Below are 144,179 nucleotides of genomic sequence, written 5' to 3' on the forward strand. Positions count from 1 at the left end.
TAAAAAAACTGCTTGTCACTTCAGCTTTGCAATTTAGGAAAAAAGATACTAAAATAGCTCATTAGCTGGAGCACTGTCAAAACACAGATTTGAGAAAAGGGACGCCAAGAAACATAGGCTACCCACCCAGCAGTCATTTGGGGGAGCAGATTTCAGGTTCTTTGATCTAAGTAGAGTTTCTTTTTTAAAAGAAGAACCAGGTTCTCCCGGGTGGCGCAGCGGGTTGATCACAGCGCTGTGAAGCTGTCCACAGCTTCTGCAGCGCAGGTTCGATTCCTGACCAGCCGGGGAGATCCCCACACGCGTACAGCAGACCTCTCCTGTCTCGCCCACTGCTCCCCTCAGCAGTGTCTTTGGTCCTTCTGCCTGTTCTGCTCCCCATTCTCTCTCTGGTGAATTCTCTCACATTTCCATGCCTCTGGCCTGTACCCCCATGCTTGTATAAATAAATAAAACTTTTTTTAAAAGATTTATTTATTTATTTATACAAGCACTGGGTACGGTCAGAAGCACGGGAGGGTGAGAGGATTCACCAGAGCCAGAGTGGGGAGCAGAACAGGCAGAAGGACCGAAGTACACTGCTTAGGGGAGCAGCGGGTACAGCAGAAGAGGTCTGCACACCATGTGGGACCCTCACCCAGCAGCCGGGGATCCAACCGGCGCTGCAGAGACTGTGGGCAGCTTCGCAGCCCAGCGCTCAACTGCTGCGCCACCAGGATAGGCCCTAAATAAATAAATCTTTAAAAAAAAAATAAAAGAAGAACCAAAATAAATTTCTAATAAAATTAAACTAGGGTCTCCCCTGGTGGCACAGCGGTTGAGCGCTGGGTTGTGAGGTTGCCCGCAGCCTCTGCAGCATCAGTTCGATCCCTGGCCACCAGCGAGGGTCCCACAAAAAATAAAATAAATGAAATTAAACTAGCGTATATAAGCTTGGACTTAACTACATGAGAAGACTGGAAATAGTCTACCTTCACATAGGATCATCTTGGACAAGACAGCTGCAGATGTGGACTGATGTGCTATGTTGGCAACTCATATACCACTATTTTCTGAACTAGAAAACAACTCTTGGTAAAATTCTTACACAACTTTCCCTTGACGGACAGAGCAAAGAATAAAATATTGTGTGTGTGACTATGTGTAAAATGGAGCTAAGGACTAACTTAAAATAATTCCAAGTAGGTTTTTAAAATTAAAATATATTTAATATATACCGCTGTGTAAGTGGAAGATGTACAGCAAATGGATTCAATACATTTATAGTTCAATAACTGCCAGCTTCTGTTGGCAGGTGTGATAGCTAACACCTCTATTACATCATATAATTAGCGTTTCTTCCAGTCTGAGGATAAGGAAGATCTAGTCTCTGAGCAAGTTCAGTGTTTATATCGTTTCCTTGTCTGTAATCACTGTACTGTGTGTTAGCTCTCCAGGGCTAATGTAGCAAGTTGGAAGCCTTTAATAACTGCTCCTCCATTCTCCCACCCCCAAGACCCTGGCAACCACCATTTTCTGGATGAGTACTTTTCCTACCCAAATAATCTCCCAGAGGGGCAGAGGGCATGGGGGAGCACGGGAGAATGTGGTAGGTTGAGTCACTCCCCAGGTGCCCTTGATCTAATCCCAGAGCCAGACAATATGTTGCCTTACATGACAAAAGGGACTTTGGAGTGATTCAGTTAAGGATCTTGAGATGGGGGCTTATCCTGGATTAGCCAGTCAATATAAAGGCTCATATCTTTGCAGGTACCTGGTTTTAATGTACTTTGCAGATATTTCACTTTTTACAAATTGGTCTGAGGGTACCCCGCATCCAGCAAGTCTCTCAGGGCTGTCTGCCCCGCGCATACTCACTTGGAGCTTCTGTGTCACATTTAATCAAGGTATGTCCATTGCTCTTTAGACATAATGTTATGCACAACCCACAGATTACAGCACATTGTAAATATCACTTTCACAGGCACTGGGAAGTCAAAACAGGCAAGTGACTTGCTTTACTGCAACATTCATTTTATTGCACTGGAATCTGAACCGGCTCTATCTCCGAGGTGTGTCTGTACAAGATCCACATAAGGAGGGGAGCAGGAGCAAAGGGAAGGAGGTGTGAGGACAGAAGCAGAGGGCAGAGGGTAAAAGGTTGGCAGATGCCACAGGACTAGCTGTTGACAGTGGAGGAGGGGACTCTGGGATCTGGAAAAGCAAAGAAAGTGTTCTCCCCTGGAGACTCCAGAAGGAACCAGCCCTGAGCCTTGTGCCTGGTGAGAGCAATTTGCATTGTTTTAAAACAGGACGTTGGTGGTCATCTGTTCCAGCTGTCACAGGAAACTACTAGGGGAGGGTCCCCAAGTGGGGGCAGGGATCGCCTGTCCCCTCCAGTTTCAGAAAAGAAGGCAGCTTTGGACAAAGAGGGCTTCTCCCTAAATCAAGTCTTTGCTTGTCAAAGGTAGTCAGGGCCTGGGAGCAAAGCTGGGGGTCCAGGTCAGAGTCCACGGAAAGGAATCAGGAAAGTGCCAGTGATTGGGGGTCTTTCACCCCCTTTTTTAAAAAGATGTATTTATTTATTTATACAAGCACTGGGTACAGTCAGAAGCGCAGGAGGGTGAGAGAATTCACCAGAGCCAGAGCGGGGAGCAGAACAGGCAGACTGACGAAGCACACTGCTGAGGGGAGCAGCTGGCGGCAGGAGAGGTCTGCACACCATGTGGGACCCTCGCCCAGCGGCCGGGGATCGAACCGCAGCTGCAGAGGCTGTGGGCAGCTTTGTAACCCAGCGTTCAACCGCTGCACCACCGGGGAGGCCCCCTTCACCCCTTCTAATAACAGCCATTAGTGACCGACTCCCTGTCACCTCTAGATAGAGTGACTCCTCTGCTCCGGGCCACATGCTGGTGTTCACCCATGTAACAGAGGAGGAGACTGAGGCAGAGGGGCCAGCACAGCCCAAGGTCACATAACCAGTGGCTGGCGGCCTGGCTTCCGAGCTGTGTCCTTACCCTATGCCCCCACTCCCCTTAACACCCCAGAACACAGGGACATTCTCTCTCTCTTGAGTGAAAGATTACTCTACACCCTACTTACCCCTTCCATCCCCTACTTCTGACTGTCAGGTTAACAATTTTACTTTCCTTATCAGAATCCCGGTGGGTGGCTCTCAGGAAGCTGGGAAAGGTGGCCTCTTTTCATCAGCTAAGTTTTAGTTGTGAGTCCCCTCCCCAATACACGGGCCTAGGCCAGGTCAATGCTGCCTCCCAGCTTTGCTGCTCTATAAGCTGCCTGGAGCAAATAGCTTCACTTCCTTTAATCCTCCCTGTTCTTTGCTGGTTGTTGAGAGAGAGAGAGCACACAAAATGGGCAGCAGAGCACCCCAGTAGGGGCACAGCAAACCCATGTCCCTTCTTCCAACCTGCATCCAGCGCCATATAAACACTGGCATCATTACTGAAAAAATTAGCCAGGACCTACGTGCCCAAGGACAGAGGGGTGGATGAAGAGGCATGCTATGTCACACGGTGGGATATAACTCAGCTATAAAACAAGATGAACTCTTGCCATTTGCGGCAACATGGATGGAACTGGGAAGGATGATGCTAGTGAAATAAGTCAGAGGGAGAAAGACAAATACTGGATGGTGCCACTCCTGTGGAAAATAGACACAAAACAGTCAGACAAAACCAAACCAAAACCAAACACTAGAATCTGACTGTAAAACTGAGGATACTAGAGGGGGAGCAGGAAGGTGGAGAGCAGGGTGGAGGGGACCCCAAGGACTGTGGTGGGTGTGGTGTGGTAACATACACCTGAAGAGGTGGGACCCTGTATTTCTGACTCATATTCAATGTTGTAAAACAATGTTACCTTAACAAAAAGAACTTAGTTAAAAAACAGACAACAGGGAACCAGTTGTCCCAGGCACCCAGCCTTCTGAGGGCAGAGCTGGAGCTGCTCAGTATGGGGGTCGCCCCTGGTTAGGATTATGGGGTCCTTGGAACAGCAGGGCAGAGTGAGCGGGTCCTTGCACATTTCACAAATGCCAAGCCCTCCTTGTAACAGTCCTGCATTAGTCACCTGGTGCCAGCGATGCGTTCAGGGGACCATGGCACCAGGTGATCTGGTGGCTGAGAGAGCACTGCACACACCTAGACTGTGGGGTGCAGCTTGATGGGAGCTGCACCCCACATGGTCCACTGTTGACCTAAAGCAACCTGAGACTCTGGAAGCAAGAGGGGCCTTGGGCCAAGGACGGGGGAGGTTAACAGATGAATAGGTACTGTAATGGCCCTTTCTGGAAGGAAAAGGCATTGGTTAATAATCTGGAGCTGTTTGTAGGTCACTGCCTCTGCTCCTGGGCCCCAGTCAGATCAAATTTCACCTGGAAACCCAAGCAGGTAAAATCAACTCTCCTATCTAGCCCAGCCAGGGCTGTTCTCAGGGATTCTCAGCAAGGGGGGCCTGGATATTTCCATCTTCCAAGTGGAGCCTGGTTCCCTTCTCAGCTGCCTCCAGGAAAGTGGAAGCGGAAGCTGCCCTTCTGAAGGGCAGAAAGGGCACGTCCAGGGACAATGGGACAATTCATCTCTGAGGCCTCGAGGGTCTAGGTGAAACCCCAGAGCTGGGCGGGCCACATCTCTGCTGGCCCTGCCCCTCCGCTGTGGATGCCCCCCTTTTCTGTCTGGTGGATTTTTTTTTTATACAAATCAAAATGAAATTCACATGACGTAAAAATCAAACATTTTCAAGTGTATGGTTCAGTGGCATCAGTTCTTCCTCCGTCCCCCACAGCCACCCCCAGTCTCCAGGCAACCACCAGTCTGCATTCTGCTGCGCTGGACTTTTTACTCTGAATATTTTATATAAATGGAATCATATCTAGAGTATGTTACCTTGTGCGTCTGGTTTTCTTCGCTTGATGTATGTTAGAGCTTCATCCATGATGCTCAGTACCAGGACTTCACTGCTTTTTAGGGCCAATTCCATTGCCTGAATGGAGCCCATCTCATTTATTCATTTCTCTGTTGATGGACATTAGGGTTGTTTACACCTTTGGGCTATTGTGAATATACTGCTGAGAATGTGTGTGAGGGACAACAGCCAATTGTTGGCTGAGAATTGGTACCTCACCATCACCTATGAAATCTGAACTCACCCTTGTGCCCAGTCTCATGCACCATCTATGTGAAAAGTTCCCTGACTTTCCAACTTTCCACCCTGATCCTGGAGATGACTGCTCAAGTGCTGAACCCCAGGATGCCATCGCGTGCTCCCGCCAGAAGCTCCCTGGGGTGGGGGGGCGGTGTCCTTCTGGGGCGGGCTGCGTCTGACCCATCCTTGGAGCTCAAGAGCTTGGCATAGCTGTGAGCACCCACAGACTATCCACAGGGACCAGGGTTCCACATTGTTAGTCACCAGCAGAGAGGCAAGTGGTAGCTTCTTGGGGCTCAGTTAGGACCAAGAGGGAGAGTTAGTCTGGCCTGACATTAAGCCTTAGACTTCGGGGTTCTGGTGAATACCTGTTACCCCTCCCTGCTGGGATCCTTTCCTGGAGCTGCTAATTCAGCTTTCAAGAACATGAAAAACCCAAGCTTCTGGGCGGGAGAGTGGATGGTTTCAGGTGTGATAAGAGGTCCCAGGAGGACACAGATAGCTGGACAATAAGTCAGATGGACCAGTGGCCTTTGGCCAGGAGCACTCAGCTTTGTGCCTTTTCCTGCTGGGCTGTGGTCTGGCCCGGGGGGCACCGGGGTGGCAGCAGCCTCCAGAGTTTGGTCACAGAAGCATCTGCAAACTGCCTTTGGGATCTGATTTCTGAGGAGGAAACTGACACTTTACCCCAATATTCCATTTTCTCTCTTCTCTTCCTCCCCCACACCCCCACTAGGCAGGCGGTAGGTAGTGTGTTCACAGGTCCCTAAGCACACAGAGCTGGCGGAGAGGAAAGAGCAGATTCCACAAGTGCTATGTCTGTATCTGCCAGTTCCTGGCTCTAGGGGATTATGGGGCGCAATACCCCAAACCATTCTCAGCTGCTGGGACATCCTGGAGAGGATGCTGTCAGGAGCGGGTAACCCGGAGCTGCAAGTCCCTGTTCTCTAGCCCAGAGGCCTTCTGCACGTCACCAACCTATGCCAAGGCCTTCGTAGTCCAGTGTCTAAAATAGGGAGGCTCTGGTGGCGCAACGGGTTATAGCTCCGCGCTATGAAGCAATCCACAGCCTCAGCAGCCCGGCTGCCAGGGAGCAAGTCACATGGCGTAGCAGACCTCTCCTGTCTCGCCCGCTGCTCCCCTCGGCAGTGTGTTTCAGTCAGTCTGCCTGTTCTGCTCCCCACTCTGTCTCTGGTGAATCCTCTCACCCCCACGCACCTCTGGCCTGCACCCCAGCTCTTGTATGCATAAATAAATCTTTATATATATATATATATATATATATATATATATATATATATATATATATATAATAAAATAGGCAGGACGTTAGTCCTGCCAAGCACGCAGCCAGGAGGGGGTCCGACCCCCGGCCAGGGGCGCCTCGGGGCTGACAGTAACCCCCCAGCAGTGGGAGCGACCGACCAGTGGGGAGAGCGCAGATTCTATTCCCTCTGGCCCAGCACGTTCCCGTCACCTCCGAGCTCGAGACTGAGACTTGGGGAGCCGCGGGGCAGCAGCGGACGAGGGGGCGGAGTGGGCGGCAGAGGGCATCGCCGGAGCCCGGGGCGGGGGATCCCAGAGCCGGCGGGCGGCCAGGGCTCCCCGACGGCGCGGCTCCCCAGGGCGGCGAGGCGAGGGGCGCCTACCTTGCCGTACTTCTTCAGCTTCTGCCGGTACCGCTTCTTGGGCTTCTCGGGCGACGTCGCCTCCTCCAGCGGCTCGTAGCGCTCGGGCAGCACCGCCAAGTGCACCCGCCGTGCGCTCCGGCCCCCCGCGCGCCGCGCCCCCGCCGCCCCCTCGGCCGCCGGATCCGCACACTCGGGGTGCTCGAGGATGGCGGCCGTGTCCTCGTCCCCCTGAGACCGTGCTCGGCCCCGGGGGCCGCGGCGCGAGAGGCTGCTCGCCGCCTTGCTTCGGAGCCGCGCGCCCACCGTCATGATGCCGCGGGCGCTCGGGCCGAGGTGGGGCAGCGCCGGCGGGCGGCAACCTTTGCTCCCCGTCCACGCCTCCCTCCGCCCCGGCCCGGCCCCGACGGGGGGGTGGCCCTGGGGTGGCAGCGCCCCCTGCCCGCGGGGCCCGGCGTCGCGGCGGTTCCATCGCGCGCGGCTCGTCTGTGGCCCAGGGCGGAGGGACCCCGCGGCGCCAGGGAAGGCAGCCAGCACGTTCCAGACAACTTGCAAGGAAACAGGTGAACCCCACTTATTTTACAAGCAATATATCTGGCTTTCTATTCAAATACTTCAGCTATGCAATGTTCTTGGAAAGCCAAGAGTTAAGTATGAAATAACGAGTGTTGATTTCGCTAATTTTTTTCTTAAAGATTTATTAATTTATGCAGGCCACAGATGCGGGGGGGCGGGAGTGAGAGGATTCACCAGAGGCAGAGTAGGGAACAGAACAGGCAGGTTGACAGAAGTACACTGCTGAGGGGAGCAGCGGGCCAGACAGGAGAGGTCTGCCGCGCCGTGTGGGTAGCTCCCTGGCCGGCCAGGCTCGAACTCGAGCTGCAGAGGCTGCGGAGAGCTTCACAGGTTGTGTCTTAATCCCTTGCGCCACCAGGGAGGCCCCAATTTTGCTAATATTTTAATATTGTTAAAATGTGTGATACATTTAAGGACAGTCTGACTATATTGCTATAATTCCGTAAAATGTAATTTAGCATATTAGACTATCAAAAATTAGTTTCAAGTATTGAAAATAAGTGCAAGTAATTGATTTAGACTAAAAAGGAAAGGAATACAAAACTCAGTTTAATTTTCTGTATAAAAATTACATAATTGAAGTACTTGAATAGAAAGCCAGGTGTATTGTTAATAAAAGTCACTTAAGATGTAGAAGATAATTAAATTAACTGAGTGACAAAAGGCCCCTGTAAAGTGATTTTAAATTTTATTAAGTTTGTAAGTAAAAATAGAACAATCTGCAAGTTAAGCTTAAAAGGCTAAGGGAAGGGAGGCATGTAGATTTGTGACTTTGCTACAGAGGCTATGTATTCATTTATAAACAAACATAATGGTCTCATATGGTGCAGCAGACCTCTCCTGTCTCGCCTGCTGCTCCCCTCAGCAGAGTATTTTGTCAGCCTGCCTGTTCTGTTCCCCGCTTGTCTCTGGTGAATCCTCTCACCCTCCCATGCATCTGGCCTATACCCCGGTTCTTGTATAAATAAATAAATCAATCTTGTATAAATAAATAAATCTTGATAAATAAATAAATAAATCTTTTTAAAAAAACAACATAACACAGTCCTTTTTCTATGAAAGAAAGAAATTGACTTCAGAGATACCCCCCTCACCCCACTAAATATCCAGTGGAGACATAGGTGGAATGTCCAGGGTATCTGAAGTGTTTTTATGCACACAAAATACTATTCAGATAACCCCGCCACCCTTAGCCTGCTGCTGGAGCAACTGAAAGTTGATCCCCATTAAGTCCTGATCACCAGTAACAGCCAGGGCTCAAGGAGACGTGATCAAAAGCCATTTTTATAATCTTGCTCTAGTGTCTAGACATTATACAGTGCTTTCCTGCTCCAGCTGAAAACCTAGGCAAGTGTGATCACTTTTCTGATTACACAGTGGTAATAAAAGTCCCCAAGTGGGCTCCATTTATATACTTTGATATCTGAAGTGTCTAATTTCATGTAATACTCAGAGCTTTGAACATCAGAGTTCAGCCTCTCTCCTTCCACAGACAGCCCCTGATGTGTGTGTGTGTGTGTGTGTGTGTGTGTGTAAAGGGAGAGGTAGGAAAAGCAAGTTTCTCTTCTGTTTCCCCCACCAGACATGTCTCAGCTCTCCACGCTTGCAGACTGATTTCTGACCCTCTGAGGTCAAAGCAGAGAAAAGAGCAGAAAACTTCCTTGGCTGCTCCTGCCCTGGGGTTGTCTCACCCTCTGGGCTTGGTCGGTGTCTGAAGCTGGCATCTTCCCTTTCCTTGCTTCTTTAAGAACACCCCTAACCCCCACCCACACTACCCAGCAAATGTCCTCTCACTGCCCCTTTGCCTACACCCCTTTCAGCCCCCCTGTGTCCTGTAGCTCCTCTCTGACTTTTCTATCCTGACCTGAGCATTCTTCTGTGTGGCCACATGGGATTGGATTTAGCCTAGAGAATTCAGTTCTTCCAAATGGCCAGATGGCTGGATAAGCAGGCTCTGTGCAGGGCCATCTCCACCATAACTCTTAGGACAGCAGAGCTGCCCAGGAAGTAGGGGCACCAGGAAGACACCCGCAGAGCCGCTGGCCACAAAGTCACACTACCTCAGCCACTTAGGAGTCCTCCTCACCTTCACAGTCAGCTCCAGCTCCATCCACACCTGTAGGTCTACACTGGCAAAACAGACATCTCCTGGCCTGGGTCTTGATGCTTATGAGACTGGTCACAGACACTGGCATCAGGCCCAGAAAATCCTGCACCCACAGGACTGTGCTCAACAGCAGACACACCAAAAGTAGCAGAAGTTTGGCTTTCACCCCACTCTGCCTTCCAAAGCTATTGGGATGCACCTCACTACAAGCTAACTTGCTAAATTCCCCATGGCACCTGTGGGACTCCAAACATGTTTTCATCTTCCAGCTCAGCACACAGGAAGGAGGGTAGAAAGGAGGTTGAGGGCTAATCCAATAGGAATCTCTCCCTCCAACAGGGACCTGCCCCCAAAGGAGCAGGACATTAGGAAGCTAACATTCATGAAAATACATCATCAGTTATTGAGTTTAAAAATGCTTTGTAGTCTCGGGGTCTTAAAGATAATTGCTTATCTGGAATGATTGGCACAGAAACAGTTAAAGGTATTTTATTGGCAACAAAGTTTCCACGTGTAGACAAAGAAGGACTTTATGTTTTAATTATTTGATTTGTAATAAATGTGTTAATTGGAAAAAAAAAAAAAAGAAATGGAGTCTGTGTCTATCTTAAGTTTTATGAATTAAAGTTGTGTAAAGTTATTTTTATAGGATAGGCATAGACTCAAGAAGAAATATCTTTCTTCTGATGTAGTTATCTATCTATATACAATATATATACACATATCTGAGCTCATAAGAAATGGTTATAAATTTCAAATGGATAATATATATATTTTATATAATTTTCCAAAGACTACAACTTAAAGGGGAAGCATATTTTTGAATCCCAAGTAAGTCTGTTTCTCAACACCCCTACCAAAGGGATGGCCAACCCCCACCTCTTCTTAGGTTTAAGTTAAAAATTTCATGTTCAAAAGATTATTTGTAATTTGGAATCTGCCACTAAATGTCTTTGAGTTCTAAAGGTGATAAATGACAAATTAGAAAGGAGAAATTTAACATTTGCATTTAAGATTTTTTTTATAATTTTTTTAAGATTTATTTATTTATTTATAAAAGCACTGGGGTACAGTCAGAAGTGCAGGAGGGTGAGAGAATTCACCAGAGCCAGAGCGGAGAGCAGAACAGGCAGACTGACGAAGTACACTGCTGAGGGGAGCAGCAGCGGGCAGCACAGAGGTCTGCGCGCCATGTGGGACCCTCGCCGGCGGCCGGGGATCAAACCAGTGCTGTAGAGGCTGAGGGCAGCTTCGCAACCCAGCGCTCAGCCGCTGCGCCACCAGGGAGGCCCTGCATTTAAGATTTTTAAAATATTTTATTTTAAAAAAGATACCCATAACTGTGCAGATACTACTGAAAGCAAAACTGGGAATTTCAAGTATAGCATGTTTTTATTTCACTTATGGGGTAGGGTTTCTATGACAAAGATAAAGAGAAAAGGCTTGAGATAAATGGGTGTTGCAACTAAAATTTGCTGTAATCATCATGCCAACAAGTGTCTGCCATAAATTGTTTCTCCTGAAATCAGAAAGATTTTTGAAACTTCCCAGGAGCCTGGGCAGGGGCAGGGCTGATGTTTTAAATATTCAGGTTGACCTAAGCCTTAAACTCTGAGCACCATCCCGGAGGCGCCAAGCCTTTGATCCTGTCTTGCCTGCTCAGGGAGGGACTTGGAGAACCTTTTGGTTCACCTTTGGCTGGAACTCCTGCAGCGTCTGGCATCAACCACTGTGGAATGTTCCAGAAAGCTCACATGCTCTCTGCTTTCTACTCCTCCTCCTGTGTGGCTTTCTCAGCAGTTTTGAATTTCTGTTGGTGAGCCCCTTTCCTCTGTGTAACCTCCCACCACCGCCCTCCCTTCTTCATTGGTGTCTCCCTGCTCCAGCCAGCCTGGGACTCAGCTCAAGGTTAAACCTGGGCACACTCAGGTTGTATCCTGATAAGCCTCCGGCCTCTGTAAAAGCAGCTCTCAGAAAAGAAGTTTATTAATTTTTATTTTTTTTTAATTAATGACGTATCATTATTTTACATCTTTGTTGGTTTTTTCACAATATAGGATTCCTCCCCTCAGGTGTGGTTACCCTAGTTCCCCTACCACCAAAGCACCCACAGTCCTCCATCATAGTCCATTGTGCTCCCCCCTTTTTGTCCCCACCCTTTTTCTTATCCCCTTCCCCTCCCCTCCTGGATACCTCAGGTCTATGGTCAGCTCTCAGGAGTTGGTTTCAAAGTTTGTCTTTCTTTGATCATTGTTCAGTTTCTCTGTAATCCTCCTATAAGTGAAGCCATCTGGTATTTATCTTTCTCCTTCTGGCTCACTTCACTTAGATAATGCCTTTTTGTTCTATCCATGCTGCTGCAAATGGCATGAATTTATCTTTTTTTGATAGCAGAGTAATATTCCATTGTGCATATACACCACATCTTGTTGATAACTCATCTGTTCTGGGGCATTTATGTCATTTCCATATCTTGACGATTATAAATAGTGCCATAGTACACATAGGAGTGTAGGTTCCTTTCGAAGTAGTATGTATTGTGCTCTTTGGAGGGCTACCTAGGAGTGGAATTGCTGGATCATATAGTAGATCCATTTTTAGTCTTTTGAGGAATCTCCATACTTGTTTCCCTAGGGACTGGACTAGTCTACAGTCCCACCAGCAGTGTAAGAGGGGGTTCCTTTTTCTCCACACCCTTGCCAGCACTTGCTTTGTTTTTGGGTGCTTTTTTTAAGGATTTATTTTATTTTTATGCATATAAGAACTGGGGTACAGGCCAGAGGTGTGGGGGGGTGTGTGTGTGAGAGGATTCACCAGAGATAGAGTGGGGAACAGAACAGGCAGACTGACCGAAATACACTGCTGAGGGAAGCAGCTGGCGAGTCAGGAGAGGTCTGCTGCGCCATGTGGGTAGCTCCCTGGTGGGGATCAAACTTGTGCTGTGCTGCAGTTAGCGACATAGGTTGTGTCTTAACCCCTTGCACCACCAGGGAGGCCCTTGGTTTGTTTTTGACATGGGCCATTATCACTGGTGTGGGGTGTCATCTCGGACAAAAGTTCAGATAAGTTGTGTTTTACTTTTGTGCTCTAGGGCCTGGGCGCAATTTTAACATCTAACTTTGACAACAGAGTAAGATAACAACTGGTATTATATTTTAAAGAAATGGCAATGTGGAAAATTTTCTTGGCATATTGAGTGAAACTCCATAAATTATTATTTAGTCATAATTTCAATAAAAATTTGTAATTAAATGTTATCATTTACACCTGTGATTGATATGACACTACTTAGCACACATGACATATTGATTAGAAAGGGTTATATGTATCAGAGAAAAGAAACGGGTGGGGAGGCAGTGGAAGAAGAAGATCCTTAAAAAGTGTTCATGTTAGCATAGGATTTCACACAATGGAAATTCAACTGGAGAAACTCTAGATTCTAAATATGTTGAGAACTATTGACTCATAGACATGGGAATGGTTTGTCATTTATAAATGCTGCACATATAATTTGGCAATAAATCTTTGCACATGAGCCAGTGAATAAATTCTTTTCATACTTTAAAGATTAAACTGTGGTGTTTCTATTTTTTTTTAATTCTCCTATGTTCTTAGGCACTCAGTGCCACAAAAGGGAGTATTCGAGAAATTGTTTTGCAAAGGATTTTAAATGCAAAGTCTAATGAGGGAGCGCTTCATTCTGATTCAAAACAAAAGGAGAAGGGACCTTATGGGAAATGTCTCACATGGCACTTAGCTGACAATAGATCAAAATTAAAAATGGAGACAGATTTCTCCTAAAACATGTCAAACAATAGCAACTTCTATGTGGGACATACCCAGGCTGTCCCCACATCTCCCCAGGATAACCCAGCCATGTCCATGTCCTTGCTCTTCTTCAGTCCCGGAGGCTGGCCTGGCCGCCAACCCCTGGGCCTCAGGGCAGTTTACATTACAAGGACTTGCCTCGTGGACCGTAAATCGAAGTCCTGCAAACCAGCTCAAACAGTCTTCACCATTCTCCACAGGCTCATCCTCAGCGCTGCTGCCAGGGCATCACCAGCAGCCAGTAGCGCTTCAGGCCCCAGGGACGCAGCTTGGGCCAAGCAGGGTCAGCACCTTCACACGTGGTTGCTTTACAGCAATGCCCAGTGACCCATTTCAATGCAGATTCATTTGCTGCCAAGCGAGCAAGTGATCATTTAAGTGTATCTTCACTTAGCTGGATAGACTCTGAGACTTTGTACACCAGAAAGTCAAGCCAGAAACCACACAACTTATATCAGAAAATAAACTTGCTTTTAAAGCCAAACATCACACCAAACTTTTTTTAAATTGTGAAAACAATACAAATTCATTATGGAAAAAAAGAGAGTTTTTAAAAGAAAAATATTAGAATAAATTGGTAGTACTTGGTCACCTTCGATGACTTTTTGAAAACAAAGTTGATGTCATACTGCACAAAAATCTGCTTTTTCTTATTTCATTTGCTGAACTGCTCACATTTCCCTGTTATACCCCATTCACCCTTTCTTCCTCTCCTTAACCTCAGAAACCTCAGTTCTGTCATCAGTGCCCGAGTAATGATTTTGCTTTACTAGCACATCTGCTTTGTTTCCTTATATTACTCAAATATGTGAAAAAACAATGTTTGTTTTTATCTTTAAGGTATTTCTATTTATCTTCCGGAAGTAAACTAATAAAACTGACTTGGCCTTTTGCTAGTGGATGAATATAGGCACAAAGGAGGAGGCAGAAGCAAAATCCCGAGAACTCAGAACTGTCAACACCAACCCCTCCTAGCAAAAAATGAACATTTAGGTGGAACCCCCACAGCCCCCCAGCTCACAGAGTGAGGTTTTACTTGGAGTTCTTTAGAGCAAAGTATTTTACTCTAAGGAAAACTGGAAGTACACGTAGAAATTCAAATTTAATGTAGCACTTTTATAATTAGTATTAGCACTGATATCACTATTTTGGATCTACTTCTTTTATTGGCAAGTAAAATAAGCAATTATATTAGCTTTGTTATAAATTAAGAACTTCAGAGTGATGATTCTATCAGTCATTTGTGATGAAAGAAAAGGAGACATAATTATGGTCTGAATATAGGATTAAGCTGTAAAGTAATATTCAGACTAGATTGAAAATGGCTATGAGGCCTCCCTGGTTGCGCAAGGGGTTAAGCACTGCACTATAAAGCAATCCAAAGCCTCTGCAGCTCAAGTTCAATCTCTGGGCCTGCCAGGGAGCCACCCACAAGGTGCAGCAGACCTCTTCTACCTCGCCCACTGCTCCCCTCAGCAGTGGGTTTCAGTCAATCTGCCTGTTCTGTTCCCCACTCTGTCTCTGGTGAATCCTCTCACCTGCCGCATCTCTGGCCTGTACCCCAGCTCTTGTATGCATAAATAAGTAAATCTTAAAAAAAAAGAAAATGACTATGAAAAAATATCTTTGGGATTTCCTCCCATCTCTGTTCACTGAATTGGTGTGCAAATCACACCAATCCAAGAGCACAAGTATTCTGAATGTTCACATCTTGCTAATATCAGTTTCCCCTAGAAGAAACTGGGTCTTAGAAAACTGGCTGACACTATATCAAGGTGTGTGGGACAGGGGAGATTTAAAATGGGCCTGGCATCCTTGTTACCAAAGAGCAAAGCCACAAAAGATTTTGAACATTTTTGACAAGACCACATGGGCCAGTTAAAGGATTGTTCTGGCTAACTTGAGATATCAGCATCACCAAGAAAGGATGAATGAGCACGAATAATTGAATCAAAGAGAAAAACGTATATATTAAGAGACTGTGAAAAAGATGAAGCTATTTTGGAGTATTGTCTTAGTATCTTTATATTTGGAAGGCCAGCAAGACTAGCGCGATGATATGATAAGAATGCAGAATCCATTGAGTTGCAGAAAAATATATGAAAGCATTACATTTGGACACCAGGGAACCACTGGAATGGAGTTGGGTGCTTTATTATTTTTTTTTAAGAATTTTTTTTTTAAGATTTATTTTTATTTATTTACATAAGCACTGGGTACAGTTAGAAGCGCGGGAGGGTGAGAAAATTCACCAGAGCCAGAGAGGGGAGCAGAGCAGGCAAAAGGACCGAAGTACACTGCTGAGGGGAGCAGCGGGCGGCAGGAGAGGTCTGCGCACCATGTGGGACCCTTCTCCGGTGGCCGGGGAGCAGCCGGGGATCGAACTGGCGCTACAGAGGCTGCGAGTAGCTTCGCAGCCCAGCGCTCAACCGCTGCGCCACCGGGGAGGCCCTGGGTGCTATTTTTTAAACTAAGTAGAAAAACATTTAAATTACCTGAGCAAGTAAAAAAGAGCATCTCCAACAAAAGTTGCGAAGGACGTTAACCACAAATCCATGCATTGACGTGAGAAGTAAGATGTCCTATTAGTTAAATCCAGAGGACGTAGACCAGAGACCAAGCTCTTTGGGGGCAGCGCATATCCATTGCAGAGACAGGTACCTGCAGGTTCAGCTGTGATGGGTGGTAGAACCAGCTCTGGGTCCTGGACAGGGGCTTTCTCTGCCCTCTAGTGGCTCTTTCTTGGAATAACTGAAGCAAACAACAATTTCAAAAAGTTGCAAAGAAACCGTGTGGCATTTCTTTGCTATCTGGTGAGATCATATCCGTTCACTATGGTAGCAGGGAGTATCTCCCATGGCTCTTTGGTTGACGGAAGAATTACTACTTGACTACAGCTCGACAGACCAAGTATTTCTAAAATCGGGTGCACAAAGAAGTGTAATGGGGTGGTGTGGTTGATAAAAAGCACCAGCGGCACAGGCAGGATCCCAGACACCGCGGACAGAACCAGGCTGGACCAGATTTGGGGCCCATGACTTACAACATCTTTGAACCCATTTCCTCTTCAAAGAAACTGAGAGGGTGACTAAGATGAATTCTGAGACCATATTTGCTCCTGGTGTTCTGAAAACACAAAGTGTAGTAGTGTAGAAATCCGAACCAGTTTGTCAGTCCAGAGTCATTTCTTTCCATAGTTAAGTCCAATCCCTTAGCAAAAAGGTTAATCCTTTTAGAAGCAGCAACTGAAAGAAAACTTTACTGCTCCAGTTGAGATTCCCTATGGTACTTAACACCCGACGTAAAGGGCTTGAATTGTCCACCCTTTCCAGCCCCTCTCCAAACAGCTGTGGAAAAGAAATTATGTCTGCTTTTTGGCTAATTAAATTTTTTTAATCATTTCATTTTGAAATATAATAACAGCAAGAATGAGTTTTGCATTTGAGGGGGAGAAGAACCGCAGGAAAGCTGTCAAAAGGTGAGAAAGGGAACAGTCATTTTAAAGGGAGAACACGGCCCACGTTTTGTCAGGGAAACAAAAGTGCTGCTGAGAATCTCCAGCACAGGTATTCCCCAAGTCGGTGTACTCTAAAGGGAGGACAAAGGGCAAGTTCAGACACATAGACATGGAAAATACGTCAAAGAAAAATCTTGCATATTTAAAAAAATTCCTAGGTAACAAAGGCTCTCCTGTGTGAATGACACAGACATTTCCTAGAAAATTTCCTGTGTTGTTGCTGCTAACTCAGCTGACAGTGGTTTGGAGGTAGCGCATTTGGGGTGTAGAGCACATTTGGGGGAATGGCATTTTAATCTTTGCTTTTATTAAAAAAATTAAAAGGAAAGCTTTAAAAGGAATTTTGAAATATGAAGTTGAAAACAGCCAACATTTGGGGTGCACTAGGTTTTTTTTTTTAAGTTAAAGATTATTAACTAAATTTATCTTTTGTCCAAGATTTATTTTCATGGACAAGCCCAGGGGGCATTGAGTCTCCAGTTATGCCAGGAGCAAAATTCATTATTATTATTATTTTTTAAATTGTTTTCATCTTTTGAGGTACATCTGTTGACATTGTGTTTTAGAGGTACAGGAGCTCCCCCTTCAGGTGTTGTCACCACACTACACCCACCACAGGCACCGCTGTCCATCCCTTAGTCCGTTGGTGGTGAATGGTGCAACACCATACTGATAAAGACATGGGAGTCGTGGAGCAGGCTGCACAAGGCAGGATGCTGCTGAGAGCAAGATCCTGGGCGTTTTTATTGATAGAATAATCATAGAGCATCAGCTAGGTGCGTTAGGAGGACAAGGACAAAAGGATGGGTGAAACTTAGGAATGTTAGCTAGGGATTGGGGGGACATGAGTCTGCTGACCGTGTTATCAGCTTGATGACCAAGTGTTGTAATCAAAACTAGACCCAAGACCCCCAGCCATGGTCCTAATCTTATCAACAAGGCATTCCACTGATCAGCTTCTGGCGTCCCTTGTCATGCATCATCGGTCCTCAGCCCCCTGGGCGTTCCCGGTCATACCTCTTGATGCACACCCTTCCCAGAGTGACCAAGCTTTCTGCTCTTGATTGATATGAAAGGCACCTTGTAAGGTTTGGCTCATATGACTGTGACTGAACAGTTCTGACCTCTGTATAGGAATGCGGAACTGCAAGGTAACCATAATGGTGGCTGAGCAGGCCGCTTAAGTCTAGCAGACCCACACGTTGGAGGACCCAGTCTTTCATCATCACTAGGGGAGTCGTGTTTTCGCTTAGTTGGCGCCCCAGAAATAAATAAAATGACAGAAAAACCCATTTGTGTAATGTTGGTGAGAACCCAAAGGTTCTCACCCTTTTTTATAATGTCTGACTCATGTGTTTTTGTTTTGTTTTTTTAATTTGTATTATTTTTTAATTTATTATTTTAAAATTTATATCTTTTACATACACAGCTCATGTGTTTTGCGTAGAAGTGAGCCCCTGGGGTTCCTGATAGCCTCCATGCTCATTTTACTAATGTCGAAGCCAAATTATATTGAGTGAAGAAGCTTTGCTCTATGCCATCCGTTGTTAAATTACTCTGCAGGCGGTGTGAAGGTTGGCATCACTCACTGCTTTGGACAAATTTTCAACCCTAGAAGTAACGTGTGTAGATTCTTGTCCTCCATGGGTTGGTGGACTGATAATAGACATAGTCCAAGAGTCCAAATCTCATGGCGTGAAGGCCTCTCAGGATGCTGAAAATGCCCCCCGCTGTCTCTGAACCTAGCCACGAGGCTGCTACTCTGGCAGCCACAGAGATGAGGCCAGCCCATCCTAGATTGTCACAAGGTCAGATGCAAGCGCAAAGAAGACCCTGACCCCAAGGTCACTGGTCTCCTTCCCCACCCTCGACCCTCCCTTCTCCTTCCAGCACCAGGAGGCCATGAGGCATCAATATGCCAACAACCCTTGCATCTGCCTGTGTGTAGTTTACCAGCTGCGTCTCTCAGATCTGCTTGCATTCAATTCTTGCACATTTTATTGTCAAACGTTTAGCTTGAATCTAGATGTCATGTTCGTTAATAATAATACCAATAATAACAAAAGGATGAGAAAGAGGTAGATGGGGAAGTTATCTGGTATTGTTTTTCTTTTTTTTTGTTGAAGATTTATTTATTTATGCATACAAGAACTGGGGTACAAGCCAGAGGTATGGGGGGTGAGAGGATTCACCAGAAACAGAGGGGGAACAGAACAGGCAGATTGACTGAAGTACACTGCTGAGGGGAGCAGTGGGCGAGACAGGAGAGGTCTGCTGTGCCATGTGGGTAGCTCCCTGGCCAGGGATCAAACTGGTGCTGCAGTGGCTGCAGATATCTTGATAGGTTGCATCTTAACCCCTTGCGCCACCAGGGAGGCCCTTGTATTAAGTTTTTCTTAGAGAACTCAAGCTGTTTTCTAATTATCTTTCATTTTCCTTCCTAAGTACTCACTTCCTAAATCTCTCCAAGACTTTTCTGGAGATCAGCATTGCCCATTTTAGTGTTCTATTTGTTCTATCATCTCTACCATTTCTGGGTGTTCATTGATTTTTTTCCCCTTTGTTATGGGGACTTTCCTGCATATTTGCATCCTGGAGAACTTTTAAATGGGTGCTAGAGGTGATGAGTATTACCATGTACTCCTGCTAATAGTTTTGAAGTCTGTTCTGGGCCATAGTTAAGTTACTTAGAACACCTCTGGGTGTTGCTGGCTAAGCTTCAAGCTGGGCCAAAGGGGCACTAAACCCGGGCTCCTTAGTTCCTGGTCCTCAACCTGTTCTTGCCTCATTTCCTCAGTGATTGTGCTGATCCTGCTCCCTGGTTTTTGTACAACTCTTTCCCTACTGTCTCCCTCTCCCTGTCCCTCAGCTCTGACTCCTTCACAGGGAGGGCCCTGGGTACCCCCTCCCTGTGCCACAGCTGAGGCAGGCAGCTGGGTCAGTGCAGGCAGCTGGGTCACTGCAGATTTTGTTTCCTTCCAGGGATTCTCCACTGACTGGTACCCAGCGTCTTGAGGATATTTCATCAAGCAGAATGCTGTAGGAATCTGGCGTTTCACGTATTTTGTCTGTTCCTTTCTTGCTTTAGGTGGAAGGACAACTCTGGGACTTGTGACCCATGTTCCACGCAAGTGGAAGTTGATGAGCAGCCGAAAGTTGAGTCATGCCAGGAAGCCTCCTGCCACCCACTCACCTTTTTCTAGTCCACATCCTACTCGAATCTTGATTTTTGAAATGCCTCTCAAATATGCGCCATGTTAACGGCCTGTATTCAGTTTCTCTATTTCATGCGCGCTTTATTGCTACTTGCCTCTGAGAAGATTGTCCTGGGTTTAGCCTTCAGTCAGACCACACATTCCTTAGAGCTTTTTTTTAATTGCTGTATTCCTTGGATCTAGAAAAAGTACATTGGCATCCAACAAATTTGCTGAATGAAAGAATTATCTTCTCTGACAGCCAATTTACTCAGCATTTCTGTGGCTGGAAGAGCCTCCTAATTGCTTCCCTCTCAGCCGAGGGAGGCCTCACTAGCCTGCTGTCCATCAGCCCAGGGACCTGCCACTCCCTGAAATGAGCCCTTTGCTTCCCGCAACTTATAGCCATTACTAACTCGGGCCTTTTCTCGCATGCTCCTTTCATCTGAAGGCTCTTCTCCATTCTGCCTCTTAATGTTATCTGGCCTCTGATCCCTCAAAAGGCCTCTTCCTCCCTCATGTCCATCGGCACTCACCATGCTGAGTCCCCACACCACCTACCCCGTGTGCTGAGTTACTTGTGGATTTCCTGTCTGGCTGTGTGTTTTTGGTTTTGTGTGTGTTACATTTTGCTTCCCAGAACAGAGCAACACGATGGAGAACAGGAACCATTTTAAAACACAGCAGGTACATCGTAGGTATCTTTAAACTGGAGGGAGAGACAGCTTTGTAAATGTGCACATGCTGCTGGAATCACTCACTTACAGTAAAGGGGCACATCATTCACTGTGCCTTATTTTTGTGGTCCACATCGAGAAATGGTACAGTTGGTGAAAATCACTTGTAAAAAGCCTTTCTACCAAATCCTACTTTAGAGAATGCTAGTGAGTCAAGGCCCTAGAGTATATTTCATCTCATCATGTGAAAGTTTTTACTTTACCACATTTTTCTTTTCCAATTAAATACTCTGCTCCAGTCTCTACAAAATAATTGATCAGTATTAGGGATGTTATATCAAATAATATTTAAACAGAAAGCAAGGAAATCCTGATATCACATAGCCAGTGGTCATAAACTGGTATTTATTTATGCAAACATACTATAAAATTTTTCTAAATCTTCAAAAAATAGTTCTATGGTCATAAACATAGAAAATGGGAAACTCTAAAGTGAGTATCGAGATTTCAATATTAGCTCATAAAAAATATTGAAGCAAAATTCCTTGCCACAAACACAGAAGAATTAACCAGTGAGAAAATGTAAAAACAAAACAGAGAACACAAAACCCCACCAGTTTCCACTTTAGAAAAAGCATGATCTATTTTTTTTTAAGTATTTCAATGATAGGAACTCCTATAAAAAAGTGAAATTTGCTTGTGGCAATGACATTGTGAAAACCCACATAGCTTCACCCGCTGCCAACTAAATTTAGAACACATGAAATAAACGCCCCATACAGAATATTTTTGTACTAGAAAACAGGTAATTCACATTCTGATAAAGAGCAAAAGACAAGTGCTTTATTATGAGAACTGTTCAAGTAAAATTTCAGTGTGCACCAGTGAAAGTGAAGAAATATTTGCATCAATTTTTTTTGAATGAACACTAGGTTAAAAGGGGCTACACACAGTTGTTTTTTTTTTTTTTCCAAACACCACCCTTTGCTAAGGCAAAAATACACTTCATTTTAGAACAGAACTGTTACAGAAGAAAGCTACATCACAGCACAGTACGGAAAGTAAGGTTCACCCTCGTCTGGAAGCAACCAGAGTGGCGCTTCCCCACGCTCAGGGCCCTCTTGTGTAGGTTAGGAGTCCAGTGTCGATCAGTTTTATTTTTTTTTTCAAACTGATAAAATTTGAATACACTTTCTTTTTCTCAGGAGTGTGCAAATGGGACCCATATGTTGATATTGCAGTAATGACAACATTCAATAACATTGCACAGTCAACCTCCACAGCTGATTCCGCATAAAATAACAAGTATTAAAATGTACCTTTACCAGTGGTTTTACATCGCAAATATCACCAATTAGGAAAGAAAAGTAGGCAAGTGCCCAGTTACAAAGCTGCACATTATAGGCATTAACGATGTGGAATAAATACAAGAAATCTAGCAAAATATTAAAAAGAAAACAGCTTACAGAATGACCACATAAGGCTAAATCAATAGTACACTGTTATAAATAGTATGTTTTGCTCCAAAGTCCCTAAAGTACTTACAGGTGTTACTGTTGGGGGTGGATGAGAGGAGAGTGAGGCAAATGTCCCCAATGCCAGTTAATTCCTGAGGTGGCATTATTCTTAACTGATGCATTGACCAACACTGTAAGATGAGTTTGTGCTATGAAACCGTCCAGTTAGGATTGGATTTCCACAATGACACTGCAGGATTCAGAAGGCAGCCAACCTAAGTGAGTTTACATTACAATAGCCAGATGAAGTATTCACTCTTTTTAATTCTGCTGTTAGCAGTGGGCCAGAAAACGCTTTAAAGTTGAAAGGAAATTGGATAGAGTTTTAACCTTTTTCCCCCAGGACTTCTTAGTTAGCTCAAGGCAAAGCTATTATTATTTTCATGTATTTACTTTTAGAACTCTAAGTGCCAATGCTGTAAACACGTTGTATCTTCTCAACTAAGCCTTGTCCGATAACAAGGAGGAGAGGCAAAGATAAGCAGGAATAATTCTGTGTATAATAAAGCCGATCTATTTATCAGCTTCTTGTTTAAATTTAAATATGACTTTAAAATAATTTGTTAAAAGTCCATGCTACAATTGTAAAGACTATTTCTGTGCACTTTTAATCCTGGACACAATTCTCAAAATTGCATGATGGAGGTAAGAATTTTAAAAACCCACCAGAACGCAAATAACAGGGAAGGTCAACTTTTCCACTCAAAGCATCAAACATACATTTATGTGCAGAAATCTAGACAACTATACAAGTTTTTAAGCAATCATTTGTTTTATTATACAATTCTATGAACAGAAAATGAACAAAATACACAATATACTTACCTGTACATGTGAACCTACTTTTTAGCTACAGATATTTATTATAGTTCGTACTGACTTTAATTTTACAGTTCATAACTATGTATAACCTTATTGCATTAAGGGCATTCTACGTGGGGGTTCACAGGCCAATCACATAGGCGTTGCCAGTACATTCAAAAACTGGACCTCATATATGGATGGTCTTCCCTGATCCTGTAAATTTGAGTTTCTTTACAGTTTAAGCTCATTTGCTATTTTTGATGCAATGTTCTTAAAGGCAATAGATGTCCCCGATATTCGCTTGAAGCGCACCCCGTTAAGTGACAGACGTGGCAACTTGCAGACTTCCATCTCCCACTGCACGAGGCTGTCCTGTCTAGCGTCGCCGTGGACACAGAAAAGCAAGAACCTCTCTTTCTGTTCATAATCACAGTTATTTGCATCCAGCACTTTGCGGATTTCCCTCATCATGTCATTGGGGTCCATTGAGCTAGTGGTCTTCATGCTCCACGTGAACCGCAAGGAGCGTGGCTTGGAGTCTTTGCTCTCTTCCTTGTCTCTCTCCTTTGGTTCTCCTGATGTGCTTCTGGAAGAAGAGAGCACAGGGAAAGAATGAAAACAAAATTTCCACTCAGCAAAGAAATCAAAACACACTTACAAAATTTCAGTGGTCGTGGTCACGTGCCTAACAAGCCCGCCTAACAAGCATCTGCCTCTGGGCAGATGCTGCGGCTGCTGTGGTCTGGCTGTAACAAAGACAGACCCCATGACACCATCTCTTCTGACTTCTATTCACTCTAACTAGCTTATTAAATATATTTGTGAGGAACAAGTTTGCAGGTGAAAGCAAAAAGGTCCTGTTTAAATTTGCAAAAGCTGAGTCTCCATTTTTCTGTACTTCCATATAAAACAGGAACCACTTATACTTTACTTGTGAATACACATTTTTGAAACATCAACCTAACTTTTCCTTTCTTCTGTCTTTTTTGGGTAGGAGAAAGACTGGGGACAAGGGGAGTCAGAATGACCTCAGAGGGATTATTTATACCTGCTAATCCTGAGATAGGGGTCACTGCAATGTAGGGAGAATGGCAGGTCCCCCAAGGGAGGACTGAGGACCAACACCTGCCCCCAGCCCATCACTATCCTCCCGCTCACTCCCATCAAGTCATGCTGGCCCCCGTGTTATCCCCAAACATGGGTATGTTCTTGCTTCAGGCTTTCGCATAGGCTGCTGCCTCTGCCAGGAGGGTCTTTCCTGCCAGCTCACTCCTTGCTCCTCCGAATCTCCACTTACTTCCCCATGAGGTGGACCCTAAAAGCCCTGTCACAACCCCAACTCCTGCCCTGGCTGGGCCAGCCCTTTGTTACTCTGCCTCATTTTCCCTGTGCAGCAGGGAAAATGCTCATAAAAAATGAGCATTAGTAAGGCTAATGATTTTCAGAATTTACTACTAGGTTGTAAATTCCTGGAGGGAAAGGAGTTTGTCTGCTTTGTTCACTGATACACATCAGGTTCTAGGGCTGTGTTGGCACAAAGAAGATCAACACATTCTTGTGAAATGATTAGCCTTACTAATCTTGAACCAGAAGACTTATTTCAAATTATCATAGGAAGGTAAAATGAATAGCTCACTTATAATTCAGAAGACCCTAGAATTAAATTTGTTGACAGTGAACCACCTATAGCTGCTGGGATTCTAACTTGCTATCCCATCTTCACTTGTATGTGATTTAAAAAAATTATATACTTTGAAAGAAGTTTATAATCTGCTATATATTTATGAATGTTTTGTAATATTACATAGTATATATTTATGTATACATTTTTATGTAAGAATTGTTATGTCTATAGTTTATATGTATGCTTTCATCCTTGTAGTCTAGGTGTCTGAGCCTCCAAAATCTTCTAATTATGCCAGCTAGAGAAAACAAGAAATAAGTAGAGACAATAAATTCCCAAAAGCTATTTAGTAAGGACAGAGAGTATTTATTCCACATCTTTTCTGACTCCTTTTGCTCATGCACCCCATGCTGCGGCACCCCAGACCTCTGCTTCAGCTGCATATCAGATCCCTCCATGCCATGCACATTCAGCACAGAACCCCGCCCTTTCTTAGGTTCCCCTCTTGGGAACAGGAACTCAAGTGCTAAACACCCTCAGCGTGCTCCGGGCCAGCAGCGCCAGTATCACCTGCAAACTTACAAGAAATGCAAAATGAACCCCAAGCCCTAGGGTGAGGCTCAGCCATCTGTCTCACCCAGCCACCCAAAGGGCCCTCACCGAGCTTGGGTTGGATGCCTGGTGCCAGAAAAACAACACAGGAGACCCCAAACCATGTTTTGCATTTGTACATGGGGTGAAAGTTTTAAAATGTGCCCACCAGTGCTTACTCACTGAAAAGCATCATTATTATCAATTCTTCCTAAGTTTTTGTTCACCTCCGTGTTCTGTGTTTTCTGGTCTGAGTAACTGAGAAGAGCTTAGTTACATCATGTTAGTGAGAAAAGGCTTGTTTTATTTTAATCTATGATGTTTTCTGTAAAGACATACTTTACAGCACAGAGAGGTGATCTCTTTACAAAGCACATAATTGCAAATAACATTTATAGAACACAAACTACAAGTGAATTAACTTAAACTTCATTAAGCGCTAGTCAACGTGAGGACACCCTATCCTAATAAGAAAACTCCAAACACACATGCAACCTAGTTATCAGTTCTGTACTCCATGTTTTCACAGCCCGGCAGCCAGGCACTAACATTGGCTCCTTACCTTGAGGTGTCTGTTCGGCCACTGGCTTCGCCTTCATTCGGATCCCTCAAAATAAAATGAAAGTTGAGATTTAATGGTAAAGTGAAAAACACCTCAAGAAAACCTACCTCTAAAATGACTTTGCAATCAACGTGAGCAAACTTCTAGCATGGCAGTTTTCCATGACTGGCCAGTCTGATACTATTGCTTACATTTTTCGTCATAAGCACATTGAACTATCATTTCTGGAGCATCCAGTGGGTACTGGCACAGAGGAGATGCTAGGCCAAAAGTTCAGGATTCTTTTTTAAAACTATTTGATTTTCCAATTCCCAGTCATGATTTTAAAGGTCTAATTTATTTTTTGGTTTAATTTAATTCGATCTGAAGTTAAAGCCATTTAATAATAATAATAATCAATAGCCAAGATTCAAGTTCATATTTGTTATTAAATATATATATAATTCTAGTAGTTCAATTTAGAAGCTATGTAAGTTAACCTTGTAGCTAGAAATACAGCTTGAAACATCAGTATTTCTAAAAACATACACCAAATTTTAAATAAGCATTTAACTCATTTCAGAAGTTATGCCAGTGATTCATGCACATAGTAATTATTTCATCAAATCAACAGCCCATCCAGCAGGTGTGTCTAAAAACATGATTTCAGTCTTAAACAGAAACAATAATCTTACCTGGATATTCACGTATGAAATTAAAGCAGGAAAACTTTACTAACTCTGGGCTATATTGAATGCGATCAATATTTTTGAAGTCCACCGAAATTTTAACTACTTTGTTACTGTCAGATGTAATTAAATATCTACATGGGGTATCAAGTTATAAAGCAGTTTAAATATAGCGAGAGATGACTTGTGATAGAGTGAAATATGATTAAACGACTGGGAAAATAACCAATTAGAACCCTGAAGTGAATGTTTTCTTAATGTCAACTATTCCAGAAACATTTATATTATTTATATACAATGAATACAAGAGAAATAAAGTCAGTGTTACTTTCTTCATTTCCCAAATTAATAAACATATCCACACTCGAAGCTATAAAGCTTTAACTGATAGTTAAAAGTATGAATGCCTTATGCTCCTCAGCGTTTTTAACTATAGGCCTTTTTTGACAAATATACTGTGAAAACCACTTTCCTACTGGATTAAAAAGGATGATAAAATGTCTTCTTAAATGTCTCTTTTTAATAACTGGCAATTTCATTGGGAAATACATTAAAAATTCAATGCCACCTATAGAAATCTATTTTATTCTAGCACACTGAAATAAATACAGGCACTCTTGAGCTGGCCTAGCGTGAAAAGCACATGTTCAGTTCCACAGGATGTACGGATGGCAAGGGAAGGGCAGTCCGTCCATCCATCATCTGGGCAAGAAAGAGAGCCCTGTTGCTGGTTCCTGCTGGCAAGATGAAACTCCTTTAACAGGAAGGCGCATACTGCAGTGGACTTTTCTGTCCTATTTATAGTTTGCCTTGACATTCTGCCCTGACTTCTGGTCCCTGCTCTTAATAAGGATGTTCCCTCCAGAACCTAAGCTTTTATTGCCAAGCAAAGAGCATGATTTTGCACAATGTCTAATGTGTAATTAGTAATCAAGCATTATACTCCAAACCTGTCTTCCTTCCCTTTAAAATGAATCTTGATTCAACTAGAGAGAAATCACCAGCTTTTCACAAGACCTTCAGTAGTCAGTCAGTCAGGTTCCAGCAACAGAACCCACTGGCCTGGCTTGTCCCAGCACTGCTGTCCTCTCGTGCTGACTCTGGAGGGGAGCTGCTAGGTCTTTTCCTGAGCACATGGCTATTGCATGGCTATTGGCCAAAGGGTATAGAACCATTAATATGGTTAGAAGCAGAAGCTGCATTTGAGGATTGTAAGTTTTAAGCTCAGCTGCATGATCCGGGGCCAACTGATCCCTGAATGGAGTCCATAAATAGCTTCAGAAAAGGCAGGAAACTAAAGTGCTGTTTCTCTTTTCCACACCCACTCTTTGAAATCCTAGGAACACTAAATCACATTAAAATTAAGTGTTTTATTAATACTTTGTAAAGTTAGAATGACAATTTCCTATCCATCATTTAAGGCTCTACCCAAATCATCCTGCAGGGCAGGGCCTCCCCTTCCTCCTGCCTCCTGGGGCTCCTCCAGCACGCAGCCCCTTGCTCACCCACAATCACACATCTGTGGGCATCTGGGGACACAGACGCCATCGTGTGCCAGGTCCCCACTCTGCACCACACTGCACTTTGCTTGTCAGGCACTTCCACAGGCTGTTAGGACTAGTGATCGGCCAAACTTGCAACAACCTTTGTTGGGAGCCTGCTGCCCTAAAGGGAGCTGGAGTTCTTGGAGAACACCTGTTTACTCTGCAGATGAAGTTCCAGGATGTAAGAAGTTCGCAAACAGAACTTCTTCCCAGAACTGACTCCTGTTCTCTGAGGACATACTGGCTTGTGCGCATGTTCCTCACTAACCAGGAAAACTTGTTTTCAGCAGTAACTTACTAATTGCATGCTATTTTCTTGTTCCTTTGTTCGTATCTTCAATAAAAGCTTGGGCTAGGAGAGTGAAAGGCAGAGCTGCTCTTGATGGGACTCTCCAGCCTCCTCCTGCTGCAAATCATTTAGACTCCAAGTCTTCATTAATCCCGTCTGCAGCAAACCTTGTTGTGTTCAGCAACATGTATCATTTGTCTTGTGCATCCTTGTTTGCTTTTTAGACAAGAATATAGTTTTACTACTTTACTAGTTCACAAGTTTACCGTAGTATTCACTTTGTGTTTCCTACGTTTGCATGTTAAGATTCTGACGCTAACGCATGTAAGCAACCTGTCACTATTGAACCTAAGCTTTTTATCAGGGAGAAAAGTGGGCAAAGTATATTAGTGAACAATTTAAGTATTCATAAGAGATATCTGAAGGATAAATGTAAATTTGTATTAGGCATTCCTTTCTCAAAACTAAGGCTTTTCCAGCAGGGGATAAAATTTTTGTTGAAAACACATTTTTGATGTCAAATTGCATTCTTTCCATTCTATTTTATAGAATTTTTAAACTCTCATTTTGCCCATCTTCTTTCTGTTACAGAATAGGATTTTAAGTCTTACTGGATTATTTTTTCCCCCAAGCTCATGTAAAGAGCTGTTCGAAAGAAATGTCATGACGTCATTCTGGAAAACCACTACAAAGAGTAAAGATAAAAAGCAAGTTTCCTCGGTAACCCCTAGAGGAAACCACCACCACACGCATGGCACTGACCGGCGGACGAACTTGGACGTCAACTTGCTGATAAGGCCGGTGGACGTGCCCCTCCGGGCATGTGCGAAGGCTCCAGTCTCGTGGGAGGGCGAGGCGGGCGGCCCGTTGTAGGCTGCGCTGCGGCGCTCGCGGAGCTGCTCCCCGTGGAAGGTGCTGCGGCTGGAGCTCCCGCGCGGGAAGCGGGTCCGGTCCGGGGTGCTGGCGCTAATACTGTGGGCAGACGGGGAGGCGGCCGGCACTCTCTGCGTCGTGCTGAGGGGGCCGGGGAAGAGAGGTTCAGAGTGATGACAGGGACAGCGTTCACTTGACCAAAATCCTAGGGGCTCCCTTTTTTCCAGCCCTCTTTTGTCTGTCGCCCTCAGAGAAAGCCACGGCATGGGGTCATCGCCCTCGCTGTCAACAGTGTGGGATGATGTTTCAATTTCAAATTAAAAGGCTTTTATAAAAACGTATTTGCTACAGATGAAGTAGTCACCAAAACAGGGACACAAAGGTATGTCCTCTGCGACCAGGGATGCCTGGCCAGGGTGCTGTGTCCAATTCCTGTTTACCATTCTCTGGGCTGACATATTTCAGCAATGTGAAAGGCGGGCTTTACTGTTTATCCAGAAGCCTTTGAATAGAATCATTTCCTATTTATAATGTGGGCCTTGATGACAGCACAATGCCATAGGATGCCACCAGATGTGACTAACAAACCAGCCATCAAAATGTTTCCAACATAGACAAATACTAGAAAAGCAGTCACATAACTCTGCACCTGACAGGGCTCCTTGGGCATGGCTGTTTCACTGACCCAAAGGCCAGCTTGATTAAAGGCCAGCGATGAGCTGGAGCCAGGACAATTAACCTAGGATCTCAACTCCCAGTACAGTGGTTTTGTTTTTAAATCATAAAACATTGACTTAAATGAGAAGTTAGGCAGGGATCTTTAGAGAAGGATTTAAAATCAGATCCTTACAGAGACTTCCTGTTGAAAATGACTTAAATTATAGGCAATGTTACTGATACCAGGGATATAGCAAGTTTATTTAGAATTCAACTTTTCTTTATGAATCTTTTCAGAAACACTATGGGGTGGTGACTGTCACGATCTTCCATCTGGTGAAATATCTTTAAAAAGTTTTAACAGCAAACAAAATGCAATGCCTCCAGAGCACTACCTGGGCCGGTAAGCTTCAGAGCCGTCTTTGATGGTTGGCAGTGTGACTTTAATAGGATGACCAGAGGCGGACATGGACTTCTGGTGGCGGGGTCGTGCCGAGGGGCCAGTGGAAGCCACCGCAGAGCCTGTAGAAGATACGCTACTGGCGGACATCTCCGTGAGGCTTTCCACGTGAAGGGTGGCGAGACCAAGGACAGGCAAACACAAGACAAGTTGCAGTTTACTAAAACTTAGGAAATATCTTCTTGATCCAGTCATCTATTTTTGGGCATTTGGGCTGTTTCCAAAGCTTAGCTATTGTAAATAGTGCTGCTATAAACATAGGGGTGCAGGTGTTCTTTGGAATTGATGTTTCTGTGTTCTTTGGGTAAATACCTAGGAGTGGAATTGCTGGATGGTACATACATACCATGGAATATTACTCAGCATTCAAAAAAGATAAACACATGCAATTTGCAGCAACATGGATGGCGCTGGAAGGGATCATGCTCAGTGAAATAAGCCAAAAAGAAAAAGAAAAATACCGGATGGTCTCACTCATAGCAGGAATCTAGAATACTTAAATAAGGGACCAGGAAAATGAATAACTATAAGAAAGTGAAAATCAAAATCAACAAAAACTATGAACCAGAGACACTTTTTGGGGGGTGGGGGGCGGGAGGGGAGGAATTGGGGTCAGAATGGGGGGATTGCAATTATATGGGGAATATAAAAATAAAATTTTATTAATTAAAAAAATAAAATAAAACTTAGGAAATAGATTTGTAAAAATCTAAATTAACTACCATCTTCCATGACTGAAATACTTAAAGAAATGAACGTGAATGGCATTACCTGGGACTAACAAAACAATATTCTTGTCAAAAAATGTACAGGGTCAGTTTGTTACCACCTGCCAAGGAAAAGATCTCACACATACTTGCTCTTTTTATGTGACTCTGAGAAGGTATAAAATTATCTTTATGACAAACTGATTATGACTGGAGACATTTTTCACTTTTCAAGAAAGATATTTTCACTTTTGCTGTGGGTCACCGGACACCACACAACACAAATTCAGAATGACAGCAGAAATACTCTCTCTATAAATACCATCAAAACACTGTTAGATCATATCATCAATCAATACTTTAACTGCTGTAGCTGAATGGGCTGCCAAGTAGCACTTAGTAGATGGAAAACAGGGAGTCAGAAATCAATTCCCAACTCTCTTTCTAGCCAAAGCATCTCCTGTCCCAGGGAGGTACATTACTATTCTGTGTCTTACAATAACATTTCCTTTTCATGTTTATTAACAGAGAGGAAACTAAAGTAAGAATAGTCTGTCCAGTCTGCTGAAGTGACAAGTGGTAGAACTAAGAAAATAGACTCCCTGTCCTTTGTATATATTCATAATTAGACTCTACAAGTCATGAAGCTAAAATTTTTAAATAAGTAATATTGTTTATCATTTTTAAAACTAAAATACTTTGAGAACTGTATGGTTTTCAGTGATCAGTTGGGATGGTCACGTTTCTTCAAAGGAAGGGAAATAAAGCCTTCATGTTTGGGAACTATAATGGCCTGATGGGGAGGGGAGAGGGAAGCAGTAGGCGTAAGAGAGCAGGGAGGATTGGCGTAGCATGGATGGTCTGCTGCGTTATGGAGAAAAAGTTATTATCAGATTTATTGGGAAATTCACAAGTTAGGAGATTTGCCACCTGTTTTCCCTGAAATATTTTCCCATCCTTTTACACTGGGTCAGCAGGGGAAATGCTTCTAATGACACTGCCTTTCTTTTTTCGAGGCTGCTCGGCTGCAGGGTTTCTGCAGGGGCACCGACTGGAACCACCTGGCACTGACCTACCTGCTGTCTTTGCCATTCTGCAAAGCCGAGTATCGGTCTGTGGTCCTTTCACAGACGTATGTGTTCCTCCTGGCCATGCTGCCTCCGGGATACACATTGTTCTTAAGGAGGAAGAAAAGGCCATTTTAAAATTGTGACTGTAGTTGCAGCAAAGTTTAATGTACCGTCCTGTGGGGAGGTTATATGTTATTTTCAGAATACATATTTCATTTTTTTCATGCATTTATGAGGAATTTTGGTTCATTCAGCGAACGATTCCCTTGAAAATTATAAAAAAGATAAAGATCTTCAAAAAAAATCATAAAAAAAAGTTCTGCCAACAACCACCTACAAAAAATTACAACACACTAGACTTTACTCACACTTGGCATTGTTGAAGACTTTTTCCGCTCTGGCCCTACAAGCGGGCTGGTTGTCATCTGGCTCTTTGATCCGCCTGCCGTGCTGCCGAGTTTGCGAGCCACGTCCCTGTCCCACTCCTCCTGCTGCTCACTCTCCACGCTGTTGGCCTGCGGCCTTTTGGTGTACGACACAGCAGGGGGGATGGATGGGCCAGCTGTAGCGGAAAAAAAGGCATGATGAGCTGAAAGACAATTGACACATTTTCTTCTCATCAACAAAAACTGTATTAAAATATCCTTATTTGCCTATTTGCCACTCAGATTAAACTCTTTGATTTCAAAAATGGGGTCAGTGCCTGGAAAAGGATGGCACATATGGGTCAACTCTGTACAGCCGTGACAACAGGGATGACCCCAGCACGTAAGGAGGCAAACGCCTAATGCTTAAGAAATACGAGTTAGGGAGGCATCGCGCTGTATTTTCAAGTTTTTGACTTTTCCCCACCGTGGTCACTAAACCGCCGCTGCTTCTGATTCGCAGAGATGCTCCGCTGGACCTTCAGGTGGGCGGGCGACTGGAGGGTACTGTTATTCAAGTCACTACTGGGCCGGGAGCGTTGGCATAAGTTTGCACTGGACAAGGACTCCCCGCCTTCAAACTGCAAGAAGACAAAACACGGTTGGGGAAACAATGTACACACCTGATTTTGTGTTCTATTCAAGCTACACATGGAGTGATCAGAGCTTATATAAGAATGACAGTCGGCAAGTTGGCTGACAGGAAAGGACCTTGTCCCTGTGGGCCACTGTGCTCACTCCATTATCACATGCACGCAGTTCAGAGCTCTGGGTGTAGTCAGAACACTAGAAAGTTTTCTGTGTTGTACTTTGTTTAACCATTATAACAAACCTGCAATTTATGAGCCTGCATTTTACAGATGGACAAACTGAGGCTGGGGCAGTCCTGGGGCAGCTGGGGGACCCCTAACTTGGGCCAAGTCAAGATGCAAACTTACAATGAAACTCAATTTTTAACTTCACACACACATAGCCCTTTTGTTTTCTTTTGCTTTCATCACCATATTTACAAAACAAAATTTGGTGTATTGGCTCTGATCAAGAAAGCATATCCACTTAGAACTAAGCAGGCTAAACTATGTTGACAAACCACTACCCTCTCTGTAACACGAACCTGTTTGTTGCTAGCAAGCCTTTGCCTGAATTACTGGTGTATCAGTGGGAGATCTAGATTTAATTGTGAGTCATTAATGATAAATAGTAGATTAATACTGATGATAAATATTATAACAAAGAATGGCTAATACAGAGCACAGAGTGATAGCGTAAGATTTTAGAAATACTAATTCATTGAACCCTCCACATGACCCTAAGTGGTAGGTGCCCTTACATCCCATCCTCATTTTGTAGATTAGGAAACTGAGGAACAGAGTAATCAGCCAACTGCCTAAGTCACACAGTTAGTCAGGGGCTGTATGGGGTATGGTGGGGTGAGGCCACACACCCGGTCAACCTGACTCCAGAGGGCAGGGCCTTACAGCTTGCAGTGGGCTCACTGCATGTATTAAACTACATTCAATACAACTCAGACTTCATGATAATTCACACCTGGGCTGGGCTGCATACTTGTAGAATTAGTGTTTCCTTTAAATTCTAAATTAATGGGAAAATTAAATATCTCAGAAGTGAAATCTAAGAGGAAGCAGCTCACAGACTTTAGAAATAAGCATTTGCACATTTTCCACATCTTCAAGATCCCATTTCTCCTCTTGACGTGGCTTCTTTGCTATCACTTCTCTGCTGGTAATGTCTTGGGGAAGACCCTCTCCTCTGCTGTAATAATAGTACCTGCCCCACCTGCCCCAGAGGGCAGTTGAGAGTATTAGGTGAATTCCTGTGTGTGACATCCTTAGAACAGTTGCCAGCACATCTGCTGTGTTCTGACAACTCCCAGACCTGTTAATGCTGTTCACAGCACTTGCTCCAGAGACAGAGCTGTGTCCCAACGCCCACTGGACAGACACCCCAAATTGAGCAAATGTCTGCTCTTTCCCCTGGAATCCCTCTTTTCCCATCTTGGCAAATACAACTTTTAAACCAGTCCCCTGTGCTGGAATTCCAATGTTCTCCCAGGCCTCATTTCCCATGGCTTGCCTCATGTGAATTGTTCCTTGGAAGTGTCCATCCTCCCACGAGCTCCAGGACCTGCACACACACGGAGTCAGGGCACATGCCCTACCATGGCACCCTGTTCATGCCCACCTGCCCTCAGAAACTGCCACAGTGTCCACTGGCAGCACTCAGCATGTCAGTCCATGCCAGCTGACTGGCAGCACTCAGCGTGTCAGTCCATGCCAGCTGACTGCTGCCTCATTGGTCACTATCTAATTGTAAATAATTTCCGCCTGTTCCGTAAGATGCCTCCCAGAGATGTCGAATTTTCAATTAACTGTCCATATTGTGGGCTGTTCTTGACTCTAAATTTCTACCTTTATATTTGTTGTCCCAAAGGATCATATGCTTAAATGGTTCAGACACCATTTGCATAGTTATTTCCTGAATTGTTCTCCTTAGACTAAATCTCTCCTTGAGAAGTCTCCACTGAATGTATCAAAGGCACCTGATACTCCACAAGGCAAAATAATCTTTCCTTGGGTTCCCACCTACAAAAACATCATTCAAAACACACATTTTGTTTTAAATGCTGCCAGTCCCTCTCCCTTCAGTCACTGTCTTTTCTGTATACCTAGAACAACCATATGCCCTCTGGTCTGGCGGTTGCATTTGGATGCACAACTCTGGGGGTATGGCCTCCCCAAAGATGAGACACTGAATGGCACTTACAGCCAATCGGGACTCGAGCCCTGCTCTCCAGGACAGACTCACTCTCATTTGGAAACAAAGTTGATTTAAAACTTAGTATCTTGAACTTTGGAGTCTAATAAACAGAACATTAGGGTTATTAGGTATTATTTTTGATACCACATAGAATATGTCTACTAGCATTATGTTACACTTAGCTGTCATCTAGATCAAGAAAAAATTTACATTAGTTGAAAAAGGTGAAAAACTTACTTCTGGTGGTTTTCTACCTAATAGGATGTAAGTAGCCATAACTTCATCATATTTCTGATTTATTAAGGCGTCATTTATCTCATCTCGTGCAAAACCCATGGTCACCATGATGTCTAGAAATTTAAAAAAAAATGCAAATTTTATGAAAATGGGTCTGTTAGTTAAAAAACTAGGGAAAATGGGCAAGTTAATCAACATCAGATATGAATATGAAGTTCTGAAACTTTAAAGTATAGTATTAATTATAAAAACGTCTGCATTACTAGCATACTGAAACTTCACAGCTACTGCAGCTCACAATTTTTTGTATAGAAATGATACACACAGGGGCTCTATGCCTAGTCCACTTCTCATCAACACCAGCACGTTCCTGAGCTGAGTTTCTTTGTCCAGCCAGAGACATAGTTAATGTCTATCAGTGACATTCATTCTCTCTCTCTCACTCAACACACCCTCAGCTTCTCACGGAGTGGTTTCTCTCATCTCTTAACCATCACTGCTGCCTGATCTGAAGGCAGGCTGCCCTACTTACGACCGAGGCACACTGCCTCTCACAGCGTTTACTCACCTATTCTTTTTGTGTCATTGAAGTCCGCTTCAGGCTCAGTATATGGCTTTAATTCCTCCTCCTCATGACCAACATTCATCCATCGATCTTTCATTATTTGCTGGGAAATAAACACTATGTCACATTTGGTCAATCAGCACATCCACACATTTATTTGAGCTCCATTGTAGTACATGTAAAGCTTACTGGGTCACTCAACAAGAATCAGGTGACATTCTCAAACTAAAATTACTGTTATAGTTGATCAGCAGGCCCAGGATTAGCCATGGGACCTAGGGACATGCTCAGGTGTGTAGTGGTGACCATGACCATCATCCCTCTCGTATCTACTCAAGGTAGCCTGCTGTCTGTCTTCCTCTAAAAGAATGTTTTCACATTTGAAAGTGAAATCTCCTGAGACCTTAAATTCCACTTTGTACTTTTCACATTTAAGTTTAGTGAAGAGGTTATTTATTTTTTTTTCTCCTGGCCCTCAATCAAATATAAACCTGTTATTTTGAAACCAACAGTTATTAAAACAGATCTGGGGAATGGAAATGAGGGCTGATCAGTAAGGGCAACTCAGAGAATACAGAGGTAGAGAGTAGTTCTGAAATTTAAGTTACAATGTGAAGAGTTTGAAAACAACTAATGGAGTGAGAATTATAAACGGTAGATCCTAAGTGAATGAGAAATGAGATTCTGGAAGAGAAAGTAAGAAAGTGAACCAGTGAGGAGGAGCTGGAGGGAGGCATAGGAGGTGAGTGGTGCGGGCAGAGGGGATGGATGCAGGCACCACCGGTGGGGTCAACAGTGGTGGGTGTGCCCACCCTGGGGTGGGGTGGCAGCAAGGTGAGTACAAGCAAGGGCCACAGTGCAAGTAAGACAGGTGGTGAATCAAGAAGCGGGTGGAAAATCAAGGGGGCAAGTCAGGAGTCTTCCTTCCATTGGCAAGGGCTATTTCTGGAGAGCATGATGCCAGCTCCTGGGCAGCACGTAAAGAGTGGCTGGGACACCTGGAAGCCACCTAAGCGGCTTTAGCCAGAATCTAAGAGAGAGGTGGTGCCAGTCTGAAATAAAGGTAGATAGTGGCAATAGAAGAAAGGCCTTTTCAATATTTGGCTAGAGAAAATCAATAGGACTTGCAATGTAAAATGCACTTATAAAATGTCCACAGAAGGCTTTGATGCTTTACTGTTTGTAGATTCACTGAGAATACTTTATTCACTTTCTGTTGTTATGACAATGGCACCTAAGACATACTATAAAGGATGAACCAGACTCTTACGAGAAATGCACCACTGATCATCAGCAACCATTCATTAGCTTAACGATAACTGGCTAAAGACTATATAGGCCCATCATATTCTGCAATGTCCCTGCACTTCCATGTAGTGTAGTGGAATTCAGGGTAGAATTATGCATGGATGGTAAAGAAAACCATCCACTACTGAACCACTTTATGCCTTCATGACATTCTTCCTGAGTGAAAATAACTTCGTCAACCCTGGTCTGCAATCCCTGCAGCCCAGGCCCCCAGAACACTCATGTGTGTCATGTGCACACTCAAGGTCCACCTGTCGTAAGCAGGTGAAACGCCATTTTCAGTCTTGTGTGTTTAATAGCCTGCCATAAGCAATAGTCTGATTATTTGTCAATAACAACACCACCAAAACCCCACACAAATACTACAGAAGTGGGGAGAGGCGAGAGCCCAGAGAAACCAAAGATGAAGCCCCGCTGCCTGGTTATACTACTGAGTCAGAGCTGATGGTATTTACTGGGAAACCAAGCTCAGAAAGGAAAGCAGACTGGATGGGGACAGAAGCTCAGTTTTAGACAAGCTGAGTTTGAGGTCTGGGCAACATCCAAACAGACATGTTCAGCAAACACTGTGATATCTCATTCCGCAGCTCAAGAGAAACCTGGGCCTGGGATGGAAACTCAGGAATCAGCCAACAGATGACGACAGAAGCTATGGGGATGGGCAGGAGTCTCCAGGAGGGGTAAAGGGAGAAGAATGACAGAAGAGGTCAGGGCAAAGCCTCACAGAACACCAGCCTTCGAGGGCTAGAAACACAGTAATGCAGAAAGGAAATGGAGGAGGCTATCCACACAGAATGACGTGGAAGGTAATGGGGGGAGCTTCAAAGAGGAGGCAGTGGTGCTCTATCAAATGAAGTGGTGACTGAGAAAGTGACCTGTTGTGTTTAGCAACAAAGACAGCTGACTGTACTGAGGGCAGTGCCAGGGGCGGTGGAGCTGGGAGCAAAGGTGATGCACAGAGGAGGCTGGTGACTGTGAGTGGAGAGGCCTCTGAGACTGACCACAGGGCCTGTGGGCTAGAGGACACCTCCTTTTGAATTGGAAGGTGTACAGAGGCTGAGGGAGGGTGTCCCTGGAAAGGCCTGATGGACGGAAGTGAGCCTTCCTGAGAAGGCACAGGAGTGCTGTACCAGCAGAGGAGGGATGGGCGGGTCCTGGAGCAAGGACCAGCCCGGGCAGCAGGGAGAGCAGGGTATCTGGACAGCCAGGTAAGGATATGGCAGCAGGCAGTAAAGAGCTCCTGACTACAAGTATCTATTTCCTACTGGAGCAAAAGATAAAGGATATCTGTCTGGAATGCTTTCCACACTTTCCGCATTTAGGTTCCTATTTCTCTACCAATAATCTCAAAATCTGGCCCTATTGTTACACACTTTCATGATCTTTGCCTACAGTTTAATGCAACTTGTCCTCATACAAATATTTGTGTTTACCTGTTAATTACCTATCTCCACTACCAGACCATCAAGCCAAACAATGACTGATTGCTCAATACTGATTTGCTCAGTATTGCACACGCAACCCCTAAATGTACCCCACACTTAAATTCTCAATACATAAATGAATAAAACCTTTTGTCTGCATCAGTCATCTGCCCTTTCTTGTGTTCACAGGGACTCTGTCTATATCCAAGTCAACAACACTGTCACTGTGTTCTACGTCTGATTACAGCTAGTGGTGGTTGGGCCCACCTCCTTCTCTGTATGTTCAGTCCTTGAGGAAAAAAGACTGGACCTTGCACTATCTTTCTCAATCCAAATGCTTGTCGCTTTTGAGCAGGGCTGCATTATAAAATAAGGCCACTGGAGAGCCCTGGGTAAGATATAATGGCAACAAGAAGTCCCTTGGTAAAATGTGCAGGAGATAAGACAGCAGAGGACTGAACTGGACAGCAGGAAAAGGAAAACAGAAAACTTGGAAGACAAAACTCATTTTGGAAATGAGATGAAGGGTAGGATCCTAGAAGGTTCTGAGGATTTTAATTCAGATGCCTGAAAGAACAGAGTATCTACTGATTATGAAAGACAGAGGAGCAGTAACAGATTTAATAGTCGGAATGTAAGCAATTAAAAACAAAATTAAGGTAATCCAAATTTGATAATGTTCCTCAATAACTGTTTTTCGGTGTTCATTTCATAACCATTATGCATTGGTCTACATCAAAGAAACAGATATGTGACTTGTCTTTTGTTTGAGAAAAGAAGACTTACTGTCAACACCTTAAAGTGTCTGCACATACAACAGAGTTAACTATTCAAAACTGTGCTACTAGTAGTGAGAACTGGTGACAATGGCAGTGAACAAGCAGTACGAGCGGTCGGGGCAGCAGCCACAGCAGGCAGGATCTGAACAGACTCCTGCACTACAGGAGAAGCACTAAGGGAGAAGCATGAGGCCTGGGGGGAAGTGAAGGCAGAGGGGTGTGAGGAGGAAGCAGTGAGGAAGCGCTTTCTGGACTTGGAACAAAGGCCAAATGCAATGGAAATGTGGAGACAAGATGGGTACTTCAGACAGTGAGTTTTTTTGCCTTGCTCTGATAAGCCAATAGAGAAATGATTTTTTTTTTTTAACATGGAAAATAAACTGCATTTTAGAAACAGCGCTGAGACAGGAACAACTGAGGACAGAGCGGGAGCCCTGCCAGGAAGCTGGTCGAGGGTCCATGTTCCATTCTTCCCAGGCCAGCTCCGGAGGGAAGAGCCTGCCGGGAAAAAGAGCGTCCCACAAAACACTTGTATTTCAAAGTAAAATCAAAATAATCTATGGAACAATTTCCTTGGGAGAAAGGAAAGGAAGGAAAAGGCTGGAAGGAAGATCGGTTTCATGGAATATGTAGGGATTTTAACTCTAGTCCTTCTAAATCTGCAGGTATTTTCTAAGGGAAAGCCGTGGAAAGCAACACAATATGGAAATGTAAAAGAGAAGAGACAGGTGTAGCGCCTGTCCTCAGCTGTGGGAACCCCAGGCCTCTACAAAATCCTTTTACTGGCACCAGGGTTAAGGTGAAAAGCCCCCAAGAGAAGAGGCCCCTCAAGCTGAGGCCCCACAGCCCCAGCAGCAGCGCAGGCTGAGTGCCAATCAACAGCCAAAATACTGCACCAGACCCGGTGAGGCAATGAATCCATTCAGATTTCACTTGAGGGATCTCTAAACAAGAGACAAGAGGTCAAACAAGATGCCAAACTTAGAAGAAAGTCTGCTCTGCCATCACTGCCAATGAACACATGACTACTCGCTGAGAAGGTCTAACAAAATAACTGGCTCCAGGCCGCCCGGGTGGTGCAAGGGGTTAAGACGCAACCTGTGAAGCTGTCTGTAGGCACTGAAGCACGAGTTCGATCTCCGGCCTGCTGGGGAGCTACCTACAAGGCGTAGCAGACCTCTCCTATCTCGCCCGCTGCTGCCCCCCAGCAGTGTATTTCAGTCATTCTGCCTGTTCTGTTCCCCACTCTGTCTCTGGTGGGTCCTCTCACCCCCAACACCTCTGGCCTGCACCCCAGCTCTTATATGTATAAATAAATAAATCTTTAAAAAATAAAAAATAAATAAAACTAAATAACTGGCTCTGATGAAGTATAAAGAATCTTACCAATTAACAATGGAAACATACACCCTACTGTTTAGATGCACATTAAAAAATGATGGACTTTAAGATGACCAGATGGAAATAATTTTTCTTAAGTGGTTTCAAACCTTATAAAGTACACTACACGCCTTTCAGTCTGTACTTAGAAATCTTTAATTTTTTAAGATGTTATTATTGATAATAATATTTATCTTTTGCCTTACTATCACTTGTACTGGGCAGTCATAAACAAGACTTAAGCTCTTAACAGTAGCTGGAAAAGATGTTAGAAGTAAGGATTCATACTTTTTTAGGACGATCAAAGATGACAGAAGAGTAATAAGGAGCAGCTTTGCTTGAGGATCAAGTTTTGCATTATTTTGAAAAGTAACACAGACTATCCTGATTAAGGATCAGAAAAATCAAAGAAGATCTACATATAGGGGATAGCAAAAAAGTTTTTCAGTTTCTAATTAAAAAATCTAGACACCTAAATATTCCAATAGAAAACTAAAACTTAATATATAACACAAAACAAATCCCTTTAAAATTGTGCATAATACCATCCACCCCAACACCAGTGATTAGTAAGCCTGGGCAACATTCATTCATTCACCACCTGAAAAACTGTAACTGTTTGGATCTAGAAACAACCACAGGTCAAGCAAGCAGAATGTGAAACTAATAATTTCATTAGTTTTATTTTCACAGCAGATAAATAAGACAACTAACTTAGAGGGTTTTAAGAAATACTTTGCAGGCCTCCCTGGTGGTGCAGTGGTTGAGCTCTGGGTTGCAAAGCTGCCTGCAGCTTCTGCAGTGCCGGTTCAATCCCCAGCTGCTCCCCAACCCCCGGAAGAGGGTCCCACATGGTGCGCAGACCTCTCCTGCCGCCCGCTGCTCCCCTTAGCAGTGTACTTCGGTCCTTCTGCCTGCTCTGCTCCCTGCTCTGGCTCTGGTGAATTCTCTCACCCTCCCACGCTTCTGACTGTACCCAGTGCTCAAATGAATGAATGAATGAATAAATGAATAAATAAATAAATCTTTTAAAAAAAAAAAAAGAAAAAAAAAGAAACACATTGCAGGGCTTCCCTGGAGGCTCTATGCAAGCAAAGCAGCCTGAGTTCGATTCCCAGCCAGGGAATTGACCCACATGGCGCAGCAGATATCTCCTGCCTTGCCCACTGCTCCCCTCAGCAGGGTATTTCAGTAAATCTGTCTACTCTTCTCCCAACTCTGTCTTTGGTGAATCCTCTCAACCCCCAACACCTCTGGCCTACACCCCAGTTCTTCTACACAAAAATAAAAAAAAAAAAAACTTTTCATAAAATATGCAGTCATATATGAGAAGCAACAGGAAGGTGGGTATTTTAAATAAGTTTAACAAGATCATAAGTTTAACAAGATAATAAGCAGCCATATAATAGTCTCCAAAGCAAATTTAAATATTAGCATATTAGAGAGTAAAGAATGACTTAGATTTACACATGTAGCTGAAAGACAGTGCTTACACACTAGAAAAGTACAATTTAAATGAGGTTAATTCTCTGAATACTCTACCCTATTTATTAATGCAAATAAATGAAATTTTAAAAAAGTTCTCATCAATAAAACACTTTGAATCTCTGAAATTATCTTGATATAGGCTAAATATTCTTAAGAACACAAGGACAAAATACTTAAGAAATAAGTTGTTCTAACTGCAATGTCAGAAGGCACAAGAATCAGACAGATTGGCTGGAGATCCCCCGCTGCCCTTGGCCATCACATGCCTGGCACACTCACGGGGGTCTGTCACAGCCCACTTCACACAACAGGAAGAAGTGGAAAGCCCATTTCTAACGTGATCCTAAATATTTGTAAATTTTCTATACTAATGTTGAGAAATTTCTACTCATTTTTTCAATGTGAGCTACAGTATTCACCAGATAAGAATTTTTACTACCTTCTTCTATCTGAAATATCTGTACTTACTAAAAAGCAAGGTTTCTGTATTGGATCTAGCAACGTCTGACAGCGGCTAGGTTTCCCTCCACCAACGAAAAGCCAATTTTATCCCTATTCTTATGTCGTTTGGATTAAATATTTCCCTGTAGGAACAAGAAGAAGGAACAGTCTTTAGAGAAACTTTCTTTCTCTAAAGCAACAACTTTTGAGCAGTGAAAGCATCAGGTCACTTTCCCTAGCTTAAAGCAAAAGGCAAATTAGACGACTGAGCAATTTTCCTTAAAAAAAAAAAAAAAAAAAACTCACGGGGGAAAACTTATTTAAAATATTCTTCAGTTCCTGGAATATTTCAGTTGTTCTGCTTTCAATTTGGAGTACAAAACAATGGCTTACTTCCAAGCTGCCTCTCTTTATGGGATTCAGCACTAATAATTTCTTGAGAAGGTTTTCACAGTCAGTGGACATGTAGAAAGGGATGCGGTACTTCCCCCGTAAGACTCGCTCCCGCAGCTCCTTCAAAAGGCAAAAGGAAGTATATGTAACTGGCCTTCGAAATGATGGCACTTGGGGGTAAGACAGGAGCACGGCATTTGGCCGATACCTTCAGGTTCTGGCCATCGAAAGGCAGTGAGCCGCTGACCAGTGTGTAGAGAATGACGCCCAGACTCCACACGTCCACCTCAGGCCCGTCGTACTTCTTTCCCTGGAAGAGCTCGGGAGCAGCGTAGGGTGGGCTTCCACAAAATGTGTCCAACTTGTTCCCAACTGTAAATTCATTACTAAAACCAAAGTCAGCAATTTTAATATTCATATCAGCATCAAGGAGAAGGTTCTCAGCCTAAGAGGAAAATAATAGAAAGGACAATGTAAAAAGTCCACATAAAAGAAAATATGTATTATAATTGTTTCAGATCCCAAACACACACTCTGGCCTCTCTTTCATAAATGTTACATCATATTTGGAAGCGTGGTGTGGCGCTTCAGTGCTCCCTATTCACAGTTACATCCATAAAAGACTGAATTTTAACATGCAAAAGGAAAACTCTCACCTATACGAATACTTGCAACTGTTTCAGAAAGGTTATTAAAGCCCATCTCTTTCCATAGGTTATTTTAAAGACATTTTTTTCTTTATGGTAAAAAATATCCTGGAACTGTACCTCAACATGATCTCTTCTAAAGAATGTAAGTCAACATAACACTCATCCAACTTGAGGTTAAACCAACAAGTTTACCACAAGGTGTTCTGGTTTTAATAGAGTGCCACTCAAGGCACAAGAGTTTACTGAAAGTAATTTTGGAAAAACAACATCTCCAAACATGGGAGAAATCACTGCTTCCTACAGTGACAGACCTCCAGAGGAAGATCTCACTTTAGAACAGCAAAAGAAGCTTAAAATAGACAAGAGCTCATGCAAGCGGTATTGCACTGCTTAGTTTTACTGAAAGAGCAGAACTTTGTTGAGAAAACATTTTATAAGATAGCACCTTTGGGTAAACTTGTTGGTTTAACATCAAAACTGAGTCAAAACACTGGGTAAGACTTCTGAAGACTGGTTATGGTACCAGTTTCAAATATAACAAACTAGAGCTAGTAATTGCCAGAAGCCATGAAGAGAGAAGTAAAAAAGAAAAACAGATCCCAAGGTAAGAAACAAAGCATGTTCAATTTGGAAAAGAGAGGAAAACAAAAACAAGAACTGTTTTAGCTCAGGGACTTTCTACTTTCATTTGGGGGGGAAAAATTTATTTGGTCACAATAATTTCCTTGTGCCTTTTATTTTAAAAAAATAAAATAAAAACAAGAACTGTGCTACCTAAGGTATACAAGATGTGATACATCTATTGATACATAGTGAAATGATGACAAAAAGCCAATTAACGGACACATTAGCTCCTCAGGGCTTCCACATGTATATAAGTGATCACCGTTTTGAAATTTTACTTTCTTAAATGAATTTCCAGTGTTCAATATAGTACTATAATATGACAAAGTTCAGGTAACCAAAGCAAAAATAAACAAGAGAGACTTCATCAAAAAAGCTTCTACACCACCAAGGAAACCCATCAATGAAATGAAAAAGCTACCTATGGATTGGGAGAAAGCATTTTCAATATACAAAGCATATATCCGATAAAAAGTTAATATCTAAACTACATATGGAACTCATACAACTCAACAGCAAAAAACCTAACCCAATTAAAAAATGGGTGAGGCACAGAAATAGCCTTTTATTTTTCCTCAAGGAAGACATACAGATGACCAACAGGTACATGAAAAGGTGCTCAACAGCAGTAACCATCAGGGAAATGTAAATCAAAACCACAATGAGATACCACCTCCCACCTACTAGAATGGTTATCATCACACATGTAATGTTACAAATGATAACAAATGTTGGCGAGGATGGGGCAAAAAAGGAACTGAGCACACTGCTGGTGGAGATGTCAACTGGTACAGCTACTGTGGAAACAGTATGGAGGCTCCACAAACACTAAAACTAGAACTACCGTGTGATCCAGCAACCTACATGCAGGTATAAACCCAAAGAAAATGAAATAACCTCTGCACTTCCACAGTCACAGCCACAAACATTTCTTCACTATTTACATACTTCGTATTCCAAAGTATGTGAGTTTACATAAACCGTGTACATTTGATGCTCATGAAAACATTTTAAAACTTTCTTCATTTCTTTGAATTTTAATGCAAAGAATAGCTCTGGCTCTGACACTGAATAAAATTGGATTTGTGCCCTAACCTTGCTTCTGACCGAACGAGACCTCAGACAAAATTCCACATTTGACTACTGGGAATTACTAATGGAATGGTAAATCAAATCTCTAGTCTCTAATGCCAGATAACTTCTCTTTCATATTTTCTTCATTGGGAAAAAATTGCTTTTCATAAAGCTGCTGTGAGGATTAAATAAAATGAATGTCTTTGTATAGTGCGTGGCACAATTAGCTCCAATAATATAAAATATCTCTATATAATTCATAATTTTTTGGTATAAAATGAGTGGCTTACCTTAAGATCACGATGAACAATGCACTTTTGATGACAATATTGCACAGCAGATACAATCTGAAATAAATATTTGGATAAAAGATTCAAAATTATTTTATGGTAAACACATTAGTTTTTCCCAAATTACCACTTCCATTTTAGATAAATTTACTAACTTGAATTTCAAAGTATACGTAATAACGCCACTGTTTCTTTAATTTAGAAAACTATGCATACTAAAGTGATGAAACTTGCACTCATGAATGTGGAAAAGTAGTATTTTCTTATTAAAAAACACTAAATTTTTTTCTTGTTGGAGTCCATGAAGATTTTTATAAGTTGTTAAATTTCTGTTTAATGATTACGTACAATTTGAATTTCTGGTTAAATGGTTCATTTCAGTGTTGGAATAAGAGTAGGGCCCATACACATGCTTTGGTCTTCCAATAGAGTGGGCTCAAGTTCAAAAAGCAAAACTATTTTAGCCATTATATCAAATGTGTTCAAGACATGTTTCTTCAGCAAAGCCAATTTACTAAGAATTTAATGATGGGGCATGTAACAACATCCTATATTTTTATGTTCATATATAAAGAAATAGAATTTTTAAGTCTTAAAAAGAAACCCAATTATCAAAGGAAGGGAAAATGAAATCTAACTTAAACCTGTTAACTAATTCAGATAGGCAAGAATTTCAAATATACAAATCCTGTGTATTTGTTAACAGTTGTCATTTTTAACCCTGAGAGAGGGTTCTGTGGGGACAAGAAATAAATAGGGAGGAACCCAGTCATTTCAGAGTCAAAGATATAAATATGAAATAGGTTATAAACAATTCTATGGTAGTTATTTATTGAATCATATAAAACAGAGAAATGGAAAGAATCTGAGAGCAGTCAAGTAAGTGCATATAATTATGTATGATGTAGAGGACAACAGAACATTCAATTCAGTTAAGTGAAAACAGCTTGGATGTTGAGTATTGGCTAGGCATTTACAAATGGAGATAGAAATTTCATTTTTAAAAGTCTAAAGGTGATGTGAAACATGAACCCTGCTAACAGAAATACGGATCAAAAACAGAAAAGAACTTCAAAGTAGCAGCTGCTGAAACTCATAGTTGAGAATTACAAAAGTATCCCAACGCATGTTAAAGTGGATTCAAAGAGAAAACACAAAACAAAATAAACATACAATGAGTGATATGGAATTCAATTAAATTCATTTGGATTCAACAGTTTATTGAGTACCTGCTATGTGCAAGAAAATGTGCTTGCTGCTAGGTAGCTACAAAGTGAACACTACAAGGGCCCTGCCCTCAAGGAGCTGACATCTGATCAGGAAGAGAGAACATACTTGAGAGTAACTAACACAAGCAGAATCACAGAGGCAGAGGTACAAAGAGGTGAGGGAGTCAGTGGAGGGGAGTCCTAAAAACAAAGACCAATTCCAACCAGAAATGCCTCCTGCAGGAGGTGCTATTTCATCCCTGAAGGGTATTAACATTTTAAAATGTGAGAGTTGGTAATGGGGAGCTTGGGATAAGGTGGTGAAATGCACTGGAGTTGAAGTAACACAATGTATTTGAAAAGTAGGTGGGAAAAGGCTAACAGTGGGGGTGATGCCTTGATAGGTGGGTAAAGGCTCTGAGTTCTTAACGAAGCAGACAGTATAGACAGTATAGCCTACTAAAGGTTTCTGAACAGAGCGACTATAGATGATTATGGTTAATCTGAAGCACAAGTCCCAAAAAAGACAGCAGAATTTTTAATGAGTATTTGGAGAATTTTCTCAAGCAGTATTCTTCCTCAAAAGTCTCTTATCCAATTTTCACTAAAATAGCAACAGCCAAGAGAGATAGACATGTATATGCAATTATTAATATGGCCTATTGAACATACAACAAAGGCCATATTATAAGGCAATTTCTGTATCATGGGTGACAGAAATTTGCTGATAATATTATCTTTTTACCGTCTTGACAGAGATAATTTATTGGGTCACCAAACATGTGTTTCCCATTAGAGAGACTATCTCTATGGAAGCAGTTCTACAAACATTTCTGGGGTAAAAATCTCCTTAACTATAAAGCCTTGCAAATAAGAAGATCATTCAAGAGAATTCTGTGTAGTAAGCATTCATTCTCCCCACTCTCCTTGTGAACTTTGACTCCCGCAGCCAGAGGTGGAGGTTCCCCACACAGGCACTCTGTCCAGCAGGGTGCAGTCTGGCTGGGAGAGAAGTGCTGCTTCCTGACTCACCGAGGCTCCCCACCCAGGAGCCCCAGTTCTAACTGCATTATTTATGGTCTGGACTCCCATGGCAGAGCATTCTGTCTCTCCATAAATATGTGTAAGAACTTTGCTTGGATCCTTCTGTTATGCATCTTAAAAACCACAAATCCAATTAATGCTGCATTGACCCAAGATCCGGCGTCAGTGTTTTGCCATGAGGTGCAACTGCTAGGGCTTTGCAACTACATTTAATCCCCATGCTGTAAGTAGTAGCCTTCATTTTGGAAGTGTTGAATCAATACCATGATTTTCTTGCAGGCCCTCAAATCTTAAGGAATGCAGAGACATTTTCTGGCCTGTGGCAGCTAATGTGGTCTTAAGCTGTCCCGGGGTCTTTGCTGAAGCTAGTAACAGAGTCAAGGACATAAGTTTATCCATATATTCCATTACTAGAATTTTGTAAAATACAACACAAATAAAATATTAAATGTACATTTACTAATTCTTTAAGAATTTCAATTAAATTTACAAGGAAAAATAATCACATCAAAAATAAATCTAAAAACAAATATAATCTTTAGTCAAATAACTACAAAGTAGTGAGTGTGTGTGTGTGTGTGTGTGTGTCTATGTGTGTGGGCATGCGTGTGCACATGTGTATCCCTGGTACTAAAAAATGCAATTTAGTTACCTTTTTAATTTGGGGCAAATACATATTAATAGTAAATACATTTAATATTTGTAATAAATGAATAATTATAAAGAAAACAGTTCCTATTTGTTGCATTTTAAATAGCATTCATTTGATACAATCTCTGCAACACTGAGGATATGAAGCTAATTTCAAAATAATTCAGGTTTTTTTTTTTAAAGCCAATTAGTAATTATTGGGACCTTTATGAAAATATCTGTGTCCCAGCCTCCAGTACAGATGGGCAAGCTTTAATACCAGGTACCTTACCGTCTCTAATCATCCAGCATACCCAGCATAATTTCCTACACCCAGCACATCTTCACTAAATAAAACCAAGTGATCAAATTTTTTTAAAAAAGAGTAAAAGTGAGTAGTAATAACAATCTTTAAAATATGCATTAAAATCCCAGTGGGAATATTTAATGCTAATTAGAATCTTCTTGTTGGTGAGTAACAAACTATACTGTGATTGATAACGAAAGATCAACTGTATTTAAAGCAGTGACTCTGTGCTGCTGTGAGCCTGGACTTCCCTCCTAGGATAGGAAAGGACTGAACAGTATGTGACTAAAGCCACTCTGTTTTTCAGAGCTTCCTCATCACCAGCTGTCCTTAGATTTAGATGAATGTCTCTAGGATTCTATCTGAACAACAGGACTGGGCATGTCTTTGGTATAAAGAATTCTGTAGACTATGTTCCAAAAGTAATGGTTTTATAAGATATTAATAATAGAGGTTTTACACACACACACCTGCACAATCTATTTGGAGTACTCTAATGTCAAAACAAAGTTAAACAGGTTTTTCTTCCCTTCTTCAGGTCTACTCCAATGTTTCTTTGTTAATAATGTGTAGAATGCCTTAGGATGACTTCATATTTGTATTCAGTGTTTTCCAAATTTATTGATCATAGAGCCCCTTAAATTATAGAATCATTGTTCATGATTGTAGAAAAGGTATTGAGTTATTTTTAAATGAAATAATTTGGGATATAGTAAGTTGTCTGCTTTCACAAAAGTAAATTTTAGGAACAATTTGCAATTAATTAATTTGTCATTTCTATAGTAACTTAAAACATTCTAATTTTAATCACTGCATTCCTAAAACTAAAAATAAAATCCTAGATGAACTTAAATTACTTTTTCTTATTTCATCATTTCTGTAGTGAGTCATAAACAAGTGGAAGTAGAACTATAAATATCTTACCACATTCTTCCGCCACGTTTGCAAGGTTCCTTGCCAACTTTACTAAATAAAGTTGACAATAGTCTTTAAATCTACAAAAATATGAGTCCTAACACCAAGACATCTTTAATTATAAAACAATATAATGATCTCTTTTAAAAACACAAACATACTATATACTAAAGGTAGGTAAGAATTAAGTATTTTTCCATCTCAGTCAACTGTGTGTCTCCCAGACTATCAAAAAGTTAATGCTTCTTACCTAAAAACACTTCACTTTTTATGATTATCTAACAATAACCATTTGCAGCTATTTTAAATTTAAGTTCAGGAAGGAGATTTTCAGTTTTCAATCCTTAAAAAGTATAAGAAAGCAGAAATTTTCTTTATAAAATACCATGAATCTGAAGTCCAGTTTGTGATATTGTCCATTGCACATCACTAAAAATATCAGCAAAACAAAATTGAAAACTACTTTCCATACCTGCCTAAATTTTGCACGGGCCTCTTTTTCTTTCATTCTTCCATGGGCAACTAAGTAATCAAATACTTCACCTGAATCAGAAAGGTAAAGCAAGTAGTAAAATATACAGAGATTATTCAATTAACAATAATGCAATGTCAAGTTTTTGCCTTGTTTTTAAAGAAGCTTTGGCCCACAATTTCTGATAGTTCTATGTAAATCACAAACTATTACATGAATAGAAAAAAATTATATTTAAAATCGAATCATCTGCAGCAGTTTATCACTTAGCAAAACTCTTTTAAAGGTAAGTCATGAAAACATTACCAAGACAATTTGCTTTCTGTTTTCAAGTATTTTATAAAAATACAGTCAACTCTTTATTATCCATTCTAATAAAGGGAAGCCACAGCATGGGCGACATTATCTTTGGCTTTATATTTAGGGATTATATTTCAAACAAAATAACCAAAATAACCAAAGTCATATCATGTTGGTTTCATTTTAAATTCATTCTACTCATCCCGTAGTCTTTATCAAATTTCCTCTCACTACATCTATGCATTCTGATTTCTTTCTTTTCCTTTCTCTACTCTGATTATGCTTTTTCTCACCATGCTCATTTTTTTTTGACACTTTACCACTTACTGCACAGAATCAAATCATTCTGGTATGCATCTCTTAGTACCCTGGATGAGCTGCGAATTGCTCGTACAGTCTACCATGGTGTCTGGCTTATATTGTATTCCCGCCCCCATGACAAAGTGGTTGGACAATACATATTTGTTGAAAGAATTTAAAGATACCTAGAAACTAGAAATTTTCTTTAAACATACCTAAATTTTGTAATATTTCTCTACTTGGTAATATTTAAAAAACCAAATTAATGTTTCATTATAATATTAAAAATAAAATATCTCAGTGTAAGGGAGATATTTACTTTTAGTGTCCTTATAACTTGCACCATACATAGATATATATACATAAATCACAAAAATGGCTTAAGGAGTTCTTGTAAAGTGATTAAAAATTCAGGCTTTTGTATCAGGCCAATTTTGGTATGAATCCTAGTTTCGCTCGGAGTAGCTACTGGGGGATATTAGGGCCAGTTCGTAACTTCAAATGAAGATACAGTTTCTGTCTAATGCCTATCTCACTGTTGTGAAGACTAAATGAAATAATGCATGTGCTTAAGCACAATGACTGGCAGATAGTAAGCACTCAATTAATTATATATTTGTATCGAGGTGAACAGATATATCACATATACACATATGCAATATTGATCCTGAGAGAAATAAAATGTTAAAAAATCAAATATGTAATGATGTATATCAGATGGAACTAATACATCTACAATGTGAGACAGCAAATGACAGCAAGCATGCTTCAAGTGATGAAATGGAGTGATGTCAACAGGAATGGTAATGTATGTTCTAGTTGATCTCTTGGAGTAGTTAATTCTAGACCTGGGAAAACCCTATGCAAGAGTTACAAAATCTGGACGACTCTTAAATTCAGCGTGAAACACTCGCTCCAAATTACGTGACTCAGTCCTTTATTTGTTATCAATTGTTTTAGATGTGCTTTCTCAACTAGACTTTCTCAAAAGTCCCTGTCCTCATTTTCTTGAGGACAGGGACTTTTTCTTTACTTCCCCATGTTTCCCAGCACCTAGAATATTACCTAGTACACAGTGAACATTTAAGCATTGTTGTTTGCATGATTAAGAGAACAAATAAATGTACCATTCCAGAGTAGCCCTGATTCTTACTTTTAATAGGTTCTTGTGGACTACATGGTTCAAAACCACGAAGGAGTCCCATGCCATTTCAATTACTGAAAATCTTTTGCCCCATCAGTGAAATAGAATCAATTAATTCTCTCCAGAGAGGTAGTGGTCTGACTCAACTCCTATTCATGCTAGATCTCTAACATGCAAGTCAGATTCAATCCTAAAACATCTAAAAATTTTAGGGGGAAAATACTATTGTGTTTTATATGCCAGAGTCACCTTGCTATTTATACATTAAAGAGGCAAAAAAAAAAAAAAATTCCAGATTTACTGCCAGAATCACAATGGTTTTATTTATAGGGCCACTGACAGGCAAGACCCAAAGAAAATCTATCATTAGAAATCAGAATTAAATGAGGGACCACCTGTTTGGGCTGAGTCCCCCAAGCATCCCTCCAAACTGCCTTCCAACTACACTTGTGAAGGAGAGCAGAGAGGGGCCTCAATGCTCCCCACTTCTCCAGCCATCGCTCCCCTTCATTGTACCAATAGAGAGTTGACTGTACTTACCATTCATGCCTAAAGCAGTATCATGTTAATATTAACACAGTCTTCGGTAGACCTCCATAAAAATAGAACAGTGCCCACAGATTTTTAGTGTCCAAAAATTTTCTAGAAAAAATCTGTCATATCAAAGCATGCCCTAGTCCCTTTTCCTAGATTTTAGTTCATCAAAAGGTTTTTTTTTTTTTTTTTAAAAAAAAAAAGATATGACTGAACTAAAAATAACACTTAGGATTCCCATGCTAGCAAAGTACTACATAAATCTAACAAAAGGATAAAAAAATAGAGAAGAGATTCAGTAGGTGGTATTTTCAGGTACAATAGTTTTATTATAGATCTACATTTTATCACATATTTGCAAGGTTACACCAGTATTTTCTTACAATTCTATAATAATAAACGTTAACGACACAGGTTTTCAAATTAAGCCAAAAGCCCAATGTCGAAATATATTCAGGATGATGAAGACTGCAAAAAACCAAACTAAAAATTTTGATTTGCACAAAAACTGAAAAAGCAATTAAAATGTGTTTAATATTTGTAGTAAAAGGTTTTAGAATTCTAAAAGACAGTATAAAATACAAAGTTTAGATGCTACAGACTAGAATGAATCCTCTTTACTCATTACATAAAATCTGAATCATCATAAAAGCATACAATTTTATGTCTAGCATATATATATTACATGCATCATTAGCTGAAAGGATTGAACACTTTTTCTATTGATTAGCAAGCCAGTTAGCCAAAGCTGTGTAAGGAATTTCAGCTGCCTTCCTTCTTCTTCAATTGCTAAAATTCTAAGCTCTTAAAACCATCAAGTATTCTTTTCTTATTAAATGATTTAACTCCATAACTTTCAAATCATTTCTGAGAAACTTAAGTGCTCACGCTCATGCATGAGAGAATGATGATCCTGAGTCATATATCTCCCATTTGAGGGTTACATGCAGAGGTGAAAATGATATTCTATATCAGTGTTTAAAAATCATTCCTATTATTGACACTATATAGGCAAAACATACATTATATTCTGCTACAAATGCATTTTACTATTTATCAACTCAGTCTTCTAGTTCATAAATTACATACATACATACATATATATATGTACACACACATACATCCCAATACTTGTTCAAATTGATTTTTATGAATTATATTGAATAGTTTATAGATTGAATATATTTGAATCCTTTTTTATAAATTATCAACTATGTATGTATATATAAAGAATAAGTGATGTAGAACATGCTTTACTACAAACTTTATAAATTCATTCTGAATTTAATATTTCCTGCTTATGTTATTTTAATCCTAATATAATCTATTATAATATTTAGATAAGAAAATGAAAATATTCATAGAGAACGATGCAAATTTAGAGTTTTGAAAAAATTTTCTAATTAACGTTTAAATAAGCTAAAAATCCAACTTTTACATGTATAATCACCAGGTCTTGAAACAAACACTGAACTTTTCTTAAGATATCACCTAAAGGCATTTTAATAAAACTATAGATACATTAACAAGGAAGGCATAAATGTCATAATGAACATGTTGATAACTATTTATATCTCATCAAAGATAACTTTTCTATAGTCTCATCCTTACCCCCACTTGCGTATTCCATGACCAAATAAAGGGTCTTCTCTGTTTCAATAACTTCAAACAATTTTACTGAAAAAAGAAATTAGAGATATAACTCTACAATTGTTAGCACATATCATATATGCTTTAAGAAAATTTAAGGTACTACTGAATCAGTGGAAACGTTGAGTATTTACTGACAATTACAATTTAAATTTAAAAATTCTCTCAGGGTTTATTACTAGTGTGGAAGCAAACTACCTAGCATGAAGGGATTTGGGACCGACTGCTGGGTCAAGAGAGAGCTCAATTTCTGAGATTATGCAAACATTACTTTTTCTAATTAAAAAAAGGTAATAAAAGGGAAAATTCTAAAGTCAGAATAAAATTTTAATTAAGGTTGAAAAGAGACTATATTACAAATTATATTATATTTATATTTTATATTTTATATATGTAATTCAATTTTATAAACCACCCACATGGCATGCGATCTTTACTTGGAGAGACTTAGTAAGGAGATACAAACACTTATGCATCAATCCGAGTCATAGCCATCACTTAGTGGAGAGCAGGAGACACAAGGGAGCAGACAGCAGCCTCTGTGGGCTTCAGTTAACTTCTTTATCATCTATTTGACCTGAGGTATTGCAACAGGGTGGTCCCCAGGAAAGGGGGAGGTTCCCTGCCCCACCCAAGGGAGGGTGGAGCTGAGCAGTAAGAGGAGAAGCTGCAGAAGAGACTAAGGAAGGAAGCAAGATGGAGCCAGGAGACCTGGAGGAGGCGCATGGAGCCTAGAGACATGTGAAGAAACTGCGCTTGTCTTTTGGTCGTGGACTGGGTGACACAGATGTGGGTGAGACCCGTGGGGAGGTGACAATGGCAGCTTTTATCTGGATGTTGATTTTGCTCTTTTCCTTCCGGGCTTGTCCGGTTGTTTGTGACCCTTTGCTGTGGGTCCCCACTGGAAGATGCTTTAGACTTGTGGCAGACTTTGGGGCCTTGCTCTGGGCCGACCCCATATGGATGGAGTTTTACCCACGAGGGGATGGGTAACTTTGGGTGCTTCATTTAGAAACTAGACTCTTTGCCTCACCTGTATTGTTTCCTAGTTTTTATTAAAGTCCCTTCCCATTAAAGTGTCATATGTTTTGTGTTGATGCGGCGGATGGCAGAACCCATTTAGAATAGGCAGGTTTGCGGGGCTTGGGCTACCCCCTCCCTGTCCTATAACAGATTTGGCGACCACGAAGATTTAGGACAGAGCCATCCGTGGTTAGTCAGCCCCATGGGAAAATTGGACTTCCCTATGGCACTGGCTACCATAAGCGCAAATGTGATTTTTGGTTTCTCCAGTGTGTTTGTTTCATATGCCGATTTGCTGTTGAAAAACTGGCTTGGGCTTTGTGAAGATTCTGTGTGTCTGTATGTAATTTGTTTGTAGTGACTTGCTAAGACATTTGATTTTATGGAAATTGTTCTGTGCCAGTTTTACTCAAAATATTAGGCAGTACATTGGACCATGTGGCCAGATCAAAGATGGCGTCTGAGGCCACTTGGAACTTTTTTTTCTTTCTTTTTGTAATCTCTACTGTCTCATTAGCATTTCTAAAGGCAATAATGGTTCTTCAGTGGTATGTTGCTTTGTCTTTGACTACTTCCTGCCCTGTGTCTGACTGGTTTTGCAAGCCAACTGTGGAGCAGTGGTGTTTTAATTAGCAAATGTATGCCTGGGTGTTAAGGAAAGAGTAGCCTTAAGCAGTAACTGGTAATGGCTGGTATCCTTGATGGGTTCTTGGAGATAACTTGAATTTTTGCAAAGTCTGGATCAGAAAAATTAACAAGATTTTGTCTGAGTCTGAAAGGATTTGCTGCTGTGAATTTTGTCTACACAATTTGTTTTGGGCATGTTTGCCATTTTGAATACTGGATTTGTTCAATTGCTGGTGTAAGACAAGATTCTAAGTTTCTGCTTCCTACTGAGGAAGGTCTGTTATGGAAAGCACTCTTTAGGGTGCATCATGTAACTGTACCAGGTTTTCATACCTGTGTTGTTGTTGTCCCTCCCTAGTGTGGGGGAGGTGTAATCTGTGCTTAGATGTTTAATCTGCTCTTTCAGCTTCTGTCCCAGAGTGGCTTACAGAAGTAAGGAGATGACTCCTTTTAATTGAAAGTTAATTACTAATATTTTGATTTTGCTTTTTCAGGTTCTATTCCAGGAAACCCAAGGAGTGCCTGCTTGGTAGCTAACAAGAGATGACTCCTTTTGCTTAAAGGTTTACTTTTGCTCTTTTAGCTGCTGTACAGAATACCCCAGGATTGACTTCTAACAAAAAGTCTTCAACACTGAAAACCCTAAGTTGATAAACAAGGTCATGTAACTCTTGTGATTAATAAAACTTTTCCTTCCTATTTCCAAAGTCTTAGGTTTGCAGGATGACAACTGGAAAGCAACACTCCACATTTTTTTTGGACTTTGACATTTTTTTTCTGAGCCTATGGAGTAAAACTGCAGTTACATAACATTCTACGTGGCATAACTAAAAAAAAAACTGTCTTTGTCTATATGTTGTATGTCTGTATGTCCTTGTGTCTAACTGTCTTGACCTCCAGTGATTGACAAATTGGTATACATGGTGCCCATAGACATTGAAAAAAAAAGAGTCTCCAGTTACGAGAAAAACTAAAGGTTATGGTTTGATTGTCAACATTGTGCTACTGAACTAAGCCGGTGCCTTCATAGAGATTAAATATTGTTGTTTCTGTTAATTTTCTGATATTTATGGCAAAGCTTCCCAGAAATCTAAATTCAAGTACAAATCTGGTAGCCTGTCATTTGACTGATGCAAGGAAATTTTGTGGAACCTCAGTAGAGCTCCTGAGACACTCCACGAAGTTTCTCCCTTTTCCTCCTGGGAAAGGCATTAAATGAATTTGTTCTATTTGGATTTTACCTAATGAAGTAAAACTGGAAGGGAAGCATTGTCACTTGGGAAAATGGTAAAACTTTGGTATGTACAAAATGTTAACAGTAGTATCTGGTATGTATATAAATTGTCAATGGTGATTGTCACCTTATAATATTATAATTCAATTGTTTCACATCTACAGAAATTGTTTCTGAAAATATAGGGAGAAAAGGTCTCAACAGATTCCTATTGATGGAACTGTTGAGAGTAAAACTTTCTTAGAAAGGACTCAATAGACCTGGAAATACACCTGACATTTACTAAGGTTTCTTTGACATAATACTGGAAATTTTTTTTTATGCATTCTGTCCTGAATCCACGAAATTTTTGTTTTGTTTTGTTTTGTTTTGACTGACCAGGATCTGCAGCAAGGTTGTAATTTTTTTTTCCAACAAAGCTAACTTGTGTTTGCATTTTCTCTCCCCTTGATACCAACACGGCATAAAAATAGTGGTAGTAATCTTTTACTACTTATCTCAGAGTCTGTTTTTGCATAACTTCCATAGGGATTTTGTTTAAACTAAAAAAAATTGAACATAAGTTTCATTGTGTGGCTTTGTGTGGAGCTCTTCCAAAAAGTTGAAAAAGAGCTAAACCAAGAAGAGGAAAACCTGTTTGCCTTGTTTGTAGGGTTCCAGAGACCTCCAAAGAAGGTGAGGAAGCTTGCCTCCATTGGCAGGACTGGACAACCCGGCCAGCGAAAATGCCCTGGTACCCTCGAAAAGAGGAAAGCCCAGGTGGAGTCTAATGAGACCAACTTTATACCTGAAGCCTGCATTGACCAGATGCCAACGGTTCGCTCTGATCCTTTATGGAATATTTCAACAAAGCCAGCTAAAATTGCTGTTAGTTATTTCTACTCTGTGATTTTATGCAAAAATAGAAAAATGGTTTAAAAGTAGATCTAGTTTGCAAACTTTTGCTTTGCTGTTAAAAGTTTGGGATCAAGGTTGAGAAAATTTATGTTTTACATCAGTTGAACCATTTTAACATTTTTTTCCCCTGTGATTTTGATATATTTGCTATCTTGTTTTAGCCAATGCTCCAAATTTTTTCTTTTGGCTTGTATAATGGACTATTTTTAAGTAATGAAACTCATACTGGACATTCATGGACAATGCTGCTGACTAATTGTTGCTTCTCTTACACACATTGTAACCCTGAAAAAAGACTGTCTCCTAAGATTGCACCATGAGATCTGTGCCACCATAGATATGGTGGAATAAAAATTAAAAGGGGGGATTGCAACAGGGTGGTCCCCAGGAAAGGGGGAGGTTCCCTGCCCCACCCAAGGGAGGGTGGAGCTGAGCAGTAAGAGGAGAAGCTGCAGAAGAGACTAAGGAAGGAAGCAAGATGGAGCCAGGAGACCTGGAGGAGGCGCATGGAGCCTAGAGACATGTGAAGAAACTGCGCTTGTCTTTTGGTCGTGGACTGGGTGACACAGATGTGGGTGAGACCCGTGGGGAGGTGACAATGGCAGCTTTTATCTGGATGTTGATTTTGCTCTTTTCCTTCCGGGCTTGTCCGGTTGTTTGTGACCCTTTGCTGTGGGTCCCCACTGGAAGATGCTTTAGACTTGTGGCAGTCTTTGGGGCCTTGCTCTGGGCCGACCCCATATGGATGGAGTTTTACCCACGAGGGGATGGGTAACTTTGGGTGCTTCATTTAGAAACTAGACTCTTTGCCTCACCTGTATTGTTTCCTAGTTTTTATTAAAGTCCCTTCCCATTAAAGTGTCATATGTTTTGTGTTGATGCGGCGGATGGCAGAACCCATTTAGAATAGGCAGGTTTGTGGGGGTCTGGGGTGCCCCTCTCCCTGTCCTATAACAGTATCACTTTCTCAGGTCATCATTTTCCTGCCTTTTAAATAAAACATCCTGAAAGTTGAATCTTTTCAAATATTCTCAAATGAAGGAAAACACTTTGCCATTAATTGTATAAAAACAATTCATACCGATGTTAGGATGATTCAGAATCTTCATTATTCGTACTTCTCGAAACAACTATTAAAGAAAACAGGTAGATATATTTCTGTTAATAAAGAACATGAAAGCAGGGAACCAATCCAAAGAATTCACTAGAAGAAATTCATCTGCTGACCACATGACACGGGACTAGGACCTGGGAGGGAGCTGAGAAACCAGAGCCTTGTTCCTCAGTCCCAAGTCGACTTTGCTGAGACTTGGTTTCCAGGACAATTCTGACTAGATGAAGTCACATGGGCCTCTGTGAATACGCCACATACAGTGACACCAACTTTTATTCAACTATTCTGCATTACTAGGGAAAAAATAAAAAGATTGTGGAAAGGCCAGTGATCTTTCATGGGATTTTTATCTAAGATGTATATTCTTGGATATATATCTTTATAAAAGAGGAATGATACAAACCTACATTTAAGCAAAATTTAGAAAGAAAAAAACTATCTTGAGTAGCATTTTTAGGCAAGATTTGTATAATGTCAAAGAATAATTAAAATATAGTTGCTATTTTATATAAAACCAAAATAAAATTAATAAGTCACTTGAAATATGACCATTAAAATTTCCCTTTTTATTTTACTTTTTAAACAGTATAATACCCGCTTTTCAAAAGCAATGACAGCATTGTTTTCTCTCTCTGTTGTCTTTGTGTGTTACATTCAAAATCAAGCGACTAATTCAAGAAAATAGAAGAACCAATAATTGGTAAAATTCCAAAAATTCTGTATTGACATACACAGTTTATCAGACTAAAATCTAAAGTTAGTGCTTCCAGAGGTGACATTTCCAGGGAAGGTTTACAAAGAACCCGAAAAGATGCTCAACATCATCAATCATTAGGGAAACATAAATCAAAACCAGTGTGAGATACAGCACTCAGACTCCTCAGGAGGATTACTATTTTAAAAAGAAACAACAGAAAATAACTAGTGTTTGGCGAGAAGATGGAGAAAAGAACTGAAAGCAAGGGCATTCGCATAGGTGCTTGTTATACCCAAGTTCACAGAAATGCTATTCACAAAAGCAAAAGAAGCCTAAGCAACTCAGATAGCCAATGAAGAATGAGAGGCTAAAGAAAATGTAGTAAGACATACCATGGAATATTATCCAGCCTTAAAACGGACAGCAATTCTGCTGCACACTATAGCACAAACAGACTTATGCTGAGTGAAAGGACAAATACTCTATGAGTCCACTTATATTTGAGGTTCCCAGGGTAGGATAGCTAAATTAACAGAGAGACAGAATGCTGGTTGCCAGGCATGGAGGGGACAGAGGTATAAGGTGTGGAGCTTCTGTTTTGGAAAGTGGGCAGTAGTGCTGGTTGTGCAGTGATGTGAATGTACTTGATGCCACTTAACTGAAAACTAGCTAAAATGCTAAATCTTATGTATATCTTAACACAGTTTAAAAACAAAAATATATGTCTACCTGTTTGTCCTCACTAGCCTCAATAATTCCTACATGAAAAGTCTAGGGTGTACATAGTCTGCATGTGTGAGATTGTGTATGCGTGTACCTGAATGCATATTCATATATTTTTATGAGATCCACACTTGTGACTTTAATAACTAAAAATGAGACAGTAATAAATAGTGCTTCAAAGCAAATTCATTCATGTTCAAAAACAGCTCATTTCCATAACTGTGAGATGCTCTCCTGTTTCAAAACTGGACAAAGAGCTCGCAGAGTAGCCTCTCAGGGGTGTCAACGCACTCGAGACCATCTGCTCCCCAGGCTCTGACACAGCACATCCTTCACATAATCTCTGTGCTCACTGGCCACTCTGCTGTCTGCCGATGCCTCTTCCCTCTACTCACCTTTAAACATGGAGGTCCCCGGGTCTCAGCTCTTAGCCCCCTTGTTCTCTTCCTGGGGAGTTACCATGGTTTCACATATCAATATGCTGACGCCTCCTAAATTTAAATTTCTCATCCAGAGCATTCTTATGCTAACCTTTATATCCAAGTATCTGCTCAGTATTTTCACTTGGCTGTCTCACACAATAATTCAAACCAATACTTGATTTCTCACACCAAACATGACACACCAAACACACCAACTAGGTTTCCCTAGTTGTGTACATCCATCTAACACGTTGTTACAGGAACTTTTGATTCATCCTCAATGACATGCTCCTGCCAAATCTCTAGATCAGAACTATCACGAAGATCTATGGACACTACCTCCAAAACTTGTCTGAAAAACTATCAACTTCTACCCATTCACACTGGCATCCCTGCCACACCGGACCCCACTGCTCACGGGCCATCCATTCTGCACCCCTGTCCTCTGGCACATGGACCACACAGCACTACATTGCTGCAGGTTTTCCTTTTTAGTCTCAAGGAAGCACATCTCAAGGAAGCACATTGCAAAAGACTGAGGACAACAGGGTTATACAGTGATCTTGAATTTTTTTTTTTAATAAAGGTCACTTTTTTTTAAAGATTGATTTATTTATGCATACAAGAGCTGGGGTACAGGCTAGAGGTGTTGGGTGGTGAGAGGATTCATCAGAGACAGAGTGGGGAACAGAACAGTCAGACTGAAATACACTGCTGAGGGGAGCAGCTGGCGAGTCAGGAGAGGTCTGCTGCGCCATGTGGGTTGCTCCCTGGCTGCCCGGGGATCAAACTCGTGCTGCAGAGGCTGCAGATTTCTTCACAGTGCGGTGCTTAACACTTTGAGCCACCAGGGAGGCCTGATCTTGAGTTTTTTATTGTTAATTTTTATGGAATTATTGGCAAATTTGGTATTTTACTCTCACAAGCAAAGTGATGGAGGTATAACTTATAATCAGTGAAAACACACGTCTCCTAGCAGCCCCATGTTGGAGAACATACAGGCTAAAGGGATGGATTAGCTGCCTGTCCATCAGACACCCCTCCATAAGTGCTGCTTTTTGTTTGCTTATTTAATTGTTTTTTAAAGTGGGACTTTTGGTAGCAACAAATTTATTAATTTAGTCTCTCACTGGAACCCAGAATGTAGCTACTCTGTTCACCCAAGAACAGAAGAGTTAGTACTGGTACAGTCATCTTGTGAGAACGAGAGTACCTAATAAGTACAGCACTAGTCAGAGGATGCTCTACTTCTCTGGAGATGAGGTCACACAAACAGTTACAGGAAGTTCTGAGGTTCTCATCAGAAAGTAATTCCTCATTCCAGTTAAAACAATAATACAGTCATTGGGTCCATGTTCTCAAAGACATCTTGATTTATACCCTTAGTTTCTTCATTAATGCCCTTTACGTGTACTGTTTCAACTTTGCTGTGGACTCTAAATTAAGGCCAGAGTTTGTTAAAATTGTGTGTCGAATTAAAAGAATAAGTGCTGAGCGATGGCTCGAGACAGATGGTTGTGAGCAGCAGACATGTTTCTGTTTGGACGCTGTGACGGCTACTGTCACTGTCCAGAGGTCTTTGTAGTTTCCTGCTTGGCTCTTGACTTTGTTCCAGAAATTGAAGTAATTATTCTGTGGAGAAATAATTAATTTTTCATTTCAGCTCTTCCTGGTTAGGGCCTAGGTTCAGGGTTAGCTAAACTCCATTGATATTAATCAGCCTCGATTACAAGAACTTCCATTTTCTCCTCTCAACTACTCCTTGTTCCTTCCTACCGCTTCCATTCCTTTAGCCTATTACCCTTTTTGATGATGGGGAAATCTGCCATAGAGAAGAAGCCAAATGGGCAACCCTGCTCCATTTATGGCCCCACCATCATGGTCAAGGGCAGTCAAGGGCACATCGTCATCTCCCCAACCTGACAGCTCACCATGTTGCCTTTGGCCTTATCAATATCGTAAGACTGCTTCTCTGTCTGTTTACTCTTGAGGCAGATGGAGGGCAAGTCTGTAGCCTGAGGAACTGGACAGGGGTCCAGCCTGTTTTTCCTGGGAGAGGTCCTCCAGGCTGCCCTCAGAGGCACAGGACACTAGGCTCAGAGACGTCAAGTGAAGGTCAGACCTTGCGCCTTTCAGCACAGCCTTCCTAGTCTTGCAAGCATTTTGCTCTGAATCATTTTAGGGAGGGGCAGGAGCACTTCTTCGCCTTCATCATAAGCCTTATAAAAATTCTATCTGTGTCTTTGACAGCAGCCTACGGGCCTACGGCGAAGTGTGGGTGCTGCTGACCCTGCAGATGACATTCATCTCTAAGAGACTACAAGGTCTCCATCTAGACTCTCAGAGGGGGCGTTCACTGAGGGATTACAGGCATGGGCTGCCAATACTGAGCAAGACCTATACATTAAACTTTCTGCTTTTTAATGTCTAGGTTCACCATGCTTCTCCTTTTTTAGCCTTCAGACATTTTATTGGGATGCTAAGGTGTTTTTTTTAAAATATTAATTAATTAATTAATTTATTTATGCACAGAAGAACTGGGGTTTAGGCCAGAGGTGCAGGGGTGAGAGGATTCACCAGAGACAGAGCAGGGAGCAGAACAGGTGGATTTTATTGAAATACACTGCTAAGGGAGCAGCAGATGAGACAGGAGAGGTCTGCTGTGCCACGTGGGCCAGCCAGCTCCCTGGCTGGGGATCGAACTCAGGCTGAAGCAGTGATAGCCCTGAGACTTAACCCCTTCTCCCTAGGGAGGCCTACTAGGACACTAAGTATTTTATAAAGTTTAGATAGTAGCAGCATAACAATGAGACCTTCTTAAGTTCTTCCCAGGAAATAGTTCAAAAACAGATGTGACTATGTATTAGGTGACTTCTAACTATAAAAAGAAATGATTATTCACTATTACTTGCCAAACTTGACGTCAATTATTCATTGCAAAGTAAGAGAAGGAATACTTTTTAAATGAGAGGCTGTACCACTTTCCCAAGTTTTATTTCCACAGGTAGATTAGAAGATTCTCAGTTCTTACATACTAGATTTTCTATAGCATGAATCTCTCAAGGCTTCTCACTCAGGGCTCAAGTTGGTGCACAGCAAGTATAAAATCAAATAATTTCAGAGGGTATATTAAACATATAAATAGGTTAAATTTGAAAAGATGGCTTAGCCTCATTATAAATCATAGAATCAAAACTAGATGCCACTTTGATGCCAGGGGGTTGACAAAAATTAAGAAATCGGATAATGTGAAGGAGCCAACAGCAAATCTTGTACAGTTTATGCAGAAGTATAAATGGGGGCATCCACCTAGGAAAAATTTGATATTATCTAGTAAAGTGCAATGCCCTTTAACTTAGCAAGTCTCTTCAAACTTGAAAAACAGACATTTTTCTACACATCTTCACAAAAAGATATACATGATCACTGCAGTACTGTCTATAATAGCAAAAAGCTAACTAACATGAAAAAAAAGAAGAAACACCAAGAATAACAATAAATCTACCAACAGTAAAATGCACAAAGCGTGCTGTATCTACGATTGGAGGATGGGGGCCTGTGGCATGTCACACAACAGTGCACGCTGAGAGGAGTAAAAGTAAAGGAACTGGACCACACAGACTGAAGGGACAAAACTGTAGACATTGTTACATGACAAAAGCAAGTTGCAGAAGACAGGACCTTCTCAAGTAAGTAATACTTAGTGTTTTATGTAGATGACACACATATGAAAATCGGAAAGAGAAAGATCAAATTCAGAAAAGTAGTTATTTCTAGGTAGGAAAAGACAGGAAGGAACCAAGAAATAGCACATACAGCTTCAACTTTATCTGTAATTCTTTCTTAAAATTAGAAATGAAACATTTTAGTCCAATACATAATTTTTTGAGAAGGCAAGATTTTTGAAATGGGAGAGTCTGAAGTCCTGGAACGTCCCAAAATAAAAATAGATTACTATCTATTTAGTTAACAAACTGCCCAACTTAAAGAAAATGGGAGTATAAATCTTCAAATAGTTAGTCTAAAAGGTTAGTCTAAAACTTATTGGTGATTTAAAGATTCCTAGAAATTTCTTTCATATCTCTTTCATTAAATCTTATTTATGTATGTTTTACAGTCAATAAAGATCAAGCAATCAGAATAGAGGATTTAAGAGCTGGAAGCAGAATACAAGCATCAAAAACAAAACAAGAAACTACTAAAAAATCAAAACAAAAACTAAGTGATTCTTTATGACTAACCCTTGGTCATTACTGCTTAATTTTAAAGAGGCAGAGGAATTTCACTTTGTCGTGGAGACAGGAAAGGTTTCTTTGAAGAAATGACACTAAGGCTGAAATGTGAGGAATGAGTCAGGATTAATTGAAAGAGGATGAGAAGCCTTGTATAGAGGGTGGCGTGGGAAGTTACAAAGGCCTGCAGGCTGGAATAAAGGATTCTAGTAGGAGCAGATGAAAGAAAGTCCCAGAAGTTGGAGGAACAGGAGATGAGGAGAGCAGGAGAAACTGTGGGGTGGGGAGGAGCCAGTGGGCCCTGAGGGAGAAGACAAGAGCCTGGACACCATGCCAAAGGACTAGACCTCTAAACTGCCGAGAATGGAGTTCCAGCTACCACCTAAATGAGAGGGCACAGAGATATATTTTGCACCCTCCATGACATTCTGAACTCTGTGTGTGTAGGGTTGCAAAGCAGAGGCAGGAAAGAGCAGTTAGAAAGCTGTTGGGGAAACCGAAGGGAGAGATAATAGTAGCTTTGTCTGGAGTGGTCATGATGGAAAATGATACAAAACAGACATTTTTCAAAAGAATGCAAGAAACAAGAATCACACAACACAAGGATGAACTGGATGATGAGCAGTGGGAAAAGGAACACATCAGGATAGTCCTGAGGTTTCTGGATTGCACAACTTGGGGACAATGTCATTCACTAATGAGGACACAGAGCAGGGTGAGATGGAGGATCACTAGCAGGTGGGGCAGAAATGTACACGTAGCGTTAGATGTGCGGGGGGAGACTGTGCTATATCTGAGAGTTCACAGCAAGTCTCCGACTCGAAGTATAAACCCAAGAGCCTGTCTACCTAGGAGACGGCCTTGAAGAGACAACAGAAAGAGGACCAAGTCTTGAGCAAATCCAACATCGAGTGGCCAAGAAAAGGACAGTGACTCCATGTAGAGGAAAAGGGAAAAGGGAACAAAAAGGCAGAGGGAGACAGAAGGAGAACTAGAAGGAGAATGAGAATCTTCTTTCAATAAAGCTGTTAGATTTAGAATTAATTAATGAACATATGGATCCTGCCCGATGGCACTCAGCCCCAACTGGAAGTAGTTTCTATTTCTAACTCTCTTTTTTCCCCATTTTTACTTTTTATTTCTACTAAATTTAAAAATCCTAAGTCACAGATCGACTGGGAAAAGTAACAGCATTAGCTGATGCATCAGAGACATTCAGGCTGATTCGTGGATCTAACCACACCAGGGCGCTTCTACCTGAGAATGGACAGCTCCCAGGCACTGACCTCACCACACTCCCAAGTGAGAGGCCTGGAGGCCTCAATCTGAGGGACAACAGCAAATGGATTCTGCATCCACTCTGGGTACACCTACTCTGCAAGGTGCTTCTTTGCACCATCTTTGGGCACAGCATTTATCCATTAAATATGTCCATGAATACACCGTGGGGCACTTTGTCCCATAACCAAGGAAGCCAACAAGTTTAGGAAAGTTTGATTTTTTGGTCAGTGAACCGCTTGAAACAGTTTGGTCTTTTCAGAAAATCTGGCCATCTCATCTCCAACATTTAAACTGCAGATATTTTAGCTGAACATTGACATAATTGATAATACCACCTAAAAGAAACTTATATGAACACCTTTCCCCTCAAAAGTCATCATATTTCAGTGTGAAAGACATACTGCTCACCAATTTTTCATATTGTACGCTAACAGACATCGAGCAATAATTGTGATTTTATGATAATCCATTTTCAGTATTTCCTTCAGAACCAAATTAAGAGCAGAGACTTGCTGCCGGCCACTCATTTCATGGAGAATAGAGCCGTGACCAACTGAGTACTGGCTACAACCTTATTTATCCACATGGCAGTATCACTCCTTGCAGAATTAAAATAAAAAATGAAAACCCTAGGGCCTCCCTGGTGGCGCTGGCAGTTGAGCGCAGCGCTGTGAAGCTGTCTGCAGCTTCTGCAGTGCCAGTTCGATCCCCACCAGCCTCAGAGCAACCCACACGGTGAGCAGACCTCTCCTGTCTCACCCGCTACTCCCCTCAGCAGTGTATTTCATCAGTCTGCCTTTTCTGTTCCCCGTTCTGTCTCTGGTGAATCCTCTCACCCTCCTGCGCATCTGAACTGTACCCAGGCTCTTGTATAAATAAAATAACTCTTTAAAAAAAAAAATGAAAACCCTCCTGGTGTTTCAACATTACGGGTGATATGGTTTCACTGATATGTGATATGGAATAAAAAAAAAAAAAAAAGGAACAGATAAAACAAACCCTGAAGACCGACTATAGAATTGAAGCTTCCAACGTTGCTTTAATAGACATCATTTAAAAATGTGGGGTGTGTGTGCGTGTGTGTGTGTGTGTCAAAGAGAGAGAGAGAAATAGCATGTGGAAAATGTTGAAGCTAAAGAGGTTTAAGAATTCAAAGGACCAAACTGTTTTAATAACTTCATGTTTTAGAAGTTTTGAACTGCTGGGATATCAAATTTAGATTACTCTTATCTATCACTGATGTTAGCAAAGGAAAGTAATATTTCATATAAATATGTTATATACAGAAGATGATAAAGGAGGGGAATGCACTTAAATTCAAATCAAGTTCAGAACAAGATTTAACCAAACATTTTTGAAGAGGAGATTAAAATGAATCCTTATTTAAAATATATGTGTTATCATAGTCTGCATTTTAACAAGCATACCTAATACATGGAGTGCATATTTTGTCATTTTTTACCTCTAGGATTTGACAGCAAATCCTAAGGAAAATAGATTATTTCTAACCCCATTATTTATTTTTTAGATAGACTCGCTGGGAGTTGCTACTGGTATATAAACTGAGTTAAGATCAAATACTGAATGTTCTACAGTGTGCAAGAACTAATCATTTAGAAGACAAAATTACTATCATTCTTTACATGCCTGTTTGGAAAAGCAACACCTTATCAACAAGATTAGCAGGGTTTTATAACAGAAATTATTTGTCATCCACAAGTGCAACTGTTAGTTATTTGGGTAAATAAGCCAATATTCAATTTCATTTTGAAGCAGTGCAACTGCAATTCCAAGACATTTTGGGGCCCCCTGTGAGGTACACTATGTGCACCTCACATGACAAGCTGGAACCACACTAAATGTCACTTACAACCACTCTGTTTACCAGAGCCCCCCAGCTGTGTCCAGGAGCAGTGGGCCATGGGAAGAGCCACAGGCAGAGTTACACAGTTTGGGCATTTTAAGAGATTCCCAGTGGTTTAAGCAAAAACTTGTATCCCCGTCGCTCCAACCCAAGGAAAAAAAATGGCATCCTGGGATAACTCACACAGCTACACATGATTAGGTGAAAGACCAGAAGTTTCTCCCAGAGAGACCCATAAGGTAAATAATCTCACACTCACACAATAAAAAGTACCCACAGACCTTTCATGTTCTCACTGATGGAAGATCCAGTGCTATAAAAAGTTACACTGGCTGTCAAATTTAAAAGAATCTCAGTAAGTACATTTTAATTAAGTAAGAATCAAAGCAGGTGCAAACATCATACTAAACATTTCATATGATAAGGTTCTCCTGATTTAGGAATCCAGCATTATATATGTCACATGCACATATGTGACTATGATCCCATTACAGTCTTACAAAGTCACAATGTATATTACTTCACTATATAAAAACAATACATGGGGTAGGTGTTGGAATATTTGCTCCAGTTTTCAGGTACTAAAACGTGTATCTGAGAACATTTTCCCACCTAGTTAATGAAGCAACATGAAACAGCTTTGGTTAACCAGGGCAGTTCTCCATCCTAATTGCTTTTATTGCTCCCTCTGCTGTTTTATATTTTCACCCTTGTTCACATCTGTAAGTGAGCTGATAGACTAGTTCTTGTGGATGAAGAAAAGCAAATACTGCAATAAAAGGAAAACCCACCTATGAACAAAATGAATTCAAACAGATTTTCAACTAAGTAGAATCCTGAGCACTTCAAAATATTTGATAAAGTTTTACTCTACTAAGTTAAAATATATTCATTCCTTCAATATGGTGCATGCATTTGAATAGAGGTTTTTAACAACTACCTTGTAAATATTATTTAAATATTATTAAATATTTTAATATTTTAATATTATGTTTCATATGCCCTTTTTAAAAACATACTGATGAAATGTAGTATCATACCTAAAAGGAAAGTTAGGATTAAAAGTATATATTTATAATAAATTCACATTCTAATTACTTACTATTAAAAAAATTAAATACCTTTTGTAGACTGGTAGGATTTAGCTGAGTTTTGTCTATTATTTTCACAGCCACCTAGAAAAGAGAATTGTTAGACTTTATTTGAGATACATATTCTACTGGGCAAAAACTTACAAAGAAAACATCTTTTGTTTCACTCCTAACTGTAAGTAATTTAACTATACTTGGTGTTCACATAACTGTGTGGTACAGCTTTGGAAACTTGGCAGTCTTAGAATAGATTTCACTGAACAAGTCTTTAACCTATTTGATCCTGAGTCCATGATATATTATCCCTTTGCTATTTCTTCCAAGTTTATACTTTTGAAGTAAAAGTCATCATGTACCTTAGTCTTTTATTCACGGCCTTGATAAGTAACACTTATCAGAGCAGAGGGCCTTAGAAAAAATTGCACAGATTGAGTATTATGTGAATAAAATGATGCTAAAGGTGGAGCCATCAAACACCTGAACACACTTGTAGCAGACAAAGCGGAAATGAGTGTCCTTTAAGTCTCTGCTTAACAGAGTCTGTGTCTGAGCAGCTCCAGGACAGAAAGGACTAAACTCCACTGGACCTGATGATATCGACAGAACAATGTGAAATCTTATTAAAAACATTTTATGACTGAGATCGTTCATAATATTCTAAACAGATCCAGTAAACATTATGTAATCCAGCCTGTTAGTTTTACTGCTTTGAGAGCTTGATACATAAATCACTAAATATATTAATTTAATATGTGTTATTAAATATGCCAGTTTTAATATATAAGCACATATAATTCAAAACATATGGCATTTTAGAAACCCAATTCTCGTATTACTTGAGAATAACACCTGCATAATAGTATGTGTTCAATGTGGTCTCTAAATAGATAAAAATTACTAGGTGCCTGTGTACAAATTTATCCCTTAAGCAATAGTTAACAAGAGCTGCCCCTGCCTGCTCCTCCATTGAGAAGCCTGGGTGTCAGAAACCAGACAGTGAAGACAGAGCCTGGGAAATTTGCATCTGCAGTGCACCTGATTATAGGAGATGCTACTATGGTGATGATTCTTCCTTAAACATTAAAAGATCACTTTTATGTGATGGTGGTGCTCTACCTGTTCAGCCCCAGTCACATGCTCCATGTTGACCACAACTGTGACTGTCCCTCAGCCCTGTTAAAGGGCAGGGAGAGTGGCTCTAAATAGATTCTGCCATCCTCTGCATCAAGACATAAAATATAAGACCTTTAATGGAAAGGATCTTTAATACAATTAGTGTGCAATACAGAAAAGACAAAGAATATAGTTTTCAAAGCAAGCACCCAAAGTTACCTATCCCCTAGTGGGTAAAATTTCAGCCAAACAAGATTTGCCGAAAATTTGCCATAAATCTAAAACACTGCCAGCAGGGACCCATAGAAAAGGGTCTGAAACAGTAAGACAAGTTTGGGAGGAAAAGAGCAAAATCAAGATAAAAACTGCCATTGTTATTCTCCCCACGGATCTCTCACCCACATCTGTTTCAACATCTGTTTCAACCAGTCCAGGGCCAAGAAGCAAGTGCAGTTTCTGCACGTCTCTCTGTTCCTCTGCCTTCTTCAGCTCACCTTCTTGATCTCCATCCTACACCCTTCTCCAGTCACCTCTCTAGCTTCTTCTCCTCCCTGCTCAGCTCCACCCTCCCTTGGGTGGGGCAGAAAACCTGGAACCATCCTGTTACAGCCCCACCAGCAGCCACCCAGAAGCTTTTTTAACAAGATTCTGCAGAGGTCCAAGTAAAGAGTGAATGGTAGGGGGAAGACTTACCTCTCTACCAGTCAGAACGTGTCTTGCCAATTTCACTTTGGCAAAATTGCCCTTCCCTATTGTTTTCTGTAAACGGTAATTTCCAATGTGAGGCTGTTCATCTGTTGCTGACGTGATGGAGTTTCTACACCGCGGGATGTTCTGTCTGCTACTTGATTTGGTAGGCTGGACATGTGGCTCGGTGTACCCATCCACAGATGTATGCTAAGAAAAAATTGCAAGATTTCAATATTAATTAAATTATTAAGTGGGCTGTGGTTATTTTTGATGATACTTCACCTTTGATGAAAATATATTGTTCCACAAGATTTTAAAGTCTTAGCAATCATTTGTAATTTCTACTTGATTTCAGTTAGCTTCTTTTGTAGGAAGATTATAACCACTTAAAAGAAAACATTCTGCCTCACTTTAGGTATATGCCTTTAATTAAGAAATATAAACAGATAGCCAGGAGCCCCAAACACCATGACCCCTCTGTTGGTGTTCCCCTTCAGGCTGAGTTGACCACACCTGCCAGGACTGCATCATTAACAGGGCAGAGGCAAGAACATTGACCTCATCATTCTGTTTCTCTAAACTAGCACAGCTACTTGTGTCCACTCTTTCATCTGCTGTACATGTAACTTGGCTGTGTACTTCAGGTCAATCTCTAGTCCATTTCTGCCTGGAACCATGCCTCGTGCCTACTGCATCCCATCCCTCCTCACTGCTATTCTTGAAGCAACGAGGTCACTTTACCTCATTGTCTCCCACTGGCCCGTCCCTGCAATGAGCTGATTCCACTCACCTGAGGGCTTACTAGCACATGGATCCCGGGTGAAACTGCCAAATTAACTATCTCACCAGCTATGATTATTATGACTCTTGTCTAGTTATGTCAGCACTCTGACATCCATAGAACTTCCAGCAGTTTTTATGAAAACATAGAATCATACATGATAAATATAAAATTTTTGGTGCACCAGCCCCAAGCTAGTCATCAAGAAACCATGCTATGTGTCAGCTTGCTCCCTAAAACTTCCGTCATCCCACAAGAAGGGCTTGTCCAGGCTGAGGGAGAGACGCAGAGCGGAGCCCTGCTCAACTGAGAACAGGTTAAATCAAATAGGCCTCCCCAACTGACCCTCTGCCTGTAGAGAAATAAAATATTCTTGTTTGCGTAAGCCAGGAGGGGTGGATTTGTTACACAGCAACATCAGCTGGCATACAAAACTACCAGTGTATTTCCATTAAAAGGCAAATGGAAGAGAACCATTAGGAGATTCTCATCAGGTATTCAAATTCTAGTAAAGTCTGCAAAAAAAAAAAAAAAAAAAAAAAAGAAGAAGGAAATGAAAGAGGAGATATAATCAATTCCCTAAGGAGAAACTCTTGATCAGGAATATGGTGAAACAGAGGGGTCAACAAACATTTTCTGCAAAAAGTCAATGTAGGGTAAATGGAAGCTGCTTTATCTGCTGTTTTATCTGCCCTTCTGCCATTAGCATCTATGATCAACGCCTGTGGTCTTATATGCATGCCTGATGATGGCACCTGGACTGTCGTGTGGGTGTGCATAAGTGGGCACACCTGAGCCGAGAGACTGAGGCTATAAGGGCAGCATCACATGGGACAGCTCAAAGCAGCAGAGGACCATGTCGCAGAGTGCTTTGGAGAGCGGTGGAGAGCATCAGAGAGCAGCTAAAAGGAGAGAGCATATACGGGTTCGCAGGGGGGCGCAAGTTGTTGTCTCCCTGCTGGCTTGTTTCCCCTAACCTGTGAAGATGATACCAGGGTGCCAAGGCTCTCTTTTAAGCTGCCTGAACCGACGGTGAACCTACCTGACCTGGGATGGTTGCAAAACAGTCAGATAGCAAAGATCTTAGGCTTTGGAGGTGTTTACTGTCTCTGCTACCTATCCATATATTTTTCAGTCTTTTAAAAATTCAAGAACATTTCTTAGCTCAGCACCAAACAAAACACACCAAAAAGCTGGGTCTGGCCCATGAGGTAGTTGGCTGACCCCTGGCCTAACGTACCACATCGTGGGGTGCATGATTACATTGTCTCTGGCTGATCTGACCAAGAAAGGAGGAGATTCTAGGAAAGCCAGGGATATAAGGCTGTGTCTGAACTTGAAGAGCATAGGAGAGGAGACAGAGTTCTGATTCCTTCCCGGCCCTCCTCTTACACTGGGAGGTTGGTATATTCTCCCAAATGCTAACTCTTGACATTGGTCACGATCATTTCATGAGCCATTCAACTTATACAGGGTGTATTTATATGAGGCTTAATTAATAAATTTTATTAGTATAAATAAATATAATATAATTAATAATGCTTAAAAAATAGGAGATAAGGCACCACCCGAATTCTCCCCCCATACACCTCAGGTCTGCCACGGCACCATGAGGGCACATGGGCTTCCCTTGAGAGAACACTGAACAACGGCGCAGGGAAGCTGATCTCCTGCCTAACTCTCAAGGAGGAAACCTGGCAAGAACAGACTTGGCTCAAGCTGCATGAAAGTGAGTTTCACGGTGAACGAGCTCAGCCTTCAGGCTACTAATGTAAGAAATGACAGGGCAGTCAGAACGTCTGTATGTTTTTGTTCCCAGTTTTAACCAAAAGGACCAGTTCTGGTCCTGTTGCTGTCCGTCTGTCAGCAGTAGGGCTGGAATCCCCAAACTCTGCACAGCAACGGCAGCAGGACCCCACAGCCAGCCCGAGTGTGGGCGCAAAGTGCCGCAGGTGATGTTTCCACAGGCTCTTCCCATGGACGCCGGACTCCAACTCCCCAGTAACAACAGGGTGTGCCCTGCCTTTAATGCCAAGTTCATGTCCTCAACCTGGCCCATGACCCTTCAAGTGCCTGTTTTCTTATCTATAAAATGGAGCTATTAATAAATCCATCTCAGGAATGCACTGAGGATGAGATAAAAGAACCTATGTAAAAGGCGAAAGATTTATGCGATCTGAAGAGAAACCAGAGTATATCTAGAAAACTTAAATAAGGGACCAGGAAAATGAATTACTATAAGAAAGTGAAAACTGGGCCTCCCCGGTGGCGCAGCGGTTGAGCGCTGGGTTGCGAAGCTGCCCGCGGCCTCTGTGGCACCGGTTCAATCCCCGGCTGCTCCCAGGACCCCGGAGGAGGGTTCCACATGGCACCAGACCTCTCCTGCCGCCCGCTGCTCCCCTTAGCAGTGTACCTCGGTCCTTCTTCCTGCTCTGCTCCCCGCTCTGGCTCTGGTGAATTCTCTCACCCTCCCACGCTTCTGACTGTACCCAGTGCATGTATAGACAAACAAACAAACAAACAAACAAACAAATAAATATGCCTCTATAAAAAAAAAAAAGTGAAAATCAAAATCAACAAAAAATTATGAACCAGAGACACTCTATGGGGGGTAGGGGGCAGGAGGGGAGGGATTGAGGTCCAAATAAGGGGGTTGCAATTGTATGGGGAATATAAAAATAAAATTAATTATATAAAAAAAAGAACCTATGTAAAGGTGCTTAAAACAATAGTGACGTGCACTGTACGTCAGTGTGTGTTAATGAAACCCACACAAAGAAATGAAAAAAAAAAAAAGCCCCCTCCTAGGCCATGTAACCAATCCCAAATCTCCGACACGTCCATGGGTGTCTGAGGCCTGTCACCACTCTTGGGACCAATTTCTGGATCAATCAGGGTTCTTGTCTATAAGCAACGGAAACCAACTCAGGCTAATTCAAACAGAAATGGATCTTTTTTTAAGTCTATGGGAAGCCTCAAAAAATCCTCAAGAATGAAACTTGTATTCTAGTGGAAAGATGAGAATGTGCAAAGAACCAAACAAACCAATCACACTTGGTAATACAGGTGTAGGGTAAAAAAGTTATCAGGCTTTTTCTGCCACTAGTGTGGATGCCCAGGCCGAGGGGTGTGGCCACGAGGCACCTGCACCCATGATTGTGGGCACCTGGGCCCAGGGAGCATGGGAGTGTGTGTGTGCAAGTGTGGGCACCTGTGGGGAGAGGCCAGGAATACAAAGGGCAGCGTCACTCTGAGACGGGACTATAGCCGCAGGGACGATGCTGAGGCAAGACTACCAGAAGACACGAGACTGAGAACATAAGGGAAAGAGCAAAAATTCATGGGGCGCTGGGAGTCTGCCTGCCTCCCACCCCATCTGCCGGGCCCATGCCTGCCCCACTGCCTGGTGTGCCTGTGCACCTGGTTCCCAGAGAGGGCCTTAAAGACCTGTGAAAAACCACCGAGGGCTCTGGGACTCTCCTTTATCCGTTTCCCTGAATGGACAGTGAAACTGCCCCAAAACAGGCTAAAAAGGAACAAGGAGATGTGACAAGAGGGGCTGGAGTGAGTGCTCCTTGATGTAATGGATGACATTTGAGTTGCACCTAAAAGAAGACAAGGACCTCAACGAGTAGGGGGGACAGCAATCCAGGCAGAAGAATGAACGAACAGAAAAATCTCAAGGTGGGATCATGCTTCATTTGTAGAAGAAGAAAATAGTAACTTAAATGGACCATCTCTTTGAAAGGCCTACGTCTGATAGTACTTTAAACTACAGCATTCAGACTGTTACATATCTAAAAGCCCATGCATTTGACAAACTAAGCCATATTTAAAAGGCAAGAGAAGGCACAGCTTGGCTAACAGGATATAAATGAAGAAATGCATGAACAAGACGATGATAATGAAGAAAATCTCCTGTAAGCCAAATCTCTATTTCATAACCTAATTTCATAGTGAGTGGAGGTTTCTCTTTTCCCTGAAGCAAACAACTTTTAAATCAAAAGAAAACCTGGCTGGGAGTAGGATTTCTCTTTTCATAATTTTTTTGCTATATGAGAATAGTAGTATCTTAGTTATCCTGAAGGAAAGCAGTGATAAAAACTATCATTTCTTGGGCCTCCCCGGTGGCGCAGCGGTTGAGCGCTGGGTTGCGAAGCTGCGCGCGGCCTCTGCGGCGCCGGTTCGATCCCCGGCTGCTCCCCGGCCACCAGAGGAGGGTCCCACATGGCGCGCAGACCTCTCCTGCCGCCCGCTGCTCCCCTCAGAAGTGTACTTCGGTCCTTCTGCCTGCTCTGCTCCCCGCTCTGGCTCTGGTGAATTCTCTCGCCCTCCCGCGCTTCTGACTGTACCCAGTGCATGTATAAACAAAACAAACAAAGAAACCAGCAAACAAATAAATAAAGCATGCCTCTATAAAAAAAAAAATAAAAAATAAAAGTTAAAAAAAAAATAAAAAAAAAATTAAAAAAAAAAACTATCATTTCTTGGACCCTTATGTGCTAGCAGCTGTATTAGATGCTTCCCTGTGCTATTCTCCTAATCTCTAACAACACTATAGAAGCCACGTGGCTCCGGCTTACAGAGGACAATTATGGCCAGGGGTCATGTGCCACTGGAGTCTGACCCTGTTGTTAATGTGGATTTCATATTAATATTAACTAAAGTACATGCTTATATCTCCATGTCCTCCCTCTGGATTAAAAAAAAAACAAAACTATTGGACATAATTGTATGCTATTCCTCACACTGATGGTGCAAATGGTCATCCAGAAAGTTAACAACTCCCAAAGTAATACTGACCACTCCAGCAACACAGCAGAAAGAAAACTGGCAGTCATTTTATTGAAACCACACAGGAAGCAGAGTTAGCTAAAGGGTGGAATTTTGTGGGAACAGGGGTGTTCATACTATTTTTAAAAAGAGGATGGATTATACTCTCAGTGCAAGTAAAAGGAAAACTTCATAGTGTCTAATTTTGCTTAAGCTCTTTAATTCACAGAACTATTTCTGACTTTGTTGTTAGCATCAGAAAGTAGCCCACAAACTACAAAGTTCAGGCAACTGAATGTGGTTCACAAAACACAGAGAAGCTGGCACTTCAGAAGTCAAGCAGGCACTGAGCCTCCACGAGGCTGGCACTGTGTTCAGACCACAGGTAAATACACCCCAAAATTGGGGCCCAACTGCAAGGGGTAGGCTCAGGTGCCTCCATGTATCAGTTATTTTTTTCAAAGCAAGGGAGGTTTTCATCCACATGTTGCCTCACTAGTTTGCAAAGGCTTGTTTTCATTATTATTGCTACCCATCAACTATTGTCAAATCAGGTATTAAAAAGGACAAGTACTGCACCTTCCCACAGCAGAATTAGAAACAGCAGGGTAGGAAGCGCTCCCACACGCTGTCACAATGAAGCGGAAAACACCCAGCTAGCAAAGTCATCAAGGTAACTCCAAAGCCTCTCGTTTCATCTCATGTTTTGAACTTCACTTGCCATGTCACTATTCAGTGATTCATTTAACCAACAAAAATTTACCATGACCTATTATAAGCTAAGCACGATCTCACATGCTGGGGAATTGAGAAAGAAACTAAACAGAAAAAAGCCTCCTCATTTTAACAGAGGGAAAGAGAGGATTATAAACATGCAAACCAGTATGTAAGTGCCGGCTAGTGGTCCTTGTGCAAAAAGAGATGTTGGGCAAGATAAGAGACTAGAAAGGGTGGCCATGGATGGTCTCTGAGGGGACACTTGAGAAAAGGCCCAAGGAAATGAAGGAGTCGAGAGATCTGGACTAGAGAGAATTAGTCTGTGATTACTTGATACTCACCCACCCCTTTGAAACATCTACGTTGAAAAATGAAATAACGTTTATACATTGGGGCCTCCCGGGTGTGTGTATACACACAAGCACACCCAAAACCTACTGAGCTTGCTCATGAGAACATTTTATCAAGTTGAGGATATCTATTATCTAACCACAACGAATGAGCAAACATGTACCAGAGAACAAAGAAGGCTGTCAATTCTCAAAATAGATTTGGGTTTTCTCCTTGAAAAGCTAATAATAATGACTGAAAGGGATACTAAAAAGAGGAAAACAAACTCTCTACAAATTGCCCCTCAGTGGACACATTCAGTTCACCCTTCTCTGCTATGGTTATGATTCTATGTACACCATAGTTTTTTTTTTTATCTATAATTTTATTTTATTTATTTATTTTTTAAATAATAGATTTTATTTTTATGTACACCATAGTTTTGATACTCTGTTTTGATACTCTGTTTGATACATAGTTTTGATACTATGATACTATGTATACCGTACTATGTACACATAGTTTTGATGATGCATCAAAACATACTCTACTATTCAAGGAAATAGCCACTGAGTCTGCATGGTGAGTCCATCCCCGAGATGTCACGTCATGTATTAGACCTGAAAGTAGGGCAGCTTTCCCAGACTCTAGAATAGGCCACTTCTGCTGCCTCCACTGCCCTGGGTCAGCTGCACTTAGCACCAGCACAGGGACAGCAAGCTAAACACAAAGGCCATATTGCTACTCCTCAAGATCATTTTCAAAAAGGAATATAGGGAATATTCATCCAGACACGGACGAATGATTTGTATCTGACTAAACCTATAAGCAGATAAAAATATAATCTCTTGACAAACTATTAAAAATAAATGTTTGAAGACTCCAAAGCGCCACAAAAAGCAAGCCAAAAAAACGGAGGGAGGCTGAGCCTTGTAAAAAGGGGACCAAATACGATGAAACTTGCAATTTTAGTTTCCACCAAAAGAAAAATCCTTAATGATCAATTGCAGTGTTAAAGAATCACTTAGTGAGCTCTTAACTGGTCCTTTCATATTCAGCTTAGACATCACCTCCCAGGAAAAGACAGACATCATATCAGAGCTTCTGCTCCTCCCTCAATTCAGCTGGCTACTAACAGAAAGCTCAGTCCTGTGTCACTGCTCCAGATTCAGGCTACCAGAGCCAATCAGGATTAAAATCTTTGAGCCCACCCTCTCCTCCCTTCATCCTCCTAATGTAACACAAACATATTTTCAGTTAGAAGTATTGTGTTTACATGCTTATGACTTGTAAACACTAACTCAATGGAAGTTTCCATTCAACTTCCTTTTCTGTCAGTGTCACTAGGGTATAGCACACAATGTAACACAATTGAGATGTAAAACAATCACTCCCTAAAGTTCCCAGGTTCTTTTGCTGCCAGAGCCCTCTCACTGATCTCCTTGTTGTCACTATCCTTTTCTCTTTTCTAGAATGTTGGGTAAATAGATACAGCCATACAGACTCGTGGATATGACTTCCTTCATTTAGCAGACTGATTTTAAGATTTCGTCCATGTGGTCACATGTCCCATGAGTTCATTCCATTTTGTCCTTTGGCACTCCAGTGCACAGAATTATCACAATGTGTCGGTGGGTATTTTTCCAGTTTTTACTATTAGGAATAAAAACTTCCATGAACATTTCTGGCCACACATTTTCATTTCTCTGGGTTAACCATCAAGATGTGGAACTGCTGGGTCATAAGATATATTTATTCTTATTAAATTATTAGTTTTCTCCTGAAGTTAATAAATGTATCTATTTTCTTCCATTTGCTTCATTTTCTCAGCACCTATGGGAAAAGCTCCACCCTGAGCCCTCTCCTTTCCCTGATCCCTAAATTGGATCTCGTAATGTCTGCAGTTAAGTGTAGTTAGATGACTAAGCGTCGACCATAACATCTAAGTACAGCGTGAGTCTCCAGAAACGTCACTTAAGAAGCACCAGACAAAAGCCTCTCCTTCTGCTCATCTCTTGGCCTTTGACTGCTTCTTCTTGTGGGAGTCCCTTCCTCAGAATGCTTCCTGAAGTCTAGAAGCCTAGAGCAGCTTCTGACAAAACTGGCATTCAACAACTATTTGCATGTGCACAGAAGGGGGAAAAAAAGCTGACTTCAGGCTTACGGGATCCCCAATAAGATGGCCTGAAACTGATTATGTAAACTGCAAATTAACAGAAGGGAAAAAAGCAAATGGGGAAAAGAACAACCAAAACAACAAAAGGCAAAAAGAATCAGGGGAGCAGGATCAAAAATAAAAGAGATGGGTCGGGTAAATAGAAAACAAAACAGGGCATGGCAGAAATAAATCCAAAGTCACCACAACAAATGTAAAAGATTAAACTTACATTTAAAAGAAAGATATTCCCCCAAATGGTGTTTTCTTTTTTTTTTAAATAAATTTTATTTTTATATTCCCCATATAATTGCGATCCCCTTATTTTGACCCCAATCCCTCCCCGCCCCGCCCCCCACCACCCATAGAGTGTCTCTGGTTCATAGTTGTTTGTTGATTTTGATTTTTATTTTCTTATAGTTATTCGTTTTCCTGGTCCCTTATTTAAGTTTTCTAGATTCCTGCTATGAGTGAGACCATCCGGTATTTTTCTTTTTCTTTCTGGCTTATTTCGCTGAGCATGATCACTTCCAGCACCATCCATGTTGCTGCAAATTGCATGTGTTTATCTTTTTTGAATGCTGAGTAATATTCCATGGTGTATATATACCACATCTTCTTGATCCAGTCATCTATTTTTGGGCATTTGGGTTGTTTCCAAAGCTTAGCTATTGTAAATAGTGCTGCTATAAACATAGGGGTGCAGGTGCTCTTTGGAATTGATGTTTCTGTGTCCTTTGGGTAAATACCTAGGAGTGGAATTGCTGGATCATATGGAAGCTCTATGTTTAGTAGGTCCAGAAATCTCCACACAGCTCTCCATAGTGGTTGGACCAGTTTGCACTCCCACCAACAGTGCAGGAGAGTTCCTTTTTCTCCACATTCTCGCCAACATTTGTTGTTGCTAGTTTTTTTAATATGTGCCATTCTCACTGGTGTAAGATGGTATCTCATGGTAGTTTTAATTTGCATTTCCCTGATTACAAGTGATGTTGAACATTTTTTCATAGGCCTGTTGGCCACCAAATGGTGTTTTCTTGAATACCAATGGTATCTGACAATGACAGTAAATGTTAGGTGAGATTCTATATAAAAGTGAACAAAAGATATAAGCAGAGAGCTCGCACAGAGAAAGGAAACAGAGTGGCTCCTGAACAAAGATGAAAGAGATGCCCCCCTCGAGGGAAGGTGTCTAGTGCAGGGCTGGGTCCCCGCCCTGGCTCCCTGAGCTGCCGGGACAGGCTCCAGACACCTGTAACCCCAAACCAGAAAGAATGGGTATCAAAGTGAATCAACGAACACAGATGACTGTTGAGTATTAGAAGAGTTTTGGGTTTTTATTTAGTAGTCTGGTGATGTTACTGTGGCCAGAAATATGCCACAGCAACTTCGCTCTTCATTAGCATCAGCCAGACTATGGTCCAGTGGGTTACATAATGTGTCCTCTTGACAGTGACAACATTAAGCGAGCACTCAGTGCATATTCCTCTGCTCAATGTTACATGTCATCTTCCAAAATCCTTACCCACCAACATAAGTAGGTCTCACAAGATGTTAAATGAGAAAAAGAACAACACAGTAGTACAGCATGTGTCAACTACATACCCTTGCACATAAAAGCTGAAGGTGGACCTGAAGGGGCCCATGATCTAATGACAGTGGAGGCCAGGGGAGAAGAAGTGGGGAACACAGGGGATGTGGCTGGGCACAGAAGGCCAGCATTTGTACAACTTCACGGCTTAAAAGAAATACAAAATGAAGTCTAGAAGCAAATAACAGACTTCTTTGCTGTTAGTACTAGATGGTAGGAAGATGGTTGTTCCACTTTTCTTCTGATTTTTCTGTACTTTAGAAACCTTCTCAAAAAAAGTAAATAACTGAATTGGAGATGAAAAAGACAAAATACAAAGCACTCACTCTGACAGACGTGACTGTGAAAGAGAGAAAGGCAAAGCCAGAAGTTTGAGGGGACTATTGGGTCACAAGGATTTTTTAAGATGGGATTCAAAGCTGAGGTTTTTAAACGCTGAGTCATGATCAGCTCATGGGTTGTGAAATCAATGTAGCGGGTCTGTTGTGTATTTTTAATGGACTCTCTGGTGAAAAGAGTTAACACAGCAGGCTTGAGTATGCTTTCCTTAGACAATCCTGCTTGCAGGTTCACTCATCACTGACGTAAGGGCATTTAGCTGATAAACATTATAATGATTTCAAACACCATGAGTAACCTTCTGGGCCTAAATTGCCTGTGTAAACTGTGGTGTGTGCTGAACACTGCCTATCATCTGGGAGTTGAGGATTTTGGTACATGCTAGCAGAGGGCGCCTCTGGGACCAGCCTCCAGTACAACCTTGGACAGAGTCTCTGAAGAACCTCCCTGAAGGACACGTCATACTGGTGGCTGTTGCTGGGGAAGATTAAGGCTAATAAAAGGTTTATTTACAAGGTAAGGGGAAATGTGGAAATAAATAACTAAGGGAGAAAAAGAGGGAGATAAATTCATAAATGCATACTACCCGTTCCACTGACCTGGAATACCAATGACCTGCCGAGAGCTGGCAAAAAGCCAAGCGCCATGAGGCCAAGAGGGTGCCCCCAGCTCACATGGCTGGTTATATACCCAAACAAAAAAACATGGCTGCATAACTCTGACCTCAGGTCCTCGCAACTCTCCCTTTGGTGATAATGGGATTTGTAGTTCCCAGTGCCTTGATGGAGTGGGGGTGGAGTCCACAAAGCCTGTATGGAGTTTGCTCAGGACATCCCTTCCCCCTAACATTATCTGGAATTTTATGTTGATTAATACTGCCATTCCTGGGCCTCCCGGTGGCGCAGCGGGTTGCTCATAGCACTGTGAAGCTGTCCGCTGCCTCTGCAGCACGGGTTCAATTCCTGGCTGGCCAGGGAGATTCCCACATGGCGTGGAGGACCTCTCCTATCGCAACCCGCTGCTCCCCTCAGCAGTGTATTGCAGTCCAACTACCTGTTCTGCTCCCCACTCTGTCTCTGGTGAATCCTCACCCTCCCGTGCCTCTGGCCTGTACCCCAGCTAAGCTATTGTATAAATAAAAAATCTTTAAAAATAAAAAAAATTTAAAAAAATACTGCCATTCCTAATTTTGTCTGGTATAACCTTTCCAATCTTTGTTTTACATTTTCTTTTAGGTCTGTGTCGTGGTAAAGGTGGCACACCTGGGTTTCACTGGAGGACACAAGGTAAAAATTTATTGGAGTCCCTTTTAAACTGGCTTAAGCTGTTTTGTTCACTGTGATTAATGACATATTTGGGCTTATTTCTGCCTTTTGTGTTTTAAGTGGTTTTCTTTTTTCTTCATTTTTCCTACATTCATTGGATTTTCTTGGTTCCTTTTTTTCTCATCTAGTGACTTGGAAGCTCTACCTCCTGTTTCTATTCTCCAGTTTATTTTTGAATTTTTATTTTCTCTCAGTTATTTTTAAAATGTTATAGGTAAAAGTCAAGGTGCAGTGGAAAAGTGGTAAATGAGGAAGACAGGGAAGATATGCCCTTGAGGCATTTGACTCTGAAGCAGAGGCAACGCATGGTAACTGAAGGGTAAATGGAAGTGATCAGGTTTTTCTGCCCTCCTGGCATTAGCATCAATGATCAATACCTGTGGTCTGACACGCGTGCCTGGTGGCGGCACCTGGAGTGTGGCGTGGGCCTGCGTAAATGGGCACAGCTGGGTCTGGAGGCTGAGCATATAAGGGAGGCGACACAAGGAGGTGCAGCCCCAGAGAACAGAAAGTGGAGGCAGAGGACACGTGGTGGCAGAGGACTGCGCAGCGGGGTGCAGAAGAGACCAGAGAAGAGACCACGAGAGCAGCCAGAGAGCCCAGAGAGAGTGAGGATTTGCTGGGGAATTGGAGGCCTGCCAGCCTCCTGGTCCCCAGGCCTCCCTGACTGCCCTGCACCTGGCTGCCTCACTACAAATAGTATAGAAAGATCATTAAAAGCCTGAAAAAGTTCTTCACTGAGGGGCTCCAGGACTCTCCTTTACGGGTCTGCCCGGATCCACAGAAAACCTGCTCCATGCCTTACTGTCACTACAGTGACTAAAATGACGCACCTGGCATTTCCATCCTGTTCTGATGTAACGTCACTTCAACAAGAAAAGATCTTCAAGGAGAATGTGTTACCCAAGGATTTTTATAACCAACCAAATTAGGCTGCACTATAAATTACTCTTCAACTACAGATAGTCTTGAACATGGAGGAATTTGGGGAATAACCACTCTATGAATCTGTCCTTCAGGAAACTAATAGGGAATGAAATGTTGATCAACTAAGAAAGAATGTCGTCAACTGGGGAAATTACGGGGGAAATGTAAGCCACACACATTGAAAACATTTTCTGTAAACTAAAGCTACAATAACTCTACATGTTAGAGTCATGTCCTGACAATATATAAGAAATGTAAGTAACAAATGCTGGTGAAGGGAGAGAGAAAGTAGATTAAAGTCAGAATAAGCTAACTGATGGCTATAGCTGTGATAACTGGGAGTCAAAAAACACTCCCCAAAGCTGACAAACCAAGTGTTAAAATAAGCATTTTTAAATTTTAAAAAAAGAAGAGGGGGACTGTGACAAATGGAGGAGAAAAAGGGGTGCAGCTGTTTTAAGATGGGAGAGGCCTGAGTATGCTTAAATCCCAAGGGAAGGATCCAGTGGGGAGAGAGAGGCCACAGAGCTGAGAGAAGGAACAGATAAACAGAGTTCCTGGGAAGGTGGAAAGTGAGACGATCTCGAGCACAGTGGAGAGATGGCCCCGATGCAGGGAGAAAGACTTCTCTTCTAGAACAAGCAGAAAGGAAGAGAAACGAGGTCTAACTGAGAATGGTGCTGACAGCTGACAGCAGGGCACCCAGGGAACCCCAGTCTGCAGTCTCTTCCTTTCCCTGTGTGGCTGGAGGGAAGGTCACCTGCTAAGAGTGCAGAGGCCACGGGTGTGCAGGCTAGGAGAGAGCTGAAACCATGTCTGTAGAGGAGGAAAAGTGCCAGCCTGACAGTCTAGGTAAGTTGGGTGACTGGATTCACAGTGGCCCTCTTCTGTGCAGGTGAGTCATCTGTCTCAGCAATACTCAAATGCCCACGGACGGGTCCTGAGAGAGCAGATGAGAGTTTACCCTGACCTGGAATTTGTCAAACAGGTACCAATCAAGAGAAAGCAGCAAAACAAACTAGGTTATTGGGGAGTTATTGAAATGATGGATCATTTAATCTAAGCTAGATACTGAAGGACGTGAACACAAAAAGTAGCAGGTGGATAAGAAGAGAGGCAAATATACTGGGGGATGCCAGAGATCAGAGAATACTTCTGGACTAAGAAGGTTGAGCAAGTATCTGTGGGCAGGGGTGTGTGACTGGACTAGGAAGCAGAAAGTCAAGCCCCAGGTGCCCCCAGTACCAGAGAGTTTGTTAAAATCACGAACTGCTTTGCACTGCTTTCAGATTCCTTAAAACATGTGCCTGTTGTATTTTTAAAATACTTTAAAGAATTGCATTTAACTTTGTATTTGTATTATTATAAATTATTTTTCATTATCATTTTCACCAGGCACATTACTAATGGTAATTTCATACATCCCTACATCTTTTAGTTTGCAATTTTTTTTCAGATAGGTATATAGGTGATAAATTTTCTGAATCCTTGCAGATAATTTTTCTTTAACCTCACACAGAAACAATAACTCAGCTGGATACAGAACAAGTACAAAGGGAAAATCTTCAACTTATTTCTGGACTTGTTCTATCCCATGAATGACTGAACAATGAAAGAGGAAGTACTACAAAATTTTTATAAAAGTTTGCCTAAGAATAGGCCCAAATATACAGGAGAATTAGTGACATATCAATGTCAATGTTAGAATTTCATATCAATAGGGAAATATAATAGATTATTCAACAAAAGATAGTATAACAACTAGAAAAGAATTAAATGGATCTGTAAGAGGGATGCATCATTCCTACCAATGTGAAAAAAAAACAACAACTAAAAGATAAAAGCACCATAAATGTAAGTACTAGAAATAATAAATGATAGGCTAGCAACTGTTTTATGGTCTCCACATGAGATATCTTCCTAAAGATGGCCCACGGTGCACTGGTGGTGGGAAAACAACAGGGATGACACCCGAGGGGAGAAATCAAATAATATCCAAAACCAACAATAATGTAAGAAAATTAATTAATTTTAAAAAAAGAAACACCTTCCTAAATATGACACACAACAGAAGCCATAAAAAAATTGGTTAAATCTGACATTTTAACATTAAAAACAAAATTGGATGGCTTTTAAAAACTCTTATGTGAAAGTAAAAAGATAAATAATAAACTGAGAAATAAACACCTGTAACACATGGCAGGTAAATAAATAATATTTTAATATTAAATAAAATCTTTGTCAAATCAATAGAATGAGCAAAGGGTATGCATGGATAGACCACAAAAAGGTTATCTATGTTACTTTTAAGCACCTGAACAGATATGCAATCACAGTAAATAAAATACAAATTAAAGTTACAATGAAATACTATTTTTCATTTATCACATTAGCAAAGATTAGAGTTCATCAGCAGTGGTTGGAAAAGCCATAGTAGAAATAGGCATACTCAGATGTCATATGTCAGAGTTAAAGGCTAATACAAATTTTACAAATCAAGGAGTTTGGTAATAGCTATCAAATAAATCCCTACAATCATTGGACTAGAGGTTTTACTTATAGTAAATTATTCTACAGACATAGCCACACATGAGCATAACTATGAATGCATACAATGATATATACTGCAGCACTTTTTGTAATAGCAAAAAATAAACTAGCATAAATATGCATCAATAAGGAACTGGTTAAATATCCTATGCTCTTTGCAAATGTATGTGTGTGTGTGTGTGTGTGTTTACACATGCATGCGTGGCCTCCGTATGCTTGGATAAGCTTAGAATTTACCTCCAAATAAATTCTCTCAGATACCTATTTGGCCAAATCCCTCTCCACTCAAGTCTATTCCCCAAAGTCACCCTTTCAGTTAGGCTAATTCTGACTTATCTGGCACCACATTCCCCCAGCTCTACTTATTTAATATTTACTAGCTTTCTCTTTCTGCCTGCCCCCCAAAAAAAGCAGATACTCATTTACTTTATTTACTGTTGTATCTCAAGTGCCTGAGAAAGTGCAAACTTCAAGAGTACAAAAGCGATTCAAAGAAAATAATTTAACAAAACTAAATATATCGATCATATCAAGATGCACAAGTGGGTTATTTGAAATTGCCTATTCAAAAGAAATAAACTTTTTCACTGGGGAAGCACTGTATCAATTCACCTATATGTTGCCTGGTAGGTAGGAAAACAACTGGAGTGCTGTGGATAGACAAGATAATAAAGAAGATGCCATCGGTGATACTGCGGCAGTATCTGTGATATGGCAGGTTTGGTTCCAAACACCACAATAAAGGGAATGTGGTGACAAAGTGAGTCACACAGCCGTCTTGGTCTCCCAGGGCATACAGAATTTGTATCTATGCCTTACTGTGGTCTGCAAAGTGTGCTACAGAGTATGTCCACAAAAAAAAAAAAAAAATGAAGAATACTTTATTGCTGAAAAGGACTAACTTCCATCCAAGCCTTTACTGCATCATAATTTCTTTGCCATAATCCTCCAATCTGTTAACAGGTATCATCTAAGAAGCATGAGAAAGCAAAGTGTGACAAAGCAAGGTGGTCCTGGACTTCAGAGAAGTTCATCTTTGGTTTTTGAGTATACAATCTTAAAGATGAAAAAGACAAGATTACTTCAGGAATAAGAAGAGGCCACTAAACTTCAATTTAGCCAACTTTGAGAACCTACAATTGCTGTAAGAATACACATAATTATAAGAAGACCCAAGGGTAGTAGGAAAAATGAACACACAGTTGCGACATAAGACAGTTAAGACAAGTACATTTGGGGCTCCTTCCCATCAGCTAGAGGTTTTCCCAACATGAAAGAGATATTCCCAGGCCCCAAGTTGTGACTGGCAGGTCCTCTTTCACCGATATGGGACCTAGTTGGGTTATGGAGAAGAATTTGCATATATCGGGGGCTTTTATCTATCCATCCATGATCATTATAATTAAATAATTAACTATGCATTTCCAGAGGGCAGAAAAGCCTGATTAGTTTATCTCACATCAAACAAAACAGCTTGTACAAGTTACCAGCTTCCGCCAGGCTGTGGCAGGAATGAATATCCAGAAGTGCACTGCCTTTGACAGCACAGTCTCTAAAGTTCATGAGGTTAGACAGAGCTTTTGGTTAAACAGATTCATTCACTTCATTCACCAAGAAGTTACAGACCAAAAAAAACATTTTAAAATTCTAAAATACTTGTATTGAATAAAAATCAGAGAAGAGAAAAAAATTAAATCTACAGGTGACTTAAAAGTCATTTGATAATGTTTCCTACTTTTAGTTTGTTCCTCACCAAACTAAAGTCTTTAATAAGTAACCATGCAATCAGGCGACCTGCAACCCTCTTCTCTACTGCTATCCTCTAGGAGAAGTGCTGGTTCACAATGAAGCTGCCAAAAAAGAAGACAGCATGGTGAAGGAAAGTTCTCAATCTGTATAAATTGGATACCAGTTTTTTAAAGCAGAAAAATGGTTCTATGCCCATGAAAAATGATCTGATGATTCATTTCTGTAGACTTTAGCACAGTCTGAGGAATGGGTCTGCAGCCATGCAGCCAGGCTGAGAACGCCTCTGTTGCTTGTCCACTGTGGGCCACCGGGAATCCTTGACCCTGGGTGCTCCTACGCCAGCTTGCAGGCACAGAGCTCCGCTGTCCCTTCTCCCACCTGCAGAAAGGGGTGGTCTGTGACGCCCTGCCCCTTCTTCCACAAGAGCCTCTGCAGCTTCTAACTCTTTTCCTCCCATTACTCACTACCTAAAATTATGGTTTTCTAAACTCACTTGTTTTCATGACTTCCCTCTAAGAGTAAAAATCTTGTCTTATTTGCCTCTATACCCCAGGTACTAGTGGGAATCTAATAAATAACTGTTGAGTGAGTGGATGATATACAGCGTGGTGAGAGGTACATTGTGAGCATTCAGTAAAGACAGTCATTCTTCTTCAGATAATTAATGAAGGTAAATAATCCAGGCTTCTGTGTTATCTCTTTAAAGAATTTTCTTGATTGCCTTCACAGGTTTTATTTACTATTCACCGAAATCAAGAACTACAGTCTATCGTATGCTTTCACAATGCATACAAACATCAAATCATTACACTGTAGCCTTAAAATTAAAAAAATAAAAAAGGTTATAGGCCAAATATACTGTAATTAAAAAAAGGAGGGGGAAAGAATTGTGTTAATTTACTGCTCGAAACGATCTCTCTTTCCACACCCAGCTGCTATTGGGATGGGTTATTTCATGTAGTCCATCTCAGGCAGTGACTGAACACCACACTATGAGCCACCTGCTGTCAACATCTCAATGTCGACATCAGGCCATGAAATGGTCTCACGTTAGTGTCTGCTTCCAGCCAAGCTCCCCACTTAAACTCAGTACTAGGAGGGATATGGAAATGGCCAGAATGTTACTGGATTGGGAGAAGTGATCAATTGAGGGGGATCCCAACCATTCTACAGAAATCTTCATTAATGACATGGTTCTATGTGAATTTTGAAATTTGTTAGTTCATTCTAGCTAAAAATTCTAACTTAGCTATTATTTTTGTTGATATTCGTATCAAAGTAAATGAAGGTTTATCAAAGTAAACCAGCTTCCATATTTCTAAAATATTCCCAAATAGAAGGAAGTTTACACAGGTCCTCGGCAAATCTGTGTGTATGTGTTATGTATGTGTATGTGTGTAAATGGATGTACACATTAGTGGAGGATGGCCAAGCTAAATGCTCTCTCTTAAAACAACCATCCTTTATTTGCAGGTCTTGTCCTGCTGGCTTGGTGTTAAGCTAGCCTTTCTTGAAAGTACGTTAATAGTGCATGGTGAGTTTAAATATATTACCGCTGATGAGCACTCTTCTGTCCCTGTGACTGTTGTTACTTTGGAAGTCATGTTTTCTTTTTGTAATTCACATTTTCTACTTCTATTTTTTTTCTATTCAGATTTGCTATTTTGAGTTTGTGATTTCACTAGGTGTGAATTTCTTTTCATCTATTCTGCTAAGTACCAAGGATGCGTCAATCTGAAGGCATATATCTCTTTAATTTCAGAAAACTCTCAGCCATCATCTTTTCAGATTTTGCCTCTCAATAATTTCCTCTATTATCTCTTTCTGGAATATCTATTAAATGCATGTTGTACTTTTTCACTTTATGTTCCACATTTCTTAATTGCTCTTTAATATTTTTAATGTCTCTATGATTCATTCTAAATCATTTTCTCATATCTATATTCCAAAGCATCAAAGCATCTTGGGCTACGTATAATCTGCTCCTAACTATTCTATTGAGCTTTCCATTTTAAAAACCATGTATTTCGTTTCTAGATTTTCTATTTAGCTCTTTCTAATCAGCTTATTTCTTTTCACTCTTTCAATAAGGTTTTTATTCCTGTCCTTAAAAAAAAAAGTTTTAAAAAATTCATGTTTTCATTTATTTCAGATTGTTCCATTATTCCACTTTGTGGGGTGGTATTTGGTTTTTTTGCATTTATTAACTCTCAACAAAGAGGCTAGTTCTCTCATGAAATCTATAATGTGTGTGTGTGTGTGTGTGTGTGTGTGTGTGTGTGTGTGAGACAGTCTTCTGAGCTCCCGGTTTTGTAAGTAATTTTAAGTACTTTTTTAGTTGTTTCTACCAGAGCCTACGATAGTCATCAAATTGTTTTTATGTTAATTTATTCACTTGGTGGTTCTATTCTACACCCAGCATAGAGTTGGAGTTTTTATTTCCTTAGAGTAATTTTTTCCCCACTTAAATTTAAGACATTAGGTAGATGGCAAGTTTCCTTGTCAACTCATCTAATCAAGGGAAAGCGTTTTTCCTAGTGTTCTTGGCACTGAGGAGAAGCTATCCAGGCTTGGAGCTTCATACAGGAGGCTCATTTCCAGTTCCCCAGCACAGGTGGTGTTGATGCCACATCTCCTGTCCCCATTAGGGCACCGGAACCACATTTCCCAATGCTCACTGACACCAGATCCAAAAGCCCTGAGGACTGTAACATTGCTGGCTTGTGCTCAGCATTCTGGCTTAGATTTCTCTTCATTCCTGCCTCCTTTAAAGCTCAGTCATGTAGTTAATAAACTGGAAAAAAATTACATTTAAGCCTATCAATGTGTCTGTAGTAAGAAGGGGAGAATCACATATTAATTCAGTCCGCCATAGTATTGGTGCCCCCTCTTTTTTGAGTTATTCATTTTCTCTAGCTGAATTTACTAAGTCATGTGGCTTCAATACTATTTATACCATGTGACTCCCAAATCCTTATCTCCAAATGGGTGCCCTCCTTGAATTTTAGACAAATTTCTGCCAAAAGACCTATACACCCAATATATGTGCATGTATATTTTATATATTTTTAATTCCTAAAACAAGAACAAAAAGACAACCAACCCAATTTTAAAAATAGGCAAAAGACACCAACTTACACATCACTAATGAATACATACAAATGATCAAGAAACACGCTAAAAATTACACATCACTAGTCAGTAGGAAAATGTAAACTGGAAATCCCAATGAGACACCACACACACCCACTGGAGTGTGGTGAAAGTGCCGGGCAGCCAGAAGTTTCTCCCACTGCTGCTGCAAGTGTCAAATGTGGCTCAACTACTTTAAAAAGTATTTTGTCAGTTTCTTATAATGTTATAAATATCCCTTTGGCACAATCACATTTCACTCCCACATTTCCCCAAAAGAAATGAAAATATAAATCCAAAAAGTCTTGTATAATAATGTTCAGCTTTATTCCTACAGACCTGAATGAGAAACCAAATGTTGAGGAGTAAGAAGAGTGTTGCCTAATTGGGGGAGTGTGTTGATAAGAAAAGGCAAAAGGAAACTTTTTTTTTTAACATTTTAAAAGGTCAGGTTTATTAGTAAAAGGAGAAAGGCACCTGCATAGTCACGGGTGGGCAGGAGAGCTGCATTTTGGCAGATGGGAACTTTCCAGGATAGTAATGGAAATGTGCTTCACCTTGCTTGGGGGTAACATGCTTTTATCAAAACTCATTGAACTATATTCCCTCCCCAAATCTGTGCATTTCACTGTATGTAAATGTCACCTCAATTTAAAACAATTGCCCATCAACCTTTTTCTTGTGGCTTAATTGGTTTTTATGTGATCATTAGATGCCTAAACACAAAGGAGAGCAAAAACCACACCAAAGTTAACTAGACATATACACTGAACTATGCTAAATATACATGTAATAAAAGTGTACAGCTTTTTAAACATTTTTTAGCGGGGATGGAGGGGGAGACTATGTTCAGTGGCATTTCATTTACCAACACCACTGCTTTGAACTCTTTCCAAACTTCATAGATAAAAACATCTCCTGTGTGTTATCTACACAAACTGTATGATAACATAACCTTGCAAGAGCAGTTTTCAAAAACTGCAAGCATCTAAATGCTCATCACTAGTTGACTTTGATCAAAAAGAGTTCAAACAGCAGCAATCAGGAATATGCTCATCACGTGTTGGTTGTTGGTCACTGTCATATTTTACTCCTGGCAAAGCTGCAGTGTTTTACGCTTCCCAGGCACTCCAGGCACATTAACTCTGTAGCAACAGTGTCCTGGACTTGTCCACAGCCATACTCAGGGTCTCTGATCTTAGCTATTCCAAATGGGTCGTTAAACGACGGAAGCAGCTGTTATGACCGTATATAAGCCAGATCAGCTTGAAAAGCTGTGGTCAATAATAGTAAAAACAACTTCTCTGTATCAGCATCACTGCATGGTCTTGTGGGGTAATCTGAGCTAAGCTGCAATGTCGCCCCCAGATACCTGTCCCCCGTGGCTCTGAGTATACAGGCCAGAGAAATCTGTGCAAGATTTGGAAGGCAGAATGTTATGTTCTGGTGCTTTTACAGCTCACACTGCCACTTGAATCAAAATACAGTAGCAGCCCCTCAAATAATTCCCAGACTAGACTTTGTTCAAAGATCCAGAGCCCCTTCAAGACTAGATCCTGGAAGAAAGACAATTCTATATACCCCTTAATGAAAATTGTAAATATTCCTCCTGGTTTTCCCCCAAAGAGAGCTGCAGAATTTTCTAGAGCAACTATGTACTGGAGATGTGGAGGGGAAACATCCAAACAGGCTCCAAACTAATCTCTCAAGACCCCAAACTCCTCTGTGGGTCCCCAGTCTGAGCAGGGGCTCAAGGAAATCAGACAAATGATGAACTTTGGGACCAGGCAAATATCATAGTAGAACTGGTGGGCTCGAGGTATGTCCTGCAGTTATGTGTCCAGTTCTGGAGCACCCATACTCAGCAGCACCATCCCAGGAACGTCACATGGATTCCCTAGCCTACAAGTCAGTACAAGTGCCACTATCTGGAAAAGGCAGGCGGAAGCCAGGGGAACTATGTGGTGATAACAGAGCAATTCACCAAAAACACCACCACCTCCTGGAGGGAATGCAGCAGTCAGTACCACCATAAAGACGCAGGAGGACTGTGTCCACCACAGCTACACCCAACTCACCTACCTGGTCTGCGAAGAAGACAGAGAAACTTCAGAAAATGACAGCAAGTTATCAAATTTTAATCAACTGGTAATTCTGGTTGCAGCTTCTATTCCCGACTGGGCTCCTTGGGGGCGGGGAGTCAACATCTCTGGTACCTCTATGCAGCTACTGAGCTATGAAAGCCCCTCTCTCTATACTTGTTAGCAACAAACATCAGAAATAGTTTGCTGCTTTAGTTCACGGTGCTACTGCAGGATGCTCTCAACCCCAGCCTTGCGCCATCATCTAGTGCAGGGGTTCTGAAGCTCTGCACTCCAGGCGCTTGGGGCAAGATAATACTTGGTCACGGGGCACCATCATGTATACCACAGAGTCCTCAGCAACATCCCAGCATCTACTCACAACATGCTGGCACCACCCAGGCCCCCACTTGTAATAACCAAAAATATCTCCAGGCATTGCCAAATGTCCTCTAAGATGCAAAACTACCCCGGTTGAGAACCTGACCTATAATCCACAGGGACCTACCACCCTTTCCTGCCACCAGACATTACACAGGTCCACCACGTGGGTATTATGCTGCTGGACATGCTGAGCAGGAAGTAACAACTACTCGAGACACCCCAATGAGATACCCGTGTACTAGAAGGCAGGAAACAACTCCCACAATAGTTCAGGTCCTGCCTTCTCAGTAGAATTTCTAGCCTAAAGTCTGGGACGCAAGAACAAATTTCTGTATCTGGTCTCTCTTCCCCTTAAGAAAGCGGCACATGTGTGGATATTAGGACAGCATACATTTCGTTACAGTAACAGGTGATCTGAAAGCCTGTGGTTTTTTATGAGGCCCAGAAAAATAAGGCTATGCGACAGATGTGGCTGTTGGCTGCTCTGACACCGGAACCCAAAGCTTCCTGGCCTCAAAGTCTTAGAGGCCCAGGGATGAGGTCCTAAGCCTCTGGCTGGCCATTGATATGAGTCCCACTGCAGACTTTCAAGACATTGGAGCCATATTCCACCATCCTCCGCAGGTCACAATACTCTTTTGGGGAAACAATTTCTGGCTTGCTATTCTTACCCAGCAGAGACTAAGCAGTTGAATGCAGGCTACCAAGTCACCACTCAACTTGGGCTTCCCATTGTGACTTGGGTGTTGAATGATTCAGCAAGCCAAAAAGTTGAGCACACACCAGAAGGACATGGTGTGTACAAGGTGAGGCTCAAGCAGTTCCAGATGTGAAGCCTGGCACACCCTCCTGCTACGTCGCTCATTCCTAAATCCACACCTATGGCCTCACAGGGGTTCCCTCTGACCATAAGGCAGAGGAATGAAAAATAAAAGCCGAGCTGAGAGTCGATTCTGTACCAGATGCCAGTACCACCCACGAATGGATAGTCATAACGCTACAGGCACACCCGGTTGGCACTGCAACGTGACGATGAGGACAAAATTCCCCAGTGGATGGGTCTTTAAGCAGAAAGCCTGGCTGTTTCTTCTGCCTAGAAAGGGAGTGTGAGGTATGTGCAGCGCTTCGCAGACTGGGGCTGATGGCTTGGTAGAGCCATCAAGGACTTAGAGGGACAGTGGCTTGGATGAAGTCTGTGAACTGATCTCCGAGTGAGCACAGCAGTTGGGAGGTAGCAGTGCCTGTGTGGCTGCTTCTCAGGGGTACTTGGGGGTGTCTGTGCCGTCGTCTTCCATCAGTCTCTTTCCCCAGCCACCCCACCTTCCCAGCACAAGGACTCCCAGTCACCAAGGCCTACCATAGGAAATACTGAGCTCCCTGCATGACGCCACAATTCCTGGAGGGGAGAGGGGAACCCGGTATGTGATGTGGGTGGATTACACAGCACTGTCATCACAGAAAGGGCAGTGTTTTGATCTCTTTGGAACAAATACCGCTGTGCATATAAACTTGCCTTTGCTGATCATAACACTTAACGCCAGACTCTCCGTGGGTCAACTGGCAGAAACATCTTCACCAGCACGGCTTTCCACTCAGCTCTGCATTGAAGGAACCAGTTTCATAGCAAATGAAACAAGGCACTGGGCTGACGCTGGAAGAACTGGTCTTTTATATTCCCCAATACCCTGAAGCAGCTGGCTTGATCAAACAGCGGAATGGCCTTTTAAAAGTTCTGTGGAAATGCCAGCTGGGTGGGGATGCTGTGCAGGGCTGGGGCATCTCCAGGATGCAGTGCACATGCTCTTCTGTGGCTCCGAGATGCTGCTGCGTCTTCCACAGCCGCAATTCACAGGAATCAAGAGACAGACATGAGGGAGCCCCTCTCACTACTACCCTCGGTGATGCCCAGTGCATTGCTTTCTTTCTAGTCTCTGAACTTGGGGCTCTACTAGTGTGGCAGTCTCAAGACCGACGGCAGGAAGGCTTCTACCAGGCTCCACACGCTGGGCCATTACCTGGCAAGCTTCGTGGCAGTGAATCAATAGACAAAAAAGGGAGTTATTATACTGGCTAGGGTGACTGATCCTGATGATCCAGGGGAAATTGGGTTGCTATTGCATAACAGTTTAAGGAGGAGTACGTCTAAATGCAGAAGATCCTCCAGGGCACCTCACATTACTCCCATGTCCTGAGATAAGTCGATGGAAAATTACAACAACCCAATACACACAAGAATTCTGATGGCCTGGGCTCTTCAGGAATGAAAGCTTGGGTTACCTCGCAAAGCTACTCGCCAGCCCAGGAACCACATAGTAGCTGAAGTGTTTGCAAAGGACAAAGGGACTACAGAGTTGACAGAGTAATAAAAGAAAGTGATTCTCAATACCATCTATGACCACATGACCAACCGGTCACAGAAACAAGGACTGCAATACTTTTGAGTATTTCTTCCTTATTTTGGTATAAATGTGTTTGTGTTCTATATATATGTGTATATATATATATATACATATATATAGAACACAAAGTGTTATATAACACTTCCACACTTCCCTATCACCCAACATTGAAATGTTAGTATTAGCTAACTTTTTATGATAACATTAAAGTTACAGCCTATAAAAAGGAGAGCATGGTTCTGAACTAAACATCATCCACAGACGGATAAAGGGACTGTGAGTCTTCTTTCAAGAGTGTTAGCATGTTTTTGGTATACCCAGGGTAGCTGCAGCACGTTAGACAAAGAGATAATTTTGTTATTACTTTATTTTGAGGTAAAGTTAAGAAAAGTGTGGCCACATCCCACACTTATCACGGGGAGCCGAGGTGATGGATGGGCCGGGTGGGGCATTATTTAGGTGGCGGATGGGCCAGGTGGGGCACTATCTACATATTTTCTCTGCTAGGTGAGAACTGCATTTTCGAGAATCCCCTGCCCTCTATGGACCTGGGTTAGTACCAGCCACAAGAGATCTGCAAAAGCTTGGGAAGGCAGAACTGTGACTGTGGCCATTCATCTGCTCTGAATGTCAGTGCAGGGCAGACATGACCAGAGTGCAGGCCTGGCACAGATGACCTGCTGGCACCTCCTGTGGGCAGGGAGCAGCAGCCAGGCTTTGCAGCTCCTGGACTCACAATGGACCACCTGCTCCAGCGGCCCTGGCTCCCAATCCAGGCGCGTATGTCGCTCTGTGATGAAGGGCATCAGCTGGCACCGCAGCTCACTGGCCTCAGAGGCTGAGAGCAGTGGGAGAAGGCCACAGCCCAGCTTGTCCTTAGAGAATCCATGCACCTTGTACCCGCTTCACACTCACTTTGTTTCCCGACTGATGGCCTCGTGGATTTTAGGCCCTTTCCTCTAGATGCCTGAACAGCAACCACATCCAGAATCTTAACCAGTTCCCACACTTGTGTAACTTCCGTCCCAACATAAACGTCTTTATATTGTTCTTAGAATTCATTGAACTCAGATACAATAAAAAAAAGTAAAACTGCAATGTTCTTCCATGTGCTTTTGAAAGAGAATCGAACATGGGACTGTACTTTTAATTTAAGTCTCTATTATGTAAACTGGATGGAGGTAAAATTAACTTCTCTGAATAACAGAATACCTATCAAATATTATTTTTAGAAAGATGAAGAAAAATGTATTTCCTTACAGAGGAGGGCATATGCTGAATTAGGAGAACTTTTCATAACTACACCAAAACCTTGCTTATCAAGTCATTATAATTACTAAGGGGTAAAAATACAAGCATTATGATCCAGAAAAGACAACATGAACACCACATTCCAGCGCACGCAATGACACTATAAAAATCACCATCAACCTGTGTTAGCAGACCCTGCTTAATATTTGTGTTCAGTAAAATCAGTGCAATCTCAAGAGGGCAATCCCATTCTCATGTTTAAAGCAGTAATCAATCCACGTATATTTGTCCTCAGTCTGAAGAATGACTGTACTGACATGAAAAAATGGTAAGCACCTAAAAATATGAATTTAGTCATGTGTTTTCATCACCCTGGGACAGGAGGAAGAACATAACCTCATAAGCAGCTGTGAATCTCCTTATCATTTTGGCTTTGATGCCTTGTTTCTCTGGCACCATCACAAACATCTACCATTGCAAACTCTTATTATCTACACCTACTAACTTAAAACCGACAGTCCATGCAACCAGGTATGTGCACCTTTTTACAAATGAGGATGCAAGCCTAAATGGCTAAGTTGGGGATAAACCAACCCCAGGGATGCCTCGTCTACTAGGTTTGTGCTCTTGAGCCTTAATATCATTGATAATAATCGTAGTAATAATAGCAACTAACACAGCTTCTATCAGGTACCAGGCACTGTTCGACGGACATGTAAACCTCACAACAACCCTACGGCAGGAACTAGTTACTAAAGTTAACAGACAAAGAATCTGAAACTTAAAGAAATTAAGTGGCTTCCCAAGGTAACAGAGCTAAAAAATGGCAGAGCTGGGATCTGAACCCACCCAATCAGACTTCACAGTCTTTCACCAAGAAGTTATATATGCTGCCTTCTTATCTGAATGGGGTGGGGAAGACAGAAAGGGTAACTGCCCCTCCTCAGGAGGTAGACAGGGAGGGGCTGAGCCTGTATTTCATTTCTAAAGGCACTTCTAAGATATGCCACTGGACCCCAAGGGCTTTCACTACTGCTGGCCAAAAGACATGAATTAATACAACTGAGTCCTGAGGGGATAAAAGAAATCATCTGCCTAATTTTTATTTAAAAATACAGTATTAGATTCTCCTAGAAACACCCTAAATCTTTCACCCGACAAGCATAAAAATCTTATAACAAACTCATGCCAGAAATATACAATAGATGTTTGTTCTTGAAATCACTGGAGTTGATTGAATTGAATACTGTAGTTGTCAAAGCTTTTTTCTAAGACCTTTATTTCAAATATATGTAAGTACATCTAAGAAAATCCAGTAATTAACCCCTAACATAAGCTAATAATCACATCAACTTAAATGTCAATACACTTTGTGAAAAAACTTCTTAATCAGTGAAATTTTCACTGACTAACTTAGGAATAACTTAGGAATACAAGGGGTGAGGGAAGCTCTCAGAACACCTGACAAGTTCATAAAAAGAATGACCTGATTTAAAAAGGAAATATTGTATCTACATAGCACCACCTCAGGTTCTTAAAGTTCTCCAGTTTTCCAGAGAATAAGTGAATTTTAATTGTACACACTGACTAAGGATCCACTGAGGAGCTAGCATGCTAAATCACTATGCCAAGAAAGAGGCGAAATTACTTCAGGAGGGGAAAGGCCTTTTACTGACATTCTTACTGTTTCTAATACAACACAGCACACAGTTCTACAAACTTGCAAAAGCCAATTATGCTGGGCAGCACTGCTTCACTGATGTGGGAATCAGTAATAGGATTCTTGGTCTCAGGGAGTTTGCAGCATTATGTGTGCGACAGGTTTAAGAAAATTAGGGCACAGTTTGAAAGCACTGACACAAGTGCATACAAGGTAGGATCAGCAGCCTGATGAATGTTCACTGCTGGCTGAACAGAGAATGGAAATTCCTCCTGGGCACGCTCTTCCCTCCTCATGGTTCCTCTCTCCTGTAGAGCAAAGTAGAAGGGGAAGGTAGGCATAATCAGGCAAGTTGGTTCCAGCCTTTTCTAGTCAAGGCTTTCCTTCTTAGGATGGCCTGTGGGCACTCACAGTTAAGAATTTACTAGAAAGTCAATTCCCTAGTTTTAAACAAGTGGCCACTGGTACACAATGGATTTCCCACTAGTTTTCAGTATTTAAGCAGTAAATAGAATCAAGTGTTGCCAGAAGGATTAATGGCACATTTAGATACACTAGGCAGTTAATTTCTATAGAAAAAAGTATGCTTGAGAATGCGTTGGTAAAGTACCCAAAAGAGATGTACGAATAAGCGCCAGGAAGGAGAAAGGTGAAGTCACTTACCCAGCAAGATTAACCAGCCAGTGACTCATTAGCAGCTAAATAATCTTCCCAGTTTAAATCACTTATATTCACCAGTGCTTACAATCACAAAGACATGCTGCCATGATGGGATAATGAATTACCAGGCCTGGCTGTGCTAACTCCAAGCCCTGCCTGACCCCTTTACATCACCCGATGCTCCTGCCCTAATTCTAGAGAGGCTCGACTTACTGGCCTATTAATATTTTTCCTGTTCCGGGCTTCTGTCACCTTACTCCCAGCACACACCACCACAATGAAATGTACAGGAGATTTCGTTACGAAATGTGAACCTTTTCTTAACTGGTATTAAACAAAAAAATTACTTGGACACTTGTTAAGATGGTAAGGAAAACTTTATTCAAGGTAATTGCGACAGAGATATTACAATGGGGAAAGAGATCAATTCTGATAACCCCAGGACAGCAGGGGATTTATGGTCAAGGGTGAGGTGGGGGTTGGGGGGGATGGGGTAGTGGAAGGAAAATTACCGAGAAGGAAAATCAAGGGTAGGGGGTTTCTTGCTAAACTGGCCTAACAGGATTCTTGCTGCAAGCAGATCAAGAACTTAGACATCAAAGGCAGAGGATGAGGAACTTGACTATATGTCCAGGGGCCTCTCCCTAAACTGACTCAGCAGAATCAGATGGGTGATGGCTGCTGGGCTCTGCAGGACAGGAAGGACAAGGTCAAAGACTCCTTGAGAAAAAGGCTCAGAGGAACCTAACTGGAGTATGACCAACAAGAGCATCTTGGTCACCGACTCTGGCATTTGCCCTTTATTAGGCTCTTCTCCCCTGCATCAAGTTTTCTAGAAGTACTATCTTAAAAACTCCACAAGAAAGCAGTCCACTGAATTTAAAAGCTGACTGACTCTAAAAAACACAAACATACACAACACACTATTGGAGTCATGCCGACCCGCCACCTCTCCCAGGGCCTCCAGGGCCAGTTCTTGGTAAGGCAACTAAGGCCCATCTATTCTGCTGGTTCTCCCCATAAAAGCTGCCCTGCTCCTCGTACTCCCATGTCACTCTCAGGCCCATGTGCCCACAGGCTCCTTCCATCCGGTATTTTCTCCCTGCCAAGTCAATTTTCCACAGATCCACCTGGCCAAGGAGTCTGGTCTCAAAAGCCTGAGGTCAAAGGTTAGCGGAATTTCTTGAGTGCCTGGCACCTCCCCCTGCCTTTATTCTGCGTTCCAATCACTCAGATACCAAGGAGCTGTACCTGTCTACTGCACTTGTTTGTCTACCTCCCTCTTCAGAGGCTGAGTCCTTGCAGAGCAGGGGACCTCCTTGCAGAGCAGGGGACCGTTTCACTTACCTGTGTCCCTATGGTCTCCAATTGAGAAGAAACAAATGGGAAAGGAAATTGAAGCAACCCACTTTAGAAACACTGAAAGCAGCTCTGCTGATCCCAGCAGGGGAGGCAGCCACAGTGTAAAGGTTTAAAATACACCTGTCACCATTTCTTTTCAGGTAGTTCGCTAAACTTTGGACTCTTTGCTCAGTCTCTCATTTGTTTACAACCTGACCTAATTGATACAGTGATCAAAACAGTATTAAATAATACTTGGAACAAAGAGTCCGTCTATAACCAAAGGCTTTATATGGAGAGCCCCTGTACTTTGCTGCCACCCTCCACCACGACCACCAAATGTGGTTAACCACATAAAGCTAAGGGAAGGGAGGAACTTGGGTGCTGATTGTAACAGGGTGGTCCCCAGGAAAGGGGGTGGTTCTAGGTTCCCTGCCCCACCCAAATGGAGGGTGGAGCTGAGCAGAGAGAAGAAGCTGCAGAGTAGACTGAGGAAGGAAGCAAGCATGATGGAGCCAGAAGGTGACCTGGAGGAGGCGCATGGAGCCGAGAGACACGTGAAGAAACTGCACTCGCCTTTTGGTCGTGGACTGGGTGACACAGATATGGGTGAGACCCGTGGGGAGGTGACCATGGCAGCTTTTATCTTGATTTTGATTTTGCTCTTTTCCTTCCGGGCTTGTCTGGTTGTTTCTGACCCTTTTCTGTGGGTCCCCACTGGAAGATGCTTCGGACTTGTGGCAGGCTTTGGGGCCTTGCTTTGGGCCAATCCCATTTGGATGGAGTTTTACCCACAAGGGGATGGGTAACATTGGGTGCTTGATTTAGTAACTATATTCTTTGCCTTTTCTGTATTGTTTCCTAATTGTATTAAAGTTCCTTCCCATTAAAGTCTCATATATTTTGTGTTGATGCGGCAGATGGCAGAACCCATTCAGAGTACGCAGGTTTTGGGGGGGTCTGGGGTGCACCTCTCCCTGCCCTGTAACATCATCACCCCTTTTTGAAGCTCACCCTTACCAGGCCGTGCACCTTATTACCTCTAACAGAGAGTTCCCTGTTGTTCTTTAGGGCTGTTAGTAGAATGGATTTATCATTTCTCCCATCCTACTTATAATATGACCAACAACTCTTAATTCTTTTTCATTTTAATCAGAAGATGAGATTTAATATGACATAATTCAGTAATTTTCAAGTCCTAGTCAGTGAATAACAGCATAAGAATTACCTAGAGGCTTATGAAAATAAGCCACCCTAGACAAATTGAGTGAGAACATGATGTGGGCAGGAGCAGGCATCGGGGACTATGAATTTGAAGTAATGGGAGTCCCCCTGCTAGTTCATAAACTCACTATCTTGGAAAACAAATGAATAACCAAGACACTGATTTATTAAGGTGTTTAGTGCAAAAAACATACACCAAATACTATGGTACATAAGATGGGGTATAATAGAGAAGTAATACTCAAAGTGCCCCTGACCCCACAGTTGGTTCAATTTAGTTGGGATGAAAAAGTCTGCACACAGAGGAATCAAAGAATAATGCTGAACTTCAGGGCATAGTATGGTCTTCCAACTATATCAATTACCCACTCTTCAAAATGTCTAAGTATGGACTTCTGTAGGAAAACTGACATAATTACCTAGGTGCTGCTGTACTCACAGATTACATACATTAAAAAATACTATAAGATGAAAGTTTTTGAAAATATATTAAATTTTATTTGTACACAAAATTTCTCAATTATTAGTAAAACATTCCTAATATGCAATATAGATGCTCTGTGAGTTTTTAAATCTTGGCTTAGCTATTTGTGACACCAAAATACGAAGGCCTGGCTAGGAGTTCAGTTCATGTGGACTCTTGCTTTTAGTAGCTGTGACTAAAGAAAGGATTTCACACCAAGGAAAGCAGCATATCATTGGCTGTATTAATTTAATTTTTATGCTCATACTTCAATCCACCCACCAGCTATGTGAACATTTTTATGAAAGTCATGTTAGTGGAAACATCCCCTGATGACAGGTAGCTGTTCCTAAAAACTGATCATCACAATAACTGCAACAAATGATTTCCAAAATCTGGAAAATTTATAAGCAGGTCAGAAAATTGCCCACACTTTTAAGTAAATGGATGAGAATATCAGAAACAACACATAATACAACCACAAAGGTTTGAAAATTTCTGAACACCATTTCAAAAAGCTCATTCCAAACAAACATTTTAAAAAATGATAAACTTTAGCTGAAAGCTACCACCAGAATCAGCACTGCCCTGGAACCAAGTGGTAAGCCCTCAACCCACTACAAGTCTGAGTGCTGAACCTGCAACCCCTCACAGAGATACATTCAGGTGACTAAAGTACCCCAGATTATAAAAGGCTCCCAGTGGGGGCAAATACAAACCATTTCTAAAGTCTCATCCTAGATTCCGACTCCCAGGTTTCACACAGATAGTAATCAGACAAAGGTGAGTTTATCAGCAATATAAATACAGAAGAAACAGCCACAGAGAATGGGAACCAACAACACAATCAAAAAGCTAAATCCCAATAGGCTCCAGATAATGAAATTTCTGCAAATAACTACATATTAAACATTTAAGGAAATGAAACAAAATCACAAAAACAAGCAAAGACTAAGAGACTATTAAAAGAAGAAAGCCAGACTGATTTGAGTGCAAATATTAGAACTTTTCAAAATGAAAACAGGAATCATGAAACTAAAAATTCAACAGATCAGGAAAGAGTAGCGCATGCATCTAATTATTCATGGATTTTTCCAAGGAACTGGTTTCTGTCCATCCTAATTCAGGATGCTAATGGAACTCGATATATGGTAAATGCCTGCAGACTGCTGAGAACCAAAAGAGGTGTTCGGGGTGCTGCTGTTTCACAGACACTGGAAGGAACAAGAGATGATGACAAACTCCTTTTTTAAAAAAAAAAAGAAAGAAACCAGCACATCCTTGTAATCAAGAATCTAAATATACAAGTCCAGAAAAGACACATCTAGAGAAAAGAAGACACATCCCAAGAATCTCTAGTTAGCAGCAATCCCACTGCCCACCTGTGACTACTCAGGTGCCTCTTTTCACCAATTCTCTCCCTTTGCAGGACAGCAGCCTTCCTGCCTACCCATGCAGGACCTGTCAAGGCCGCCCGCCTGCAACCATGCAGGCCTCTCTTAGCAATCCTGTCCCTTTCCAGGCAGCTCTTCCTGCCTGCTGTGTCTATGCAAGGGTGCTTTCCTTTTCTAACCCTTTTCCTAATAAACCTGCTTTTTAAATATTTAAAAAAAAAAAAAAAAAAAAAGAATCTCCAGCTAGACTGAATGGGCAGGACAGGCAGTCTTCTCTTTTTTATAAATGCACTGTTACAAGACAAAGTTATAAGGGACACAAAGAAAATGGACAAAATGGTCCAATCAAGAAAAGAAAGTACATCTCCAGAAAACAGCCCTACAGAAGAAGACATATAGAACATTTCATTCAGCAGCAGCAGCAGAATGCACATTCCTCTCAAGCACATATGGGACATTCTCCAGGAAAGATGACTTATTAGATCATAAAATGGGTCTTTAAAAACATAATACTGACATAAAACCAAGTATCCTTTTCAAACCAATGGTATGAAACTAGAAATCAGTAATAGAAAAAAAAAACTGGAAATTTTACAGAAATGTGGAAATTAAACAATATACTTTTTTAAAAAAGATTTATTTTCTATTTATAGAATAGCTGGGGTACAGGCCAGAGGTGCGGGAAGTAAGAGGATTCACCAGAAACAGAGTGGGGAGCAGAACAGGCAGATCTACTGAAATACACTGCTGAGGGGAGCAGCGGGCAAGACAGAAGAGGTCTGCTGTGCCATGTGGGTATCTCCCTGGCCGGCCGGGAATCGAACCCATGCTGTAGAGGCTGCAGACAGCTTCACAGCACTGCGCTCAACCCGTTGCATCACCAGGGAGGCCCTAAACAATATACTCTTGAACAACCAATAGATCAAGGAAGAAATCAAACAGGAACTTAGAGAACAGCTTGAAACAAATGAAAATACAATATACAAAAATGTATGGGATACAGCAAAAGCAGTGCTAAGAGGGATATTTATTGCAATAATTTTCTACATTTTAGAAAATTAAAAGGAATTAAAATATCCTAATCATATACCTTAAAGAACCAGAAAAAGAGTTAAAACATAAGCCCAATCTAATGGATGTAAGACAATTTTAATAAAGGCATAGCAAAAGTAAATAAAATGGGGGGGGGGAAGGAAAAAAAAAATCAATGAAGTTGAGTTGGTTTTTTGAGAAAATTAACTAGTAACAAATCTGACCTAGCCTAAGAGAGAAAAGATCCAAATAAATAAAATCAGAAATGAGAGAGGAGAAATTGCAACTGATACCACAGAAATAAAGAGGATAAGGGACTACTATTAACAATTATTATCTAACAAATTCTTACAAACTTACAATCTACCAAGACTGAACCAAGAAGTAACAGAAAAAAATTGAGCAGATCTATAAATAGTAAGGAGATTAACCCAGTAGTCAAAAACCTTACAACAAAAGTTTGTTGGTTTTATTGATAAATTCCACCAATTTAAAGAAGAGTGAACACCAATCCTTCTTAAACACTTCCCAAAAATGAAGAAAATGCTTAATTCATTGTATAAGGCCAGCATTACCCTAATATCAACACCAGAAAAAGAACGTACAAAGAAACAAACTCTATAACTCAACATCCTTCATGAATATAGATACAACATCCTCAACAAAACATATTAGCAAATTCAATAGCATATTAAAATGACTAACACACCATGATCAAATGGGATTTATCCCTGAGCTACAAGAACAGTTGAACATATGATTATCAAGTAATACATCATCAGAACCAAGGATAAAAATCACATGATCATATTACTGATGCAGAAAGCCATTTGACAAAATTTAATGATAAAAACGTATCATTTCATGATAAAAACTCTCAACTCTCTAGGAACAAAATAATTACCTCAACATAATAAAAGCCATATATGAAAAGCCCATAAACTATGGGTGAATTGGTGGTTGGAATTATATAGGGAATACACAATGATGTAAAAGATATAAACAGATTTTTTTTAAGTGCTTTAAAAAGTGAAAAGCCCATAACTAACATCATTTTTAACGGTGAGAAACCAAAAGTGTTTCGGCTCCTTAAACTCCCAGAAGAAAACCTAGCAGGAATGTTTCAATGGTTTCATGGATATGACACCAAAGGCACAGGCAACCAAGACAAAGATGCCCACTCTTGCCATCAATATTCAAGATAGTACTGGAAGTCCTAGCCAGAGAAATTAGGCAAGAAAAAGAAATAAAAGCTATCCAAATTAGAAAGGAGAAATAAAAATTTCTCTACTCACAGATGATATGATCGTATGTGTAGAAGACCCTAGAGATTACACAAAAAAACATTAGAACTATAAACAAGTTCAACATGAAAATCAGTTGTGTTTCTATACAATAATAACAGATAATGCAAAAAGAAAATTAAGAAAACAATCCCATTTACAATAGCATCAAAAACAATAAAATACTTAGGAATACATTTAGCCAAGCCACATGGACCCAAAACAATATTGAAAAAGAACAAAGCCGGAGGCCTCAAATGACCTGATTTTTTAAAAACATATTACCAAAGCAACAGTAATCAAAACAGTAAGGTAGTAACATTAGTAGAAGACCAAAAAGAAACAAAACCAGAGCCCAGAAACACACCTATGCATATACAGTCAAATGATATTTGATAAAAGTTACAAGAACACATAAAGGAAAAGGATAGTGTTTTCCACAAATGAGACTGGAAAAACTGGCGCATGCAAAAGAATGAAATTAGGGCTTCCCCGGAGGCGCAGCAGTTTGAGCACAGCGCTGTGAAGCTGTCCACAGCCTCTATAGCGTAGGTTCGATGCCTGGCGGGCCAGGGAGATACCCACATGGTGCGGCAGACCTCTCCTGTCTTGCCTGCTGCTCCTCTCAGCAGTGTTTTTGGTCCACCTGCCTGTTCTGCTTCCCCCTCTGTCTCTAGTGAATTCTCTCACCCTCCCGTGCCTCTGGCCTGTACCCCAGTTCTTGTATAAATAAATCTTTAAAAAAAAAAAAAGGAATGAAATTAGACCTTTATCTTGTATCATACACAAAAATCAACTCAAAATAGGTTCAAGACTTAAAGAAAATACCTGCAACTATAAAACTCCCAGAAAAAAAAAAAAAAAAAACTAGCAGGAAAGATTCAATGATTTCATGGATATGACACAAAAGGCACGGGCAACCAAGGTAAAAATAAAATACTTAAATTGAGCCAAGCCACTCGGTCCCAAAACAATATTGAGAAAGTACAATAGAGAAATCTAAACTATATCAAACTAAAAGCCTTCTACACATCAAAGGAAATAATAAACAGAATGGAAAGGCAACCTATGGAAGAAAGTATTTGCAAACTATGTGACTGAAATGGGGTTAATATCTGAAATATATAAGGAACTCCTACAATTCAACAGGAAGAAAACAAATAACCTAACTTTTTTCACAGCAAAGAACTTGAACAGACATTTCTTCAAAGAAGACATACAAACGGCCAACAGGTATATGAGAAGATGTCCAACATCACCATCCATCAGGGAAATGCAAATCGAAATCACAGTGAACTATCTATCACCTTGTACCTGGGAGGATGGCCATTATCAAAACAGACAATAATAAATGTTGCCAGGGATATGGGAAAATTGAAACACGCTGTACTGCTAGTGGGAATGTAACATGGTGCGACTACTATAGAAAACAGGAATTAACAACAAAACTACTATATATCCAGTAAACCCTCTTCTAGGTATTCATTCAAAAGAATTAAAATCAGGTTCTCAGAGATATCTGGACTCCCATGTTCACTGCAGCATTATTCACAGTACTCCAGATATGAAAACAAACCAAATGCCCGACAACAGATAAATGGGTAAAGAAATGTTATATACTTTCAGTGGAGTATTTTTCTGCCATAAAAAAGGAAAAAATTCTGTCATATACTACACCATGGACGAACCTTGAGGACATTATGCTAAGTGAAGTCAGCCAGTCATAGAATGATTAATACTGCATGAATCCACTGAAATGAGGTACCTAAAGTAGTTAAACTTACAAAGGCAGAAAGCAGACCTGTGTTTGCCAGGGGCTGAGAGAGGAGAGTGGGAATCACAGTTCAGTGCACACACAGGGTACCTACAGTTAACAATAACTGCACTGCACATTTTGAAGTTTGTTAAGAGGATAGGTATCATGCTATGTTGTTGTTTTTATTTTTATTCAATAAAAAGTAAATTCAACAGAGGGGTTAATAGTGATTTTAATACAGCTAATGAGATTTAGCTAACTGAAAGAAAAATCTCAACATAGATGTACTGCAGATTGCAGTAAAAAAAAAGCAATAAAATTGGGGAAGAATGAATAAGAGTTTAAGATATACATGATAGAACGAGAAATTTTTACCTGTCTAGTCACAACATAATAAACACTAGAGAAAATAACATTAAATACTGAATAATAATATTCAAAGAGATAATGACTGGCACATTTCCAAAGCTGATGAACGATATAAAGACACAGAGTTTAGATCTAAACAAATTACATAATTTTTAGTACATTGGGGCAATGAACTCATGAAAAAAATTAATGACAAGGTAAGGCATATGGGGTAAAGGTCTAATAAAATATAATTGGGGCCCAAAACAAAACTCTAAAGAGATCAGAAGGAAGACAATATTGAAAAAGATAATAGTTGGAAAGCACTCAGGACTAATGAAAAATACGAATTCACAGACATAAAAAGCAAGTAAGAAAAACAGAAATTCTTACTAAGTACTCTATAGTAAAAGCACAATCTGTAGGATAAAGAAAGACATTCATCTACCTACTAGCAGGTGACTTCTGAACAGAAAGAATTCAAGTTAGTAAAACAATGGAATATTATCTTCTGAGCAGTGAAAGAAATATTTATCAACTTAAAACTGGAGACTAGGCAAAGCTCCCTTTCAAGAATAATGACAAAATATAAGAATGTAAATAGAAAGTTTATGAGTGACTGTCCTTCACCAAAAGAAAAGAATGTAAAAGATTACCTCTGAAGAGGTGTGAGCCATTACCCCCCAATCATATACAGTGTTGTAAACCAAAGTTACCTCAATTAAAAAAATAATAATACAATCTAAAAAATAAAATAAAAATAAATCAGGTTACAAAATGGTCCAAAAAAAGGGATATCAAAGATATTTATCAGTTCAAGAGAAAATGATTCCCAAAGTCAAGTCTGAGATGGAAGAAGGAATGATAAGAAGTAATAATTTTAAAATCATTTGGCTGGTTCTAAACAACCTGGGCTTTAGATAAAGAGGGAAAGTCTACAACAGCATGTAGGTCAAATGGGAAGTGATAGAAGGAAGACATCTTTTCTTACCATGGATTGTCAGCACCCCAGTATGGAGACCAACGGTGTGTCTATACACTGATGTCCAGCTACAGCAGCAGCAAGGCTAGCTGCGCTCATTTCAGAAGCCTAGTCGTGTCAAAGGAGCAGGGCACTCCCGACAGAAACAATAGCGAAGGTTCAGCAATAAGAGATGTGCATGGCATACCCTGTGATCCCTCTGGAGGAGTATCTTGCATTTTTCATGTTCTTTCAAAACCTCTAAGACTAAAACATAGTAAGTCAAAACACCACCTCCAAGAATCAACATTGTGAGCTGAACAGCAGTGAAGGATGTCGAGATGCTTAATGACCTTGGGCAGGTCACTGAGTGTTTTGAAGGTGCAATCTCTGTTCATAGTAAGAGAGCAGCAAAATGCAACCTTCACAGGGTCACCGATGTACACTGATGATAAATAAAAAGATTCAAATGGCAAATGTTACTGCACTGATCTCTCACATACTGCTAGTAGTCACTGAGCTGGGCACAGATGTTACAGAATAAAGGAGACAAGGCAAGTCCCGGTTAGAATGAACGTGACAGGGACTGTGACATGTCAGGCGGGCAAAGGATCCTCCACAAACCCAGGAGAAGCACCAAAGACTTTGCTTCCTTCTTGCTTACACATGATTCACAATGATGCCCACAGGACAAATGCCTGATGACCACCTTAGTTATATGTAGAACCCGTGGCAGTCATGTAGAGAGTTTCAGATCTTTCAGAAGAATCACTGTCAAGAGTTTTGTTATAAAAGTTGCAAAATAAGTTTCATCAAAGTCATGTTAAAACATCCCAAGAAGAGATCAAATCAATTTTCTTTACCCGATCAAAATTTCACCACAGAAAGCTAGACTGGGCATTTTGTATCCTTAAAAATTAGCATCATCAGAGTTTTTTCCCAAAACACACACACAAATTTTCTAGCTTCATTCATTTAAAAGCATTTAAGATAGTGACAACTTATTTATTCAGGCTGGAATTACCCAAGCAGAATCTAACAGAAAAGAGAAATATTTCAAATACCCATTCCTTTTCTGGACTCAACTCTTTACAACCTAAAATCACACATTTTGCATAAATTAAATCTATTATCTACAACATTCCTTTCCTACTTCACTGTGTGTATTGCCTTTAGAGCTAATCACTGGTTAACTGTTCTGTCTTATTTAGCCTTGAGGCCTATTAAGAGTACACACAAATCCTTCATCTAAGAAAGTACTTGAGAGAAAGTACACACGAATTCTTTCTCACTCTACTATATACAGTGGAAGTATACAAACATTACAATTGTTACATTCCTCTTTTGAATTTTTTAATTTATCCTCAATATATATACTAGTGACAAGGAGACAGGTGATATCACATATCCCCAGGATACTAAATCCAAACCCATTCATGTATGACTAAACAAATTTTTATTAACTGCAAATGATCAAAAAAGAAACCCAAGTTACTATATTTATATTAATTTCTAGCAGTATTAAATTCTGCAAGACTTAGAAACCTTTAATAGTCATAAAGCAATATAAATTTTCACAATCATTTAGAAAAAAAAGTCACTAACTGAAATCAACTATGAACAACTGCAGTCTGATTCCATACTGGCAATTAATATATGAGCTAACTAGCAGGTTCATTATTTCATTGATGAGAAGCAAGAATGAATCATGACATTTACTACCAACTGGAGACTAGAGAGACACCAATGGTGATTTCATAGCCATCATGGGTGGCCCTTTGATAAAAGGCCTAGAGCATTTGCAATCAATTCAGCCCTATTGACACACTCTCTTCTGCTGCACACTGTTCATTTGGGATTATATTTACCTTTCCTGTAAATTCCTTTAATAGAAAGGCCTTGTCTAAAATACCACTTTTGTATTCCTCCCAACTCAGTAACAGAGCTGAGTGGACACCTATTGATAAATTAGCAGCTGTAATAAAACAGACATTTCCTGCTGAATCCAGGAGAAAATCGGGATGTGGGTAAAGGATGCTAAATGGAGATATAGTTGTGTACAGCAGGATGACAGCAAGGGACAAGACCATAAAAGTGACTCTGAAATAGCATGTTCAGAAACAAAGCCAACGAGTTTATAAAGCATAATCATTTTCAGAAGATATAACAAAATCCATTCCAGTATTATCGCTTAGCTTAAAAATGCTTTTATTTGGTATTACACGTGATGCTGCATTTTGTCCTACTGCTTGATAGATATTTCTATAAAGCTATCTCACATCTGTATACAGTACCTCCTTATTCATTCATTCAAGTATGGGAAGAGTTATAGTACTGAAAATCCAAATGCAAGCAAAAACAATGCATTTTTTCCACCCTTCCTAGGTTAACCTACCGTCATGCTAATAAAATACTGAGGTCGTCCTCTGTCTTACTTTTCATTCACACTGAAATGACACAGTGAAAGGAATTTTTTTACAGTTCCTGTTAGAAAGATTTTGTACCAACTTGGTTTTAAAATCAACTTCAATGTTTTTCATCTTTCCTCCTAACCTTCAATCTCTGCATCAGAATTATATATAAATTATATATTTTGAAATAGTTATGATGAAAATAGTTATAAATAATCATATCAGCAGCATGCCACTGTACCACTGTAAACGCAAGAGACTGGAGAAGACAAAGCATACTCTGAAATGTCTTCCTTGGTCTTCTAACAAAACGTTTTTTCTTCCTCCATGAAATCATATTAAGTTCCCGTACTCCCCTATGCTCCAAGAGACAATATTCAGTTTCTATCTTCCTCCAACATTCAGAGGCGAGCTTGTGTCTCTTCTATCTCATCCCTTTTGTCTAAAACACCAAAGCGCTTCATTATTTTATTTTACCAGCCCCATGGTGGCACCAAGAGCTGGAAAGCTGGTGAGTGAACTCGACAACCAGAGAGATCTGGACAGCCCATCAAAACTTAGTACCCCTTCAGCGCCTAAAAACTAGCCCGAAAATCAGCCAAGGCCCGATTTACATAGGTCATGAGGATTTAAAAAGCAAAACACTTAAACAAAAACGCCCTTTCCCACAAAGGAACACACAATTGTACTTTTCAGAGGTGGAAAGATCAGTTCTTTGGGTTTTCAAGACTTCAAACATCAAGGGACCACGGCATCGAGATAAACTACTCCTGAGGTCACCTGGATCAAAGATCCAGAAGATCCCGCCTTCAAAGAAATGCACCTAGTGACTCTGCAAGGAGGGCAGAGATTTAAAGTCAGACCTGCCAGAATGATTACCACTGATTTGAGGGAGCGAATAAAATGCCTCCGGCTTCCACTGGCTCGACAATATTTGTCTGGAAGCCGGGGGCCCGCGGTGGCTGAGGGTGAAATTCTCCGACTCATCCTCCCCACTGGCCAGGGTCTCCGCCGTGCGAACTCACGGACACACACACACACACACACACACACACACACACACACACACGGTCATCCCACTGCCACCCTCATCCCTCCCCTGCACGCCCTGCCCCCGGGTGCCCGAGCCCCCCAAAGGTGCACACCCTGGAACAAAGAGCCTAATCGGCGGCAATGCGGGGGGCGGGGGGCGCAAGCCTCGAGAGGGACAGCGCAGCGAAGGGGCCAGAGGCGATCGCCGGCCGGCGGGGCCCCGCGGCAACCTGCGGCTGGGCGGCCGGGTCAAGGCCAGCCCGCCGCGGCCCCGCAGCCCGGCCCGCGGGGCGCACCCTCTGCCGGCGGGGCGCGCGGCCGCCTCCACCTTGACCCCGGCGGGCCCGGCCGCCCCGCGCGGCTGGAGGCAGAAGGGGCCGCGCGGCGGCCGGGGGCAGGCCCGGCTGCCGGCGGGGCCGGCGCGGCCAGCGCGGGGGTCGGGGGAGGCCGGGGTGACTCACATTCTCCGTGTCCCGCTCGTTCACCGTCGGCAATGGCGTCCGGGCCGACATTTTGTGCGGGCGGCGGGGTCGCGCCGGGGTCTCGGCGGCCCGGCGGGGGTGCGGGCCGCGGGGGCGCCCGGAAGCGCGGGGCGGCGGGGCCGGGTCGGGCGAGCGGCTCCGCAGGCCGCGGGCGCCGGGCGAGAGGAGGACGCGGCCGCGCGCGGGCCGGAGCGCGGGGCGGCGGCGCGGGGCGGCCGGCGGGGCCGGGGCCGGGGCTGACGGGGCGATGCGCCTCGGATCGCGGCCCGGCGGGTCCCGGCCGGCGCGCCTGGGCGCCGGGAGCCGCGGCCCTGACAGCGCCGCCCGCGCCGCGCCCCGCGCGCCCCGCCTCAGGTGTGCGGCGCCGCCCGCCGAGCCGCAGCCACGCGCCGCCGCCCCGCCCCGCCCGGCCGGCCGGCCGCCTCGCCGCGCCGCCGCCGCCGGAGCCTGCAGCCCGGAGCGGCCCGAGCCAGCCGGCTGCGCGCGGAGCGGCGGGCGCGCTCTCAGCGCCCCGAGCCTCTGGGCGGCCGCCGCGGGGTGGGCGGGCGCCGGCCGGGGGCCTCTCCATTCATTCCCTCATTAGGGATGCGGGGCCGCCTCCTCCAGCGCCGCGGATTTTCGTGCCTCGCCCCCCCCCCCCGCGGAGGACGGCCGTCTGAGCGCCGCGGGCCTTTATTTTATTCTGCTTGCTGGGGTCTTGCCGAGAGGAGAGGAGAAGGCGCCCCAGCCAGGCAGCGCCCCCCAACCGGCTTTTTTTTCTGGGGGGGGGCGGAGGGGAGGGTGAGTTTCCTTGGGGAGGAATTGGGTGCGCGTCCTGCTCCCCAGCCTCCACCTTGCTCTGGCCTCGGACTTTCCCCTTATATGGTTCTCCTCCCCCAACCCCCAGCTTTCCCAAGTCCTGGCCGCCCGAACTGAGCCTGCTCCCAGCCCCTTTTGGGGAGCCGTAGGGCTCAGGGTCACTCTGAGAGTGGGGCTGAGGGCGCAGGAGTCCCTGCAAGCGCCGGCAGCTCGCGAGCCCGTCTACACTGGGCCGAGGCCGGCAGCTCGCCGGGAAAACCCGGCCCAAGAGGTCGCCGGGCGCGGGTCGCCGCATCCCCGGGGTGGGTGAGACAAGGGAGACTCAAATCTACACTGGCAGATCGTCACTTCCTGGGACACAAGGAAGTGTCACTTGGGCGAGCGCGTCGAGGGAGAGAGGAAGGCTGTCTGGGAGGTGGGCCCCGTCCAGCTCCTCCAGGTTGCTACCTCGCCCCGCACCCACCTGCCGCTGGGCACATCCTGAAGACGTCCGCGTGTCACACAAGGTCCCGGGTCCATTCTTAGACCCTTCAAGAGCAACGCTGCTTCTTTCTATCTGATGTGAGAGTTTAGGTTTTGCACATTCAGCCCCCAGGACAAAAGCCTTACTATCTCTCTATTCCTCTTCTTTTCAGTAGTTCTTTTTCCACTTCCTTTCATGGTGAGCTGGAACACATGCACATGAGGAGCAATTGATACAAGGGGATCGATCCTATGTTGGAGCTGCTGCCTTAAGCCTCCAATGAGAATCTTAAGAAATTCTTCCTCCTGAAGTTCATCCATTTGCAAGAGGAATCCCTGCGCCAGATGGTTTTTATCCTGACTCATTAAAGGTTGTTTCTGAGAAGTTAACACTTGACCCTTAAAACATGTGCCAAAAGATATAAAAATAGCAAATAGAAAGATCTTCTCAGAAAAAAAAAAAATCTCACCCACTATATAATCACTTCTGGAGCACTCTGTGTCTATTTTTTTTAGCACCTGGTTAAAAAAAAAAAACAACTTTCCGATTTCACAAAGTAAATAAAAATCACAAGACCCCTGTAGCATCATCCCCACTCCTTAAACAGAAGTCAGACTTTGGCACTATAAAGATGGCTTTCTGAATTGTGGTGTGAAACTGGAAATGCCAAGCTTTTGTTGTCCCTCTGTGAAGATCCAGAATCACCAAGAGGTATTGAGTTTGCCAGGGCAGAAGCTTGTACTTTTCTGATCAACTAGAGCCACTGCTGCCTACAGGGGCTGCTGCTGTCTGTCAGCGGCATCTTTGACATGTGCAGCCACTCAAGAGTACCTGAGGTTACAGGGTACCCATGTTAACATGGCAGTGAACAAATACCAGTGAAATGGTGTTCAACCCCATTGGAATATAAATGATCCCTTCAACTGGTAGCTTGGATTTTGCTTTTCAATTCCCACTCACATATTATCCAGTGTTTACCCTTGTGGTGACCCAGACAGTTATGTTTATTTCCCGTTTACAAAAAGCCCATTCAATTGACTTATTCAAGATCACATATGCACCAGGTTAATGGTGTACAGAGGATAATTGGAATACTTAGCACTGTTCAATCTTGCACCTGTCTCAAGACCCATGTTCACCACCTGTAAGGTAAAACAGCAAACCAGACACATCTTTCGAAGGATGTTTCAGGATTCTGGCACAGTGGCTTCCAAGCCTTGCAAATGTACATGAAACAGCCAGCACAAATCCCTTAGCTCTGCTCCCTCTACTGTGCCCACACATGGAAACTTACTAAATACTAGGTAACATAATAAAGGATACTTATTTCTTCTGCAGCACCAGTTCAATCCCCGGCCTGCCCAGGAAGCAACCCACATGGCACAGCAGACCTCTCCTGATCCCCCCGCTGCTCCCCTCAGCAGTGTATTTCAGCCAATCCGCCTGTTCTGTTCCCCACTTTGTCTCTGGTGAATCCTCTTACTCCCAGCACTTTTGGCCTGTACCCCAGCTCTTGTATGCATAAATAAATAAATAAATCTTAAAAAAAGAGAAAATTTTATGATGGTGGAAGGACCTTAAAGGGAGTCTGATCAGGTACATAATTCAAGTCCTTAATTCTGGCTAACAAAATAAAAAATAGAAGCAACTCTCATCCTTAAAAATAACCTTTATTCATAGCCACAGTTTTGGGCTTGGTATATAATGAAATTTCACTTTGCATAGGTTAGAAAAAAGTCACTGCGATTTTTCAAAGAAACTATTGAGTGTGTTCCCCTGTATAAACTTTCCTCCCCTTGAAATGGCATGAGGCAATATTGTGATAAATCTATCTCTTCAGCCTTAGTCCTTAATAGTGAGAAAGTGCACAAGCAAAATTGTTTTGTATCACTCTGTATAGCTTCTTGTGCCTGTGATCATGAAGACATAACAGAAGGAATAGGCTAAGCTTGAAATAAATCTCTTTTGTTTGATTAACCAAATGTGGCATATTTAATTTAGAAGTTTCTAACCTAGAGTAATAAAGGTTTCAGGGGAAAAATGAAGTAGAGAGAAAACAAAAGAAAAATAAAGGTCTACAATAAAGGTCTACTGAATAAAGGTCTGCTAAAGTGTGCTAAAAGAGGACTGCCTGCTTTCGGCCACATGGAGCTGAATCTCCAGAACCATCCTGTCCTGTATGGCAGATACAGCGATGTGTGGCCATTGGACTTTCAGTTCCTCGTAGGAATGAAAAACTGACTTTTTAACCTGATTTCAGTTATTTAAATTAAAAAACCCTGATATTTGGCTCTGTTATTTAAAAATTTTAAACTATGTTGGAAAAAAAACCTTGGGTATATGAATCTGCCTTTTCAACTCTCAGTATTCTGATATCTACATAAAGCTCATTGGTCATCTGAAATTGATATATGATATACAAATCAAATGTGTTTTGATTTTTAAAGACTTTGGGGGGAAGAGTGTAAGATATTTCCTTAATAAATTTTATATTGATTGTATTTTGAAATACTAATATTTTGACATATTAAGTTGGGTAAAATATGTTGTTAAAATTGATTTCAATTGTTTTTGCTTTTTCAAATGTGGACACTGAAAAGGGTAAAATTTCACATGTGACTCAATTCATATCTCTGTTGGATAGCAGCTCTCTGTTACGTGAAAATTGAGCAGAAAGAAGTTTAGTTGTTGCAGAATCAAAGGCCTTAATTAGAAGCAATTAATAATTCATTCTTTGACTCAATAAACATTTATCAAGTATCGCTGTACCATACGCCAAGCACTATGTTGTTCAAAGGGAATATTTTTTACCTGATGGCTACCAGCAGTTAGAATTATAGTATTCGTTTTACAGAGCAAAAAGATGAAAAACATGGCAGATTCCTACAAATGAGGGGTAATAGGTTGTAGTCTGAATTTATTGAATATGACAGATTCAGCAGAGTTCATAATAAACCCATTCAACTGCATGTTTCTTAAAACATATATCTAACAGCCAATAATATTTATTGAGGAATACTTTATTTCAATACTAGAAAAGGCTATTGACAATCTTTTTAACCCATACAAGCAAACTACAAGATGTACAGCTCTGTAAAGTAGGAATTGTCTCAGCTAAAGAGAAACACATTTAACGTCCATCAGGAAAAGAACCATTAGTTCTTTTCATAAAATAAACTGGATTCTGATAGCTCTCCTATTATTAAGAGGTAACTTGCTATAGCATGTTAACACTCACTGCTGAAAATATAGAATCTCTGAAATGGAAAAGGCCCTCAAGACAAAAGATAGAGTTTATCTTAACAGCTGTGTAAGTATGTATGGCCATAAAGTCCCCGAGATTGTGTGCATTGCCCTTGTCTCCACAGCCGCCGGCTTCAGCACAAGAGTCAGCGGGGTTGCATAGGTTGGGCCGGTCCACACCTCCCTACTTGATCTCTGCCCTAGTAACATTTGTTCTTTTCCCTGCCGGCATCTGGGCTCAGCAGGGTCGCAGTTTGAACTTCTCCCAGTGCCCATCATGCTCCTTGAACCGCTGTGCCCTATGTAACCTGTTCTCTCTTCCTGAATGTCCACCTTCTTTCCCACCTGGTGGACTTAGAGTTGGTCTTTCAAACCTCTAGGAGCTTTCCCCAACAGCCCACTCATCCGCATACCCACAGGGTTCATGAATCATTCCCTCTGCACTACCTCTGTCCTTCTGCAGGTGCTTCCTGTACTTCCTTCTTCAGCCACTCTTCTGGTAGTAGGTATCTGGGAGCTGGGGGCAAGGAAGAGAATTCATCTCTTTGCCCATCCAGCACAGCACCCAGCAATCAGGAAAAACCCCATTTCCATCATGACCTTTCTTGACTTGCCCCATGCTATAAATTCTCCTGCACTTGCACTTTCTTTTATAAGTGCATCACATGGGAATTGAAAGTATATTATAGAAGAGTCATTTACAACTAGAGATTATAGGGGTGAATAGGCATTCACATCACATACAAAATATCTTCCCAAGCGATGTCATCGACTGGGTAGCAAAGGGATTTGGTTCTGTCTCCCACAGCAGGAGCAGCTTCACATTGGGCAACTAATTTTCCTGCCCTGTGATTTTACTGTATTTGTTCATTTTCATTCATAGAGAGCTATTGCTGATCATGGGTATTTCAGTGAGACAGTCTTTGAAAGGAGTCTCTGCACAACCAGGATGTGTATGATAAGTACATGGTCAGGAGGAAGCACTTCAAAAATAGGATGAACAATTCAAAGTGGAATAAGGTGTGCATGGAGTGCTGAGAGCGATGGGCTGGCAGTCAACCCCAGGGAGCAGCCATCAGAAATTGGGAGGCTTTGGGCCTCCCTGATCGCTCAAGGTGTTAAGCACAGCACTATGAGGCAATCTGCAGCCTCTGCAGCACAAGTTCGAGTTTGATCCCCAGCTGGCCAGGGAACAACCCATATGGCGCAACAGACCTCTCATGTCTTGCCCGCTGCTCCTCTCAGCAGTGTATTTCAGTAGATCTGCCTGTTCTGTTCCCCACTCTGTCTCTGGTGAATCCTCTCATCCACTGCACGTCTGGCCTGTACCCCAGCTCTTGTATGCATAAATAAATGAATCTTTAAAAAAAATTTCATGTTTAAAAAAAAAAAAAGAAAAGAAATTGGGAAGTTCTGCCCAGCAAAAGCCTTTCGGCAGCTGGAGTCTCACAGCATCACTCAACAGTACTAATGAAGACAATGAAATAAAGAACAAAAAATGTGGGGGGTGACATGCCTTTAGCACATGAAGGAAGACAAGCACTTGAAATTCAGCCTGAATAGCATCATCTTCAAATGAAGGTACATGGCTCCATATGATGGACTCATATTAGTGTCCATGCACTCGTTTGGACTAGTTTAGTAATGTCACTTGGGAAGCAAAGCAATCCTTTCAAAGTCTTACATTAGCCACCCCAAAGTAGGAGTTTGGAAATCTTTCACTTGGCATTTGCATCTCCAAATTGAACATACTGTAATCCGACACCTTTTGAAACCTTGTAATTTGATTATCTGATTTCACCGACAACAAACATCTTGGGAGAATGGCTCCCTTGTATTTTTATACCTATTTTGTTAGCTTAAAATATGAGTTACGTAGTTTCTTTCCCTAAATTCAATATATTCAATCCCTTCCAATTATTTTTCTGTGTTATCTTACATTTTGATGATATTCTTCCTTCTCTACATAGATACTGACACCATTTGTTACTTGCTTTTCACTCATTCATTCATTTAGAATGATGGAGTCCTGCTAATTCCAGGCACTAACTTAAGCTCTTCAAGAAGAGCCGGAAACAAAAAGCTCCATCCATGTGAAGTTTACATTTTTATGGCACTTTTGTTTTTCGACAAGTTCAAACCTGAGGTTCCCATAATACAAACAACATTCTGTGTGTACATTGGTTATTTTCACTTTTAACAAACACAAGAACCCAGTTTCAATTATTTTTAAGTGATGAATTGCAGTAACTAAGACCTCGTCTCCAATCCCAAGGTCACTGCGTTCTCTCTTAATATTTTGGCCTTTCTCCAGTAAGCTTTTGTATAAACGGCTTCAACTGGTTTCACAAGTAGCTTGGGTGCTTTATAACCATAATAGTGATGCCTTCCTGATCTGTAACTTGTATTTGAGCTACATTTTGTAATAGTATCTGAGCTTTATTATATTGACCCTTCTGTACTTAACTATATTTCATCATTGTAAACTGTTTTAACTTTAATCAATCTTAGTTTTCTTCCTATTTCCATATTCTAGTACTTGTGCAAGGATCATATAATAAATAAGAATCCATGCTTATAACCATTTTAACAGTATGTTTTTGCAGATGTAGAAACAACTTTAGAAAGTTCTCGGTCTGCACTGTGAGCTCAGCACTATTCAGAGTCTGCAGAGGTGTGAAGCTAGCAGGTCACAATAAATTTTTACATAACTACTTTGAGACACCCAAAATTGAGCTGACCCTTTGAAGGAGGCCCTCTGAGAAAGTATATGATGATATGTGTACAGTGATGTGTGTTACACCTTAAGAGTTATTTTGCAATTGCCTCCAGAACCTCTGGTCTGAGTCTTTATGGTCTTAATGATGGTAAGTTCTTGTCTTTAAGGGTTGTTCTTTTGTACCGAGTCATTCAGAATCAACTTTGATGAGTAGTGTGAATGATTAAATTGGATTATCTCATATTTGATCAAACATTAAAAATGTAATAGTTACAAAATATTTTCTTGTATTCATCAAGCTGGATCATGCTGTACCAAAGCATTTTAAAAATTGAAAGATAACATCCTGTATGGAGCAAACATCAAATTTTGAAGTGATTATTCTAAGAGTTGTAGGCATTGCTTTATGATCACTCTCACACATGCTGACCTAGCTCATGCAAGTAAGGAACAAGACACCTGATCAGATGACATGAGAAAGGGAGAAACATAATAGTGTTGGTTACTGGGGTCCAAAGATTACTAGAACAATGAAGGTGTAGAAGAGCCTTCACATCAGAATATCAATATAAATCATTGTCATCATCTTCATTAACAGCCCATGTTTATGTGTTTTGTCCTTTTCTTTACAGTATCTCATGTGATACACACTAAACTTATAGAAAATTGGGAACCTGGTTAGCTCAGTCAGTAGAACATAAGACTTAAAAATTGTGGAAAAGGATAGACTAGGACAGTTAGCAGTGAGTTTAATGCAATATATACACACTGATTCTCAATGATGCACTTTTGAAGCTTCCATATGTTATAATGCAATGTTATGTCAATTACATAAAGAAATAAATAAAATAACATTTTGAAAGGTGAAATGACTGCTTCACAGCACACATTTCATGACAAACTTATCTGGACATCGGTTGTCCAGCCCTGAATCCAGGCCCTGAATCCAGGTCTCTTTTTCTTCATTTCTGGGCCCTCACATGTATACTTGGACACATATACAATGATTGCTGACTCCAAGCCCACATCCATCACCCCCTCTTCCAACAGACTTCCTAAAAACTGCTGCCAGCCTTCTGACCACTGAGAACAGAAATACATCTGAGATACAAAGGTGAGTGTTAAGAACAGAAGAAAAAAAAGGGGGGAGGGGATAGCTGTTGTCAACTTACGTACTATAAATATGAAATAAAATCAGGTCTGACCCCAGAGGCAGAATCCTGGCCAAACATCATTAGGTAGATGTTTTATAGGGATTAAATCAGATTAGAATTATAGCCAAGAGTAAACTAGAATGGGGGGGGGGAAATGATGAAAGATGTGACTTGTAGCCTGGAGAGTATGAGTTGGGAGCAGGGAGGAAGTTGGGGGAGACACCTACAAGCAGAAATGGAGAGAAACTTGGCCCGGATGGTGGTTGGGAGAGTTTGTGGACTCATTATATTGTTAAAGGCATTAAGATTTTGTTTTCAGTGGGAGGAGGTCAAATTGCTTAAACAACTATAAGTCTAGAATGACTAAGTGTATTCTGCCTTTGCACACTTAAGAATAGACACACACAGCAAAGGTTGCATGTGAAATCCTATCTGGATTGTCTTAGCAGTTAAAAGTGTGTGGATGTTTGAGAAAAGAGGTCTGAGTTGGTACAGTAAGGAAGAGATGGGCAGGATGGGCTGACATTTAGGAAATTTAGGAATCTCTCATAGGTCCTCTCTGTCAATTGGACAAAAAGAAATGTTATTCTCCGTTTGGGAGTAACAGAATACCTTCCCAGTAAGCAGAGCTGATTTCAAAGGCATACAATCTGTGAAGTCCCAGTGCCTTATACTCATAGTGCTCTGTGCCTGGTTGAACCATCCGCCTTTGCCCTCTTAAAATTATGAATAATTTTTAAGCAAGGGATCCTGCCCCAGCCCTACTATTTATGTAGCCGGTTCTTCTTGTGAAGTTATTTGGAGGATTAAGTGAATTAATACACATAAAATGCTTAAAATGATTCTAAGCACCATAATTAGCCCTCAGTAATGTTTGGTGATGATGTTGATGACCATTATTAAGTATGTTCCAGAAATGAAAGGCTAAGGAGGCAAAGAATGACCTCAGTCCACACATGCTTCACTAAGCCTTGTAACTACCTGCCCAAGGAGGAGACATAGGTAGTGAAAGACAAAGTGTGCCCTAAATGCCAGCATTTTTAATCACCATGCATGTATCTCTCAGGAGAATTAACATGGGCCATTTCAATGAAGCAACCACAATAGCCACAAAACAACCTGTATTAACTGGAAAGTGGCAGTGCCCATATCAAGCCTTGTGCTAGAACCACACAACAGAGAACATTCCTGTTATTGAACACCTACTGGGTGCCCTGCAGGCCACTCTTGTCATCTCTTGCGCTCCACAGCAAGTCCACAGGAATTGTCCAAAGTCATACACAGTAATGGACTATGTCCAAATCCACCCTGCCCTATGGTCAAGGGGCCCCCAAACCAATTAATTTGGTCAGGACATCCCTACTCACCACATCTCTCTGCTCCCCCGCCCCCGGAATCTGAACACACCCATACACATAGGCAAAAACACTTATAAAGGAAAATAACTGCCTAGAAATACAGCATAAAATATATATGTTAGAGCGAGCAGAAACAAGGAAGCAGGTCAGAGTGACAGATTTAATTAGAAAAGACTTTCTGGGGAGGGCCTCCCTGGTGGTACAAGGGGTTAAGCACAGCGCTGTGAAGCTATCCACAGCCTCTGCAGCAGTGTCTGATCCAATGGCCGGCCAGGGAGCTACCCACATGGTGCAGCAGACCTCTCCTGTCTCTCCCGCTGCTCCCCTCAGCAGTGTATTTCAGTCAGTCTGCCTGTTCTGCTCCCCATTTTGTCTCTGGTGAATCCTCTCACCCACCCACCCCTGCCGCATCTCTGGCTTGTACCCCAGTTCTTGTATGCATAGATAAATCTTTTTTTTTTAAAAAAAAAAAAAAAAGACTTTCTGGGGAGAGGAACTACAAGCTACATTTTATGAGTGCCTTGCCCATAAAAAAATCCATTTGTCCTAAAAAAAAAAAAAAAAAAAAAGGAAGTCCATCCTCCCTGTAAATTAGTGATGAAGTGTAGGGAGCTTGCGCAGGCCCTGAGCATACGTCAGCAGCAGTTGACCTGTCCATGCCATCTTGCTTGCTGTTGCTCGGGTTGTCAAGTACAACAGCAGTGGTTTGTGTCCCCAACATCAAATGCTCCTCTAAAGCGTGGGACTCATGACAAATGTCACATTTTGCAATTCTGTGTTCCCATTAAGAAACATTTTCCTGGTATAGAACTGGAGTGTATAGAACTTCTATTTATTCCATTGGGTAACAAGGTAACATTTCATTTGAAACCACTTCAATTTATGTTCCTTAAATCATTCTTGTCTGACTTTCTTGGATGTCTTAATACCTGGGACTACTTCCCTGGTATGTCAATCACTCAATGGTTTTAAAAACTATACCAATCAGTCTAACCCATAGGTCAGATTCTGATACACTACTGCAGCACATAATTCTTGCCTTCAAACATCTTAAAGTCAAGCTGAGAAAATCGTCTCTGAAATTAGAAACAAATCAGCGTACTAATGTTGGGTAACTGGCTATAAATTCCAGAGATGGTCAGAAAGTCATAAGATTAGTGCATAATGAACAGCTGAAGGGAGGCTTTGTGGAGGTGAGCCTGGTGAGCTTTGAAGGATGAGAGGGTCTGGATGGTAATCCTGATTTGAGCGTGTGTGGAAGGTCAGTCAGGAAATCAGTCTGTCTAGGGATAGGAGCTTATATTTGGGGATCAAGGTATTCGAGTTTGTATATTTAGATAAACCTGGAATATCAAAATCTAGGAATAATAAAAGAACATTGAACTTAATCTGATAGGAAATAGAAAACAATTACAAACTTGAAAGAAGTGGCAGGAAAAGCATGGGCATAGGAATCTGTCACAGGAACCAATGATCATTTGAAAGGTTAAGGAGTGTGGAGGGTGAGGGGATGGAGGTTTTTCCATGATCCATATGTGTGCAGCAGAGGTCATAGAATGGAGCAATAGAAGAGGACAGAATCTGAGAATTGTTCAAAAGACTTATTCAAACCACCGTACCTGGTGACTGAGCTTCTGCCCTGAGAAACCATTGGCGAACTTGGCACATGTGGCCCTGTGCTCCCAGAGTTTGTCTTCCAGTGAAAAAGCAGACAATCAAAGCAGCAGGAAACCCTAGAATAGCTCTGTAGGGATTCCAATGGGAACAGAAAACATAATCTCCATGGACACATATAGATTGCTGCCCGCCCCTAATGGGTTAAGGGCAGGATGGAATCTCAATAAAACAAATAAAATGACCTCTCATAAGAGGATACAGTTGAAGAAAGAAAAGAATCCATGTGCCATAAAATGGGGGTGGGGGGGTGGGGGAATGTCACATATTTAGCATAAGACACAGAGAAAACAAACTTACCTGAGAAGCAGCTCTAGATCTTCAAATCATTTCTCCTTGAAAAACGTCAGAGTCCTAGATTTAAGTATTCTTTCTGGTCTTGAAGATAAGGAAGACCAAGCACGTTTGTGTTTCTATCTTTTTCTCTGGAAATGTAGAGCCCTGGTCAAGTAGGAAGGAGCCAAGGCCCTTGCCTTTGGCAGCTGCTGACTGAAATAAGAGCACAATACATTTCAAAATATGCATAGAGACAAACAAGATTTCCGCGAATAATACATGCCTGGTTTTCATACCAACAGTGATTCCTTATTATCTGCTTGAGGCTAGATACCAAAATCATTTCTGTAGTCATAAAGACCCACTGCAAGGACAGAGGGGAGGAAGGATGTTCCAGCCTGTTCATTCATGAGCAAGGTGATGGGGTAGGTAAAGTATATGAAATAAGCTTATGGACCACTAGAATTGATGGCCTCTTTCTTTAATGGAATTCGGAAGGTGAACTGGGGGATGTATCAATTCAACTGTTAACACAATGAGTCAGTATTGCCTCCAGCACATCCAGTTGGATTTATCCAATTTGCAGGTAGACGTGGAGCTCAGAGGAGAAGTCAAGACGTGCTAGATACTGAGTACTTTCTTTAGAAAGCAAAGCTTTAGAAAGTAAAAATGATTTGAAGCAAACAATGGAAAACAATTATATCTGTTAAGCTTTATTACTGGAAATGCAGGACTTTGAGTCACCTACAGTACAATTTTCTTGAGCTATTATTTTTGCAGAATTATCTTTTTATGAAATGAAATATTGCAAACATAAAGAAATGCTGAAGGCCTCATTTAATAAACACACCTATCAGGGCCTCCCTGGTGGCGTAGGTGGTTGAGCGCCGCACTATGAAGCTGTCCGCAGCCTTTGCAGTCCATGTTCGATCCCGGCTGGCTGGCGAGAATCCCACATGGCATAGCAGATCTCTCCTGTCATGCCCGCTGCTCCCCTCAGCAGTGTATTTCGTCAGTCTGCCAGTTCTGATCCCCCTCTGTCTCTGGTGAATCCTTTCACCCTCCCACATATCTAGCCTGTACCCTGGTTCTTGTATATATAAATAAATCTTTTTTTTAAAATAAAAATAAATAAACACACCTGTCAGTCATCTGAGTCTTTAAATCAATTTACCTGGAAACCACAAAGATCAGCATATGAAAAATCCACTCAGATCTTCTTTTTCATCCCCTGTCTCCTTCTCCTTCCCATGTTGTCATGTTCTGCTCTTTACCTGACTGTCTTTTTCTCTTGACCATTACGTGTCATCTCTGTCCAGAATAAACCTTTATGAGTTATGAGTTCGACCTTCCCTTCACTAGGACTGCACTGACCACATCTTCCTCTGTATCATCTGATCTCAATACTGCCCATGATGGAGCCTGAGAAAAGGTCCGTGACTGATCTCTACAGAGCTCACATGCGCAGGTGCATCTTCCTTTCTGTGCTTGAGAGGCTCTAGACTCTAAAAACAATTGAGAGGAACAAGCAGATTCATGGTAGTATACTTAGCAGATCCTTAAGAGAAAAGACTGCCCTCCAGACTGACCAAGTGTTCTCTAACTCTCCTGCCTGCCCTTCATACTGATCTTGCTCGCTCCTCTCCTTGCCTCCAACTGTCCTTCTTAACTTCAGTACCTACACTGAAATCATGTACTCTGAGCATGAGACCAAAGATTATTGTCACTATTGAATCCCTCAACATTGACAACTGGAGTATATCTTTTCATGTCCCTTGGCCAGGAACAGTGTGACCCACCATGCGCACTCAATCTGGAGGCCAACATTTCATCTTTTCAATGTTGAAATAATTTTTCCTGACTGTCCAGTCCATACTAACCTTTAATGCTCAACTCCTTCCTGAAATCTCTGTCTAGTCTAACTCATCTCATTATTTCCTTTTGCCCAGTGACCACCCCATCACTGATAAGCCAACACAGTTGGAACTCATCTAATTGTGTACCTGGTTATGTTGAGGTTGAGTTGTTTCACCCAAGGCTTTGGCTTCCCCTCTAGCTCCTAGCACAGTGCTAATCAAATTGCAATTTGGATGAAATAGATATTAATCCATCTTCATATTCATGTTGTGGTGGTGAGAAAAAAGACTGGGTTTTATAAAGTCAATCAGAATGTCACCCGGTCTTTATATGAGCACAGGCAAGTGACATGATAATTGCTATGTCCCCTCAGGCTGCCAGGGCATCTCACTGCAGCCACACAGTGTGGAGTGCTCATGGCAGGTGCCTCCTGGGTCATTTAGTCCTGGAAGGGACATGACCTTGGACACAAGGAAGGCAAGGATAGAGCCCTCAAGTCCATTAACTTTTTACCTTGTGCCTCACAGATTTAAGTTTCCTAGTTTTACATTTCCCAAAAGGCATTCATTTTTCACAGCATAGACTATTATAAAACAGATCTTTTTCCCTAATATTTATTGTTGTTATGTTTTCCTGGGGCTTCGTGATTACTTCGACAAGAACAAATGTAAATTCAGTTGTAAGTAGAGGAACTGTAGATAGTCCAGCTGTCTGTTCAGGGTGGGGTGAGAGGTGGGGTTTATATAAATAGGATGAATAGTTGATAAATGACAGATAGATAGATAGATAGATAGATAGATAGATAGATAGATAAAATTTACTAAGCATTTACTCTGTACCAGGTGTCGCTGTTAAATCCACTTTAAAGATTATCTCTTGAGGTAAATATGCTATTAGTCTCCCTTTTTAAGAGCTGATAAACCTGACAATAATAGAGGCTAGGTTATTTGTTTAAAGTCAACATCTAGAAAGTTATAGTGTCAGGATTTGGCACCAGAGTGCACACTCATAACCGTTAACGCGCTAATGTTTTTCTAGATAGAAGGGGGACGTTCAAGTCGGCTAAACTCTTTATTTTTTTACTTTATCAGTACAATACCAGAAAATACATAAATTTTTTTTTCCCAAAGGAAATTTAGGCACTGGAGAGGTCTGGTTTCAAATGATCTCAAATATCAACTCCAACTGTAAGATTATCCTAAAAACTTAGTGCAAGAGGAGACCAAGCCTTATGAGCATTTCACCTTAAAACTGAGAGAAAGACAGAGCTAACCCTCTGGGACTACTTTTTTTTAGCATTAAGTAACTAGAACTGTATTCAAAGTATTTGAAGAAATTGGTGTGTTCAAAAGACTGTTTGAACCATATCTTTTTCTTTCTTTCTTTTTTTTTTTTTTAAAGATTTATTTATTTATTTATACAAGCACTGGGTACAGTCAGAAGCGTGGGAGGGTGAGAGAATTCACCAGAGCCAGAGGGGAGAGCAAAGCAGGCAGACTGATAAAATACACTGCTGAGGGGAGCAGCAGGCGGCAGGAGAGGTCTGTCACGCCATGTGGGACCCTTGCCCAGTGGCCGGGGATCGAACCGCAGCTGCAGAGGCTGCTGGCAGCTTCGCAACCCAGCGCTCAACCACTGCGCCACAGGGGAGGCCCATGAACTGTATCTTTTCCCACCTACCTGTTACATCCATATACCATATTCATCCAGCTAATTTCTCTTTCTCCTTCAAAGTCTCTCCTCAAGAACAGTCTTCTCCAAGAGTCCCTCTCTGACCTCTCCTCTGCAGCAGGCCCTCAACCACATCCTTCCCTATATAAGCTTTTGTCAGGGGATTTTTCATACTCGCCAGTGATCCTTCATTTTCTTATTGGTCTCCCTTGCTCAATCACTCTTGTCTTAGGGATTATGACTGCATCGTTGTTGCATAGTAGTATCTTTCTCAAGGCACTAAAAAACAAAAAAAAAAAAAACAAAAAAAAACCCCACTTTGTACATGCAAATAATGGATTCATCAATCGCCTGTAACATATATAGCCTCTCAGTCTGAGGGAAGGACACTTCTCTTGATATAAGGAGCTGCCAGGTGAACAAAGTTCATCAAAGGTTTTCAGGTGCCAACAGCAGCCATCCTTGCACAGCCCCAGGCAACACAGCAATACCCACTTTGCAAACCTTCTGATCTTCAAGGTAGAAGACCTCTGAGAACAACTGTTCTCACTTGTCACTTCAAAGTAAACAAAGAAATTGCCAGGTTTCCAGATAATGCTGCTGCTGTCGACAAGTCCCACAGGACCAGTTTTCTTCTTAGTCTTCTCACCTGCTGGAGGGGGCCCAGGACAGAGTTTTGAGAAAGTAATGTTATAGAGCAACCCCGATATTAAACGGGTTCCTGGCTGTGGGTCCTCACCCGCGCGCTTTAAAGGGACTTATGAATACTCTACTACAGACACACGCAAAAGGGTTAATAAAAGGTTTATTTACAAGAGAAAAAGAAATAAGGAAAATGTACAACTCAGGGAGAAAATAGGGAAATAAAGTCTTTAATGCGTCCTACCCGATCCGACGACCTGGAAACCCCAAAGTCACTCTCAGAGCTAGACGGACGCCGCGCGCTGGCCGAGGGCCCCAAAATGGAGAGCCCCCAAAGCCCACGTGTCTGCCTTTTGTATCCACCTGGCTGCTTAACCCCACCCTCAGGTCCCAGCCACCTTCCCTTTGGTGGTGATGGGATTTGGAGTTCCCAGTGTCTTTGGCTTTGACCTGGGGTGGGGGTGGAGTCCACAAAGCCTGTATGGAATTTGCTTTGGGACTGCCTTTTCCCCCTAACAGTAACACGGCCTTGACTTTCTCATGCTCTTGCATAAGGTTTCCCTGCCATCTAGTCTTTTTAGAAAGAGAGTTTTGTCCAAGGTCATGGAGTAACATTGCTGGGTGCAGAATTTAGGTTTCCTGCACCCCGACACCTCCCTAGACAGCTGTCCTCCCACCAGCTGATTCTAACTCAGTCTTCAACATGAGCTCATGCCTTAACCTTCTCCCCAAATCATCCAGTGCCCTGCACCACAGCCCCTCAGTGTTCTCAATGCCTGTGCCAGTCTCTCTAATAGCATTTATTATCCTGGTCAGAGACAGGCTGACGGAGTCATCTGTTTCCCTCTGCCAGGCTGGGAGCAGAGGAAGATGGAACCATGCCCGCACTCCTGTGCCCAGCACCACACCTCATAGATGCACCTCTCCCTGCTTCTCCTGGGGGTGGGAGTAAATACCCTTGGAAGTCCCACCTTGTTCAAATGGCCTATGCTGCTGGTGAGGTTGGTGTTTGCAGCAGAGAGAAAGATTGGAGTGCAGTTTTCTCATGTGAAGATGAAGACTGACAATGAGGAAACCTAATAAACTCCTAGTGCCTTGCCAGCTCCAACCATCGAAAACATCCTTTCATCAGAGGCCACTTTCCTTGCTCCCCCAGCCTGCAGCGCAGCCCCTTGCGCAGTCCATAGGAGAGAACATGATGCTGCCCTGAGCTGAGCAACCATCTAAAGGCCGGTGCTATAAACACTCGCTGGGACCTCATAACGGTTAGGAGGGCTGAACTGTGGTCGATTTATAGATGAGTCCAGCTGCTGATTTGGAATGAAGGATCACAGGGAGAAGATGCTGAAACAACTGTTATAGATTTTACCGGCAGGGGCTTTCGACAGACTGGAATGGAAATGATAATTGGTGACGACGTCTTAGAGGTCACTAGTGAGTAAGAGAAGCTCTCTGGCTTTCTGTAACAGCAGCCTCTGCCCAAGCTGGAAAATGACCTTGAGGAGGGGTAGCTGGAAAGATGAATTCACCTGGGGAGAAGGTCTGGGAACCCCTCTAAATAGCAGCCGAGAGCCTTTCAGAAGGAAGTGCTGTAATGAGAGTGAAGCATTTCTCTTTAAAAGACTCTTTGCTACCAATTAAGGTGGCCAGCTCACCGCATCCCTATTTTATCAAGAAATAACCCTCCCAAATTAACAAATGAGCCAAAGTCATTACTGGATACTTTCAGTAATGAACATATGTCTCTTAGTAGAGTAGAAGGGAGAAAGAAGTTAGCTTCTCCTTCCGGGCTGCAAATGACCTTACAGGCACTGTTAAATAATAAATGTCCATTAACTAGTCTCAAAATAATTGCATTTAAACCAATTTTATGATCATATAGAACCACATTTTACATCAGAGGACAGCAAGATAAAAATGCTGTCTATGTCAGATATTAACCAATAACAGGGGCAGTCTGGTGAGAAAGATTAACTTTCAGGCCATAAAAAGACCCCCCCAAATTGTACCCAAAATATGACCTCACCAGCCGGTGGCATCAATGTCCTCATCTCCCATCAAGAGATGAACTAGGAATCATTAAGGTGAGAACAAAGTTCAAAATGTCACTCTTGAATGAAAACGTGGGCTGGGCAGAGAAAGGAGACTCTAGCCTCAACCACAAATGCAGATATCTCAGTGATCTATTCATCACTTGAGAAGATGGAGGAAATCCGCTAACATCTACCATAACCCTAGAGTTTCAAGGAAGTGAGCTGTCAAAATACAGGATCTCATTTTCCCACTGGTAGCTCTGTTGGCATCTTTATACATTACTCACAAAGTTTATAGTCATCACCCTCACGTGAGTTTTTATAATAGACCAGTTTTCTACTGGAGAGATATTGCTTGGGATGAATTAGAAAGAAGTCCACCCTTCTCCTATACTTCTAAATCTGAAAGACAGTGAGAAAGAGAGAGATTTGGATTTTCTTCTCAATATAAAAAAAAAAATCCAATTTACGTTATTGCTATTCCATAAGAGAGTTCTTAAAAGAAGCAGGAAAAAAATCTTCAGGGAGAATCCTAGTATGGTAGGACACTATAGGCAGGTTTGCAAAGAGTTCAAAGTGAAGAATTTATAGCAGGTTTAACCGAGCAAGACCATGACTGTAAATATATTGGTTGCCATGGTGATATGCTAGCCCACATGGGTGTAGAGTGTACCTGCCCACTGCGTGATGTCCCACCTTTGTGGATTAGCCCTCAGGCACATGCTCCCTTGTTGGGTTGTGCCACATCAAGGAACAGGTACAAAGAGTGCTCATGTTCTGAAAAAAAAAAAAAAATGATGTTGCTTTGATGAAGGTGATCTTCCCACCCTGGCCAATAATTCTGTATCTGCCCTGATACAGTCAGGTAAGGTGGGATCATCAGCCAGGGGTCAAGTCAAGAGAAACAAATCCATCAGTGGCCTTTTCTTTTACATTTACAAACTCCCCTCACCCCCTAACACCCTCACACACACACTGACTGGAGTCCAGAAGGAGTTGCAGGCTTGTACTTAACACTTACTCTGGTGTCAGGAGAAGGGAATAGATCAAATAAAACTGAGACAAAATTTCTAACTCCTTTCAAAGTCTAGAGGACAGCTTGACATTTTTTGAAGAACAGTAATTCACTTTAAAGTAGTCACTTAGGGGCCTCCCCGGTGGCGCAGCGGTTGAACGCTGGGTTGAGAAGCTGCCCGCAGCCTCTGCAGTGCCAGTTTGATCCCCGGCTGCTCCCTGGCTACTCCCTGGCCACCAGAGGAGGGTCCCACATGGCACGCAGACCTCTCCTGCTGCCCCCTGCTCCCCTCAGCAGTGTACTTCGGTCCTTCTGCCTGCTCTGCTCCCTGCTCTGGCTCTGGTGAATTCTCTCACCCTCCCGCGCTTCTGACTGTACCCAGTGCTTGTATAAATAAATAAATAAATCTTAAAAATAAATAAAATAAAGTAGTCAACTTAAGGCAGGGTCATTTAATGCCCTCATTTATCAACTGATGTCCTTCAGAGGAATCAGCATTTGCCCAAAGAGAACAAAGAAAAGGAAAATATTGTCCCTGTCATTCAGATTTTTACTTGATAGCCCCTGGCCTCATGAATATTTTTAATCAAGACTGAAAAAAATCACAACATTAATATTTAAATTGTACTTAGGAGTCAGGTTAGGGCAGGTGATATTTGTTATCACTGTGTCAGGAGTAACTACAAATTTAGTGATGGAAAAAAACACATATTCATTATCTTGTGGTTTCTGTGGCCTGAGAAATTGGATACAGCTTGCCTGGGTCCTCTGCTTCTGAACCTTTCACTCTGAGATTGATTGAGATGCTTGCCAGAACTGGGGTCTTCTACAAATGTTCGACTAGGGAAGGATCTATGGGCAGGATTCTGTTCCTTGTTAACTTGGGCTAAGTTTCCTCTCCCCAGACCTTGCCATTTGGGCCTCTTCAACATGGACATTTCCTTCCTTAAAGCCACCAAGGGAGAAATTCTCCTAGAAAGAGAGAAGACACTATTTTCTATATCCTATTATACAAGTGACATTCCATCACCTTTATTGTTTTCTGTTGGCTACAAATAAGCCACAAGTCCCACCCCATTCAAGGGGAGGGATCACACAAGAGTACGAATACCAGACAACAGATAAGATTGAGTTCTATCTTAGAGCTGGCCTGCTTTCCAACTTGCAGCATTTCCCAAAACAGTTTCCCTGAAACACTACTGTGTCTCAAGACGCTCTAGAAAACAAAATAAATTGAAATAATGTTGGTCATTTTTTTTTCATCCAGGTGCTCTTGGAAAGAGAAATGAAAAATATACTTTCACGTAATGACCCTCAAATGATATACAATAATCTAACATACCGAGGAAGACCTTCCTTGAAAGATTAATATGTGATGTGAGAATGTGCAATGTTTACCTCTATATTGATGCATAAGCAGTATTGATTTCAGATGGGTCCATGTCATTTGTTCAGTGACCACTGCTGTATGTTATGTATCTCGTCTTACAATTTCAACATAAATTAATATTTAATGTTTCTTTTATATTAAATATTTATACTACACAAACTCATTCTCCACAGATCGGTAGGTAAAAGAAGAATGTCTTCAAACAAAAAGCAGAGTCTTAAGATTCTTCAGTTGTACTACAATCAAATAATCAAAAGTTAGAGCACATCAAGATGAAGGTTAAAGCTTTGTTTTCTAAAAATGCCTGGGAGCAAACTGTCCAAAGTGAAACAATGAATTATTCTGGAATAACCTAAGTCAAGATTACTAAGATTTTGCAAAATATGCATCTGGGATTTTCCGTGCCCCTGTAACACACCTTTATAACACAGGATTTTTGTAATGAAAGAAAAGTGTAGAAAGATTTAATGTTGCACTTCACATTAAATTTTGACTCATTGATATAATTCCTTACATTTAGATGATCTATGAAAAAAAAAACAAAAAGGCACAAAAAATTTTCCTTTGAAAATGTTTGTTTTTATATAACATTTTATATTGATGTGTAAAATAAGACTTTTGTGTTTTATTTTAAATTACTCCATTTTCTTTAAATTACTCCATTTTCTTTTATTTTAAATCACTCCATTTTTTTTTCTGTGATAATTTTATGAATGAGACAAAAGTACTACACCTTAAATATCCTTTCCTTGTCATGCCTCCGAAGGAATAGTCTATGCTTTATGTTTATCTCCTTGCACCTTTGTTTTGACGATAGCCCAAAAAAGTAAATTAAGAATTGGGAGAAGTCAAGAGAAGCCCAATGAGTTCATAGAAAAAGATCACAAAGGAAAGAATGATACAAAATTTTAGAGACAAAGAAAGGTGGTCAGAATTTGAGAGAGGGAAGAGCGACAAAAGCACCGTTTGTAAATTATGTAGCTTTGTATAAAGAATGGGCAAAAACTTTCTAGATTTTTTTCTGTGCACTGCATTATTCCTCTTACCTTTGCTACCTCCTCAAGAAAACTGTAAATTGTAATCATTGTTATTCTTTAAAACTATGAAGTCAGACCTGTGTTCCTTTTAGATGTCCCTAGGCGAGGTTCCTTCCAGCGGGTTCTCACAAGGTGCCTGTCCCCAAGGCATCCTAGGACTTTGCTGTGCCATCCCCATAGTTCCCCCATTTGCATCATAGAAAGTCCACTCAGCCAGGCATTCATGTGCAATGTAGATTTTACTGGCAATTTCATTGTGGAAACCCAAGAATATGTTCCCTTCATATCATGGATAATTATTACAAATCTTCCCCTGGAAATTCACTCTCCGAAACTCTTTTCTCTCTGCAGCTTCCAGATCTACTTTTCTCTGTTTCTCCAACTACTTGGCCCTTCTCCCCTCTAGATACCTGCCCTCTAGAAATCTCTAGATCACTACTGTGGGTGAGGAAGGCTCCATTCTGCCTGCAGAAACTCCTGAGAAACCATGTCGAATGAACTTTAGGATCTACCCATGGGCATCTTCCCTCACTAGGCAAGGTTTGCCTGTGGGACGTGAGCTTCCTCTCACTGGGGCTGCACCTGTGTGAGGGCCAAGCAGGTATCCTACTCAAGCCTCCCAGGAGCCCCAGGTAGAAAGCAAAAGACAGGCACAGGCAGCTGAGGTGACAGGCTGCCGGGTTTACACCTGCCTGAAGCTGGTTGTCACAGCAGTGCTTGGAGTAAAATGTGGGCAGGAAATGTGAGGCGGACTTGAGAGGTTCCTGTTGCAATGGGTGAAAGAGGCCTTGTCTGTAAGCAGCAGGTGGGAGCAAGTCAGAAGTCAGTGCAAGCCCAGGCATCCAGGAGGCGGCAAATGGGTGATATTAGTGGCCACAGTGCAGTCGGCCCTCAGCAGCTCTGGCCGAGCACCAAAGGAATGTGGATGAAAACTCATTGATCTCGAGTCTGAGCAAGACTCAGCTGCAAGGAATGGGGCCCAATGGGAAGATCCATGTTCTCCTGAGATTCCAGCTATCTACCAGGACCAGGCAGGTTTAACCAGATCTAGAAATCTAATCCAGGCTGATTGGGAAAGCGAACTGTGGCCTAATATTATCAATATTATCAACATGTCAGGATAATGTTTGAGCTCAAAGAATTCTGATCTGAATGTGGAAATGTGTGATCCCTTTCTCTGTGTATTTGATTTTTTTTTTTCTGGGTAAAGGAGCTAAAGGGAGAAAAGATAAAGGAAGAAAATAATGCATCAAATTGAGCCTTGGAAAACTCCATTTTATAAAGATATAATTTATCTGATCCACTTGGCAGTTTCGGTCCTCAAGGTAAATTAACAAATTAGCATTCTGATTTAAATATAACTCTCGTGGGAGTTTGTTTAGCCAGTTAAGCTCCCCAGAGCCTGAACAACACTGGGCTTCCTAATTAATCAAGTCCACAGACCTCCAAAGCAGAGGACCATGCCTTGAACTCAGTGAGCAAACGTAAGAACTGCAGCACTGTGAGACCCTACATTAGTGTCTAGCTCACCGCCTTCTCTGATATTTTAGAATTCATTTTCTGACTTCAACACACCATGTCTGCGATATGTCATTGCACAGAAGCAAAATCATATCTACATGGCATTAGTTCACTATTGCTGCTTAACAAGATAACACAAAACTTGAAAGAGTCCTCATTGTTTTAGAGGTCTAGTTCATCAGGAACTGGGGTATGGCTTAGGTAGTTCCCATACTTCAGGGGGCTTCAACCAAGATGCCAGCTGAGATGGAGTCATCTTCAGGTTGAACTGGGTATGGGTCTGTTTCCATACCCTCAGGGTTGCTGGCAGAGTGGACGTCCTGGTGGGCTGTTGGACTTAGGGGGAGGCTCAGTTTCTTGCTGATTGTTCCTTTAGTTCCATGCCACATGGGCCTCTAGAACCTGGGAGCTCACATCATCAAAGCCAGCAAAGGGCAGAACCTGCCAGTGAGAGGGAGGTTGTAATCTTCTGGAACTCAGTCATGAAAGCGACATCCCATTGTCCTCACCATATTCTTTTCTTTTTTTTTTTTTTAAAGATTTATTTATGCATACAAGAACTGGGGTACAGGCCAGAGGTATGGGGGTTGAGAGGATTCATCAGAGACAGAGTGGGGGACAGAACAGGCAGACTGACTGAAATACACTGCTGAGGGGAACAGCAGGTGAAACAGGAGAGGTCTGTTGTGCCATGTGGGTTACTCCTTGGCGGGGGATCGAACTCGTGCTGCAGTGGCTGTGGATAGCTTCATAGGTCATGTCTTAACCCCTTGCGCCACCAGGGAGGCCCTTCCCCATATTCTATTGGTTAGCAGAGACTCACCAACATTCAACAGGAGGGGATCACACAGAGATGTACATAGGAAGCAGTGGTAGGTGGGGTCCATCTTAGAGGCCACTCAGCACTCCAGGTATCATCGTAATGGGGACTGTAGTGCCATTAGGGTGCCATCTAGATTGCCATAACACATACAGGAGCTCAGATGGGATAGACATTAGTTCTCTCGCCTAACAAACCAGAGGACAGGCTCTTCTCGGCAAAGGGGTGACTATGACTCTCCAGGATCCCAGGTTTCGGCCCAATAGTCAAAACTGGCTTACACCTCATCTTCATTCTTGTGTTGTGGAAAAGAAAAGAGGGGATGCAAAACTGAATCAAATTTGTTTTGAGAATGTGCTGGGGCAGGAAAGATGCACAAATTACTCCTACTCACATTTCTTTGGTGGGAACTGAGGCACATGGCACGTGGAGCTCCAAGGAGGCTAAGAAATGATTCTTTTGCTGGTCAGCCACCGGCCATGTCAAATGTTAAGAAGAGGATGCCCTCTCTAGGAAGAGATGAGAATGGGTATTGGGAAGCAACCAGCAGCCTCCCCCACAGTGGCCAAGGATGAAGGGATGGCTGGACATCGAATTTGTTACTTTCAGGCCAGGCAACAGATGTTTGCTTTTCCCAGCTCTCATTTTCCTTTTAGCTATGACGGCTGCCTAGAAAATACTTGCGTTGGCAGGCATGATTGCCAGGCCTAGATGAGCAATTTTCTGCTTGATTAAAATATTAATTCCAGTCCAAAGGAGGGTCAGTTCAAAGGTGTTTTCCCAAAGTAGAAAGAAAAATCACTTCATTACAGATGACCTCAACTGCATAGGACTGTACTTGGTTGTTAAAATACTTACTAAAATACTTGTTAAATGCTCAATTACAAATGAACAAAATACTCAAATTATTGGGTAATTACTAATATAAGAGAATTTATTTTTTAAATGGATTTCATAAAAAAATAAATATTTTATTGAGATAACATTGGGTTATATTGTTGCTTGTATTTTAGAAGTGTGGGACTTCCTCCCTTTGGGTGTTTTTCCCAAAGTGCACCCACCACTAAAGTACCCACAGTCCACCACCACAGTCCATTGTGCTCCCTGCCATTTTGTAAAAGAAGGATCCTTAACTCTTCATACATTTCATTATCACGATCCAGTAAATCAAGAGGGCCCCTAGGGCATTTCACTTATTATAAAAGACTTTTTTTTTTTTTAATGTTCTATATTCCTTTGTGGACATAAAGCAAATTGCCTGATAAGTTCTATTAGAAATACAAGCACTGATTCAGTTTTGATTGCCGCACTGTAAGTATCCTTTCTAGATACTGGTAGTGAATTATTCCCAGGTGACAGGAGAAGACTTGGAATAATGCCCAATTTTCCTGAATTCCTTTAATGTGTGTTATCCCTTCATAACACACTCCCCAATGTGCTCTTTCTTCTCTCTTGTAAGTAAGAGAGACTCCAGACTTTTCTAGGTTTCAGGGGTGTATTCTTATGTAAAATTTTCCTAAATTGCGTTCTTTGATAGTGCTAATTTAGGTAACGCTGTGGCTGATGAGTTCCCACTGACTATATCCAGCTTGAAAACTCAGAGCTAGAAAGCCAGGATAAGTCCCTGGAATGAATTTTCCAGGCCTACCAAGCTTTTCCTTCGAATAGTAGCCCTACTCTGATGCCATTTTGCAAGGGGTATTACAATATTTCAGTGTGTCCATGGTTTTCACCTAGCTGTTGACAATTTATAGTGACATTTCAGATTTTTTAATAGGAAAAATACAATTTGACTGGTCCCTCTTTTCTGCCTTTTCCACCTCTTAGTACATAGAGTATTAATTGTGGATTCCATGAAACTGTTTGGGGAGCTGCTTGGTGCTTTTGAAATTTATGTATAATGTGTGTCTGTGTAAAGACTCTTGAGAGGGTCTTTACCACCCAAAAGGTAAAGAGCAGTAATTATTCAAGTAATTGGATGACACAGTAGTGAAATAAAAATGGTGAAATAAAACCTAACAATAATAGAAATAACTATCATTTACTAAACATTTGTTACATGTCAGGTAATATGCTAAAGATAGTACATAAAATCTATCATTTCATCCCCACAACAACCTTATAAAGTATGCAGTCATAACTTCATTTAATGGAGAGATAAACAGCATGACATGGGCATGTTTGGGGAGAGTCACACAAATAAGGAGATGGGTTTCACAGATGGTTGGAAGAGGAGTAAGATTGTAAATCTGCCCTTAGGTTAGTAGACAGCAGAAACCCCTGTGGATTGACTGCCACTTGGCTAAGATATGACAGAAGCCAGATTTGAACTCAGGGTGGTCTCACTCTAAAGCCTGTGCTTCTAATTTCTATGAGTCCCAATCTCCTGTTGTGTTGACAGGTTCAGGCAGAATCTGCCTTAAGCTGTTGCACAATATCTAGACCAAGGAGAAAGCATGAAGACAGGGCAAGGGTTTGGGTTTATTTATCTAGGTTTAGGATCCAGGGTTTGTCACTTGTTTCTTCATCCAGTTATTCATATAATCACTCATATAAATAGCAAATATTTACTGAGCACCTCCTGCTGCTGATCATGGTGGAGGATCTCAAATGGCATGTCCCTCTTCTCAGGGAGACTCACAATTAGTGGGTACATGTGTCTGCTAACTCACAATGATAGAGAATGAGAAAATGTGAAGGAACTAAAAAGAATTTATGAACAAGCTAGCATAAGGACAGAGCAGAAAGGACACTTATATCTCCCTGGGGATGTCAGACATAGTTTTAAAGGTAAGAAACCCTTAATGTGAAAAATTGAATAGAGAGCAATTTTTGAAAGACAAGTAGGGGTGGTAAGGTGAGAGAGAAGGAAAGAAAAAGAGAAAATACCATGTTTAAGGAACTTCACATGGTTTGACATTTTAATAGTGTGGAAAGAAAGTAGCATGCAAAGGAGGGCTGCTGCAAAATTATAAGGCTACACCGGAAGGAATTATTACTAGAACCTAGCTACCTCCGCAGCAGGAGCTGGCAGCAGCAGTGGTATTCTCTCACCCTGCTGCTCTACCACAAGTCAGTTGTGGCAATTACTCCTCACAGCCCTTTTATGCAACTGTGTACTTGCTGGATTCTGGAATGGGCCAGTCGTGTGCGAGCTATGAGCTGATTGGTGCTAAATGGTCCAAGAAGCAACAGGATTGAAAAATGGTCCAATTAGACTTGTGGGTGGGGCACCCTTAAATATGATATAAGCCAGAGTGGGAGGTTGCTGAGAGACAGATGCTTCCAGTCTCTAAAGAAGAGATGGTTCTAGCCTCCGAACAAAGAAAACTCGATTCCTAGCCTCTGAAGAAAGAAGGACTAGAAACTGAAAGAAGAAGAAAAGAAACATCAAGCAGCCAACCTCTAAGGAAGTCAAGAAGCTGAAGATCTTTGTAGAGACTAGGCCTCCGGTCCTGTCTCTGACATTTTCTGAAAGGAGTACCAAAGGCCCCAGGGTCTGGTGTCTCAAAAAGCTGTTTTTTGTTCAGCTATAGCCAAACAATTCACAAAGAGCTGTTAACACTTCGTGTCTCTGACACTGCCCCTGGGGGACCAGTAGTGACCATTACTACTGGCCAGTGCTGTCCAGCACTCCTGGTGACCATTGGCAACCATCACTAACACTATCTGGGTGAGATAGCCAGACACTATGGCTACAGTAAGCTCTTTGTTTGCCCTGTTTGTAAAATAAACGCCATGGTTATTGTTCCTGGAGCCTGAGGTCTCTTGCAATTGTGTGCACAGATGAGAACCCACAGACAGTGACCTGTCCTCTTATCGGACACTGACCTTTCTTTGGTTGTAGCCCATAGGCCATTATTGTGTGATATTGTATTGCTATAGCCCTTGGTTTTGATTTTTGACCTTTGGCCTTTTGGAGCTTTTTAGCAGCTCTCTTGTCTCAGAGCCTGGGCAGGTGGATAGGCCATTCTGGCCAATCCTGGTACCCCATCCTCCTCCTGCCTTACCTGTTTGCCCCTGTTTCAGAATGACTGTGAGGAGTCTGTGCGCCGGGCCACATAACTATGAGGCACAATGACATCATTTGAGCAATGGAGTGACATGGCTCCATTTTTGTGTTAGAAGAATCACCCCATTTGTGTTTGTGAGGAAGGGTTGAGGATGACTAAGACTAGAGACTCCCAGCCCTTCCAGGAAGTTATGGAACAGCACAGGTAGTCAGATGATGTCCTGGATTAGGACCATACCAGGGGGGTGAATTCAAGAGATAACTGGAGTGTAGATTCATTAGGCCATGATGGACAATGGGGAAAAAGGATGAAGGGTAATGGCAAATGGAGGATGATGGGTAATGAAGTAAAGAGGATGATGCTGTGATGGGGTGAGGAGAATAAGGGTGAGGGAATAATGGCACTTATGCATGTGACTTACACAACTACTGTACATAGTGGTCATGACATTTTGATGTTCTTTTTTACTTGCCTTTATTTTAAAAGTTTTCTATTTGTATAATAACATTTTAAACGACCTGGAATTTACAATCTTCTATCAGATACTATCATTGTCAATGACTGAGGCTGTCTCTGTGGTCATGACATGAATGCTCCAGCTGCAAGCCTTTGATTCTGCACACATCCGGTTTCCATTTCTGCTCAGTCCCTGCTCAGTGATCAACTGGCAATCACATGTCCGTGTGAAGGAGAATGGGTTGCTGTGAGCATTTGCTGCATGCAGGGTGTGTGAGAAGGGAACTGCAATCAGAATCAAAGGGAGCGCTATTCCTCATAGTGCTGTGACATCATCGTTTATCAAGTGGAAACCATGGCAATGAGTTAATAATGTGAAACAGCAGTGCGTGAATGCAGCAACTGAGAGAAAGGTAGAACAATGGGAAGGTGGCTTGACAGAATGGAGTGAAGCACTGGATCCTGGTATAATTCAAGCTGGGCCCTGAGGGGCTGGCAGAGGGTGACAATGGTGCTGCTGCCAGGGCTTTATTCACCTGGTGCCTGTCAGGTGACACCTGCCCCATTAGGAATATTCCTGACACTGTAGAAACACTGTACTAATTCAGTACTCATCAACAAGGAAGCTAACAATCAAGGCGCCATTTACACCATTCCTACACACACCTTCAGCCTTCAGAAATGTCTCCTGAGGAGGCCTCTGACCTGCTCACACTGTACCTTCACATCTTGTTTTTTATTTTTCCCCACCAAACAGCCATGACATTTCTGAACAGTGGCTATTACTACAAAAAGACTTCCAGGAGGGCCAGTTTGTCTTCTGCACAGTCCTGCGGCTGTGGAGTGTGGTCACAGCCCTGAAAGTGAGCAGCTCTCTCCGTGAGCTACAATTCTGTAATTAGAGTCACTTCAGTCCTTTCACTATAAATAAAGCTGAAATAACCCTATACTAAGGAACAAAATGTGAGTGAAAATAATAATGCCCTCCTCTTCCTAACGTAGGTTGTATAGGACCTACCTCCTCTTTTATGGAATTTTCTAGATTTCCTTCCTGACTGGACTTCTCACTATCTTTGTGTACCTGCCAATCCACCATATTGGATTGTTCCTGTGATTCTCAAGTCAACGTTGTCCTCCAGGGGACAGAGGAAATGTCTGGAGACATTTTTGGTTGTCACAACTCAATAGGGTGCTACTATTTCCTGATGGTAGAGGCCAGCAGGGATGCTGCTAGGATGGCAGCAAGGATGACACCTGCAACAAAGAATTGTTTCTCCTAGGAAATCTACAGTGCTGAGGTTCAGATGCCTACACTAGTCAATGAATGTCATCCCTGCATTTTCAGCTATAGTAGTACTATTTCTAAGCAAAATAAATTCAATTCACCCTAAAATGGGAGTGAGTATTAACCTTATCTGTTATAGAGTGTCCTGTGAATGACGTTAACAGATCCTTTTCGAAAACTGTTGAAATGTGTGGAAGTTTGGACATTGGTGAGGGATAAGGTGGCAAGAACGACTGGAGATGATTCCAAATTGAAACTACAGAGTAAATGTCACCTTCCCTGGGGTCAGTGCTAAAGGGTTACTTGCTGATAATTTAGCTTCTTCTTCTAATACAGTTAATTAATCAGAATATACATTAAAATCCCAAGGAGCATTTTCAAAATAAACATGCTTAAGCCCAGTCCTTGACTCACGTTTGGAGTTGGCCCTAGACATTTTGTTGGAAAAGACTCTTTGAGAGATTCTGAAGGGCACTCCTGGTTCAAGCCCATTAGCTGGTATGGACACCGTGCTACACTCATGTCTCCAAATATGGAGTTTCCACTTTGAAATAACTGTGATTTTGCGGATTTATGGCTCCTGCAAATCAGCATAGAAGGATCCTTCCTGCCTGGGCTTGAATCTGCTATCTTGAGAAATAATAACCCTCGGAGTCATCTCAGCTTTCATCACCAGCCCTTGGAGGACAGGTACTGTTACCTGAAATACGGGTACCTCTGTACTCTCCTGGCATTCTTCTATTCTGAGCAATTCCTGAATTCTGAAGACTGGGCATGCATGAGAGGATATGCGGCTCCACTGAATTCTCAGTAGCTCTTT

General features: G+C 41.8%; 2 protein-coding genes across 2 annotated transcripts in view; both read right to left on the reverse strand.

Annotated features, from left to right (window-relative positions):
• Positions 1-7,087, reverse strand: part of CUNH1orf115 (chromosome unknown C1orf115 homolog) — an 11,969-nt gene extending 4,882 nt beyond the window's left edge. Inside the window, exon 1 of the mRNA XM_037496645.2 lies at positions 6,792-7,087. Within this exon, the coding sequence (XP_037352542.1) occupies positions 6,792-7,082 (291 nt within the window). The 5' untranslated portion in view covers positions 7,083-7,087. The remainder of the gene's footprint in view (positions 1-6,791) is intronic.
• Positions 7,088-21,490: 14,403 nt separating this feature from the next.
• Positions 21,491-114,003, reverse strand: MARK1 (microtubule affinity regulating kinase 1). The gene is made up of 18 exons (XM_037497422.2): positions 113,914-114,003; positions 71,407-71,610; positions 69,631-69,684; positions 59,258-59,306; positions 54,357-54,422; positions 50,468-50,538; positions 45,892-45,948; positions 43,462-43,698; positions 43,254-43,373; positions 36,044-36,143; positions 35,476-35,588; positions 32,888-33,041; positions 32,404-32,597; positions 32,042-32,142; positions 30,194-30,358; positions 29,031-29,282; positions 25,768-25,812; positions 21,491-23,576 (listed from the first exon to the last, which is right to left on the reverse strand). Exons 1-18 carry the CDS (start codon positions 113,962-113,964, stop codon positions 23,222-23,224), a joined length of 2,388 nt encoding a protein of 795 aa, XP_037353319.1. The 5' UTR covers positions 113,965-114,003; the 3' UTR covers positions 21,491-23,221.
• Positions 114,004-144,179: the final 30,176 nt, after the last annotated feature.

This window comes from Talpa occidentalis, unplaced genomic scaffold (genome assembly GCF_014898055.3).
Source record: "Talpa occidentalis isolate TD23 unplaced genomic scaffold, MPIMG_talOcc4v2.1 talOcc4.8, whole genome shotgun sequence".
In the NCBI taxonomy this organism is placed as follows: Eukaryota; Metazoa; Chordata; class Mammalia; order Eulipotyphla; family Talpidae; genus Talpa; species Talpa occidentalis.

What these genes read in the sequence shown, in the direction of transcription:
- MARK1 (XM_037497422.2), bottom strand. Translation starts at nt 113,964, where the DNA reads ATGTCGGCCCGGACGCCATTGCCGACGGTGAACGAGCGGGACACGGAG. An exon ending in GCGGCGGTTTAGTGACCACG is followed by an intron (nt 32,598 to 32,887) that starts GTGGGGAAAAGT and finishes TTTCCGCTACAG; the next exon opens with CTGGCCCATCCATCCCCCCT. An exon ending in TCTGAAGCTTACCGGCCCAG is followed by an intron (nt 29,283 to 30,193) that starts GTAGTGCTCTGG and finishes CGGCCCCCTCAG; the next exon opens with CACGACGCAGAGAGTGCCGG.